This window comes from Nannobrachium achirus, assembly GCF_963921795.1.
Source record: "Nannobrachium achirus genome assembly, chromosome: 5".
NCBI lineage: Eukaryota > Metazoa > Chordata > Actinopteri > Myctophiformes > Myctophidae > Nannobrachium > Nannobrachium achirus.
The window spans coordinates 30,512,862-30,636,821 of record NC_137814.1 but is presented as its reverse complement, the minus strand read 5'-3'; the positions used below and the strand labels follow the sequence as shown (position 1 = coordinate 30,636,821).

Genomic DNA, 123,960 nt, shown 5'->3' with positions numbered 1-123,960 from the left:
TACCCCCCTGCGAGAGCCGCGACAACCCCCCACCCCGTGAATCCGCGATAACTACAAGCAATACTTTAATCAGTGGCTACTACTTTGCATAACTAACAGGTTTCTAGTGGTGAATGTGTGGGCGTCCTCAAGCCCCCTCTATTCATATGGATATATAGCCTACTTTAACACCTAGGTTTCCAGCTGTGACTGCATGTGCATGTGTCGATGTGTGTGTGTCCTCAATGCATGGCTCCATAACCCCATTACTGTGGTATTTAGTGTTTGAGATTCGTTCAAGGCAAACTTTGTTTCTCTAGCCTACTGCAGTGCTGTATTTTCTAAATGAATTAAAAGAAAGTAGAACATAAAAAGTAACAATGCAAATGTAATTAAGACTAGAAAACTATTGTTTTCCCACCATTAGATCTGCTGACATCCTTTCTATCTAAATAGCCTCTAGAGGCGCGTGCACGCGCGTGCACGTGACGTCAATAAATGACCGTCCGCCCGGGAAAAAAAATCCCAAAGCACCACTGCCCGTAGGGGTCCTGCATGTGCACCAACCGAAAATGGGCCTGACAGCCTAACAGGTCAATTTTCAGGAACAGTTTCCTGTTTTGAACGGATCCTTCGTGAAATTCCTCCATTGAAAAAAGGCATTGACCGCAGCCCTGCACGTGGTAGTGAGCACAATCTGGGACCCCTGTGGCACTAAATGCCTCGTGGTGCAAAAGCTACCACCCCCCTGAGCCATTAGAGGACCTCAGCAGCCAATAATAGGCTCGTAATGACACACAGCCGGCCAATAAAGGCTCAGTAATGATACGGTTGGGCGCTCATTCTCATCATCCCCTGGGGAGACCCGCCTTTTTCCTGTTGCAGGCAAGCTGCTTCCTGGAGCACGTGACAGCATTATGAGAGACATAACCACTTATATAGGCCTATATATATATATTGTCGGGTGGAAACCTTGTATGTCCAAAACCGTTCATTTTGTATTTATCGTTTAAAAATGATCTAAACTAGTGAAAATAGCCGATCTAGAAGCACACTGCTTGTAGATCAGCTATTTTCACTAGTTTTGTGCAATAGTCTTTACGGAAAAAACATACAAATTTGAAACTTGATGTGAGGTTTCTGCCCTACAGTGACAATATAATATAACTAACACATAAAAATGCACATGTTACTTTCACATACACCTGACCTGTACATCTTATGCACGCACTTGCGCACATGTGCACACACATAATACACGTACGTACGCACACACACATAATTGAACTGTAAATGCTGTATTGACTTTTGCTGTCACTGTCTCAGAAAAGACTGAAACTTGTCTTCCCTGAATTCAGTGTGGTCTCCTAGCTTGGCTCGTGTCATTTTTATCTCTCTCTCTGGCGTACTTTGTTGATTGTGTGTGAACTTGATGGATCACCAGTCATAACAGGCAATATACCCATGTGGAATGTGAAATAGTATAACACATTTACACTTTCGCAAGAAAGCAGAATGTGTGCACTTGTGCGCATGTGTGTACATGTGCATATTATGTGAGAGTGGGCGGTTGTATTCATGGAAACTGAATCGCTAGAATCTAGATCAAAGTGTCTCTCGCAGTTCCAGCTGTATACCGGCTGCCTTTAGGGATGTTGGGAACACAGCGCTATAGGGACATGGAACGGCTCAGAGATGTGCAGATGTTGTATGTGCTGCTATACACAAAGCATTCATCATTGATGATCTCAGAGAGCGCACAGACCGTTACGCTTTGTTCAGTGCGGTATGCTGTATGTACATCACACTGTTATGTGCCAAAGATGACATGGGTCTAAGCTGTTTTGATCAGTTGTTTCACTGTACTGTACATACATCCATGTCTACAGACAGACAGACAGACAGACAGACAGACAGACAGACAGACAGACAGACAGACAGACAGACAGACAGAAAGAAAGAGAGACAGAGAGGTGAACATTCTGTGAAAGTAAGCAAACATTTGACGAAAATAGACGATCTACAAGTACCAGATTTTCCCTGGGGGACCCCGGTCAAATAAGTTAGGGTTTAACTGGAACTACTACTGTATGGAAAGGCCCATGAAGTTTGTAGGCTTATGACTGGATCTCAGTGTCAACATCCTGAGACATTCCTGCAGATGGTGGCGTTTTGAACTGTGGAAATTAATGCAACATCAAAGCAGGAGGCAGATGTTTTCAGATCACCTCTGGCTCTTCTCCCTCCCCTCCAGTTCCACTCTAAGCAACCACAACGACATGCATCACTCTTGCAAACCAACAATTTTCAAGGGGGAACATTCTGCGCTAAGTGGTTCTTAAAATGTTGTCCAGGCCAGGGACACTCTTCTGTTCATTGAGGAGGTTCCTCCAAATGGCCCCTTACAGGTCTGTAGTCTAACCTAACGTGGACAGTCTTTGCCCCCGGCAGATCTCACCGGCTCCTCCGGCGTCTCGAAATGACGCAGAGGGGGAGATGACTCCTGCTGCTGTCCGCTTTGAGTAAATGAGGAAGTGATCCGCGGTGGAAAACAAGTGATAAATCATAGCGATTTTATAATTATAATGGATAAGCATAAACAAAACAGTTCACATGAACAATACTGATGTAAAATAAGATATCTGAACGGCTACATATATTTTATATACAATTAAAATGTTGTGAGCCACAGTTACAGGGCCGCTAGGCGCTAGCCCAGGCTTTTCTCTTTGAAATGCCTGGATCCCAAGGCGAGATGCCTGGATCCAAGAGAGTTATGGGGGTCCTTGAAAATAAAAAGATTGAGAACATTTGCTGTCGAGGGAAAGAAGGGTGGGGGCTATTATAGACTGCTGGTCTGGCGGACCCTGGTCTACTATGAAGTGTATAGGTTAAGGTATCCATTTACCATGAGAGTTGAGGGTTGTTGGCTGATTTATCACTGTTTCAGGGTTGTGCCACGACGCGGCTCGTGGCACAACCCTGAAACAGTGGTAAATCAGCCAACAACCCACAACCTCGAATGGTTGCTTTTCTACCACTTTTTCCTTATAAATGAAAGAAAACGCAGTTGTAAATTGCAAGGATCTTTAGTTACAATCATTAATTGTTTCAGTGGGCGGGGTCCATGAGCCAACTCAAGGTTGTTTGCCTATTTACCACTGTTTTAAACCAATCAGAATCCAGTATTTGAACGTGTGACTAGAAAAAGTGGTAGAAGTGGTTCTAAACCCCTGCTCGATTAACACTGTGGTTTGTCCTCTTCCTCCTTGTCTTCCTCGGACTCTGCAGTAACTCCTCTCAGGGACAGTCCTCGGCAGCACCTCTCTCAGACCACCAGGGGGCCTGGCCTGGCATCTCTCCTCGCTTCCCTCCCTGCTTCCGTCCATCCCTCTCTCCACCCGCACCTCCCTCTCCCTCCACCATGAAGGGGCTGTCCAGTAGCCGGAGTCACCACCACGTGGTCTCCTACGACCCGTCCTACAACCCCCTGGGTCACCACATGTAAGTCTGTCACAATGATTACACAATCGCCTGATCGCAATCATTTGAGATAATCGCAAGTATAGTATTTCTATACTATAATTATTTATTATTATTTTTTGGATAATCGTCATAATCGTTTCCATGTTGAAAAAGGCATTTTCTAACATTTTCCAAAAATAGCGGAAATAGCAGATCTACAAGCTTAGTTGTAAGGTTTAGATCAGCTATTTCTACATTTTTCAAGATTTTTTGGAAGCTATAAAATTATTAAATGTGTCAGTAATTTCTTTGTATATTTAAGTTATTGATCATATCTGCCATAATCATATATTGTGATTATGAAGCCTAAAACATTTAAATGTTATTCTGTTCCAATGTTCAATGGCAAAAAAACACAATTAGATCGTTAATCGCAATTATTTGTGTGACAATTGATCGTCAACTTAAAAATTGTAATGTTGACAGCCCCAACCACATGGAGCGCAAGCCATATCTGATCAGCCAGATGGACATCCCCGTGCCGGTGCCCATGCCCCACCCGGCCGAGATGTCCTACTACAACGCCCAGCGCGGCCCCTACGCCTCGGACAGCAGCAGCGTGGTCCCCTACGGGACCTTCCCCAGGAGGTGCCACTCCACGTCCTCCGCCTCCCACCATGCAGAGTCCAAGGTTGGTTTGGCACTGCATTGATAAGTAGTCAGTGGTGGAAAATATACTCACATTCATTTCTTAAGTAAAAGTATCATTACTGCAATGTAGAAATACCCAAATGCATTGGCGGATTCCACTAGAGGTATTTTGGTGTGAGGGCACCCTTAGGCTGAAGCCACAACAAAGTACCTATGAGAGTGGATTCCTCATTCCCCAATGCATTTCAATGAGAATGGAGCGTTTAAGCAAACACAGTAGTGTAGCTTTTATATGTAATTCTGAAACTATACCAATATAATTTGAACCTGAAGGAAATTGAAAGAAACATGTAACTTTAGTTTACAATCAACTGCTTATGAAATGTATGGTGTTAGTAAATCACATTCACAATGACATAGCTTTATGTTTGCATCCTTACTCCCCCATATTTTTTGCCGAAACAAAGAATGATAACAGAATACATTTTTAGATTTTTTATTGCAACACGTTGGTGAGATATCCTTGAGTCAAATCAAGCGTGTGTACTGTACACACTGTGTATGTGTAACCATCAAATAAGGTCACGCTAATCTAACGTCAGATATTTCACGGTTCTATGTTTATGTATAGTGTAAAATTCAAGTAGCCAGTGACTCTCATGTTTGACTAAAACTTGCATTTCTAAAAGGACTGCCGCGTGTTGCACCTCTATGAACTATTTAGTAACGTGTGCAAGGAAGGATAAAAACATACAGAACAGCATGAGTTTATTACCTGTTGTTGGCGAGGGTCTCCACTCACGCCATACAGTATGTTCTGTCCAAAGTTTTGTCGTGAATACTTTGCAATTCAACACCTTGATTAGTTTTTATTATTGTCGGACTCAGGATTCAGGTCTTTCTTTGTCCTCGTTCCTCCTACTTCATGACACTGAAAATGTGGGAGGAGTTTTACCATGGTGGTGTGCAAAGCATGCTGGTAGTTGTAGTGATGCAGTCGAACATTGAAATACTAAAATATCTAAAAACAGAGATTGAACACAAGAAAGAACCAAGGACTGTGTTTCTTGTGTGCCAAACAACATTACAATAAGATTTGGTTGTCTCACGGGTGAAATGGCCCTTTAACGGCTGTGCCGCATCTGGGGGACTGATTTTCCCTCTTGGGATAATAAAGATATCTGTCTATCTATCTATCCAAGGAGGACTGTATGGCCCTGGTGCCTTACACGGGAGGCGGAGGCAGCAAGACGCCGTCCAACTTCTCCGACCCATTCGAACCGCAGTCGCTGTTCACGCGGGACGGCTACCACACGCTGCAGTACAAGCGCAGCGCGCTGGCGCACGCCGCGGGGTCGGGCGTGGTCGTGATGACGGGCAGCGCCAGCAACAACGACAGCCCCGGCAGGATACGGCACCTCGTCCACTCAGTCCAGAAACTCTTCACCAAGTCGCACTCGCTGGAGGGGCCGCACCACACGCCACCCCCGTCCAAAGGCAGCAGCAACGGCAGTATGAACGGTAAGTGTGGGACGATTCACTTACCTCCCCATTCCATACGATCTCGATACCTAGGTTGCCGATTGGATTTATTTTACCATTCTTAATTATATTGTGGTTCAATGGTTGTTGTGATTAAAGATTATGATTTATTTATATTTGATTAATCACGTCGCTTCGCCAAATTGCCAGTGTGTAATGATCTTTACGATATGATTGTAATATCGTCATTAAAAATCACAACGTCATGAATCGTTTTTTCCCCCCCACCCCTAGTGAACGGAGGTGGCAGCGGGGGAGGCTCCCGGACCAGCCCGGAGGGGGAAGCTCCGCCTCGCCACCGCAAGCGCAGCAAGAGCCGCGAGCGCTGCCGCTCGGCGGAGCCCAAGCACCGCAGCCACCACCACCACCACCAGCAGCACCACCAGCAGCACCAGCTGCTGCACGGCTCGGCCTCGGCCCCGGGCTCCGGCTACTGGAGCTCGGACGACAAGCTGCTGGAGCGCGAGCTGTGCCTCTACCACCCCCACTCCCACCACGCCCCCTCCTCGCCCTCGCCCTCCCCCTCGCCCGTCTCCATGGCGGCGGGGGGGCGCCACCACCTCCACGGCGGCGGCGGCGCCAACCCCGACAGGTTCCCTCAGACGCCCCTGCCGGGCCTCCCGCCGTCCCAGTCGCAGCAGTACTTTGCGGCGGACCCGTACGGGACCCTCAGCGAGCACGCCGCGCACGCCCACACGCACGGCCACTCCCATCATCACCAGCACCACCAGCAGCAGCACCACCACCCCTCCCATCACCACCACCCGGCGCTCAAGGTGTCCCGGAGCAGCAACGACATGAAGTACGCGGTGTCGCCCGCTGGCGGCGGCAGCAGCAATAACGGAGGAGGAGGAGGAAGCAGTTCCTTGCTCCCGATGGGGGCGGCCCCAGACGGAGCCCTGGTGAAGAAAGGGGCGTGGTCTTCAAGCCTAACGGTGAGCAGGGCCCGAGAGCTCTACAACAGCCACGACGGCGAGCAGCCGCGAGCCGGCGCCGGATGCATCGGTAACCTAAACCTAGATAGAGCGCTAGTCAAATCTAAGGCCAGTCAGCAGCAGGAGCGCACATGCCATTTCCTGCAGGTAAATAAAGACACCTCCTCCTCGCCCCTCCCCCCTCCCCCTCTCCCCCACTCACCACCTCTTTCTTCCACTTTCATCACTCAAATACTCCCCCCTGCACCCCCAACTCTCCTCTGCAGTCTCCTCCCGTCCACCTCCCACGACTCACCTGCACGCTGTTTGGCACCTATGGGATGGGACGATAATCGCTGTTAGCGTTTTATCGCGATTTAAAACCCTCGCAATAATCGGATCGTGGAGGTTTAAATGTGTCGTGGAATTGTCCTCAGTCATGCACTGGGATCAATTCACCTTTTATTTGCAGAGTTGCATATCCGGTACCATTTAAACCCTCTTGAATTGGTAAATCGGGCCTGGAAATAACATAATTAATACAGTCTTTTTTCACTGTACCAAATCTCTTTTCCCAAAGAATTGCCGATCTACAAGCTCACAACACTTCATGTTGCGACGCGTTATGAGCTTGTAGATCTGCAATTTTTTGGCAAATGTTCTGCCCCAGGAAGGGCAGAATAATGGACGTTAGCGATATTTTGATTATTGCGATAATATCGTAAATCGCTATATATTTTTTTTTTTTTTTTTTTTTTGTCACAATCATCGTGACATGAAATCTTCATATCGTCCCATCCCTTATGGCACCTACCTAACCTCCCCTTCCCACATCCCCGCTAACACCCCCCCCCCCCCCCCCCCCACCACCACCACCACCTCTTGGTTTGGACCCCCTCCTCTTCCTCCTTCCTTTTGAGTTGAAGAGAGCAGTAAGTGCAGACCAGTAGAGGCCTTACTCTCTGACACACTGTGAGTCCCTAGAGGAATGACATATCCTTTATCGTCTCTGTAGAGTAGACCACTGCTTCCCAAACACTGGGTCGGGACCCATTTGTGGGTCACGGACACGTATGGTCCCTTCATTTTTTGTTTCCTACATTTGAATAAAAGAAAAATACAATGATGTTTCTAAGTAATTTCATTAATACGTAAAAGAAAAATCTAAGAAATTACATAAATTAGAAAACAAATGTTTAACAAGAAGTGAAAATAGCCGATCTACTTTTAGATCTGCTGTTTTCACTAGTTTGGGTTCCGGGCAAATGTCTAATTTCTCTTTTGGGTCTTGACCTGAAAGGTTTGGGAACCACTGATGTAGACCTCACCTTTAATTTGGTAGTACTTGTATTTCCCTGCCTGGGTTTTCCTTCACTTTGTTACTCCTCTAATTCTTCTTACTGTGCTGTAGTGTTCTCTTCTTGACTTGTATTGTGTCATTATGTTGTTGCATCACATTGCACTGTATTGTGTTGTGGTCTTGTTGTGGTGTTGTGTTGTGTTGTGTTGTGTTGTGTTGTGTTGTGTTGTGTTGTGTTGTGTTGTGTTGCGTTGTGTTGCGTAGCGTCGCATATTCTTTTGCTGTGCTGTTTTGTGTGGTGGTGTGTTATTTTATGCTGCCATCTAGCTTGTGTGTGTGTGTGTGTGTGTGTGTGTGTGTGTGTGTGTGTGTGTGTGTGTGTGTGTGTGTGTGTGTGCGCGCGCGCGTGTGCGTGTGTGCGTGTGCGTGTGTGCGTGTGTGCGCGTCTGCGTCTGCCTCTGCGCGTGCGACGTGTGTGCATGATTAATATCTCGCTATTTACGGTATATACAGTATAGTATCACTTTTCTAATTAACCAAAGACGCTTTACATGGGGGATGCATGTAGATTTATTTCATTATATAATTTGTAACAAAAGTCTTTGTTACCAAGAACTTTGTGTTCACTTTAGGTACATTAACAGTCATTCTTGGTGTTAACAATAGCAGTAGTGACTGAATTAATATCATTAGCACTGGCACTACTGTAATCCTCTGGTGACTGAATTTCCCCCACAGGATCAATAAAGGTCTTATCTAGTAGTGTTGGTATTCAGATTATCCTAATTATTGGATTTGTTTTGTCTTCTCTGTACATTATATATTCCCAAAACCATGTAATTGGTTCCATGCCACACACGGTACATCAATACATGTGTCACGGTGGCCGAAGCTGAGCAGGGGGATCATTAGGCGCTGGCTATTACACAACATTGCAAGGACCATGTGGACAAGGGACGAGGAGATAATTGGCCATGTTGGTGTTTCACATTTGCCCTCGCAATGCATTCCTTGCTGTTTGACTGTCCGTCTCTCTATCTCCCATCCAGACATCATCAACTAATTGCATCATTTTGTCAGATAAACATGACATGTTTATGTGATGGTCATCCGTTAAGGGTCTGTTTGGGATGTCACACCATGTCATTCTGTTTCTGAGCGGTGGTCAGGCGCTCCTCCAGAAGGACTTAGTCCGTGGGTGGCTTGAAAATGGAAATAAGGCATTTAATGTCTTTTCTATGTGTACTGTTCAGTGTGCATGCATGGATATGCTATTCATTATCTGAGTTAGACAGACAGTGGACCTAAAGCAGAAAAACATTAAAAACTATAGAACATTATCGAATAACGAAGGTTTTCCTAATATCGCCCCGGCCTTAGTTTCTATGTTAGTCCGTACTAGCATGAGCTGCTGCAGTACCGCTGGTGATCAGTGGTAGGGAGGGCCTGTACACACACACACACACACACACACACACACACACACACACACACACACACACACACACACACACACACACACACACACACAAGCACACGCGCAACCCTGAAATGAACTGCTACACACACACGACCACGCACACACATGCACACGCGCAACCCTGAAATGAACTCCTACACACACACACACGGCTACGCACACGCGCGCGCACACACACACACACACACACACACGCACGCACGCACGCACGCACGCACGCACGCACGCACGCGCGCGCGCGCGCGCGCGCGCGCGCGCACGCACACACACACACACACACACACACACACACACACACACACACACACACACACACACACACACACACACACACACACACACACACACACACACACACACACACACACACACACACACACACACAAACACACACACACACACACAAAGATCAATCAAAGTCCACACAAGCTGCAAAGGCTCTCATAAATTATGTTACTATGGAGGACGAAAAATGACTTTATTCAAAATAAATAAATTAATAAATAAATGAAATTATAAATATAGAAATGCAAAAATAAATAAATAAATATGCAAAGAAATGTAAAAAAATATAGATAAATATATATATTTATGTATTTGTGTATTTATTTATTTATTCATTTATTTATTTATTTATGTTTTTATTTATTTGTGTATATATTTATTTTTTTATGTATTTGTTTGCATATTTCCTTATTTTTTTATTTTTTTCCTCATTTATTTATTTATTCTTTTATTTTTGTATTCTTTTATTTATTCTTTTATTTATTCTTTTATTTATTCCTGTATTTCTTGAACCGTATGCTAATGGCCTTTCAGGCTTTAGCAATCAAACCCAGAGTGATCAAAGCCACACATGCCACAATAGCTATGAGGAGATTTCAGTGCCAGATTTCCATTCGCATTCGACTCTGGGGCCTCGGCCTCGGACCGCAGAGTGGCACACGCTTGGGGACCACCTCCAGGGACCCCCTGGAGCTCCAGGGACCCCCGCGGACCCCTTGGCGCCGCCGCCAAAGGGCTTAAAAAGTGGCCACCAGGCTGCGCAGTCACTTTTGTCCCGGTCCCAGCACCCATGGAGGGGGCATGGTCAAAGTCCCGAATTTCCCCAAAAAGTTGCACACTTTTTGGCCACTTTTTAAGCCCTTTGGCGGCGGCGCCAGGGGGTCCGCGGGGGTCCCTGGAGCTCCAGGGGGTCCCTGGAGGTGGTCCCCAAGCGTGTGCCACTCTGCGGTCCGAGGCCGAGGCCCCAGAGTCGAATGCGAATGGAAATCTGGCACTGAAATCTCCTCATAGCTATTGTGGCATGTGTGGCTTTGATCACTCTGGGTTTGATTGCTAAAGCCTGAAAGGCCATTAGCATACGGTTCAAGAAATACAGGAATAAATGAAAGAATAAATAAAAGAATACAAAAATAAATAAATGAGGAAAAAAATAAAAAAAAATAAGCATATGCAAACAAATACATAAAAAAAAAATATATACATAAATAAATACATTAAAAAATATATAAATAAATAAATAAATAAATACACAAATACATAAATATATATATAAATAAATACATTTTCACAAATATATATATATTTATCTATATTTTTGTACATTTCTTTGCATATTTATTTATTTATTTTTGCATTTCTTTATTTATAATTTAATTTATTTATTAATTTATTTATTTTGAATTAAGTCATTTTTCGTCCTCCATATGTTTCACTGTTATAACTGTCACAACCACATTCGGCTCACAAACCACAAACATAACTTACTATTGATAGCTACAGTATAATAGCCTCGTCTTGTTATAGGATGTTTTGACTGCATAATCACTTTGGGTATGAAATATACTGTGCATGCAATGTACAATAGACGGTAATGGCTCCTAATGTATACGGAGGACATGTGCGTTATGCCTAATCATATAATAAGTAATTATATACTGCATGTATAATTTCTTTAAAAGGATGCTCTAATGGTGGCAAACAATACATGAGAGTCAGTGTATGACATGTACAGTATTACAGGCATAACCACCGTCTCTGGCCAATTATCACAGGCATGCAAGCACGCACGCACACGCACGCGCACACACACACACACACACACACACACACACACACACACACACACACACACACACACACACACACACACACACACACACACACACACAAACGATCAACCAAAGTCGATCACACAAGCTGCAAAGGCTCTCATAAATTATGTTTCAGTCTTTTTAACTTTTTAAACAGATTACACAGAAAATGTAATGACAGAAGATTGATGTTGGAGCTGGGAGGATTTTGCACACATATTGCAATGTACCCTACACAGTAAGGCTCTAACATTGTAGTGTAGCTTTAAGAGCATTAAGTTCAATGAGGAAGATCTCTCTCTCTCTCACGCTTTCACGCTGGGGATGGTCCACAAACGTAATAGTGAATCGTAGTGACATCGGGCAAGCACCGCCCTCCCTGCGTTCTCATTGGCTGAATGCAAGACCGAGAAAACATGGACACCAACATTACTTTTCCAACAACTACGACGGAGGCGTGCTGTCTCAAGCGACCTTGAGCCACATGAGCCACCGCCGAGCAAGCTAAAGCGAGCGAGCCGGCGTGTCGAGCGTTGCGAAGGTCACTTGAGCCAACTCGGTGCCATTCGAGTTGCAAACAGCCAGCCAATCAGGCGATTAGGCTCCGCCTTTAAATCTCTGTGCCTGTCGTTCTTTTTTCAGCAAGCAACAAGCGAGGTGTGTCTCTCTGTGCTCTGAGGCTGGCTACAGACATTTAAGCACAAAGTTGAGTGAGAGTTGTGTGGGGGAGGCGGGGGGCAGAGACAGCACAATGCATTCCGGATGGAAGTCACATGGTTTGAAGTCTAGTGAGAGTCCTGTGGTGTTCTGTGTTTGCACAGAGCATGCATCAAACACCATCCAACTTGCTTAAGCACAAGCACAAAGACAGTTGTAGTCAAGCAGTAGGGGCAGACAAGCTGCACTTGATGAGACAGAAGGGCAGTGTTCAACTGCCAACCAATAGGAAAGAAAGGCCATGATGCAATCCCACACAGCTGTGTTCACTTGTAGTTTGTACTCCACAGCAGCAGAGTCTGTCTGCACTGCAGTGACATGAAACCTCCATTTCAGAACGAAAAATATTATAAACAAATTAAAGTTAAGTGTGTGTCACAGTAAGCATTCGACAATAACAATGAATATTACAACTATTTATGCCTACACAGATGCAATTGATTGAATGTGCTATTCATAATAAAATGTAAGCTTTATACAGTGGTGGAAAAAATACTCAAATTCATTGCTTAAATAAAAGTATCAATACTGAAACATACAAATACTTTGTTACAAGTAAAAGCATGGAATTCAAAATGTATTGAGTAAAAGTATTAGTGTTGGCATTAGAATGTACTTCAAGTGCCTAAAGTAGCAGATCTACAAGCTCACAACGTGTCGCATGGTGGCACGCTGTGAGCTTGTAAATCCATTTTATGTGTCACCAAAAAGCAGCAGGTACTCTGCCTTCACCCGATGACAACTCCAAAAGAACTACATGGCCAAATACCATATCTGCTTCCTCCTCAAGCGGAACCGCCCACTTCCCGCAAAGCATTGTGGGAAATGTATTCTTTTTTGGAACAGACTTTGACTGAACACACAACTTAGACTGAACTCAGTGCGTTCCAGTCTGAGTGCAGCCTGAGGCATACACACACACACACACACACACACACACACACACACACACACACACACACACACACACACACACACACACACACACACACACACACACACACACACACACACAGAGCTTACAAGCGGCAGCTGATCGATGGCCCCCTAACATTTTGCCAAACATTTCAGTTACTTTTCATCGCAGGCAGGTGTTAACATTTACTCTAATTTAGATAGATTATCTTGAATTCATTACATGGAGCTAACCTCAGCTCACCTCAGGATGCTAAGCGTTACACGCTGGCACATTGGCATATCTTTGGTGCTTCGTTTCAATCAGCACATGTGCTATTTTTAGCTGCAGATTGATTACACAGGGAAGTCATTCATTCAGTCCTAAGCTAATCATCATGCTTCTCAGATTCAGCTCCCTTTTCAGGTTTTGGGTGGATTTTATTTTTGGAGCTGTGTGAAGCACAGGCTCCCTATACGTGGCTGTGTGGGTCTGTGTGTGTGTCTGTCTGTCTGTCTGTGTGTCTGTGTGTGTGTCTGTGTGTATGTAGCCTGAACTTCCTAAACTTCGGCACGCCACTAGTCCCACAGTTTTGCCACCAAACACTCGCGCCATATGTCAAATCGACCGGCTTACTCGGGAATCGTGGGCTATTACTTTTCTAAGAGAAAGGTTCTATAGTTTAATTGATATTAATTTATTAGTGAATTAATTTTCCCCATTGACTTAGAATGGGAATCGCAAAAACTCACATTCAATTATTTGTCTCTCGCAAACCACAGGGGCTACAGTTTCAAGACTTGGAGAGGAGGTTCATAATGATTTCAAGGATTAAATAAAAAATAATTGTGTCATTTGGCCTCATGGTGGCGCTATAACACCCCACTTTACGTTTTGGCCTGTAACTCTTGAACCGTAGGTCGGAACATTAAAAATATTTTTCCCCTGGATTCCTTGGGTCATGACGCATCTCCCCATATAGGCCACGCCCATTTGCGCCATGATAGATTTTCCGCCATCTTGAATTTTCTCCAAAACACACTTTTTGCTCCTTTTCCTACATATTTTCTTCAAATGTCACAAAAATCGGTACACATGATCCACACACACACACACACACACACACACACACACACACACACACACACACACACACACACACACACACACACACACACAGCTCCACTTCACACGGGTGTGATTTTATTTTATTAGAGGGAATGGTTATGCCAGTTGGCGAGTCTTAAATGAATAGCTGAATTCAGGCTATTCCTTTACAATGGGAATACTTCAGCGATGCAGGGCATTTTTGACCTCTCCCTCACATGGATCGGTGGTCTTCTGTGCATTTGTGCCTTGTTTATTGAACCTGATTCTGTTGTCATTCTCAGATGAGAAGAGTTCTTTCTACATATAGCTGGCGGTGGTTGCTCATGCCATTAAATTCAAAGTAATTACCTTCCATGGGGGCCTCGCCACAGGCCTTCGACGGCCATCTCACTATATACACCTTCGATAGCCATCCATATTTTCATGCTGTCTAAATCTGTTGTCATTCTCCGCTGCATTAAGACCGGGAACGCATTATTATGCTGTGAGCTTGTAGATCTGCTATTTTTAAATATTTAAAGCATAAAATAATGGTTAAAGTCATAGTGCGTAATAATGCGTTCCCGGAACACACTATGCCTTGATAACAGTTCAACATAATTATGTATCCTGATACTGTCTTTAAATACAAAAATGTGTGTGTGTGTGTGTGTGTGTGTGTGTGTGTGTGTGTGTGTGTGTGTGTGTGTGTGTGTGTGTGTGTGTGTGTTAAACATTAAAAAACAACATTTAAGCAGCAAGGCTGGCTTCAGGGTTGAGGAAGGCTTGCTGTCAAAATGTAGCTTTTTAATGTTTTAACGCATTAAGAGGTTAGATTTTTACCACTTTAACCATTATTTTATGCTTTAACTATTAAACAATAGCAGATATACAAGCTCACAGCGTGGCACAGATGCAAATCTTTAAATATATAAATCTTTATATCTGCCCTATGAGCAGAGCTGAGAGCACTTTTGGATATATGCTCTTGATGCTCTTTGAGTTGATTGGATGTTGCATTCATGATATGGTGTTTTTTGGAAGAAATACCCCCTTCCCACAAACTTCAGAAGCCACTAATAGACAAACGCTATGATACATACATTTCTATCATGACTACACATGTGTAGCGATTTGTTTGTTTTGAACAAAATTCAAGGATGAGTAATGCTAAATGGCGGAAAAGTTTAATTATACAGTACAACCTACTGTATGATCCTGTAAAAGGGTGCTTTTCTTCATCCATTTACATTGGGCGATAATGGTAATTGGGCGATAATGGTAATGAATTTATTTGTTTTCCAAACAAGGTTACAGAGTGCTTTACAGAACAAGATAAAAGAGCAGCATAATAACCAAACGAGAGCACATCAAATCAACACGTGCATGAACTCAATGTGGAGCATAATTAAATCGGAAATAACAGAGAAGAAAAAAACTAATACAAACTGACAATCACAGAAACTGAAAAAGGCAAAAACACTAAGAAAAGGCCCCACCATGCTTTTCAAAATATATATTTTATATAAATATTGGTCCATAATACGGTTTTATACAGGTTCTAGCCTAAACAACCACTCGGATATTGAAATTTCATGTTCTGTTTGTCTCTAATTCCAAGCCGTTTCAGATGCAGTACCAAAATGCCCTTTTTTGGCAATGGGGGGCTGTCTTTGGGCTAAAATTGGAACCATACAGGGAATATTAGAGAACCATGATGAGAATCATGTAGAGTCAATCGTAATCTTCTCTGTATCGTTCCAATTTTAGTACCACTTTACCTCATGGTTCCACCTCATATATATAGTCTCAATAGAATATAGCCTCCCAAAAAGTACCTCCCCCTTCTCGAGGGGGCCCAATAGGAAATGAGCCCCCTGTGACATAAGCAAGGGGACGATTTCAAAAGAGCAGTGTTGGGCAATATTACTTAGGAGAGTAATCGTTACTTATTACTTATTACTCCTTGGAAAAAGTAATAATATTATATTACTTATTACTTGGAATCAAGAGTAATATGTAATATATTAAGTTATATTACTTTTTTTTTTTTTTTTACTGCAAAATCTGTTTAGACAGCTCCTTTTAGAACTGAATCCAATTTATTGGAACAATAAGAGTCTCTGGGATGCGATTAAAGAAATTATAATTGCAGGCTTTGTAATTAATTAATCTCAATTAATCACATAATCACACATCAATATTTGACCTGGGAACAGTTAGAAACTTTTTTAATGGATTTTGGTATAGGCCTACAAGCGAATCAATTAATAATTAAGACATAATATATAACCCAACCCATTGCTTATTTTTTATTACATTTAAAACTCTCAGCTCTTATTCTTAAATAACAGGCTACATATTTTCTTTTCTGCCAAAAAAGTTTAGGCTCTTTTAGACGTGAGGTGCAGGGGCTCTGGGTGTTCCCACTAAGGAAAGTAGGCTTTCAACTCCCTAAAACCGTCTATTTCGGTGAGTAGTTTTACATTTTACAACAGACATGAGGCTTATTGGGCTCAGACAGTGGAGGCTACGTAGCCTTACATTAAGACGCATTCTGCCGAGACTTTCGCATTGTGACATTCGCCCCAATGTCACAATGCGAAAGTCTCGGCAGAAAGCGTCTTAATGTAAGGCTAGAGGCTACGCTAACTGGCTAACAGCAGCATCTCAGTCCGCAGTGGTCCACGGTGGTCCCGCTGAGCTCACGGACCCCTCCGCGGTGGAGTCGGGCGGACCCCCGCGCGACGGACCCCCCCGCGACGGACCCCCCCGCGACGGACCCCTCCGCGGCCGAGAGGAGTGCTTGTAGATTGTAAATGTCCCATTCATGTAAGCGCGTCGCACGCTATGCTCTCTCTGTGACTGTGACAGGCAGCGCAGCGCTGACACTGGACTGGTCTCATGACATAAGCCACGTCATAACTGTGCGCACTGCGCAAATGACTGATCTACAAGCTACATCGCATCTCTGTAGATGTATGTTGATGTCTTGTAGATCTGTTCTTTTTCGGCAATCGGCTAAAATGGCTAGTAACGGAGTAGCGAGGCTTTTATTTTGCGGAGTAAAGCGTTATATATTACCATTTTTTTTAGAGTAATACCTTACACTACTCGTTACTGGAAAAAGTAATAATATTACAGTAATATATTATTAGTAATTCGTTACTGCCCAACACTGCAAAAGAGTACCGTTCAGACACGCCCATTCAGAAAATCACTGAAATGAAAGGCAAGGCTTAGAGTTAATGAATGGGTTTTTGGGGGGCTGGAAGAGACACTGGGAAGACCAAAAAACAAGAAAAGAAATTAAAAATGTGAAATTCATGGTGGGGCGCCTTTAACATAAAAATCCCTCTGGAAAGGTGTGGGTGCCCGGACTGCGACACAATGCCATCTTAAACAATGCCCACACATCACCAATGACTGGCTGAAGTGCTGCAAACGTGAGCTCTGTTTGCTAACGTTGATAATGTTCACTGTACAGCATGTAGCAATGTGAGCTGAGCTTTGATTGGCAGTCGTGTAACAAGTACTCAATTTATTAACTTAAGTGCATGTATCACTACTGCAATGTTTTCATAGACCTGGTTGTTTATTTGTGGTTTCAACACTGCTCAAACTTTACAGAGCACGTGCACCACGTGGACCCCTGTACAGTTGGTTTGCGGAGGTGCGGAGGAAGTGAGGCCTTGTTGTGTGTGGGTGAGCGAGGCACTGCTGTTGCTCGCTTCTGCAGCTGGTGTATTCCCCGCACTCTCTTTTTATAGCCAACCTGCTCATTTGTGTCTGCTTGACGTCAGACACACACACACACACATAGCACATAGACGTCAAACTGTGTGCTTCTCCCTTTGGTCTCCCCCTTCATATTGTTTGAATTTAGTCTGAGTAGCAACAGGATTTCTCACTGTGTCTGTGTTTCTCTCTGACTGGCTACTGTATGTTGACCCCAGGGATGTCGCAACAAATTCTGAGCCCTGGGTATTTTAACTATGGAAAAATAGCAGATATACAAGCTCACAGCGTGGCACACAGTGCCGCGTTGTGAGCTTGTAGATCTTGTAGAGCTTGTAGATCTGCTATTTTTTAAAATTCGTGAACATTTGTGCAAGTCTATATTAGTCTCAGCCAGGGGTGCTGGAACTCCCAAATCCCAAGGGGAGCTGAGGCTGGAGGAGTGCATGCCGAAAATTCACGTTTTTTATCCGGTTTTGGGTTATTTTTATTACGGTTTCGGGTGCTTATTCCCCGCACAACGGTGTAACAAGGAGCTATAGTTACTAGTTATTTTAGCACACAGTACAACACACAGCACGCATGCACACACACAGTCACTCACACTACAAAATCGGGTATTATTTTTGTAACAGTTTTCTACTGTTTTTTATTCCCCATATACGGTACAACAGTGTTAGTTTGCAACAATGAGCCTATAGACAGTTTCTAGTTCTCAAATACATAGACTTTGGTGTGCCATCAAAGCGGGATTTAAATTTGACTTCCCTTCTGACCGGAAGTGGCAAGGTGACCATGTGATTAGGTCACCATGTGATAATCAAATACCTTTTTTCAACATATTTTATTCCCCAAAGTCAAATACATTATTGTTTTAATATAGCTCTGTGTGTGTATAGGCTTATTTAAAAAAAAAAAAAAAAAAAACGTTTTTTTTTTCTTTTGTTTGTTTTTCCCTCCCCACCACCAGGGGAGCTGCAGCTCCCTCAGCACCCCACTTCCAGCGCCCCTGGTCTCAGCGGCGGCTCTAGAGAATTGTGACTGGGGGGCTATGGGGGAGCTGGCAGGGGCTAATTTATTTTGGCAACAAACAATAATGAATAGTACTAATATAACAAACAAGATTATCTTGCTTATAAGGTATGGATAACTGAACAGACCAGATCATTGCCAGTTTCCAGCTCCAAATCTGAGGACTGTAGGTGATCCGATAGGGTTTTTGTGAGGCTGAAGATGCTCTCCAGCATACAAAGTATGATTTAATAGTATGGTTTACAATGAAGTCAGTCAATTGTCTTTCACATATTCATATACATTTTATTTATTCCTTAAATATTTTTCATCGGTATTGGGTTTGTGGGGTGGGGGGGCTTAGGGGGTGCTAAGCCTTCACCAGGGGGGGCTAAAGCCCCCTCTAGCACCCCCCCTGGAGCCGCCACTGCTCTATATATTTCAAATCCTTCTAAGGTTTTTTGCACACACACACCATCTTTCTCTTTCCCTCTGATGTATCTGCCCCTCAGTGTATACAGTACCTCTGTCTCCATTTTCTACATAAAATGGTAATTTCTGCTTCACATAAGTGCAACTATTCCTCTCGCGGACATTCAAAATCAGCTGACATTGAAAATCAGAACCAGAAAAGGTTTACTTCAGCACAGTGCAGAAAGGCCTTTAATGATAACTAGGGCATATTATCAGAGTAAAACATAGTGAAATGAACTTCCTATACACTTTTGCAGTCATCTAAAATCTGTGTGTTGCTACAGTATTGCTTTTCACGGCAGAGGGGACATTTATCAATTAGATTCCATAACAATAAGGATTATGTTACCTAGAGATTCCACTGGAGGCATGTATTCCAATGCTTCCAATATTCTTGTAACGAGGAAAATAATTTCAGCAGAAGCTATTATGGTAACCCTTGCTTTAGTGGCACCAGTTATTTCTCCCTTTAATTTTGAGATTTCATTGGGCATTTTGGCCCTTTGCCCCAAGTACAGCACTTAAACAAACACATGGTTTATAAAATGCTTTTCCAAATACATTTAAACCTCATTTCCAGTTGTCAGCAAATCGTCTCTTGAGTAGTCAGTCAATATGAGTGGCACAGGCTGTGATCCTTATTAAGTGACTGTAAATATTTTATGTGGGAAGGATATATGGGTAGAGCATTTATAAGTACCTTGAGGGCGGTTTAAATGAGTCACAATGTAATATATAATACATTTATATTGTTACTTATTGAATATGTTTTGTTTGATAGAAGCTTGAATGACAGGGACTTTTAGAACTCTATTTCTTAGAATTACTATTTTATTTAAATGATGTACTATTTCCAAGAAAAATATCAAAAAACATAATATGTCTTATATTTTTTATACTGCCTTTCTCTATTAATTACTCTCCACACTTGCACGTGCACGCGCATGTGCCTTGCACTCTCTCTCTCTCTCTCTCTCTCTCTCTCTCTCTCTCTCTCTCTCTCTCTCTCTCTCTCTCTCTCTCTCTCTCTCTCTCTCTCTACAGTGCAGTACCACTGACTCTCTGTCAGAAACCATAGTCAATCTACGGTAAGCTGTTTTCTAAACAGGCTGACCCATTCCCAGAGGGAAAAGCTCTCGCACTCAAACACCACTAAGGTAACCAATTAGCATTCATTGCCATAAGGCTATCCAACTCACGACCCAGCTTCCACAAGAAACAGATGGCAAGTTTCCATTAGAGGATACAGTAGGACAGTGGGCCGACTGGCAAAGTTAATCTATAATGTATAATATATAATTTGGTCCCCACTCCTTCTGGTGTTTTTGTCACTGTATATTTGCACTTTGACCCCTGCACTTTACCCAGAAAAGCAGTGAGCAGTGAGCAGCCGTACGGTTGTATCCCTCGGGGTGCAGTTAGCGGTTAAGTGTCTTGATCAGTTTGACACTTTGCTGAGGCCTGGGATCTAACCTGGGACATTTGCCACCTGTCAGTGACGAAAAAAGTACTCACATTGTGTTACTTAAGTAAAAGTATCAATACTGGAGCGCCTGCTGACCTACTGGTCCAGGCGCATACCACATAGGCATTGCCACATAGGCCTTGATGCCTGACGGCGTCACCGGTTCGATTCCCAATCCGGGTGACCTTTGCCGCATGTCACTCCCCATCTCTCCCCTCATTTCCTGTCAGTCTACTGTCCTATCAAATAAAGGCATAAAAGCCCCAAAACAAATCTTTAAAAAAAGAAGTATCAATACTGCAGTGTAGAAATACTGTTATAAGTAGAAGTACAGAGTTCAAAATGTACTTGAATAAAAGTACAAAAGTATTGGCATCAAAATATACCAAAAGGAAATACGTTGTGACCTATTTTCAAATAGCACTTTTTTCAAAGTTTGCCTGATGAAGGTTTAAATACCGAAACGTTGCATCTCTTTATTAAATTCCCCTTTTTGCATTTGAAGACAGTGTGTGTGGAGTTTTTGCCTTTTCAGTTCACCGACCATTGTTTGGTCTCTCCTCGACAGCACCTGTCGCTGTAGGTGTGCAAAAGCCTTTCGTTTTCAAATAGCATAGGTATAAAATAGGGCTAGTGGATTAATGGATGTAGGGTTAACAAAACACAAAAACATAGCTCATGAATTTTGAATAGCAGACTTTGATGTGACAGCAGAGACTCTTGCAGCAGAGACTCCAGCACAGATTTTGAAATATGCTTTGCTGCTCAGTTTAATCTCTTCCGTTTGTCCTTTGGACATTGCTTATTAATACAACACTCGCCCCTTTTGAACATCTCACACGTTGGGAAAATTATTCATGAACGCCCACTGCGTGCAGCGGAAAGAAAATGCCACCTGCTCCAGAGCTCCTCACCTCGAGTATTTTAGTCAGGTGGAATATTACAGCTATTTCTGAAATAGGTGTTGTATGTGACAGAGTGTTAATATTACCAGTGCTCCAACAAATTATGTTGCACGGTGCCACAGGCTACCAGCAGGCTGCCTTCAATGGCTGAATGAAAACTTACAACCAAAGTTTCCATATATGGAGTAGAGACAAATAGAGTTCATGTGGGAATTTTCCTCCAGGCCCACTATAGGACAGATCTAAGAAAAACACTTTACAACAACCTGATTCTTCTACATTGATATGTCTTTGTGTCTAGTGGTTGCACATCTGCTACTCGTATTTATTTTTATTTTTTCCCTTTTAAATTACTTAGTATTTTGAAAATTCCTTTGATGTTGATGCTAACTTGGCCAGGGCTCTGCTCTAAAGAAGATGTGTACTGTAACTTCATCAGGACTTCCTGGAAAAATACATGCTAAATAAAGATATGGGTCTATATATATAAAAAAAAGTGCCAGACCTTCAAGCCAGAAACATTATTCACATAAAAATATATATATATAAAAAATCCATGTTTATGAATTCAACAAGGAAATTACTTGTAAGATCAAAGATTTGTTGCGAACATTCTTTGTGACACTGGAGATTGTATAGTGCCTCCCACTTGGCACTTAATCTGAATTCACTAAGAAGACAATGTAAACAAAGACATTGTAAACAACTGTTAGACAAGAGTGTTGTCTCTTGTGGTTTACCAGCGATTTTACTATAGCAATGTTCACAATCTTTGCCAGTTCATTTTAACCAAATATAGATCTTAAACATCTCAAAACCTTTGATGAGGCTTTATATACAGTGCCAGCAACTCCCAGTTTTTATTGCTCACATGACTATTTAAGAATGCTCAGAGGTATTTTGTGAGCTGGGTGATCTGTGTGTCTATCACACAGATCACTGGCACGGTAACTAACAGGCCCTAATTAACAGTAGAAGGGAATAGGTTAGTGTTTTGTGTTAATGTAATATATATATATATATATATATATATATATATATATATATATATATATAATATGCCTAGAGTGTGGTGACGAGGTCACAAGGTTATACAGTAGATGTGTATGTATTATGTCTGACTTATGGAATTCCATTCATTCAGAGAAGCCTATTATATTCTACATACTGTACATGCACATGTACACATTGACACATTCCTGTAATTTAGTACTCTCTCTCTCTCACACATACTGTACACGCATGCACGCACGCACGCACGCACGCACGCACGACCGCACGCACACACACACACACACACACACACACACACACACACACACACACACACACACACACACACACACACACACACACACACACACACACACACACACACACACACACACACACACACATGTACCAAGCGAACATGCCCTGGGCCCCAGTCAACCCAGGTGACCAGAGAAACAGATGTATTAACATACCAGAGGTTAATTAAAAACTGAAAACAAGCAACCATGCAAGCACACACACACACACACACACACACACACACACACACACACACACACACACACACACACACACACACACACACACACACACACACACACACACACACACACACACACACGCACACTGCACTTAATGCTAATTAGCTGACACACTTTCACCAGAGCAAACTGTGTGTATTTGCGCGTGTGTGAGATAAGAATATGTGCACTCTAGTCTAGTCTGTGTGCGCCACCCTGTGCATCGTTCCATTGCATGTGTACGTTTGGTGGGCTTTATTAGTCTGCATGTACCTTCAGGATAGCTTAGTCAGCCAGGGCGGCTGTGAGTGGGGCTCGGACGGCAGCGGCTGGGGTCGGTGTTGCGTCGGCGACCTCCAGCCGTCGCTCGCCCCACGTGACGGCGCTCCCCTCTGCCCTGTGCGTGGCCAGGTGCCTCAGGACGAGTGGAGCGGCTTCTCTCCCCTGGGCAAGGAGGACGACATCCCCTGCCGGCGGATGCGAAGCGGCAGCTACGTCAAAGCCATGGCCGAGGACGACAGCGGCGATTCGGACGGCAGCCCCAAGCCCTCTCCGAAGGTCCAGGCGCGGCGGGCCAGCTACCTAAAAGCCACACAGCCCTCGCTGACGGAGATGACCACTTTACAGTAAGGATTTCACAGCTCTCGCGTTATTTTCTTTCCCGCCCTCCGTGTTGCCTGACCTTCATCGCGTGTCATCGTGTCTACTTATTCTTTCTTCCACCCTCCATACTTGATGCCTATAGGCTATTAGGCTACTGCATGTTTTATCATTTTTTTTTCATTCCTACTCCTCTCCACCTTCAAACTGCTTCCTCTGTTTGTGCATTAATTCCTGCTTTGCTGTTTTCCTTTCATCCTTTCTTTCCATCCTTCCTTCGTTACATTGTTATCGTTGTTGTCGGGTGGAAATCTTATATGTCCAAAAGCGTTTGTTTTGTATCATTTAAAAACCGTGAGGCGTTGTGTGCTTGTAGATCTGCTTTTTTCATTACTTTTGTGTGACGGCCTTGTCTGATGAAGCAGGGCTTTACTTCCCGGAAAAACATACAAATTTGAAACTTGGAGATACAAGGTTTCTTCCCGACAGTGACGTTATGCTTTTGACCTTAGCATGAGTCCCTTTGTCATGAGCATCGAACTCTTAACAAATGACATTAGAAAGTGAATAGTTTGACTGACTGTTAATTTGCACTCCACTTGACATGTAGCCTTGTCAGATGGCTAATTGGTTTCAACAGTAGGCTTGCATATTCAACGTGTGTGGTGCTGTAGTCCAGTGATTCTGAACCTCTTTAATTTCAAGGACCCCCAGTTCCCTCTGGAACCTAGACGGTACAATGCTCAGTGTTAATGTATCTCTGAGTTACAGACCCATAACAGCCCATTTGGTTTCTACAAGAAGGCCATGGATTCACCAGACCTCAATCGAGAAACATTTCTGCCGATATAGCTCCAATCAGTGTTTCTGAGAGTAAGAGTTTGTGGTTGGGGAAACGCCTTGTCATCGGTCAGCTTCTGCTAAAATGGCAGAATTCTCTTTCACAGAATAAATAATTCAGCGGAAAAGATTGAATTCATCAGACTGTTGGCCACTGTTTGTTGTTCTCTCACTCTCGTGTCGAAGCCTGATTTTAGCCGCTCGAGCCGTGTTATGATCAAAGCCTGTTTCATGTCGTTGGTGCTTTTGTTTTGTTTGACCTGCTGCTTAGTTAAAGGACAGCAAACTGTACTTAGCCTTGCTTAGCCAGACAAAAAATTGGGCGATGCACGGCTATCTAGGAAGCAAAGAAAGACACCACAGTTTAATTTGATCATAGCTCAGTCAATAATTATCTAAATGTTTCTCTATTTTAAAATAGCCGATGTACAAGCTTGCATCTGTGCCCACCCACATTGTGCCAGGCCTAGCCAGTTGGTAAAAACTGCTACGCCCCTGCAGGGCTTTATTAGTGTGGTTGGCCAACAGGGCAACACATTATTGTCCTGGGGTAACTTTATCTATTACTAGGGTAACTTTATCTATTACTAGGGTAACTTTATCTATTACTAGGGTAACTTTATTACTAGGGTAACTTTATCTATTACTAGGGTTACTTTATCTATTACTAGGGTAACTTTATCTATTACTAGGGTAACTTTTCCGCTGCCATTGGAAATGGCAGGGTAACTGACGTAAAATGACGTAACATTATTGATTACTAGGGTAACTTTTCGGCTGCCATTGAAAAATGATGGGATCAATGGGAATGGGAATCAATAGGGAATCAATGGGATAGGGAATCCCTTCACATGACAGTTAGCTTACTGGAGAATATAGTCACGTCAGCAACCACACTTGCAATTTCCAATTGCATCTTCTAGTTTTTTCTTTTTCATCAGCGGATTTGTCTGGTTCCATACCGTAGCAGCCTTATAGACAGAAACAACATTCAACATCTATAGCTTCAGTGGGACTGAACAGAGCTAAGTGTACTGCTCTGTGTGGAGCGAGCCATGCTTCCATGGTTTGCTGAAATAACAGACATTAGCCTAAATAAACATATCTAACTCACCACTTTAGTGCTCCTTTGATCTCATTATTAAAGGTTCCTCGTGACTCGTGGCGCGAGTCACGAGGAATCCGCTGGGAAATGAATTTTGAAATAAAATGTCACGACCAATCATCAAGGACGATGATACACGAAAGAAGAAAGTTTACAAATCACTTTGCTGGGAGAAAAGAATCTCGGACCGAATACAAAAGTGTGTTGCCTATGGCAACCACACTAATGAGCTCAGCCATGTATCATCAGTCAGCTGGTTGCTCAGCCCTACAGAGCAACCAGTAGAAAGAGTGTGGGCGTCTTATCAAGAGACAATATTTGAACATGGAAATCAGTTGGTTTCTCCATGCTTTTATTTGTAGGGGGGGGGGGGGGGGTCCCCAGATGATTAACTTAATGTGAAACATTGTTTTCTCACTCAATAGTAAACAAACCAACATAAAGTTTAAGTATATAGAGGGTATCTGCACATTTCTAAAGTGACAATTTAAGGACTTTTTATTACCTCTAAAATGACGATCTACATGCTCACAACGTGGCTAATAGAACAGTGTTATACAAAATGTAATGGCTCAACTCTTAGTGCTCGTCAGGGTGGGGGGTCCCCAGTTAAAATATGATTATTTTGGGGGAGCCAGCCTGATGGTAAAAATCAAGGGACGGTTAAAAGAGTTTTTGAAAGTTGAGTATGGTGGAATTATGCGTCATAATGACGTAATTCATTACTATGACGCCTTACTGTGCAGGCACTTCATGCTTTGGCCACCCACACAAAAGACTGAATTATTGTTCTGTATCGTGTCACTGTAGTGATTTATAGTTCTCTGTAGGCTTTACCCGGTGCATAACTAGATAGCAGTGCTGTGCATTCATTGCAGAAAGAAACCCCTCAAGTAATCGTGTTTGTGCTGCAGACTGGCAACGGCGAGTGTGAAGAGAAAGTTTGCACTGGAAATGGCTTTCCTAGACGGAGAGTTCATTCGTCAAGCATTACTGAAAAGAAGATTACGTCAGAGGAGTTGTTCCCTCCAGCTGAACACGAGGAGACAGAAATCACTGTCCTTGTTCGTCAAATGAGAATAGATCAGATGATTTAGTACGTGGGTTTGAACACATTCATCTCACATTGTCCCAAAGGAGCTCACCCAGCGAGGTTGGCAAATTGACCCGAGCAGACCGATCACTGTTCACAGCAGGGACGTCGTGCAGAGTGCTAGAGAGGCAGGGGCTGACATTTCTAAAAGGGCCTCAAAAATAGCAAACCTCCAAGCTCACAACGCGTTGTGAGGTTGGAGTTCTGCCATTTTCGGCGCTTGATACCACACTGAAGTTCAACTAAGCATAAGACGCCTCAGGGCGACATGCGACCTCGCCCCGCCAATTCTTGGCCATCTGGCCAGTGATCCCATATATGGAGATCCATGTACATTCTGTTAAGAGTGGTTCCCCTGACATCATAGTGACATCAGAGCATGATGTCAGAGTGATAAACCCATAGAACCACAGTGTCAGGAGTGACAGACAGATAGAGATACATACGGACAAGCTGTGACCGTTCACATACTAGTAAAACTAGATGTATATCGGACCATTTAGCCATATATGGAGACCCCTGGTGCCCATTATGGAGATCCATGTATCCATGATATGCTGTAGTGTGGTATGTGGCCAATGTGGCCTCCATATATGGGCATTCCCATATGAAGTAACTTTAAAAGAAGGTAAAGTAATACATTTTTCATCAACCCAAACTTTATTTTACTCCTAATAGCAAATGCAAATTGAGGACAAGTGTATCTCTAGCAAATGCAAATTGAGGACAAGTGTATCTCTCTCTCAAATATGTACTGTAAACAATGAATATTTACAATTTTGGGGGAATTGAGACACACTTCTCTGCTGGGACCTGGGTCATATTTGACCCATAACACCAAACGTGACCATCAGACCATCAGAATTTACTAAAATGGTAATAATTAATGTTGTTGAATTAAAATAGCTGTGTCTGAAGATATCATGAAGGGAAAACACAATGGAATGGTTAATGTTCATTTCAATGGAATTGCCCTTTATCCTTATACCGCTCAGTCTGAATTCAACTCCCCAAACGCATTTATGAAAGCTTCTAGCATCTACTGTAGCTCAAAATGTATGTGAGCAACACTGCACATTCATGTCTTCATCGGTGAAGATCGATTTGACAGTGAGATTTCGCCTTCAGTTCTGTGGTTTCAGACTAGGGTTGGGACGATATGAAAATGTCATATCACGATTGTTGTGACCAAAGAAATTGCGATTTATTCTATATTATCGCGATAATCCAAATATCCCCAACAAGCCTCATGTGAAGGGTTATATTTCCAGGTCCATTGTACCAATGAGGGTTTTAGGCCCCATTTACAATGGCAGCCAAATCCAGCCTGAATCAGATCTGTGTCACATCCAGATTGGAATCTGATTTGTTCCATGTGACCATTTAAACCAAACGGATTCCAATCTGGATGTGGCACAGATCTGATTCAGGCTGGATTTGGCTGCCATTGTCACGGTTTGGTTCAAGAGGTTTAGGACTCAGGCGCAGAACGAACAAGGCTCAGGCAAGGCAAGTAGAATGCGAGGATAGTATTTATTAAAAAAAGCAAAGGCAAACAATAAAGGGAAAACTAAACTGGGAAAACTAAGGGCAAAAATACAAAGGTACCAAACACTAGGTTCAAAGACAAGAAGTTACAATACAAGGCAAAGACAAGGTAAACCATAAACTTACGATGACGAACCGACAAATAACTGTACAAACAGAGGGGTATAAATACACAGAAGTAACTAGACAAAGGTGAACTCAAACAACAATCAACACTGGGATTGGCTGGGGCACAAACAAGACACACTCACACAGGAGGAGAACATAACCAATCAACAGGTGAGACAAGGCAGGAAAACAAAACTACAGGGGCAGACAGGAAACACTGGGTAGAAGCTACAAAATAAGATACAAAGCACAACAGAAAGCCTAGATACAGTATAACAGTATAGCAAGCAACAAGGCCAAGTCCAAAACTCAAAGTACTAGGGCTGCTCCTCAAAGTCCACAAAACAAAAGTCCAAACTCAAAAACAAGGGCAACGCCTCAAGGTTAAAAAACGAATAAAGTCCAGACTGACAAAGATAGTGAATAGAAAGTACAGTGTTTAGTAAGAAGTTCAATATCACAGATACTTCATGGGTTAGACAAGAGAGCTGAGTACAAGTCACTAAGGTGCCGCCAAAGCTTTCAGTCTTGAAGTATCAACTGTACATTCTAGTCTTGCAGTGTCCAGTGAATGCGAGGACTGAATGTGTAACGTGGCGTGGCTCCACGCGGCCCTGAGGGTCCGCGAGGAGCGAACTGTGACAGCCATTGTAAATGGGGCCTAAATGGTACCGGATATGAAGCTCGGCAAATAAAAGGTGAATCGATCCCTGCAATGCACGACAGAGGATGATTTCATGATAAACCTAAAATCTCCACGATACGACTATTGAGAGTGTTTATTGTCACGATAAACGATAATAACTATTATTGTCCCATCCCTATTTCAGACGCAGCCACAGTGAGGTGTGAAGTGAATACCATCTATTTCTCCCCTGCCGCCCAAGACCTAGAGTAGAGCGGAAGGCCAGAAATATCACCTCCCCCTAATTAACGTCTCATAGCCCCCCAGATAGTTAAGAGTAATTACAGCCAACAGCCTGGGGACTATAGCTCTCTCTGTCCCTCTCTGATGGCCTCCTTCCTTTTCTTGTCCTTCCTTTCTCCTTTTCTCTCTTCTGCAATTTCTTACAACAGTGGTTTTCATCCTTTTTCATATCAAGGTCCGTTATTTATTCGGTATTTGAGCCACGGACCACCATTTGATGAGATTTAGCCTCTCAGACCCAAATGTATGTATATATTTCTTTCATTGTTGGATAGGATATTGTCCAAACTTCCATGCTGTCTAGATGTGGACTGATAACGGGTCAATCAAATTAACAATAATTATTCTTCTACATTCTGTAATTGTGTAGACTTCTTGTAAATTAACCGTAATGCTGGTCCAAACAAATATTTTTTACTGAAATCTTTGCTTCTGGGGGTCCCTGGAACAAAATATTTTGAGATGGGGTTGGGGACCACCTAGAACCCCCTCAAGGACCACTGGTGGTCCCCGGACCACTGGTTGAAAACCACTGTATTACAATTTCTTAATCCTCTCTCTCCTTGTTTCTATCTTCTCCTCGCTTTGTTCCCACTTTTCACACGGACAGAGACTCATAAATGCTGCTTTAAACGAAGACGTCAACTGCATATATAGGATTCCACTCGGATCTCGGCACTACATTGTAGCCCCGGAGCTAATCAATAATCTACAAAATGCGTTTGCATTTGAGACTCTGTTGCCTGGGGGCAATTATGTGCTTACTTACACGAACAAAGAATCACCGTTTCCCCTGCAATTCTCTGCACATGGCAGGCAGCAACTAAAAAGACATCTCTACTTACAAAATGTGCTCCCCTTCTTCTCCTGGAAATGGTGGGAAATGCTATAATATGGTGGTGAATCCATCTCATTATCAGCAATCAACATTAGTAGATGTAGATGTAAACCTTCTGTGTTACAGTAAACAGTATCCATGTAACTACAGTATAAGGGTACAAATGGATGCAATTGTATTGTGTTCAAATAAATGTTTCATCGCTGCCGGTTGGAAAACCGTATTTTTTTTATTATTATTTAACATTTCTGAAAATTGCCAATCTACAAGCTCTTAATGTGACATGTTGTGTGGTTGTAGATCTGCTATTTTCACTACTATATTGTGTGACACTCGTGTGGTGAAGTACAGGGCATACATTGACACAAAGGTTTCTGCCCAACAGCAACGATTTGCACACTTAATACCGATGAGCCAACACAGATGTTTGTGCAGTGTGGAAGACAGTGGAACGCCTTGGAACGAAAACAGTCTTCTATTCTGGCAGAGAGATGAGAAACCTTCACCTTCCATTCCTCCCCACCATCTCTGCATTGTTGCAACTGGATGCTCATATTATTGTAGGCGCTGTAATTTAAAAAGAAGGCTCAAATTGATTGAGTTGAAAGTCGCAGTGACCTCGGCCACGCCACGCTGCAACCCCTGTTGCATTTTGAGCACGCTTCTTTTGTCGTGCAAGAGGTGCAGCCGTCACTTGAGAAAATCAATACAAATCAATCAATAATGAATCAATACTATAGTACATTCAATTCCAGCTGAAAAGAACCTTGAGGATTCATATTAAGGATATATAACAAACAGAAAAAAACTCCCAGATGGATGCCATGTGTATGTGCAGAAATAGTAACAACTGGACTAGAAAATGAATAATATATGCATAAAGTGTAACTGAATAGAACAAATCTAGAATATGGATGATGCTGCAAAAGTGCATCAGAAGCAGAGTTGAAAGACTGCTTTGCATATAGTGACCATATTCACAGGGTGGCCATGTTGCTCTTGTGTCATACTCTGGGGCAAGGGCGTCACAAGGGGGGGGAAAGTGGGACAGAATTACTAGGGCCCAAGGTGGAGGGGCAGTGCCGCGCTGCGAGCTTGTAGATCTGCTATTTTTGAAAAGTCGTGAAAATAGTGTGCAAATCTTTGAATATATGTATTCTTTTAAGCGAACATTTGTAACACAAATTTTGCTTCTGGGGGGTCCCTGCAACTAAATATTTTGAGATGGGGTCCGTGGCCAAATACATATAATTTTGGGGGTCGTTCACATGAAAAAGTTTTAGCACCACTGATATAGCTACATACTGTACAGTACGATTTTCAGAAAACCTTTCAGAAAAAAGACTTTTAGAATTGGCCTCAGGTCTTAATGGGCTAATATCACACACCCATTGGGAACTCAAGTCTCTCTCTTTCTATCCCTCACACACATGCATGCTCGCCCTAACCCTAAACCTAAATTGGACTAATGGGACGTCGGACTATCAAGATTTCCCCGCCAAAATAAGCGATACAGGGCTTACATCGCGTCACATCGCGATGCGCTGTGGATCTGCTTGTAGATCTGCTCACAATAGAAAAAGGTCTGTCTGTGGGTTTTATAAATACGTAACCAATGAAAAGTCTTAATAAGAGCTTGTGACTTGTAAATAATAACTCCACTGGATCGATCTACAGTATTGGAAAAGTAACCGTGGACAAACAAGGTGTCTGTCTGACAACAGCGACGAATGACAATATATATGTAACAAAGTGTAAGCGAGCCGGCCGCGAGCCGCGACCCAGAAGTAAGGCAGTGCGTGGGTGGTCTTTAAGTGAGTTTATGTGTTCATGGTGGTGGGCGAGGCGGGCTGACCTGCACAGCAGGAGAGAGAGAGCCTGCAGTAATGGAGGGGCATCCTGTCACAAGCTGCCTCCGGTGCCACAGCCTCCTCTATTCCTGGCCCCTATGCATCTATTATGCAGAGGGAGGAGAGGAGATGGCAGTCAGACGGACGGACGGACGGACGGACCAGTGGCGTTAGTTCAGCAAAAGCAACCACACTTGCAATTACCAATTCGTCGTTGTCGGTGAAAACCTTGTATGTCAAACCCGCTTGTTTTTGCATTTATCATTTTAAAAATGATTTAAACTAGTGTTTTGTGCGACGGCCTTGTATGATGAAGCAGGGATTTGCTTTGCGAAAGAACGGACACATTTGAAACTTGGAGATACAAGTTTTCTACCCGACAACAACGAATTGCATCTTTCTCTTTTTCTTTTACTTAATTTTTATTAGAAGCTTGTCACCTTGACATGTTTCACAGGGTCAACATTTTTTCATAGTTTTTATCATCACGCTGTAGTCCATATTATACATCCGTGGTGTCATTATCCTGGGTTATGAATGCAGTCCATTTCTCCCATTTCTCCAGAAACAGTTCCTCTTGTATCCTAAGTCTGTGTGTAAATCTCTCCATCACATACATTTCCTCCACAATGCACAGCCACTGCTCACAAGTTGGTCACTTTATACCACAATCGTGTTATTGCTTTTTTGCTCCTTGACCAAATACCTTGACCAAATACATGTCATCTCCATGTGTGTTTTCCTGTGTCAGGTTTCCTAGGTATAGTACCACACTTGTCTTTGGTATTTCATGTTTCAATATCTGTCTTTATTACTGACCACACATCTACCAATACTTGTACATTTTTGGGCAATTCCATCCGTCGGGTGGAAACCATTCGTTTTGCCTTTGTCATTTTAAAAATGAGTTAAACAATGAAAACAGCCGATCTACAAGCACACAACGCCTCGCGGTACAAGGCGTTGTGTGCTTGTAGATCTGCTGTTTTCACTACTTTTGTGCGACGGCCTTGTATGATGAAGCAGGGCTTTGCTTTGCAAAAAAAAATTACAAATTTGAAGAATTTGAACCTGCAGATACAAGGTTTCTGCCTGACAACGACGATATATCTTCGTGGTCAGCATCCATGTATGCACACAATCTCCAGCATGGTTGTTTCTCTGCTGTAACTTTCAATTGCATCTTTCTAGTTTGGGAATGTTGTTGCCTGTACAAAACAGCCTAGACTCATTTGCAAGGGTTGCTCTGACAGACAGGTTGACAGCGTGCAGCTCAGGAAACATGTCAGCGGGATAATTGCAGTTCTGAACATGAAGGATGTATGAAGCCATGTATGGTTCAGTGCAAATAACCCCATTACAGAATACACTATGCCTGAGGCTGTGATTATTGGTGAAGTCACGCGCATGTCCATGTCTTCTCTGCTTCTTACCAGGATCTCAAACGAGCACTGACTCCCCCAAGCTGCAGATTCGGCTTGTAGATCTGCTAATATTGAGAAATCTTAAGTATATTTGCAAATCTTTGAATATAAATTATATTTTTCAAAGCAAACTTCTGTAACTCAATTGTCTGCTTCTGGGGGTCCTTGGAACAACATATTTTGAGATGGGGTGTCCGTGGCCAAATACATGTAATTTTGGGGGTCCTTGACGTGAAAATGTTTGAGAACCACTGATTTAGAAGAAGGATTAAAGGCGTCATTCGGACCAAAACACATATAGGGTTAAATCTGCCTTTTATCATAGCCCGCGAAATCTAGCAACAGGGGCAACTATGAAAAAAATCGACTAAAGCAGGTATGAAGGGGTATGATAAAAGGCAGATTTAACCCTATATGTGTTTTGGTCTGAATGACTCCTTTAAAGAGGTGGTGCCATGATTTCCCCCCCTCTAAAACATGATTATCAGGTATTATGATTATACTAGGAGGAAGATTTTTTCCAAAAAAGTATACAGAAAGAGTTAGAATTGGGTTTTTATGTGGACACACCCCCAGTTCATTAAGTATGCATGGATGGCATGGTGGGTGGTGACCCAGCTGATATAGCCACACCCCACAGTGTTGGGTGAATGGTAAATAGGGGAGGAGTTGATTCTGTGATGTCATCTTATCTGTGTTTTTTAACTGACACTTTTCACCACAAGGTGGCAGCCTCCAAGAGAAAACAAACAAATACTAAGAGAATAATCATTTCTAAAAAAGAAACACATAAGGGGGTCTAATGAAGTACTTTCAACCTCCTAGACACATGAAAAACAGAAAAAGTACAAAACTATGGCACCACCTCTTTAAGAAGACATTTATAGAATCGGGTCAACATTTTCAAAGACCCGCTAATAAAAATAGCAGATCTACAAGCTCGTATATCTGCTATTTTTCACTAGTTAAAGCATGAAATAATCCATTTCTTCTCTGCTTCTCACCAGGATCTCAACCGAGCACTCGCCCAAGCTGCAGATTCGGAGCCACAGTTACCTTCGTGCGGTGAGTGAGGTTTCCATCAATAGGAGCCTGGACACCCTGGACCCCAAAACCCTCCTCGACCCCAAATCGCTGTTGTCCTCACCCCAATACCGCTCGCGCAACGAAAGCTACATGAGGGCTATGAGCACCATCAGTCAGGTTGGTTGGCAATGCCCGCCGCTGTGCCGACAATCGGAGTGCCGGCATGGACCCCCTGCCAGAATTGTTTACCCGATGGCAGTCTTTGTGCCCGGGGTGGCACAATAGTGTTTGAAACCGTCTTTCCAAGCACCTTGTTGATAAATGTGTACTGAGTGCTGATTCCCCATATTGTAACAGTACAGTATGTGCGTTTAATGTATATCACAATCTGGGGGAAAAGAATCCAAAAGAACTTTCACTTTACGACATCCCGTTTTGCTATGTGTTAAGACTGCCAAGTTGGCTAATTTGGGATGACAAAAAAAGAACAACTGAAAAAGTGATCTGGTTTATAGACTGCTTTGCATCATCGCCTGTTAGTTACAGTATATTGTTTATAAGTGGTTTCAAACACTATGTCTGCATGTGTGCCCCATAAGGGCCATGCGGAGGAAGAGGGCGATGTCCATTTCAGTTCCTGTTCAAGTCCAGTCCAATCAAAATCAGACCCATCCATGACGTCAGACTCAACAAATTCATCTGAGAAGATGAATTTGGACCTTTTTCCGTGTTTCATGCCTTAGATCAGTGATTCTCAAACCTTTTGATTTCAAGGACCCACAGTTTCTATTATGCATAAGGCCATGGACCCCCATTTGATATACTTTACTAACTCTGGGGTCACAGTCTACATTATAAAACCCTAACTCTGAGAGTGTGCAAATGTGTACACTCTCAGAGTTACAGACCTACAACTCCTCAGGGACCCCTGGGGGTCCCTGGACCCCACTTTGAGAACCACTGCCTTAGATTAAAAAAAGAAAAACATGCCAAAGAACGTGTGAAAGGAGGCAATGTGATCAATCAGCAATATTGTCATTTCATTACTCATAATACAGTGTCTGTTTGAAACATTGAGTAATTGTATCAATGTAATTTTCATTAGAAAAGCCCTAACCCTCTTCGTTAAACAGCAACGCAAGGTGTCACTCATTATCATAAAACGTTCATACTCATCTCCCTGCAAACTTGTTTTTCCCTTCTCAGACAGTTAAAGCAGGGGTCTTCAACGTTTTCAGGCCAAGGACCCCTTAGCTGAGAGAGAGATGAAGCAGGGACCCCCACAACCTTTCAGTAGATTCCATATAGTTTCATCTTTTGACAGCGCAATCATCAGTGTATTTTGGATTCATGTCAATTTGTGTTTTCAGATATTTAACCACTTGAACCGTCAATACTTAATAAACTTGACCTTTCACTGATAGTAAAAAATGAACACAAAATGAACACAAATATTATAACCCTCAGCTTGGTGAAGGTACAGGTAGGCTGTCAAGTACATGGCGATCGCAGAAATGTCTCAAAATATAGATACTGTATATACTGTATAACAGGTGTCTTCAACAAGGGGTCCGGGACCCTGGCCTAGGGGGTCCTCAGAGTTACTACAGGGGGGCCACCAAATCCTTGTGTGATAGGATGATTATTTTAATTATTATTTTGAACCCTCGCATCCCTATACTCCGAGGAGAACTTCAGACAAAAATAGCAGATCTCTCTCTGCTAAGGGGTCCTTGGCCTGAAAACACTGAAGACCCCTGCTGTATAATAAAGTCACTGGATAGAAATCGGAATGGCAAGAAAAATAGAAAATGCTATGAAAAAATGGACTCCAGTCACCATAAGTAATAGTCCTCCTGGAGCCCAGAAGATGACTGGAAATTGCCACTTGTCAGAAAACAGCGGAGAAATCAATCAAACTTCACCCTGAAGAAAGAAACATCCCTTTTGTATTCTGACAATAGCTTTTCCAACTGTCACTCTTGTAAACCCTGGATGGTTGGAGCGAACCAGTTGAAAACTAACAGTATAGGAGGACTGTGTACAGGCAGCTGCCATGTGTAACTGTGTCAGTGCATGAGTGAAGGAAGAACACGTAGATGTTTATTTGTCACTCATGCAGATACAGGTACAAGCAGAAACACTGGTGGGACTGCAAACAAGCTAAAAAAGCGCCTGTATGGTTACTGATCTCCTTTCGCGTAACATTTGACACATCAAAATCCCAGATCCCAGGTCATTTAATTTGAGTATTTTAGTCTAACTCATTCTCGAGTTTGACGGGTTTCGACGCTGGATGGTGCTCTTTGCTAGCCTATGGGTCACCAATTATGTTCCTATTCTACTGGACGTCACCTGACACATCGATGACAAAAAAAAAAAAGCTTTTCCCTTTTTGTAGGAATTAAAAGGGGGGGGGGGGGGGAAGCCATAGTGTATATCGTCGTTGTCGGGTGGAAACCTCATATCTCCAAGTTTCAAATTTGTACGTTCTTTCACAAAGTAAAGCCCTGCTTCATCATACAAGGCCGTCGCACAAAGGTAGTGAAAACAGCAGATCTTCAAGCACACAACACCCCGCGGTGCGAGGCGTTGTGTACTTGTAGATCCCCAGACAGTGTCCCCAATTCTGCATGACCAAGTCCCAGAGCTACAGTGAAGGGAGGAGGTCACAGTCGGGGCTGATCTGACAGGCCCTTGTCAAGCTTCAGATTGCTCTGATCGGGGCGGCCGTAGAGCTGAGTGGGCAGAGAAGCTGTCTGGGAATTGTAAGGTCGTCGGTTTTGACTCTTGGCTCACCCAGCCTATATGTTGAGGTGTTCCCCTGAGCCAGAGTGGCCATCTGCTGGGTAAAACAGTGAAAGTAATTTCCCGTCCTCTAGGGACCATAAAAATACTTTCCTTTTCCTTTCCTTGGTCGGCAGCCAAAACCCTGTCTTAGCCTCACCTTGAACCCATGCAGGCAATCTTCTTTGAACGTATAGCACAAGAGCTACCCATTAACCCGTTTGATCCTCATTATTAACTGCCGTTTTATTAATATCTTACACGTCATGGATCCTGCTATAAGGCATCCATTACTGTAACCTGCTCTCTCTGTTCTTAAACAGGTCCTTGTGTCACGATCGAGGTCCATTCAATTTTAATGCAGTCGGTGTGAAAATGAAAGTCCACGATGGAAAAATGACAGAGGTTGAAACGAGCTGTTAGATGGGTGTGCGTGCACAGGCGTGCACACGCTCGCGACCGAGCGCTTAACGCGAATGGAAATTGAAAGGCCATCTCTTCAGCGCGAACTCTGTGACAACCATATCGTCACTGTCGGGCAGAAACCTCGTATCTCTAAGTTTCAAATGTGTATGTTTTTTCGTAAAGTAAAGTTCTGCTTCATCATACAAGACCTTCGCACAAAAGTAGTGAAAACAGCAGATCTACAAGCACACAACGCCGAGGCGTTGTGTGCTTGTAGATCGGCTGTTTTCACAAGTTTAGTAAATTTTTTAAATGATAAATACGAAATGAACGGTTTTGGACATACAAGGTTTCCACCCGACAACGACGATATACTACAACAGCATATGAAACCATACCTTGAAAGTCTTCACCTCTAAGCCTCATGCTTAATTTATACTTCTTCGCACGACGAGATCGCACGCCGAACATAGACAATATGCAATATACTGGTCAGCTTGTAGATCAGCTATTTTCAGCAAGGGACACCACCTTTGCGACAACGTACAAATCAGGTTTCAGACTCACACACCTGTCTTCTCTTTTTTATCATCCCTCCACTCTCTCTTCCTCTGGCTAATACCGCATATCACCTTTTGGTGTATATGCATATAATATTAATGGAAACCTTTGATCTCAATGCATAATTCAACTTCAGTATCAGCTTGACCACTTTCACCATGGCACGCATATTTTGGGCATGGAGACGAAAATCTCACAACACGGATGTTTTAAAAATAATAATAAAGTGGTTTATTATTAGATATCCAAAAGATCTACATTTGTGTTGTTTTATGGTTTTATTTGGATCCCCATTAACTGAAAATATATGCCACTGGGCCCCTATACAGTATATTGATGATGACATTAATACTTTTGGCCCTCGTTTTTATGTACTGTAGCCTTGGGCACCGTCAATCTTTATGATGGCCTTGGCTGCAACTGCAGCCAGCAATTTATGGCCAGCTTGCCAGGGCAACATTAAGGTATGTTTCACTTTGGTAGAGAGCACTGTCATGGTGTTCTTTTTTATTCTGCTGTCAGATCGACATACCTGGACAGCGATTGCCTCACAAAAGTGTCAGCCGTTTTTATAGCTGAACAAAGAACATAAAAAGTCATATTTGGTTGATTAATTTATGAGGAAGTGCATACAAGGTAATTGTAATTTCATATATCCTTAGGTTATGGCACACGTAGTATTATTTAATGCCTAATTTATTCTTTGTTATTAAAGAGCCGTTTCATTAACAATGTATACCTACTATTACTTCTAGTACAAGTATTTGGGGCACACTATACTAAACAGACACCAAAAACGTCGACGTTGCATTCTGTATTGAGATCGATGCATGTATTTCTACTGCCTATACCACCACATACAAAGGTTTTACATATATGAAGTAATGCTATACAGTTATTTTAGTACAGGCTAGATTTACACAAGTGGCACATCCTTCTGTCTTTCCTTCCCTAAGGTGAAGACACAATAAGAGAAAGTAAGGCCGTACACTTGGGTGTGTCAAACTTTACCAACAATTGTTCTTATAACATCATCATATCAAGCCACAAAAATAACAACTCAAAAACAAGAATGTTGTGCCTGTGTGAATCTAGATTTTATGGTCTGAAAATCACTGAGGATATTCATTCAAGCATAGTGCGGTGCCCCTGGGACATCAGTATGCAGTTCTTTATTTATTATTAGTGCCTAGATATTGCCTCTCTCGCTCTGTCTCTCTGTCTCTGTCTGTCTCTCTCTCACTCTCTCCCTCTTTTACCCCTTTATAACTATGGCAGGTAAGTAAGCTCTTGGGTAAGTGACTATGCAATGTTTTGCTTGAGAAATGAATTTTAAATGAGCCTCAGAAATGTGGAAAATAAAATATGTATTGGGTGAAAAACGAAATCCTAAAGTGCAATTAAACTTTGGAGATTTGATTCCAGGCTGAGCAAAGATAACAGTGATGAATAATGTTATAATTGACCTTTTATTGTATCGTTTCAAAATATGTTTTCAAAAACTGTTTAAAGGTGCAATCCGGGAATGTAATTAATAAAACATTGTTTAGCTCAACTTTAGCTCAGCCAAATGGAACAGACCATCTCTTTATACCTTTTTTTTATTTTTATGTTTTGACGGAAGAACCTCTCATGTCTGCATGAAGACAAGACATAGTGCCTTCAAAAAATGCTCATTCTATGAAACCTGTCCTCTCCTCTTTACCCGCCTCCCCCTCTCTCATTCCCCCTTCGGCCCTGCCTCATCATTTATTCCTACGTTCTTTATCCCTCCTTCGTCCTTCCTGCATCCCTCCTTGGTCCTTTCTTCACCTTTCCTTTGTCCTTTCCTCCATCCCTTCTTTCTCCCTCTTTCTCCCTCCACCTCTGTCCTCTCACTGTGCCATACCGGTCTCTCTCTCTCTCTCCTCTTGCTCTCCTCCCCTCACCGCTCCTCTCCTGTCACCCTGTACACCGTCTCCTCCTCCTTCAGGTGAGTGAGGTGGAGGTGAACGGACAGCTAGAGCAGGTGTGTGAGCAGGTGTACAGTGAGATGCAGTCGCAGCTGCAGGCGCAGATGCAGTCGCAGGTAATGCTGTTTTAATGCAAGCTACATTAAACGAGTGGCACATCCTTCTGTCTTTACTTGCCTACTGTATACGTTAAAGACTTTAACCATTATTTTGTGCTTCAACTATTGACAAATAGCAGATATACAAGCTCACAGCGCTGCAAGCTTGTAGATCTGCTATTTTTGAAAAATCGTGTGTGCAAAATATTCGGAATCCTTCTAAATCAGTGGTTCAAATCGAACTGATCATATTATCTTTATACCTTTTTCTTTGTTTGTTTTGACGGAACAACCTCATGTCTGCATGAAGACAAGATAGTGCCTTCAAAAAATGCTCATTCAACAAACCCTCTTTTCTCTCTCCTCCTCAGATGCAGTCGCAGATGCAGTCGCAGATGCAGTCCCAGGCCATGGACACGCCCATGAACACGCTGCCCATGCCGGGCTGCTTCCGCATGCGCAGCCACAGCTACGTGCGCGCCATCGACCAGGGCTGTGCCGACGAGGTGGAGGGCGAAGGGGGGACCCCCCTGCTCCTGCTGCCGGCCTCCCCGCCCCGCACCACCGCCACCACCGTCAGAACCATCCAGAGTAGCACAGGTTGGTGGGGATGTGATGTGATGTGATGTGGTGTGGTGTGGTGTGGTGTGGTGTGGTGTGATGTGGTGTGGTGTGGTGTGGTGTGGTGTGGTGTGGTGTGATGTGGTGTGGTGTGGTGTGGTGTGGTGTGGTGTGATGTGATGTGATGTGATGTGATGCAGCCCTTCAAGTTTCAAGTTTTAAGTTTATTTTGCCATTTACACTTAAATGTTCATTAAAATGCATTGGAATTCCTGTTCACAAGCCACACACGGAAACAAAAACAACACATACAAGGGTACAATCAGCACATCGGCTCAGTGCATCAATTGTATAAAAAGATAAATAAAAAGTATGCAACAACTTTAAACAATACTAGAATAACATGCATTAGTGCTACTTATTCAAAAATCACCGCTTCTGGAAAGAAGCTGTTTACCAGCTTACTAGTACGAACCCTATGCTTTGTCAGGGGTCTGTGCGTGCCTGTCTGAAGCTCATTCTATAGCTGCACTTGTTGTACCTCACCCTAGATAAGAGCATCTGTCAAGTTACACAAAGTGTAAATGTATTGGTAGGCAGAGCAACCTGATAGCTGAATGGTTAGCGTGCATCAGAGCCATTTATAGTATCAGAGAGTTACGTCTACACGGGGGCTGAAAACAGCGCTGGTCACGTACAACTCAAAATAGTGACAAACTTACGGGTTCAGGGCTTTGTCACTATTTGCCAATAGAAGGCTATGCAGAAGACCTGGCCTGAGGAAGTGAACAGAGATGCCGTAACTCTCTAATAAATGGCCCCCGGCTGATTTGCTGTGTGTATATACTTCTGCTCTCTGTCCTTTCCTGTCTCTCTCTCTCACTGATGCTACTGGAATAAAAGCAGGAATGCCGGAAGAAAAATGTATTGGTAGGCATGAATAATGTGGATTTGGACCAGCAAATAGGTTTGTGAAGCAATTTTCTGTATGCCTGTAAATAGAAAGAGAGGAAGTCAACACTGCGTGCATGCGTGTGTGCGTGCGTGCGTGCGTGCGTGCGTGCGTGCGTGCGTGCGTGCGTGCGTGGAGGAAGAGAGGAAGGCAACACTTTATGTGTGTCCATGCGTGTGTGCGCACACAACCGAAACTGGGCTTGTATGCAGCTTGACAGAGGAAATCGGGGAGTATCTTGAAGGCAATGTAAGCCATTGGTTCAACAGGGATCAAGGCAAAATCTCATTTTAGAATGCTCTCTGTATACGTTTAATCGCAGCGACTGTCTTGTAGATTAAACGGATAGATTACACTGCTGATGTTTCACTTTTCACTGGGTAAAATTGTAGCAGTGTTAGTCTGACTGATCTTTTCTTGTATTACGGGGGATTATGTTTTTGTGCAAGTCTGTATGTGAGTCTATCGGTCTGTAAGCAGCAAATCTCAGACACCGCTGGACTGATCAGTGTGCAGCTTAGCATCTACGTAGGTGGTGCGCTTCTTGCCTTTTCTGGCTTTGCCCTGGGTTGGAAGTGGGACTGAGTTACTAGGGCCCAAGGTGGAGGGACCTTAATTATTTTATACTTTAGCTATTGAAAAATAGCAGATATACAAGCTCACAGCGCGGCACCGAGTGCCGCGCTGCAAGCTTGTAGATCTGCTATTTTTGAAAAGTTGTGAAAATGTGTGCCAGTTTGCTTGCCTCTAGTTCCGGGTACCTAAAGCAGTGCCCTGCCAGCCTTATTCTCTTTCTGTCTATCTCTGTGACCCGTGGTAGGTCCCCATAGAGGACCACATTTCTGATATGGTCCGTCTATGTGACGCCTAGTGCCATTTGTAGCAGGAGGCTCAGGAGCGTGTCGATATTTCGACATAACATTTGTACTACGTCCCAGTATTTCAACGTGGGTGAATGTTGACCTGGTGAAATGCTAACCTGCCGACGCTGGTGAAATGCTAACCTGCCGACGCTGGTGAAAGTTAACCTCTGTGCCTAAACCTAACCCAAACCCTAACCTTAACCTCAGTAACCCTGACACTGGTGATTAGCTAACCTGCAGACGCCCGTATTCTAAATAATGGGACGTAGAAATAGGGAGATGTCCCCATTTGTAGCATTCTTGTGTAAACTCCATCCAGGGGCCTTTCCTGTTGTGCTGTGAGGGTCCATGTCTCAGCCCCATACAGCACCTACTGTCTAGGTGTTCAGCCATTTTGCCAGGGGGGGGGGGGGGGAGTGGGACTGAGTTACTCTCTCTCTCTCTCTCTCTCTCTCTCTCTCTCTCTCTCTCTCTCTCTCTCTCTCTCTCTCTCTCTCTCTCTCTCTCTCAGCATAAATGCCATTTAAGATTTTTTTAAGCTTCATCTTGCCATTCAGAACATTGGACAGGGCAGTTGCTGCTGCAGGGCTACTGTGTGTGTGTGTGTGTGTGTGTGTGTGTGTGTGTGTGTGTGTGTGTGTGTGTGTGTGTGTGTGTGTGTGCGTGCCTGCCTGACTGCCTGCCTGCCTGCCTGCCTGCCTGCCTGCCTGCCTGCCTGCGTGCGTGCGTGCGTGCGTGCAGTATTAAGTCTGTTTGATATTACAGTTGCATTTTATTATTTAAGTCTCTAGAGAAGGCGACCTACATCTGCCACTGCTCTGGGGAATTTTACATAGTTATCCAAGGGGGCTGAACACACACACACACACACACGCACACAAACACACTCTGAAACGTACAGTATTATATTATGTACTGTATATTTCATTGCACAGTCACTAATGCTTAATTCATGCTCCGTCATATGATGCGTGCCAAAAATAGCCGATCTACAAGCTCAAAACATGTTGCATCTGTGAGATTGTAGATCATCTATTTTTGATGCACGACAAACTTTATGTTGGTTCGTTTACTGTTGAGTGAGAAAACAATGTTGCACATTTAGTTAATCATCTGGGGATGCCCCCAAAATCATTTGGGGACCACCCTGGGAGTCCCGGCCCACAGGTTGAGAACCAAGTGTCCAAATGAATTCCAAATATAATCAAATTATCTTGCGGCACCCCTGGACTGCCGTCACGGCACCCCACTTTGATATACCGGTAGATCAGTGGTTCTCAACCTTTTCAGGCTGAGACCCCCAAAATAATCATATATTAACTGGGGACCCCCCCACCCTGACGAGCACTAAGAGTTGAGGCATTACATTCTGTATAACACGGTTCTATTGTGAAAATAGCAGATCTAAATGCTCACAATGCCTCGAGTTGCAAGGCGTTGTGAGCATGTAGATCTGCTATTTTCAACATTTCTGCCTCTAATATTTGACAATTTGGCCAATGTTTCATTTGTCATTTTAGACTAGAGGTATTAAAGGTGACAATTTAAGGTATCCTTAAATCGTCACTTTAGAAATGTTACCCTCTATACACTTAAACTTTATGTTGGTTTGTTTACTGAGAAAACAATGTTTCACATTAAGCTAATCATCTGGGGACCCCCCAAAATAATTAAGGGGTCCCCTGGGGGTCCCAACCCCAAATGGTATAGATCACTTGTCGCTTCCTTCTTGGTCCAAGGTGGGCAGGTTGCAGCCATCTTCTCTGCTGACCTACCGGTACACAAAATAAGCAATGGCATAAAATGCTTCTAACATTTTGAGTGCCTTGTTCTATAACAGGAACATTGAAGCAGCTGTACTTTCAAACTGAACAATTTGCCTCGCCTGTTGTTGACGGAGCAATTCATTAGGGTTCAATTTATCACGGTTGTTTGGTGCATGTTAATGTTTGAAATCTCATCGTGGTGCTCAGTCAACGTCCTTGTCCCTGACACCAGAGGAGACCAGTATGACAGCTGAAGCATAATGAGGGCATTTGGTTTAATGAGCAAGAAAGAGCGAGAGGAACACGATAGCAATAGACAGAGGCAGGGGCGTCACACCAAATTCTGGGCCCTGGGTACGAGGATTCACACTAGACTGGAAACACATTATTACGCGTTATTTTCTGCTTTAACTATTGAAAAATAGCAGATATATAAGCTCACAGTGCGGCACCGAGTGCCACGCTTGCGAGCTTGTAGTTCTGCTATTTGGCCACGGACCCCCATCCTCAAAATATTTAGTCCCCCCCCCCCCCAGAATTCAAAATTTTAATTACAAAAGTTTGATCTGCTATTTTTCTATAGCAGATCTACAAGCTTGCAGCGCGGCACTCGGTGCCGCGCTGGGAGCTTGTAGATCTGCTATTTTTCAATAGCTAAAGTATAAAATAATTAAAGCCCCTCCACCTTGGGCCCTAGTAACTCAGTCAGTTTTTTTTCTAGATCGAATCACATGGCTCAGTTTTAGAATTTCCTCCGCCGTGGAAAGACGGGTGACACGAGGTTAGTGTGCATCAGTCTGCACCGGTCAGATTATTGAATGTGTCAGACAGGTAGCCACCTGTGTGGTGACTGGTGACCGTTCCTTGTTCTACCACTTTTTCGAGTCACGTGTTCAAATACTGGATTCTGATTGGCTAAATTCCGGAGGTTATGAGAGGACAACTGCCGCAAAGTTGTGTGTCCGAGATCAATGCGCCTCAGTGTACATCCGGGGACTTCAGGAGGTAGTTCCCCCAACCAACAAATGAAGGTCGCAGCGGTCCTATGTTTACTAACGTGCGTACTATCGTCGCCGATTTATTTGGATCCAATGCAATCCGCCAACTTAAAAGCCCCTTTTCTCTGAACCTATGCCTTTCTGGAAGCGAACAGCCTCTATTTACGGCCGGAACGGTGCTTTTAACTGACGTTAGCTTAGCTGTAAGCTAGACGCATGGATTACTATGGAGTTGGCGCCATCTGTTGGTGAGTAGAAGATGTTGTTTGTGGAACTATCTGCTGTCTCGCGGAAGTTTTATAGGCAATAATGATTGTAACTTAAGATCCTTGCAAGTTACAACTATGTGTTTTCTTTCATGTATACGGGAAAAAGTGGTAGAAAAGCTATTTACCACTCGGGGTCGGACATTATGCTCTCATAATGTCCTGAGTGCGGGTGTTATCGGACTCGGCTGCGCCTCGTCCGATAACACCCTCACTGCGGACATTATGAGAGCATAATGTCCTCTCACTCGGGGTAAATTGCTTACTTAAGTCGGGGATGCACGGGCCCAAAAGCTCAAGGAATAGGGTTGAACCTGTGATGTCATGCCGTACTTTTTATTTCTGTTTTATTTATTAGTTTGGTCATTAACTCTTATACTGCTTTGGACGTTCCTGTTCGCCCCAATTCTCGAGAGTGAGCCGCGCCAATACGGCCGTTCGTTCGTTTACCTTGTTGATGTCCTTAAGCTGATGAGGGGTCGCGCCGCCGTGTACTGTAATCACATCGTCTGCAGGGATGGTCTTAAAAATCCATTATGCATTAACATCAACGGAGACCAATTCTCTTCCGTGTTGATTTTCTCAACACGGAAGGCTCAATGGCCAGAGTGTGCTCTCAATGTAAGGGAAGCGGGACCAGCCAAATTCACATTAATCCTTGCATGACGCCGCCCTCTGCTGCCTGGTCTGCGAAAGCGCAGACCAGGCACTTAAAAAAAAAAAAAAAAAAAAAAAGTGTATCTGTCTACTATAACGTTGCAAAGGTAAGCCGCTTTTTGATGGCACCAGACCCAATAAATAAATAAATAATCTGGCAGGGAAAAAGTTAAGGTCCACAGAATGAGAGGCCTGCTCTGCCGGAAACATTGCGAGAAAAAGTTATGGCCATTTGTGTTTTCACTGTCTCATCGACTTCACTATACAGGAAAAAATGTATATATAAAAAAAAGAAACTGACCCATAAAACTGTGAAAAGTGGTGACTTATCACTTTACACAGTTTTGTCTTTAAAATCGCTAAAAAGATAGAAAGAAGTAAATGAAAAAATGTAAACACTCATCTGTTCTTTACTCCAATTACAATCTAAATTCTAAAATATGAACCCTTGTTGTAAAAAAAAACCTAAGTTATCCTTTAAATGAAGACGGAGCGTATTCCTCATCCTCTCTGTTAGAACATGCTGTTGTCTAGACCAGCGAGTGCAGTGGGTAGTTGGGGGCAAAGCCATGAGTGCCAAATGGTCTGTCAGTGGCCTGTGACCACAGACAGGCTCTCCATGGACTGAGGTGGCAGCGTGCTGGGAATGCCTGACACTGATGATGCTGTTTGGGGGCAGGCCTGGCAGGGAGCCAGGATAGCCAGAAATGAAATGTGTCTGGGACAGAGAGAGAGAGAGAGAGAGAGAGAGAGAGAGAGAGAGAGAGAGAGAGAGAGAGTGAGAGAGACCATTGGTATGAAAAGAGATTCAGATGTCCCACTGGCAGGACAGACAGGATCAGTACAGTAACTTATTACAGGAGATATTTAATGGCCATGTGTGTGTGTTGAGTTTGCCTGTGTGTGTGTGTGTGTGTGTGTGTGTGTGTGTGTGTGTGTGTGTGTGTGTGTGTGTGTGTGCGTGTGCGTGTGCGTGTGCGTGTGCGTGTGCGTGTGCGTGTGCGCGTGTGTGTGCGTGTGTGTGTGTGTGTGTGCCTGCCCTGCGTATAAGAATATCTGTGCAGTGCATATCATTGTCTCTAAAAGCCTACACGTTTCCTGTACATCTGTAATGAGGAGACGCATATCTTTTTGTGTCCAGAAAAGTCTGTGTGTGTGAACTAATTGTACGTGTCTACAGCGCATGTAATGTGTGTGTGCGTGTGTGTGCATTTGCCGGTACAGTAATGTACTCAATGACTGTGTGACGCGGCTGTGACATTGAGAGGACACCTCAAGCGAGTTCTACCCCCTCCTAACGGTGCCATCTGCTTCAGTGAATGACAGGCTGCAGAAACATACATCAGCTTCTAGCGCTGAGAGAGAGAAAATACGCACGCTTCCTTTCGGCACTTTTTTTATTATGGGATTTTCTTTCAAAGCATATTCATGTTTTTGTTTGCCAGAACTGTGGAGAGGATTAGGACTGAACAACAGGCCTGAACAATTAACTCATTGAATGCCCTTTTCAAGATGGCCGCCAAGTACCAGGATGCCACGTTCCTAAATTTCTAGTGCACAGATCATTTTTTAGTGCACGGATCGTGCACGCCCATGCACCATATATGCACCATATGTGTAGTACTTTTTAACAAAATCCGCTTGGAAATCCGTTCAGGCATTCATGAGATAGAAGCCTTCAAAGTCAGACAAAACAAACACTGCCACCTCCAACACAAAACAGCCATTTTTGACATTTTGAAAGATGTGTTTGTTATGGGGCTAAACATGCAATTTCGCAATTGCGATCATGCCTAATACATTTGAGGCATTTTTAGAAACTTTTTTATGAAAAAAAAAATGATTTTTTTTTTTTTTTTTTTTTCAAAATGGCTTCCAACTCGGGAAACTCGGGCTGTGGCAGCCTGGGACTACTGTAATAACTCGGGAAACTCGGGCCTTGGCAGTCAATGAGTTAATAACGAAATAATTGCAATTCTAGTCTTTAACATTTGTTGGTCCATGAATCAAGTACAATGTTAATTTCACTCTTAAATGTAAAAGGACCATATTTTTTTGGAATATTTAGCTCTCTGTCTAGAAGTCATATACAGTACTCTATTCTTTACTGTTGACAATTTTCTGTTATCTTGGCTTTTGAAGAAGCCATAAGTTCCCATTCATTTCGGTATGTATTCAGATCAACTTACAGAGACTTGGAAACTTGCTTGAGAAGGGTAATTCAACATGGCAAACTTTATGTTATGTTGTCAAAGTTAGGTTATTGTTGTGTTTTAATGTTTGAAAACTCCACTAGAAACCACTTAAACCCTACAGTTCAGGGATCTTCAACGTTTTCAGGCCAAGGACCCCTTAGTTGAGAGAGAGATGAAGCAGGGACCCCCACAATCTTTTCATAAATTCCATATAGTTTCATCGTTTGACAGCACGATCATCAGTGTATTTTGGATTAAATTTCTGTTTTCAGATATGTAACCACTTGAACCGTCAATACTTAATAAACTTCAAACTTGACCTTTCACTCTGTACTTGGTCTGCTCTTTTTCCCCTCTACACCAAACCTCTTTACCGAAAATAGCCAATCTACAAGCTCACAACGCCTTGCAGTGTACGGCGTTGTGAACTTTTGTAGATCTGCTATTTTTGGCTAAAGTTCTCAGGATATGGACTAGGGTTCAAGTGCATGCATATAAAAAAACGTGAAAAAAAGTTTCTATCACACAAAGATTTGGAGGACCCCCTGTAGTAACTCTGAGGACCCCCTAGGGGTCCCGAACCCCCTGTTGAAGACCCCTGCAATAGTTAATTGGAGTCCCCCAGGGTTCTGCACTAGCTACAAGCTCACAGCACAGCAACATGCGCAGCGAAGCATTGTGAGCTTGTAGATCTGCTATTTTCACTGAATGGTTGCCCCGGAATAGAGATGCATCAAACCTAATTTATCCACAAATGAGCCATGGTGGTATCCCACAGAAAATGATAGAGCACATCACAGATTCTTTCAGGCAGGGTGGCAGCTGGTGTAGACGGGGGGCCTAAATGTTCAGCGACGAAGCAAGTACACGAAGTAGGCAAACTCCCTTCATGGTATTCAACATTTCAGCCTATAGCATCCAAAGCTTGTCTAAATTAGTGGCGAAAAAAAGAACTTCTGGGAACTCAGATTATATCTAAATATACTCCACTTCTACATCTTATTTCATAACCGCTTGTGATCAAACCACCGACTCAACTGTAATAAAATCACATAGCTAACCACATGAACCCCAGCATCCCTCTTCCGGGCCAAACATTCAGAGATTTTTTTTCTTCTTTTTTTAGATTTTTTTTTTGGCCTTTATTGATAGGACAGTAGACTGCCAGGAAATGGGAAGTGACACGTAGCAACAGTCGTCGGAATCGGGACTCGAATCCGCGACATGCTATCATAGCCTGATAAATCAGTCCGCACATTACCATCCCCTGTTGGTGGGTGGTGTGTAGTGAGGACTGACCCCGGAGATTAAATATTTTATTTCTTCTCGCCCGAGGAGCGGGCGGCTTGAATGGGCCAATCAGGGTCGTATGCTTGGGGCACGTGGTTTGGCGTCTGGTCCCAGCCCCCTCCCTTCAGAGCTCTTCTGCCCACGTGAGAGTCCCTAGTGGACTCTAATTGGTGCTCTTCTGCCCACGTGAGAGTCGCTAGTGGACTCTGATTGGTCCGTGAAAACTGTCATGGCGGAGTCAGCCGGACGCCCGCTCGACTCGAATTCTTTTAATAAACTATACAATAGTGCCGTTTCATTACGTTTTAATACCATTTTGCACTAACGTAAACATGCAATCATATAATATGTTATAAGAAATAACGTATTTTTGCAATGTCACGCCACGTCGCCGTCGGGGGCTCTAAGCGTGTGTGTGTGTGTGTGTATGTGTGTGTGTGTGACGTCAATAGGCTTTAGCCCGCCCCCCCAGAAGTGGACTGTCTGCCCGAAATACCAGACTCTCTTTCCAAAACGAAGTGTGTGATAGAGTCTGGCAACGCCAGGCAAATGCTATCAGGCATCAGAGCCTATGTGGTATGTGTGTGTGTTCCTGGCCTGCTCAACAGCGGCCACTCAGGGCTGCCACTGGTCACCCAGAGGTACTGCAGCTCATGCTACATAGTAACTGCTCAACAGCGCCCCTTGGTCACTCAGCCATGCCACTGGTCACCCAGCGGTATTGCAGCTCATGCACCATCAAACATATATATAGTAACATAGTAACATACAGACAAAGTCACTCTTAGGAGACAGTAGCTTGGATTCAATCTGGATTCAAGTAAAAGGAACAGAGCAAGTAGAGACCTGATCAAATAAGCATATAGGGTTTAAGTGGTTAAATACATATCTGTGTGTGAGACATTGCTAGAAGAACTAACCGCACATTAAAGGAGGCACATCTGCGGCCCTGTGTCTCTGACCTCCAGGGCTGCAGATGTTCACTCCTTTCAGAAACAAAAGCATGCAGCGTCCCACAGTTCAGCAGAGTGCAACGAAAGAGCACATCAAGGCCATGTGCCAGGGCAATAACTATAGAGCAGGGGTCTTCAATGTTTTCAGGCCAAGGACCCCGTAGCTGAGAGAGAGATGAAGCTACATATTGTATAAATGTGTATAAATAGATTCATAGACTTGTTTGACAGCACTGTCATCAGTCTATGTTGGATTTCAGACATTTAACCACTTTAAATCGTCAATATTTTGTAAACTTGTCCTTTCACTATGTACTCAAGCCTAGGGCGCGAGGCGTTGAGAGCTTGTAGATCTGCTATTTTTGGTTAAAGTTCTACTCGGAATAGGGATGCGAGGGTTCAAGTTGTTAATTTAAAAGAATTATCCTATCACACAAGGATTTGGCGGCCCCCCTGTAGTAACTCTGAGGACCCCCCAGGGGTCCCGGAACCCCCTGTTGAAGACCCCTGCTACAGAGAAAATGAAAACGCCAGCATGCTGATGTATAAAACTCACTCATTTGTTGGAAGTCCTTCACCATTTCAATTGGATCATTTTCAGATTACAGCATTGTGTTTATGCGGTCCCACACTGCTGGTGAGTGGACTGGATGCCATTTATTGAAGAAGATTCATCAGCATCAGAGAAACAGCATACAGCATACACAGCATAGAGAGCTCTGGCCTGCTGGCCAGAGCTTTGCCCTGTTGGGCAGAACTCCTCCTGAAGTGTCATATGGGACACCTTTTATACACCAAAGTGCTCTCCCTAGACGGAGATAGAATCTAAGCATCTATACTAGTACCATACAGTTTATAATAAGGCTGACTGGTTAAGTTGCAATGACCATGTATAGTATCACTTAGTACAGGTTTTATGCTGACACAGAGGAGAAGTGGAGGTCACAGTCCATGGTTGTCAGCTGTTAGATTGACAGCAGCAGGTACATCTAAATGTAGTAGCCTAGTGAGATTTTCTTGTAGACTACATACAGTACACTTATTTGTTACACTATAAATATTACTACCACATTCCATCCTTTTTTTTTTGTGAATGAATACTCTATTCATTTACATACAACAGGATATTTATAGAGTGCCAAATCAATAGACCTTTCAGACAATTACATGTTGATATAGCAATTTAAATAATTAATTCATGATTTCCACATGATAGCTATATGTTAAATAGCTATACGTCCGCGTTCCACGGCTAACACCTTTGACTTAAGGTATTACACGTCCGAGTTCTATACGGCAAACACCTTCTATCATGCAAGGTATTTCTAGTCTACCACGGTTCCCCCGTGAAGCTATAATTAAATAGCACCCTGAGTTACACAGGTACTGTTTTTTTCTTTTCTTAAACAGAACTTTTCCGCTGAGATATGAGAAAGTTAGAATTTAGTAAATGTGAATCTATATTTGTTTGTACTTTGAAACTCTGTTTTACAAAATCAAGAGCCCGCATGTACTCCCGTCTGACTCAAGCGTTTTCCTTGACAGTCACCACGTTCCCGGAGCTGCCTGACAACTCTTCAATGTTGAAACAACAGAGTTTAGACTATAAAACCAAATATTCTTACATTAGTGGCAAATGCCTTGTTGACTCATATTTTAGATCTCAACTTTTAGCTAATATTATTCCTATATAAATTACTCAGCTTCATCTCAAACATATAATCGTTGTAGTCTTCATGGCGTTGTCCTCCATCTGCCCATCTTCATTTGGCTTATGGCCTGTGGTGGTTAATGTCTCTGCTTCTGTTGGATCTCCACTGGGCTGGGGGGCTCCAGTTCAGTGGCTCTCACACCGCATGTGTGTCTCCTTGGCTTCGTCCCCTCCTACTGTGGCAAAAGTCATGTTGGTGTTCGACATGGTGTCGATTTCGTCACCTCCGCTGTCAGTCTGTGTTGTTTCTTGGTGCCCGACTTGCTCTCCATGTTGGTGAATAGCAATCTGCCCTCCTTGTCACCACAGGCTGCAGTCATCACAAGATTATTGTTAATCTGTGAGGTCTCGACCTTGTAGATCTGCTTGAAAGTCAGTTCTTGCTGGTTTTGCATAGCTTGCAAGTTGCTTCTGTAGCGGTCTCCTCTTTGTTCTTCATGGTGGTGGACCTGCTTTAGGTCTGCTTTCAAAAATCTCCTTTCCAAAAATGTTCCTTCAACCCAGAGTTCTTTTGACCAAGTATCCATCTATGGTAAAGATGAAATATTGGTCCATTCGTGGTCGCCAACTGTGATAGAAAAATATTAATATCCAGTCAGGGTGAAGTCAACCATTTATTGAAGAAGATTCATCAGCATCAGAGAAACAGCATACAGCATACACAGCATAGAGAGCTCTGGCCTGCTGGCCAGAGCTTTGCCCTGTTGGGCAGAACTCCTCCTGAAGTGTCATATGGGACACCTTTTATACACCAAAGTGCTCTCCCTAGACGGAGATAGAATCTAAGCATCTATACTAGTACCATACAGTTTATAATAAGGCTGACTGGTTAAGTTGCAATGACCATGTATAGTATCACTTAGTACAGGTTTTATGCTGACACAGAGGAGAAGTGGAGGTCACAGTCCATGGTTGTCAGCTGTTAGATTGACAGCAGCAGGTACATCTAAATGTAGTAGCCTAGTGAGATTTTCTTGTAGACTACATACAGTACACTTATTTGTTACACTATAAATATTACTACCACACAGCAGACCCAAAGCCAGTGCAGAAGTGCCTGCTGGCATTCAGATGCAGATGCATTGTTGTGTCTCACAATGTAATCAATTTTGTAGTGTTATTGTGAAACACTTTGATGAACAGTGGTGGAAAAAGCACTAAATGTATCTACTCAAGTAAAAGTAAACCATTTACCATGAGAGGGAGTGGGTTGTTGGTTGATTTACCACTGTTTCAGGGAACAACCCACGACCCTCGAATGGTAAATTGCTTTTCTACCACTTCTACCATATAAATGAAAGAAAACACAGTTGTAACTTGCAATGATTAGACCACTGTTTTAAGCCAATCAGAATCCAGTATCTGAACATGTGACCACAAAAAGTGGTAGAAGTGTCAATATTGCAATATATAGAAATACTCCGTTACAAGTAAAAGTCCAAAATGTACTTGAGTAAAAGTACTAAAGTATTGGCATCAAAATGTACCAAAAGTAAAAGTACAAAATATTTGGAAATAGATCTACAAGCTCACAACGTGTCGCAATGTGGCATTGTGAGCTTGAAGATTGGCTCTAGTGGTTAATGTATGTTTTATAATATTATAATGTATATCTGCAAAGTAACCAGTAACTAAAGTTCTCAAATAAATGTAGTGGAGTAGATGTAAAAGCACTGGAAATTAGAAATACTCAAGTAAAGTAGAAAAATATCTCAAACTTGAACTTAAGTACAATACTTAAGTAAATGGGGGAAATCCCGTTAAGTCAAACGCTGATAAGGCAAACGCTGATAAGGCAAACGCAAATGTACTGCCCGGGTCTCCTACCGTAGTGATCTTCTGCCGTCCCGTTAAGGAAACAGAGTAGCCTCCTTATTTTTAGCAATACAATGGTTATATGTCACAGTTATTGTGACATTGCAAGCGGTGCGAAGGCCAGCGGACCTAGGTCCTGCTCTTTGCGCCCGAGCGCCGCAGGCGCGAGTGCCCGCGTAGCCGTGGTGAATGCAATCGTTATATTTATTACGGCCTGGGCAAGCACACGATAAACGCATGAATGGAATGAAACGCGATGCAGGTGAGCTCACATTTCACCATAACAAAAGGAGGTTTAAAAAAAAAAAAAGGAGTTTGGCTTATCTGCGTTTGCCTTATCAGCGTTTGGCTTATCAGGACGTGCCCAAGTAAATGTACTTAGTTACTTTACACCACTGTTGATGAATACCAGTGGCACAAGTACGGCAAGTAAGAGAAAAAACAGGAGGCATCTACTGACCGATTTATTTCCTTACTGCGTTGACTTTTTTGCCACGTTTGCGTTGTAATGATCAGAACAGAAAACGACAAAGTGCCGTTGCGTTCTCATTTTCGGTTTTTCGATTTGAAAATGCTGTATTGTGCTTGCCAGGTGGCTAGGTGGCGGCGTGACGTGCTGCCAGATAGACCACTTCAGTTCCACTTCCTATCGCAGCTGTTTGTTTAGATCGATGTAATAGCGCACGTGGCGTGAGCCGATGTAACGTCACATGTGTTACTGTTACCCCTTGTTGCATGTTTACACAGAGATGCAAGGCGTTTTCACAGATTTCCCCTCTGGAAGGGGGTTTCACTTGGTCGCAGTTTCAACCCCTGAAAACGGCGTTTCCATCTAAAGATCTGATATTTTATTTTGTTGTTTTCTCCATTGTCATCTAAGCGGGGCCCAGTGGTGGAAAAAGTACTCAGATGTTTTACTTAAGTAAAAGTATCAATACTGCAATATAGAAATACTCTGTTAGGGTGCCCTCACACCAAAGTACCTATGAGAGTGGAATCCGCGTTCCGCCAATGCATTTCAATGAGAGTGAAGCGGTTTCATGCCAGCAGAGGATTTCTGCAAAAAGCGCTCCCTTCTCATTGAAATGCATTGGCGGAACGCAGATTCCACTCTCATAGGTACTTTGGTGTGAGGGCACCCTTACAAGTAAAAGTCTGAAATTAAAAAATGTACTTGAGTAAAAGTAAGAAAGTATTGTCATCAAAATATACTTAAAGTACCAAAAGTAAAAGTACAAAATGTTTGAAAATTGCAGATCTACAAGCTATTTTCAAATAGCCTAGTATAAAATAGGGAAATAGTGGATTAATGTTTTAAAATATAATCATTTATATCTGCAAAGTAGCTAGTAACTAAAGTTTTCAAATGATAGTTGTGGAGTAAAAGTACAATATTTGCCTCTGAGATGTAATGGAGTAGAAGTAAAAGTACTGAGAACTGGAAATACTCAAGTAAAGTACAAATACCTCAAAACTGTACTTAAGTACAGTACTTAAGTAAATGTACTTGGTTACTTTACACCACTGACGGGGCCTTAGAGCTGTGGTTCTCAAAGGCCAGGGGTCCTTGAGGGTGTTTGTGTTCTAGGGGGTCCCCAACCAAATGTATTAATACAGCATCAATATCAGCTTAAACCATTTTTTGGAGCTGTGTGGAACACAAGCTCCCTATACGTGGCCGTGTGTGTAGGTATGTATGTTTGTATGTGGGTGGGTCTGTCTGTATGTAGCCTCAAGCCTGTGGTGTAGTACCTTTTATGACCACACATGTTAAGGGAGGGGCGCTGTTTTCAACTGCAATACACACACACACACACACACACACACACACACACACACACACACACAGCTCCACTTCGAACAGAGGTTCGATTTTTAATCAAACATTGGCTATTCGAAAATAGCCAAGCTTAATAGATCTGCTATTTTAAAAACAACTTGAGACTGACAATTTCTTTTTTACATTTTGACAAGTCCCTAGCGAAACATATTTTCAGATGGAGATCCGTGGCCAAATTCATGGTCCTTGACATGAGAATGTTTGAGAACCACTGACTGAGTCATCGATCTACACCTAACTCAACCTCGGTAAGACGGGCCGACTGTCAGAAAACCAGCCATGTACGACTGGAGTGGCCTGTGTTGCTCGCATTTCCAAATGGCCTCTGCCAAAGCCTCTGTGTTTCGCGCTGATGCGGCAGAAAGGCGGCATTGAGGCGCCCTGACCCCATACAAAAACTGACCGGAAGATTATGCTGAAACGTTTAGAAATGTGACAGCTCAGGAGAGTGAGGCGAAAGAAGATGAGAGAAGAAAGAAAACAAGCAGAGAAGAGGAGCGGGGGATACTTTGAAACTGTCAAATGTGAGCATGCAGCAGATAATATTATCCCTCGACTCTGCCTTTCCACATCACTCTTCCCCTCGTGTTTGTTTCCTTTTTCCAGTGGTGTAAAGTAACTACTTAAGTACAATTTTTAGGTATTATTTGTACATTACTTGAGTGTTTCCAATTTTCTGTACTCTACATCTCAGAGGCAAATATTGTACTTTTACTCCACTGTTACTTTGTTGTTGCGACCGAAGGTCGCAGTATACCATGAGAAATGTCGCAGCTTGTCCGTCCGTCCGTCCGTCCGTCAGTCAGTCAGTCATGTATATCGGTGTGTATATTGGACCAGTTACCCATATATGGAGACCCCTGGTACCCATAGATATCCACAGATATGGGCTTAATATTGATGACATCAGGGACCTCCATATATGGGCATAAAAGGGATTTGGTTCCCCTGGCATCACAGGGATCTCCTTATCTCCATATATGGGCATAAAAGGGATTTGTTCCCCTGGCATCACAGGGATCTCCAATTCTCCATATATGGGCATAAAAGGGTTTTGGTTCCCCTGGCATCACAGGGATCTCCATATCTCCATATATGGGCATATAAGGGATTTGGTTCCCCTGACATTACAGTGATGTCAGAGCGTGATGTCAGAGCGTGAAAAGTTAATGGGCCCCTTTTGTCAAACCCATGAATGGTTCCAAAATGTGAGTTGTGTGAGCCAAAATGTAATAGTTTAATAATATGGTTCACTAGTGCCCTCTGATGTTTATTCTTTCAAAAATGTTGATTAGCTTGATTAACTTGAGTAATATAAAACCAAAATGGCTTGCACAAAACAGGACAAGCCAAGGCCATCAGACTTTACATGGTGGCAAGACTATAAATATATGCGTGTGCGTGCGTGCGTGCGTGCGTGCGTGCGTGCGTGCGTGCGTGCATGCGCACGTTGTTTATCTCCCCAGCAGCGTATTGATATTTAGTTGCTGATATGTAAACGAGCTACAGTACATCCTGCGGCTTCATTCCGTACAGGAACACACCAGCGTGAATAAGTGACATTTCACGTCTGCATTCAGATGTTCTAAAGCCAATGGCTATGTATGTACTGTACAGCAGTGGTTTTCAAAGTGAGGGCCGGGGAGGCGGGGACCCCCGGGGCGAGGGGGCATTCCAGGGGGTCAATTATATTGGTATTCGGTCTGCGGCCAAATAGCTCACAGCGTGGCACCGAGTGCTGTGAGCTTGTAGATCTGTTATTTTTTTAAATCTTTGAATATATCTTTTTAAAAGTGGACATTCCTTATTCAAATATTTGCTTCCGGGGTCCCTGGAACAACATATTTTGAGATGGGGGTCCGCGGCCAAATACATGTGATTTTGGGGGTCCTTGACATGAAAATGTTTGAGAACCACTGATTCAGAAGAAGGATTTAGAAGATTTAGATTTAGAAGTCAAAATATTCAAAGCCTTGCACAAGTAAATGAGAGTGTAATCACAAAGGTAACTGAAACCAAGAAGAGCTGAGATAGACTTCTCCCTGTTTGGCAACAACACCACTGTCTCTACAGTAATGTGTCTTATCTTCCCAGACGTCAGAACCGTTAAGGGCCCTCCACACTACAGGCGGTTTCCATCGGGGCTGCCGCTATGATCAGCGGTGGACGCTCCGCGGTGAGACACAAACACACTCGCTCAGTGAGTAAACGCTGTGCGGTATTTCACAAAGATGAACACAATCCATCTCTCACCGCCCGCGTATGCATGCACAAACGAGCGCGCTCGCGGTGGATTTCACGGGACCGCGCCCGCTCGCCTCGCTGCGTGGCCGAAAAAGCTGTCCGCATCTCATTGAAAATGAATTGCTAGGAGGCGGTGACCGCGTCTAGTCTGGAGGGCACCTTAGTCTGTTGTCAGCTTAAATATAACATGCTCCGTGTGTACATCTGCTTCCGCATGTGATCACACAGCCTACAAGCCCTACCTCATGCGGTGCTGCGTTTGGGTTGCACCGACAAGCCTGGTCATCTTAATACTAAGACCCGTCAGCTTGTAGCGAGCCGAGGTTGTCGAGAGGGAGAGTTCGGATACAATATAACCCTGTAGTGTGTGATGCAACATTATTTTTGAAATATTGTATTGTGAGCATGGTTTTTGTTTCAACCATTAGTTAAACTATTGTATTCTTCTCTTCTCTTCTCTTCTCTTCTCTTCTCTTCTCTTCTCTTCTCTTCTCTTCTCTTCTCTTCTCTTCTCTTCTCCTCTCCTCTCCTCTCCTCTCCTCTCTCTTCCATAGTGTCGTCCTGCATCACCACCTATAAGAAGACTCCTCCGCCCGTGCCTCCCAGAACCTCCACCTGCTCCACCTCCTCCAAGCCCTACATCTCCATCACCGCCCAGAGCAGCACCGAGTCTGCCCAGGTACACCACCTAACTTATGCTGTGTTCACACCGGCAGACACAAAAGACACAAAGCTGCACAGCGTTTTGTAGCATTGTAGCAGTTAACCCATTTACAGTAGACCTGGAACGCAGGTGTCACTCTAGATTGTAACCACTTTAACCATTATTTTATGGTTTTAACTATTAAGAGCTTTTAGATATGCTAAGGTGGAGTCTTCAGATTACGGCAGAACATTGGGAGTGCAGTACTAATTGCAATGGGGAGTTCATTCCACATTTTGGGAGCCAGAAGAGAGCGTTGTCCCGGATGTTTTAAGGAAGGTTCTGTCAGCTTCCCAGTGTTAGCTCAGTGGGGCGGCAGTGGCTCAGGGGTAGAGAAACCGTCATTAGAACACTGAGGGTTCCTGAAGGGTTCCCAGTTCGATCCCGGGCTCCCCCGGAGTTAGTGTCAAAGAGTCCTTGAGCAAGACTCTGAACCCCTAGTTGCTCCCGTTGAGCAGGTTGGTGCCTTGCATGGTTTCCTCCGCCATCGGTATATGAATGGGTGAATGTAATGCACAATCTCTGTAAAGCGCCTTGGATAAAGGTGCTATATAAATGCACCATTTACCATTTAGCTGATCTAAGTGAGCGGGCGGGGTTGTAGGGTTCCTCCAATGCCACGCACCCTCCCCAAGACAAATAAACCCACCTGGGGTGACAGCCAGGACCCCCTCTCTTTGGAACTCACTCCCACCTCACATGAAGGCCACCCCCACCCTTTCCCTCAGGGGCGTCACAAGGGGGGGGGGGGAATGGGACTGAGTTACTAGGGCCCAAGGTGGAGGGGCCTTAATTATTTTATACTTTAGCTATTGAAAAATAGAAGATATACAAGCTTGTAGATCTGCTATTTTTGAAAAGTCGTGAAAATAAATATTTTTAAAAACCTTAGAAGGATTTGAAATATTTGAAATTGTCATGTTTTTTCAAAAATAGCAGATCTACAAGCTTGCAGCGCGTCACTCGGTGCCGCGCTGTGAGCTTGTATATCTGCTATTTTTCAATAGCTAAATATAAAATAATGTGTAATAATGGGTTCCCAGTCTAAATGGGTTAAACCACCTCCCCTGAAGAACATTCGCAGTGAATCCTTGTACCCAGGGCCCAGAATTTAGTGCGACACCCCTGCTTGCCCTGTTCAAAACACTCAAAACCCACCTTTTCAGACTCGTTTTCTCCACCTAACTCAAGTCTCCCTTTCTGCCTTTTAGTTTTAGGCTGATGTTGTTTTTCTCCTTTGCTTAGTTTTTAGCCTTAGTTTTTAGACTAGTTTCCTCTTAATAAAGTTGTTTATGTAATTTTGTTGTAAAACCACGTTGTGTACCCAGAAAAGGGCTGTATAAATTTGATGTATTATTATCATAGAAAGCTGTCACTTGAGGCAACTCGTTCACATCAAAGGTTTTAGAATTTAAAACGGCACAACATCTCTATTTTCATCTAGTTTGCCATCATATAGACCAGGGTACTTTTGCATGCCATTCTCCTTATGGATATTTTTGCAGTTTAAGTGCTGGTGTCACCAGCTAGTACATGTGATAAGAAAGACAGGACTACAGTAGTTTCACAGACAAACATAATGATGTTTCAGGATAAGTGCAGACACAAACACACACACGGTGCACACAACAATGCTGGGATGCCATTATACATATGTATTTTGGTGAACTGTGCCCTGTGTTGATGCTTGGAAATAGAACCGAGCTCTGGAAGACGCTTCAACAGGTTTTGAAGCGCCCACTTGACGCCTACTAACAGTTTGACTACAGCTGTTGAAACCCATTCCTTGACGCAAGAGTCTGGCGCGTTCTATCCAGCCGCCTCTGTAATTAAAGTGGCAACGTCTTGAGAATAGAATACACGTTTATAAAAAGGTTGTCTGTGTAATGAAGTGAAGGTGTATTAGGATTTTAATTAAATGCAGTTTGGTCTTAACTGCAATCTTCTGCAGTTAGAACGATGCATACAGATAGATTATAACAAACAATATCTACAACGTTTAATACTGGAATAAATTATTATTAATAAATACACAGCTACTTTGGAAAGAATCAATCATTTGGAAATATTGATTTAAAAACACTTTGATTAGCTCAGCCATAGCAACATGAACAGGGCCAGAACAGTGATCTGTCTGTCTGCTGTTAACAAATGTCAGATCACAGAGTACCTATTTTGACCATGCAGTCAAAATCAAATTCAACAAATTGGTTGATTGATAGTTTTATTGGCAAAAACTCATGTTATACCGTATATCATTGGGGTCCGGGGACCCCCAGGGGTCCTTGAGGGCGTACCAGGGGGTCCCCAGCTAAAGTAGTTAACATAGCATCACGATTATTTGAGCCACTTTATCCATTATACTTTGGCTATTCAAAAATAGCAGATGTGCAAGCTCACAGCACATCGCTTCGTGCAGTGCTGCGATCTTGTACATCTGCTATTTTTGAATATTGATTAAAATAAATCTAGAAAGTATTAAAAAGTTTTACTCCAAACTTCTCTTCTGGGGCGGACCCCCATTTTCAGATGGGCGTCCGCCGCCAAATCAATTTAAAGGTCCTTGAAAAAGTTTGAGAAGCACGGCTGTACGTGAACATATATTTCTATATCGCTTGAGAGCTATTTCCACAAAATGTGACATAACAATCTCCTCTTGCTACAATGTCTTACCACTCTCTAATCAGGATGCCTACATGGAAGGGGAGGGGCCAAGAGGAGACATGACCATCCAATCGGGGCTCAGCAACTCTACGGAGAGCATTGACAGCATGAAGGCTTTGACAGCGGCCATCGAGGCTGCCAACGCCCAGGTTAGTATGTTCACCCAGAGCCTTGTATAGAGAGTTCTGCCAACGCCCAGGTTAGTATGTTCACCCAGAGCCTTGTATAGAGAGTTCTGCCGACGCACAGGTCAGTGTGTTCACCCAGAGCCTTGTATAGAGAGTTCTGCCAACGCACAGGTCAGTGTGTTCACCCAGAGCCTTGTATAGAGAGTTCTGCCAACGCACAGGTCAGTGTGTTCACCCAGAGCCTTGTATAGAGAGTTCTGCCAACGCACAGGTCAGTGTGTTCACCCAGAGGCGTCGCTTCAGTAAAAATACGGGTGGCAAAGATAGGCTACCACTTAAACCCCATTAAGACCTGGACTTAATATTTTATACTTTAGCTATTGAAAAATAGTAGATATACAAGCTCACAAGTGCCACACTGCAAGCTTGTAGATCTGCTATTTTTTTTTAAAGTTGTGAAGATTTGAGCAAATCTTTGAATATATATTTTTCAAAGCAGACTTTTGTAACTCAATTCTCTGCTTCTGGGGGTCCCTGGAACAACATATTTTGAGATGGGGGTCTGCGGCCAAATACAGTAGGTTCAAATAGGATTACATGTCATTTTGGGGGTCCTTGACATGAAAAGGTTTGAGAACCACTGATTTAGAGGAAGGATTTAGAAGATATTTATAGAATCGGTTCAAAATATTCAAAGACTTGCACACATTTTCACGACTTTTCAAAAATAGCAGATCTGCATTAGATTTTCTTACCTTAATAAACACGGTCATAAATACTTTATGGTTCCTGTCGCTAGTTTAAAGCCTCGTTTCAATCAACATGATATGCGTTATGTGAAAATATGAGCTCGAGCTAAAAGGCTTAGGAACCACCGTGTTCTGATGTTTTCCAGTGTCCTTTCCCCCTTTCCAGATACACGGGCCGGCCAGCCAGCATGTCGGTAACACCAGCATCACTGTCAGCACGCCAGCCGCCATGGCTCTCTGCAGAGCTGAGGGCCTGAGGGAGCAGTACAGAGACAGACCACCACAGGTATGATAACAGCATTCTAAGGTTGGCAAGGAATATTACCTCTAACAATAGCCATGTGTTGTATAGAGCAGTGTTTCTCAATCTTTTTTGGCTTGAGTACCCCCTTTCCATGATTTCTGAATCCAAGTACCCCTTGCTTTACCCGACAACATTTTGCTTATAAAACTGCAATTCAAATATAAATAAATAGTGGTATATGATGCTATGATAACCCCCCATTTCAAGAATATAAAAGGACAAATAAGAAATGGGGTGAAAGAGTTTCAAACGGTTTCTCCTTTTCAACACTGTGGTCGTAAACTTTCAGTTAAGTTTTCATGTCAATAACTTCCAAACAACTTTAAAACTTATCCCAGTTGCCTGGTACCATGTAATTTGGGTTAACAACTCAGGTTCATATCAAGTTTCTCCATGTGTCTTCAATTCTTCATTAAACATAACAGTAAATGGTTTTTCCCCGCCTAATTATTTAACTATGAACAAGCATGATTTATACAGTTTTTCTTTTTTGAGGGCATTTCTGGAGTACCCCCTGCAGTACCTCCGCGTACCCCCCCCCCCCCATTTGAGAAACACTGGTGTAGAGAATATACTGTAGGTTGCTGCTTTCAGGAAGGAGATACGGTGTTCCAGCATACAATAAGGTCAGACTAAAAAGGTTATTTGTCCATCAGTCGACTTTAAGGCTTAATCAGGAGTTTGGCCAGGAGTAGGCCAGGCGGTGGACATTGCTCTTGTCTGTATATATTTATTGCGACCGAAGGTCGCAGTATACCATGAGAAATGTCGCAGCTTGTCTCCTAGTCAGTCAGTACACATTTTTACAGTCTATGGGTTGGTTCCCTTGTCACTGTGACATCACAGGTGATATACAAAATACCTTTTATGCCCATATTTTTCTGATATCATCAGTCCTTGCTTTACTCTGATTTACACCCTACCTTCCCCCGAAAACGATAATATTACAAGTCCATAACTCCATATGTTTATGGATATATATTAACACTTTGCCGTCCGAAATAGAATGGTGGTTGGTAGATTAGCCGTGAAATTTCTATTATTGTATTGTGATCTGAGACATAATATTATGTTTATAAACATGAGCCCGCCGCCCCTCCTTCTTGGACAGCGCCGTTATTTTTTCTTTTTCTTTTTTCCCCAGGTCATTAGCTCACCGTGATTTTCTCGATCTCCGTTGGGATAGAATGGGGGTTTTGGCCGATCATCGATCAACCCGTGCGTTTCGCGTGCGCGATCCGTTCACGTAAATGTCCCCGCAAATAATCCATGTGTGACTCAAGAACAGACCTGAAAATTTTCGCTAGCATAGCCCCAAGCATGGCTGCAGTAGGAGCACCAGGGTACAGACAGCAAACAGATGGCTGGGAGTAGCCTTGGAGAAGGAAAGGAGCTGACGTCACCTCTGCTTCATGTCAGACCGTGCATGAGCTATCAATGCACGAGTGGTGACTAGGGAAGGTTAGACGATCGCCGATTTTCGGATCAAAATCATTTATTCCGGTTTTAATGACAAAGTCCGGGAAAGTACGGCGTGGCTGAGACTCCTTGCTGGGATGTGCGATATACTACGGTTTTAACATTAAGGGGCTCCCCGTGGCTTATAAAGGGTTAATAGAGGATAAAATAAATAAAATGTCCATATACAGTATGAGCATTCCCAGATGATGCCCTGTTAGGGTTATGCCCATATATGGAGATCCCAAGGCATCAAACCCAGGCCCTAACTCGTCAAGGCCCTGCTTGGCTTTACCAATTAACATAGGTTTTATGCCCATATATGGAGATCCCTGTCCCAATTTCATCAATATTAAGGACATATCTGGGAATGCCCATATTTGGTAATGCCCATATATGGGCATGTATTGACATAACATTGTTGACTATCATGCAGGGGTCTCCATATACCTCGCCCTTTAGGGCGAGGTCGCATGTCGCCCTGAGGCGTCTTACTAGTGTATGTAACCCAACCCTTGCTTTGTCCCATGTGTTATGTCAAATGTGTGTATTATGTTTTGCATACTTGGCTGCTGTGTCGCAAGACACATTTCAGTGCAAACTGACCATAAAGTACTATGTCAACAGGGGGACGGCCATACGAGGGACCAATACAGACCACCACAGGGGGACGGCCTCAGGGAGCAATACAGGGCAGAGACACACTGTGACCCAAGGAAGGAAGCACTCAGGCAGGGCCAATGTCTCTCCATAGGCATCCAGGTAAGTACCAGTAGGGAGGAGAGGAGAGGAGAGGAGAGGAGAGGAGAGGAGGGGAGGAGAGGGGAGGAGAGGAGAGGAGGAGAGGAGAGGAGAGGAGAGGAGAGGAGAGGAGAGGAGAGGAGAGGAGAGGAGAGGAGAGGAGAGGAGAGGAGAGAGTCATATTTTGATTTCTTGCTCTGCCCTGCCCTCTTGTGGTGGATATTATAATTGCTCCATCTGGCCTTAGTGCTTAGTGCTTATGCTCTATGTTCGGTGGGTCCATCATAGACCCACCTCTGACACCATAGTGTTGGGGGTTTTATGCACCATTCCATGGGTTAAGATTAGTTGTTTCCCCCCTTGTTACTCACTAATCACACTATCACAGGTAGGGATGTAAATTATCGATTAATCCATGAATGGATAGCTGATAACCTTATTGAGCGATTAATCGCTTAATTGATAGGGTGTTTCTAGGACCAAAAAGAAAAGTCTTCTTCAATAACGAAAATGAGTGCAGAAACATAATTGCCTTGATGTATATAACATTAACGAGCATTAGCGAGCATCAGCTGGACACATAGACACACACGCGAGCACACAAGCACGCACACACACGCACGCACGCACGCACACACACACGCATACACGCAGTGCTCTAAAGGTCTCATTGAATTGATGGAATATATGATTGATGATGATCACATTTGATATCAAACACACCATACCTGTAGGTTGCTAACCTAGCGTAGCGGTGGGTTAGAAGCAGGGGGCCAGTTGTCTGGATTTAAAATAAAGCAAACACGTAAAAAAGTTCCTATGATTGGCCGCTAGTTGTACTGTTCTGGTACCAAAAGCAACATGTTCTCCATAGGATTCCATTCATTTCATTTTTACATTAGATTTTCTTACCTTAATAAACATTGTCATTAATACTTTATGGTTCCTGATGCTAGTTTAAAGCCTCGTTTCAATCACCATGATATGCATTTTGTGAAAATATGGTCCAATTTATATTATAATTGATGTTAAAGCACAGTATGCTGTAGGAGGGGCTTGTTATTGCGACCGTAGGTCGCATTTACTACCAAAACCTCCACCGGCTGTCCGTCCGTGAGTGAGTCACACGTCACACTTCACACTTTTGCCCTGCTCATATCTCCACAACCGTTGCCCCCATCCATGCCAAATTTTGCACACACACTCCTTACCTGCCAAACTACAACCTCCAAGGACCCCCGGAGCTCCAGAGACCCCCAGGTCCCTGGTCATAGGCTTGTGATGATTCTTCTTCGTGTGCTTTATTTTCGGCAAGCTCAAGACTGCATGTATCCCTGCGGTTGCACATGACCGTTGGCAGACAATAGCATTCCTTTGTAGTAATGGGTACCATGATGGCGACACCCATACAAGGGCAAAATAAAAAGCTTAATTTTCGCAGCATAAAAACCAATGGGTTCCCACCGTCCATATTTTTTACAGTCTATGGTTAGAAGCAGTGCTATTATACAACCAGGTGGTTATTAATGGTGTTTTTGTCCCCTGCAGGTGGACGGACCAGAGGACGACCCCGAGGACCCGTCAAAGTTTGCCTCCATCGGGGTTCAAGTAGAGGATGGGAAAGTGTAAGCACAGTAGCACACGCAGTCCCTTTCCATCCATCAGAATCAGATTTCTCCTCACATCACTGGTTCATCCCATTCAGAGCTTGAACCACTTTAACCATTATTTTATGCGTTAACTGTTGAAAAATATCAGATCTACAAGCTCACAGCACGGCACCGAGTGCCGCACTGCGAGCTTGTAGATCTGATATTTTCAGAAAATCGTGAAATTGTTTGCAAATCTTTGAATGTATCTTTTTAAAAGTGAAAATGTGTCTCAAATGTTTGCTTCTGGGGGGGTCCCATATTTTGAGATGGGGGATCAGCGGCCAATTATTACATATAATTCTAGGGGTCCTTGACATGAAAAAGTTTGAGAACCACTGACATAGAAACATGCATTTTTCAAAAAAAACCTTAGAAGGATTTAGACGACATTTATAGAATCGGCTCAAAAATATTCAAATACCCTTTTCACACTTTTTCAAAAATAGCATAACTACAAGCTCGCAGCGTGGCACTCGGTACCATCTCGTTGTTTGCAAACAAAAAGCCTCGCGTCGCCCACTGTAGTGCCCACTGTTTGATATGTCCCTGTTCTGTTGTCTGCGGTGGTACAGAAAAGGCCGCCTTTCAAACAAAAGACTTCTCATCACAGTAAACCCTGGATGTATTCTTATAGTATCTGATAAAAACACCAACAGCTTTGATAACACTCCAACCCATAATGGAACATAACACATTGAAAACAAAGAGGCTAAGCTCATTATCACTTGGTACCAGACAGTCAACAAGCCTCTACATGAAGTTCTATTTGTCTGTGTCTCTGCCGGCGCACACGTTTGAAACCGAATGATAAATGCAAATAACACAAGCTGCGCGTTCACTCTTCATGTCTGCTGCCCGCCACCGTTCTTTGCATAATATAACAATCTACTGTCAGTGAAGAAGACAGCCTTAGAAAAATGAAAGGATTTGCAAAGTTATGGCAGCCAGGGTACGCACATACTCTACAACACGTACTGCTATACACATACAGTATATACATGTATAACATGTTCTACTGCAGGGGTTCTCAAACCTTTTTAGGCTGTGACCCCAAAATAAACATATTTGAACTGGGGACCCCCACCCTGACAAGCACTTGGAGTTGTAGGTATTACATTTAATGTGACTCGGTTTTCAGATATCATCGTTCTGTAACAATCTCTTCATAAAATCCCATATGTATTTATTCTACTAGAAGCTGGGCCGCCCTTTGGGCGGCCCAGCGTCTAGTCGGCGACCTGGCCAACTCGGGAACGATGTAAATAGGGAATGAATGCCCCGCCCTTTAATGCAAACCCCATTATACCTGTTGTCATAGGACCCGTTTTGACCATCTGTTTGCCTGTGTCCATTTATGCCCATATATGGAGATATCTGTATCTGTCTGTCTGTCGGCGTCCATTTTATGTCCATATATGGAGATCACTGCAGATATAGTTCTGGGTCCATTTTATGCCCATATGCCCATATATGGAGATATCTGTCTATTTGCGTCCATTTTATGCACATATATGGAGATCTCTGTATCTGTCTGTCTGTGTCCCTTTATGCCCGTATATGGAGATATCTGTTTATCTGCGTCCATTTTATGCCCATATATGAGATCTCTGTCGCTTTTTGTTTGTTTCTTCTTTAAGCAGAATACACAGCCTGCTTAAATCTGCATCATTCAAGTCATCCTCCCAGTCCCACGCTTTGTCGCTTGTCTTATGTTTGTCTTTGTCTCTTTTATTTTCTTTTTTTGGAGCGGACCCCATGAATGCCCCACCCTTTAATGCAAACCCCAATATACCTGTTGTCATAGGACCCGTTTTGACCATCTGTTAGCCTTTGTCCCCACCCTTTAATGCAAACCCCAATATACCTGTTGTCATAGGACCCGTTTTGACCATCTGTTTGCCTTCTGTTAGCCTTTGTCCCCACCCTTTAATGCAAACCCCAATATACCTGTTGTCATAGGACCCGTTTTGACCATCTGTTTGCCATTGTCCCCTTATGCCCATATATGGAGATCTCTGCACACACAGTACCGGTTGCGGAAAACTCTGATGTCAGACATCAGCTCCGCATTCGGGGATTCATTTTATGCCCATATCTGGAGAACGCGCGTGCCGGTGGGAAGAACGGTTCTCGAGATTCACATACATACATACACATTCACAGAGATTTTTTGTTGACTCCTGGCGTACGTGATGTCAGAGCCTTTTATGAAGTGATGTCACAATGAGTCAGTGATTGTGCCGATTTCCTCAGGAACAGCCTGATGTCAACAATCAGCTCCGCGTAAGGAGATTCCGAACGTTTCGCGCCGGTTTCGGAAAACCGCGAGTCGGGTCGGGTCGAGGCCCGGCACTGCACTCCTCGCGGCGGCGGGGAACGCGCGTGCCGAATCTGAAGCCGGTGGGACGAACGGTTCTCGAGATACGCGGATTACAAACAAACAGACAGAGATTTGTCGCATTTATAGATAGATTACATTATTACACATAATATGTGTAATAATGTAATAAATATATGGGATTTTGTGGAGGGATTGTTACAAAACGATAATATCTGAAAATGATATATGATATGAAAATGATAATATTATATCATATCACTTCCAGTACTTCTCTTACTGCGGTCCAGTGCTGTTGTTACCGCAGTATTGGCTGAGTCATTTGTTGCTGTTCTGTAATTGTAGCCGTGTGGCTCTCTGGCTGCTAGCAAACACCCACACACCTATCAGCGCAACATTATCAACACCCACACAGCCATCAGCCAGCATTATCACCTCACCCTGTGAAGCTGTGGGAGGAATTATGACCTGAGGGAGACTGGGCCGTTCAGCCGCCTTCCATCCCGGCCTCCCAGCTTCAAGCTTATTTAAACACCTTTTATGCTCTATTTAACGTCGTTGTCGGGTGGAAACCTTGTATGTCCAAAACTGTTCCTTTTGTATTTATCATTTTTAAAAATGATTTAAACTAGTGAAAATAGCTGCTCTACAAGCACACAACAACGAGGCGTTGTGTGCTTGTAGACTTGCTCAGTGACGTTATCCTCATTTGCACGGCGGAAATAGCCGATTTACAAGCCCACAACGTGCCACAGAGCGAGGCGTATGTGAGCTTGGAGCTTGGCTATGTTTTTGCACTTGACACCATCGTACAACGGATTAGAAACCAGGCTTTGCACCATATACTGTATCCCTCACCCAGCGAATTTGACCTTAAATTTTTTAGCTGTGTGTGTGTGTGGTGTGTGCGCGCCAGCGTGCGTGCGTGCGTGCGTGCGTGCGTGCATGTGTGGCTGCCATGGTCTTATTTTTCACTCCCAAATATCTCTCTCTCTCCCTTCCCCCATCTCTTTCTCTCTCCATCAGTCTCTCCCCATCTCTCTGGTTGTCTTTATCTCTCTGTGCCTCCCACGCAACTCTCCGTGGAGAGGCATTCACTGCAGACAGCCTTCCACATATCCAGGGTGTATTGTGTGAAGCCGCTTCTCTCAGGGCGGATAGGGGAGCAGCTACGGGTCAGACCACAGAAGCGGAATCAAAATGAGACTCGCACAGTTCCTTCCCGGGCTTCTTTTGCTCAGCTGTTTGCGGTGCATTCTGACCTTGTAACAATTCCCAAATAAAGACCAGTGACAGGGCTTGCATTTTCAATGCACATTCAACCTCCCTTCAGGCGATATCTCTTTTTTATTGATGAAGGCACAACAGAGGGAGGAAAGCCTTGACAGCCACACATAATGTACATACTGTGCGTACATCTAAACAACAACGCCTGAAATAGACTGCATGGAATCCTGAAATAGACAACTTGCAGGGGCATCGGAAGGGATTCCACTGCTTCCATTGAGTCGGTCGGTGCTACTGTAGCTTGCCACCGTTGGTGTGTATGAATGTGGGAAGTGAGGACGCCGGCGTCGACTGTTCGCCGCTTCACCTCCCAATGTATGAACGAATGAATGGACCATTGTAAAGCGCTTTGTGTTCACAACTTGCTTAGAAAAGCGCTATTGAAAATGCGATCCATTATTATTATGACTTGATTGTGCCTTGCTCTCTGATATTGATGGCTGTGCTTGTCTCTCCATTGTGGCCTGCAGGTACCGACGCTTTCAGCGCTCCAACAGTGTCACAGCAGCAGTACAGGTATGTTAGATCCACCTTGACTAGGGACTGTTATTTCGAATGATTTGACTCAGTTAGTCACTAGTAAATATTCAGTTTAAATCAATGCCATCAATAATATGCCACCAATCAGTCAGGAGTCAGGACCAGAGAACTCTTTATTACCTACTACGAGCAGCCCAACATAAAAAACAATGAACACAATAAATCATTAACATAATCAGATATTCACATATTATCATTGTTATGATTTTTCAGGATCTTATTTCCTGCTGCATTGTGCAATAAACGTGAACTTTTCAACAGGCGGATCTGGACCTGCCAGACGCGCTGGACACGCCTCTGGACTCTCCGGACACGGACTTTGACCTCCCGTCGTCCGGCTCGGTGTCCCGGCAGTACTCGCGCGACGCCGCCACCTCCACCGTCAGCATCCAGGGCTCGGGGAACCACTACCACGCCTGCACCTCCGACGACTACGACGACGTGGGCTTCGACCCGTCCATCCTGCCGCCGCCGGACCCTTGGATAGACAGCGTGGCCGATGACCCGCTGGAGGCCGCCTTCGACAGATCCGCCATCCTGGAGGTACACGGAAGGAGGACGTACAGTGTGCTCAGATTATGGACGGCAGTTTGATATCAAGTTTAAAGGGATATTTCACTTTAAAAAAAAAATGTGTCATTTTATCGTCTACTCAGGCTTTTATGAACACCCTGAACAGTTTTTAATTTGCTTCATTCAGTATTTAGATATTTGAAGTAAATGTCATCAGGCCCATCCCCATACATACCCATTGTAACTTCAAACTCCATTTTAACCATGTGAAAGTGAAATATCCCTTTAAGAGTGTAGTCATGATTATGAAAGCAGAATTCCCCTCTTTTTGTCTGGCAGACAAGGTGCTCAGTGTTGTAGACACGGCCAGATATCTGGGTCACATCATTAGGGATGATCTCTGTGATGATGTTCAGAGACAGTACTGTAAAATGTATGCATGTCAATTTTACATATTGATGATGTCAAGATCTCCCTTTTTAAAGCTTACTGTACACCACTATACTGCCCACTTGTGGTGCAGCTACACGTCCTACAGTAAAGGTAAATTATAGCAGGCTATTAATGTAGTGTATTGTGTGTGTGTGTGTGTGTGTGTGTGCGTGCGTGCGTGCGTGCGTGCGTGCGTGCGTGCGTGCGTGCGTGCGTGCGTGCGTGCGTGCGCGTGCGTGCGTGCGTGCGTGCGTGTGATGATGATGATGATGCCAGGTGGTGCAGCGGTCAGTGTGCCAGAGAGATGGACGCTGGTTCCTCAAGCTGCTGCAGGCAGAGACTGACAGAATGGAAGGCTGGTGCCTGCAGATGGAGTTGGACCAACAAGAAAATGACCTGCCTGATGAAAGTATGTCTGTCTGTCTGTCTGTCTGTCTGTCTGTCTGTCTGTCTGTCTATCTATGTGTGTCTGCCTGTCTGTGTGCGTGCGTGCGTGCGTGCGTGCGTGCGTGCGTGCGTGCGTGCGTGCGTGCGTGCGAGCCTGCCTGCCTGCGAGCCTGCCTGCCTGCCTGCGTGCGTGCGTGCGTTTGAGTGCGTTTGAGTGCGTTCGTGCGAGCGTTACAAACAGGTGTTTGTATACCTCATTGTGCATGTCGGCGTGTGGATAAAATTCAAGCACAATCTTTGCCTCATAATATTAGACGGTGACTTCTCTCTTATTACAACAATAACAGCATCATGGCTCCCATTAGGAATAAAAGCATAATATTTGCCTTTGAGATGTAGTGGAGTAGAAGTAAAAGTACTGAAAACACCTACGACACACATGCCAGCATATCTCCTTGTATGGGTCGTTCTGTCCGTGACGTCAGCTGTGGTGAAGTCGGTCTCTGCGTACTTTCTATGGCGTTAGTCTCGTTCTCATACGGACACTCATACTGTACATAGGGACCAGAGGTAGGAGCGCTTAGCACCGCTCAAAAGTACCTCTGTCTCGTCACTCAGTCACCCATGACGTCTCTGTGATGTATGACTATTTGGGAAAGGTTTCAGACAATCCGACCGCCACAGACTTCCAATAGACGGACTGACAGACCTGAACGAAAGGGAGTTACACCGCACATCAAACAGCTAACTGCAGGTCCGCTGCATCACAGAAGCAAGTGATAGCAAATGATAGTTACAAAAGACTAATAGTAGCGGCAACATCACAGAACATAAACGGCTCCACGTAGAGAGTACTACTGAAGTATTGAGCCTGGCACTGAGACAAGTAGGCATACATGATCATGCTGCAAAATGCCATGTTCTACATTCTACATGCACTTTAAAGTCTGAACCACTATGCTCGCCATACAAGATAGCCAATACATGTATGTGCTAATCATCTTCCGAGAGGTTCTTTGGCCGTTGTTGATGACGACGTGCTCAAAGGTTTGGATGTGTGCGAGCCACTGTCTGAGTCAGACTGCCTGTGTCTAGGGGTGGGCGATATGGAAAAAAACAATATCACAATATTTTTCCAAGCTGTAACACGATACACTATCTTATCACGATTCTTTTTCATGTTGGCTTTTATGGTTATTGGAGCTGTGTGAAACACAGGCTCCCTATACGTGGCCGTGTGGGTCTGTGTGTGTGTGTGTGTGTCTGTCTGTGTGTATGTAGCCTGAACTTCCTAAACTTCGGCACGCCACTAGTCCCACAGTTTTGCCACCACACACTCGCGCCATATGTCAAATCGACCGGCTTACTCAGGAATCGTGGGCTATTACTTTTCTAAGAGAAAGGTTCTATAGTTTAATTGATATTAATTTATTAGTGAATTAATTTTCCCCATTGACTTATAATGGGAATTGCAAAAACTCACATTCAATTATTTGTCTCTCGCAAACCATAGGGGCTAGAGTTTCAAGACTTGGAGAGGAGGTTCATAATGCTTTCAAGGATTAAATAAAAAATAATTGTGTCATTTGGCCGCATGGTGGCGCCATAACACCCCACTTTACGTTTTGGCCTGTAACTCTTGAACCGTAGGTCGGAAAATTAAAAATATTTTTTCCCTGGATTCCTTGGGTCATGACGCATCTCCCCATATAGGCCACGCCCATTTGCGCCATGATAGATTTTCCGCCATCTTGAATTTTCTCCAAAACACACTTTTTGCTCCTTTTCCTACATATTTTCGTCAAATGTCACAAAAATCGGTACACATGATCCACACACACACACACACACACACACACACACACACACACACACACACACACACACACACACACACACACACACACACACACACACACACACACACACACAGCTCCACTTCACACGGGTGTGATTTTTTTCAATTTACTTAACAGTACAACCACCTACAAGGTAACACAAACTAAAGGAAAAAGGAGTAAAGACTATTTAGACCAGTGGTCCTCAAAGAGTGGGGTCCAGGGACTCCCTGGGTTCCTTTTGGGAGGTCTAAATCGACCCTTTCAAGTATGTAACTCTGACAGTATACAAATGAAACCAAATGGACCTTGACATTTTAAAGTTTGAGAACTACTCATTTAGACCAAAATGCAGGTTTAAATGAATTCTGCAATGAATCTCTGTATTAACAATCCAACAGGATTTTTTATACGGACCCCTCATTGTATCACAACAGTATACGATATCTCTGAAAAGGCATATCATGTAGACATTGTATCGTCTCAACGATATTTATCACCATATCGCCCACCCCTACTTGTGTCTCTGTGCTTTGCAGTCCTGGGGAAGATGCGGAGCGCAGTGGGAAGTGCCCAGCTCCTGATGTCCCAGAAGTTCCAACAGTTCAAAGATCTCTGTGAAGACAACTTGGTGAGTGTCAGCAGGCCTCTCGCTATCTCTGTTAACAATATGAACTCTGGCACCCCTATTTGTATAGTCATAATATGTAATGTCCATTTTATTTGTCTTTTTGGCAACCAATATGATTTTTTCTTTTTTTTCTTTTTAGTTCTGGCAGATTCGTCTGCTAGCTCCATTATCTGTTTGAACTGCAATTCCCAGACTTCAAAGTTGTTAAATAGCACATTTAAGTGAAATGGTTATTGTGAAAAACATACCAGTGAGATCAGATATAGCGCATCGCATTCTGACACGTTGTGTGGTCCTTTTTAAATTTAGATCTGGAACGAACCTGTGTCACTTTAACCCTAACTCATTATTTTATGCTTTAACTATGAAAAAATAGCAAATATACAAGCTCACAGTGCGGCGAGCTTGTAGATCGGCTATTTTTAAACATTTTTGGTACTTTAAGTACATTTTGATGCCAAAACTCTCATACTTGTACTTGAGTAAATGTTGAATTCCGGACCTTTACTTGTATAACTGAGTATTTCTATATTGCTGTATTGATACTTTTACCTAAATAAACAACTGGAGTTCTTTGCCCTCAGAACCCTCAGGCCCACCCCAGGCCCGTTGCATCAGACCTGGCAGGCTTCTGGGACATGCTGCAGCTCTCCATCGAGAACATCAGCCTCAAGTTCGACGAGCTGCACCAGCTGCGCGCCAACAGCTGGAGGCCCCTGGACCCTCCTGAGAGAAAGGTACGCACCACAGACCGGACCCCTGCCCGTCTGTCCGTCTGTCTGTCTGCTTCCTGTCTGTGTGAACAGACCCCTGCCCGTCTGTCTGTCTCTCTGCCTCGTGGCTGTCTGTCTGAACAAGGAGGAGGTTTTTACATGTTCTTTAGTTTTTTCCCTTCCATCTTAAACTTAACCCATTTAAAATCTGTGTTATTTTAGATTTTAGCTATATATATAATTATATAGGCAATATATAGCACATTGTTCGGCTATTCAAAAATAGCAGATCTTGTAGCGGATCTACAAGCTTATAGCACTTGTAGATCTGCTATTTTTGTATTATACGATAACGATGGAGTTGTAATAGAACTGATGAAATATACATTTCGTCGTTGTTTTTCCTCAATAGTTAGGCTACAGTGTGTTGCTATTCAAGCATATTTTAAACACATTTATAATACCACAAACATAAAGTAATTGTCATGTATTAGACTTAAGCAAATAAATATATTACCTGTCTTCATGTATTCATTCAAAATCACGTCAGAAATCAAATGGAGTGCCACTGGTCGAAAGGTCTCCACCTACACGATACATCATTATTTATTCAACAAAAGTGTCCATCAGTGTTTATTGCAATAGAGATGTTTAAAATCGCTTCATATAAGAACTGTGTTCCAAAAATAAACAAATGAGCACAGCTATTTGACTCATATGGATATAAAGCATCAACCCCCCAGCTCCACCGGGCGCGTCGAGCGTTGAGCTGGGAACGTTCCCGTTTTTAATCAATGAAGGGTGCTCAAGGGGTGGAGCCGGTTGGACACAATGTGTCATTTGACTTCTGTGACGCAGGGGATGAACAAGTGACGTCAAGACTTTGATATTCTATGATTCCCCTATTATTGAGAACAAATTGTGATACATCATAGCTTGAATAATGTGACACATCATAGTTTTAATAAAATAAACCGTGGCTATAGCGTCCGTCCATCTGTCTGTCTATCTGTCTGTATCTACATTTTCTGTCTGTCTGTCTGTTTCTCTTGTCCACTTCCCACTCCTCCTCTCCTCTCCTGTCAGGGAGGCTAAATATATGTCTGAGGGTCTGTGTGGTGGTAGCCTACTGTTGAGTTACCGTACGCATCTAGATAATATATAATAGAGTAGAGACACAGCTTTGGTCCAGTGTGGTACTAACACACACACACGCAGTCTTATCTATGCCTTGCAACATATCGGCATTAGCCTGACAAAAGCTCGGATCTCCAATAGGTCTAAGGATTTTAATATGGGTTTGTTTGCTTTTAGATAATTCTCCATGCATGTAATGCATGTTTTATCTGACAACACAATTGGTCAGACAAGACATTCATATGTCTCAGTTTGAACATCCTTGTGATTAAGTTTGAGTTTTTCCAATGACAGTTCTAATTGAAAGACCCATCCGGACACCATGTTGGGTGTCTTGGTCCTGGAGGGTGTAGATACTTTCCAAATATTTGCATGTACAATGCCAGCTATCTGTAGTACTGAAAAACACAGGGACAATGGAGATTCAAGGTTTTGCAGTACACACAATGAGTCCTTCACGTCGTTTTCATCTGCATGGCCGATCAAGCATTGCTGTTGTTCTAACTGTCCTGTGGTACAAACGTTCAACCTGAGTGAACCTCAACCATGAACCTACAGGTTTACTTGTTCCTCCTTTTCCAATTCAAAAGATTAATAGTGCAGTTCTGAGAGACGATGGCGCATTATTAAATAATTAATAGCAAATAAGTTATTAAATAATAACAGGGATGTGACATACCTCTCGTACCATTTCAGTGTTACTTTAAGTGCTATGTTGAATTTTGAAGAAACTTTGAGTTCCCAAAAGTAAGATTCCAAAGCCATTTCTGAAAAACAAGTGCACTGCGGGTGGCTTAGTTACTACTCTGTAATGGCTGAACAAGACCTGCAATGAAAATAATTCTGTTGTGTCTTATTTTCTGTTTTCCTCTTAAAGGCTTTCAGTGTATACTCACTGCACTTTCGCACTTTTGATACCATATAATATACATGCGAAAACATGGATTTCAAGTCTAGCTGGAGACACTTGAGATGTGGATCTCGCAAAACTGCAGTGCAGCACAATATTAGGTTTCGTTTTTGCACGCATAATGTATTTTAAACTACCGTATATACAGTATTTTGTTGTTTTCTGCCTGGAACTCTATTAAGCCTGATTTATGCTGATTTCATACAATGGTAAGTAGCCAGGTGAAGCAACGGTTCCCGAACCATGTAGCCCATAGGTCAGGAGCCTATCCTCTGTTTCCATAGCATGATGCAGCTTGATGTACAGCTATGTGATGCTCACATGTTACAGAGATTTACCCATAATGCTGACTGCTAAGCAGGGAGGCACCGGGTACCATTCTTTAAAGCAGTGGTGGGAAAAGTACTCAAATGTTTTGCTTAAGTAAAAGTATCAATACTGTATTATTGGGGGGGGAAAAAGTATAAAGTCCAGAATTAAAAATGTGCAAAGGTATTGGCATCAAAATGTACTTGAAGTACCAAAGGTAAAAGTACTCATTAGGCAGAATTTTCCATTTCAAGTTTTCAAATGTAAAGAAATCTTTGGAAAATCTACAATGCGACACATTGTGAGCGAGTCCCGCACAGAAAACAGCCGACCTACAACCTCAACATCACACGTCATGATACGGCAAGTTTTAGGATTGGCTATTTTTTGGCACAGGACACCAGAGCACAAAGTATAAATCAGGCTTCAGACTCACTCAACAGTGGATCTCCGACATGGCTGCGCATTATATTGTGAACTTTGCTTTTCTGACGGCTTCCTCATGTGCTTTATCTGTCTGTCTTTGTTGTCTTTCCTGTGGTCTTTCTTGTGCTTGTTCTCCTGTGTGGACAGTGAGGGCCCATGCAATCAGCCACGCACCAAACAGCAACACAGGGCCCTCCACACCTCGATCGGGCCATCACAGACACACTGCGCTGTTTGTCTGTCCTTCCATCTGTCTGTTCCTTCCATCCATCCATCCATCCATCCTTCCTTCCCTCCTACCTCCCTTCCTTACCGCCGTTCCTCTGCTGTTGTCTCCTCGCCATGTGCGGGTTTTCTCTGTTCTGTTCAAAGACTTTGAAAAGTTGCTTTGTGGTTGTGTGAAAACAGACCAGGTCAGAATGTTGGTCTGAGTGTTCTGGAGTGTTCTCACCTCCCTCTCCACTCCAAACGTGATATTTAATAACGACACATAGTAGCTATACGCACATGAAAGCACATGTATGCACGCTAAGAACTACTAAATATATTTGACATGGACTCTTCCGCTCATACACATACAGTATGCAGTATGTGACATGTACGCATGCGCTACTGGAAGAAACCAAACCTCTACTCCCGCATCAGCGCCATCAATTACGACGGCAAATATATACTGTACATACAGTAATAAACCGAACCACACACACCCACAAACACCACTCTGTCTGTGTTTTTCCTGAAACGCTCTCCCCCTCACTCCCTCCCCTCCCCTCCCCTCCCATCCGACCCTCACCAGGAGAGGCGTCTCCCGCCCCCGGTGCCAAAGAAACCCCCTAAGGTCCCCCACCACCACCCTCCGTTGGCCAGGGACTGGTCCCTGGAGAGCTCTGAGAAGCAGCGGCAGGAAGCACGCAAGCGTCTGATGGCCGCCAAGCGCGCGGCGTCCGTGCGGCAGAACTCGGCGACGGAAAGCGCCGACAGCATCGAGATCTACATCCCCGAGGCTCAGACAAGGCTATGAGAGGCCGCCAGCCAGACAGCCGAGCAAGCACGTAGACAGAGGGCTTATCAACACACACACACGCACAAACACGCACACACACACACCCACTCACACACACACACACACACACACACACACGCACACGCACACGCACACGCACACACACCAGGCATTTCTTCAGGTCTTGTGGCCATATGAACACTGCAGGATTGATGCGGGCCAGAATATAAAAACAGTCTCTCTCTTGTTTTCCGATGGTTACTGTCTCCTCTCTTCTATCCTCCTCAGCCTCACTCCCTTCCCTCCCCGTCCTCCTTTTGTGGAAGATGAACCCTGCACAGATTATTCAGCTCCTTCTCTATCCTGTGATTCCTCCTTGAAGAGGAGGATGGACGGATTTTGATCACTTTTAACTGTAATATAGGAAGCCATTGTGGGGATTCCACAGCGTTGACCTAGGAATTATAACAGTGTTGATGTTACAAAAAAAAAGAAAAAGAAAATAAGTCACATACGAAGGTTGATGTCTAAATAATGTTTGGGAATGAGTTTCTTTGGATACTTGTATATTCACCAAACCTAAGCATGGATCACCTGGGTTTTCTCCCTTGCTTGGTTAGTACTTTCTACCTTACGGTGTCACTCTTTACTTAGGGGTTAAGAGTGATTCGGCTGAGAAACAGGGTACATTTATGCATAAGCAATATTCACCAAAACGTGGTGACATTTGTTACACAGATTCAATATGAAATTAAACTGTTGGTACGATCGGACTGGGATTGTGTACAAGACACAGTGTGGTACTTAGCGTTCAAATGCACAGAATTGGCCTAAATCATGGAAGCAATTAAGTATGAAACTATCTTCTCTTCTCTTTTTCTCCTTTCAAGATTATTTATTTATATACTGTACGGTAAGTAGTAAAGTCAAGAAAGAGGGAGCAGACACACTGCCCAGAATTGTGGTTTTAAATCCGTTAGAATTCACTTTGATTGAAGTAGAATTTAACTTCTTGAGTCAGTTTCTACACAAAAAGATCTTCAGTGGTGAAGGGGTAAAGTTCCTGCCAACAACTGCAGGGACTAGAGGCTTGAATCCACTCCATAACAAAAAACGACCGTCTGGAAGCCAGGCAGTTTCTGTTGTTACACTATTTATAGTGCTTCCTACCGGTCGGTCAGGGTCCCTGTGGAGCAGGGAAGAAACTAGATAGAATAGTATGTTCCTCTTCATGCATTATATACTCCCGAACACTCCTCACTGTCAGGTAAAAGTGGACTTTTGTAATGTATTTCTTTCTGGACTGGAATTCCCTGATCAATCTTAGTACAGGTTTCATATTGATCCAGGTGTAAGATATTGCAATTAGGAAGGTCTGTGGTTTGGTTTGGTTTGGTTTGATTTCTGTCTCTTCGTGTTCTCATATCCACGTGTTAGCAGGAGACAAACCACAGAGAGAATCTCAGTTTATGTTCAGTCATGGAAAGATTTAGGGAACAGAATAATATTTCATCCAAGCCATTAAGCCAAACCAACCCAAACTCCTTATGAGAGAATCCACTCCCGTACAGACGGTGCTCATGGCTTTAGCACCACTCTGTGTTTGACTGATCCCAGAACATGAAATACCTTCAAGAGAAACACAGTGTTTGATGCCTTTGACGATTCAGCAGCCATGGCTGGCTCTCCTCCTCAAAACAATCTCAGCCCTCAACAAAATCACCATTGATCCATTGCTGTTAACTTTGTAAAATGATGCAGTGCAATGCAAAAGCTGGGCCCCATTGGGACCCGTCACTGATGGGCCTCTAGAGCAGTGATTCTCAAATCAATAAATAATGGACCTTGATGTGAAAATGGTTGAAAACCACTGGTGTAGAGGGTAAAAAGAGCAGATCAAGTGTGGAAACGACAGCCGACCCCCTTGTCAACGAAGAATGGGGTTTACTAAGTATAGAGAGTTTAAGTGGTTGAGTGCATTTGCTTGGTGTCCTTGTCATTCTGCTGTCCAGTCAGGAACTGTAAACCTGGGTCACCTGATAAGATAGAAAGCGGTGCAGTACATGGGCTCCCTCGGGATTGTTGTTTTGAACCACTGCATTAGAAGACTAGGGCCCCATCTAGACCTGTGGTTCTCAACCTGTGGGTCGGGACCCCCAGGGGGGTCCCCACATTATTTTGGGGGGTCCCCAAATGATTAACTTAATGTGCAACATTGTTTTCTCACTCAATAGTAAACAAATTTAAGGCCTTTTTAATACCTCTAAAATGACAAATTAAACATTGGCGAAATTGACAAATATTAGAGGCAGAAATTGTGAAAATAGCCGATTTAGCATGTAGATCTGCTAAAATGTAATTTCTCAACTCTTAGTGCTCGTCAGGGTGGCGGGTCCCCAGTTAAAATAAGATTATTTTGGTACTGGTCTAGACCACAACTGTAATCCGCTAAACAATGTGAAACCACCTTCCGGAGTGGAAATCTTTTTTTGAGAACCAATGATCTAGATTGTTTGCAGCCTACAACCATGTAAGATCATCTGACCGCTGCACCGCCATGCAGAGATACGCTGATAGACAGACAGTGCAATGCCCTCTTCATTTAGCCTGGCGACTCTCAACTGCCATTCCTTACTCCAGGACACAGCCTCTGGCACGTCAACAATAACGATCCATGAGACAACCGGGGAGTGTTAATATAAACAATCAGACTATTAGAGAATATTCTTTGATGACGTGTATTATTGAAAAACAAAAGATATATATATTGTACATTCCTTTTGTGTGTGTGTGCGTGTGTGCGTGTGTGCGTGTGTGTGTGCGCGTGCGTGCGTGTGTTAACTTTGTATGGGATCTGGTGGGATACCTCTGTTTAAATGAGGAGGACTACGTCAGTGAGAGTGAAAATTACGATATAATTATAATGCGTTGATGACGACAATGATAGTGAGCCATAGCTGTCGTGACATATCTCACCATTAAGGAAAGGGGCCATAAAAAACAACAACTTCAGGACGACTAAGTTGTTTGAACTGCTTCGTATTCCTATTGTTCCAGTAGCAACTTTGAATGGATTCTATACAACCGTCTGTGTTTAGGAAGGAACAGTAAAGCAGTCATGGGTGTAAAGTGGAGGGTTTGAGAAAATGTACTCGTTTTAATCCCTGTGCCCCTTAACCTCCCCATAGACTAGTGGTTCTCAACCTGTGGGTCTCCAAATGATTTTGGTCAACAGTAAGCAAACGAACAGTTTTAAGTGTATAGCAATGACAATTTATATTTGACAACCAAATTGTCAAAGATTTGGGGGTCGCAGTCTGAAAAGGTTGAGAACCACTGCCATAGACTGTGGGATGAATTTGGCTGTCCTTAGTTATGATTTTTATCATCACCAAATCGTTAATAGTTAAACGATGTCTGTAAAATTCGACAATTGAATATATTGCTCTGCCCTACTTTATGTTTACAAAAGACTATCAAAATCTCCCAGTCTTTGGAAAAGGGTGGAAAGCTCTCAGTTCAGATTTTTAGTTTTCACTTCTCATCCACAGTCAGTGTTTGACTTTGTGTATAGACCATAGAGGGCCAAAGACAAGGAGCTGTGATGGCGAGTATATATGAAATAGAATGCTGCTGGAACTCACTCTGACAAATTGTGTTCTTTCTTGAGCTGGTTCCGTGTTTTTCTTTTCTCTCTTGTGTGTATGTGTTTTCTTTTTCTTTTTCTCTCAGGAAGAGATGGGAAATGTAGTCCATAAAATCAGGGTCTTAGTCCTGGTCAGCCATTACTCAGCATGTGAGCGTGTGTGTGTGTGTGTGTGTGTGTGTGTGTGTGTGTGTGTGTGTGTGTGTGTGCGTGTGTGTGTGCGTGCGTGCGTGCGTGCGTGCGTGCGTGCGTGCGTGCGTGCGTGCGTGCGTGCGTGCGTGCGTGCGTGCGTGTTTCCGCTTGTGTATCAGTGTTCATTCATATCGTTGTTGTCTGGTGGAGACCTCATATCTCCAGGTATCAAATTTGAACGTTCTTTCGCAAAGTAAGTTCATCATACAAGGCCGTCGCCCTGTGCGAGGCGTTGTGTGCTTGTAGATCGGCTGTTTTCACTAGTTTAAATCATTTTAAAAATTATAAATACAAAACAAACTGTTTTGGACATACAAGGTTTCCACCCGACAACGACGATATGTACATTCAGATATGGATGATGCACTGTGTGTATGACTGTATTTATATTGATGCGTGTGTGTGTGTGTGTGTGTGTGTGTGTGTGTGTGTGTGTGCGCGCGCGGGTGTGTGTGTGTGTGTGCGTGCGTGCGTGCGTGCGTGCGTGTGGTCTTTATAAAGTGCTTCCTAACTTCCTTGGTTTCTGTGTGGGCCTTTCTTCAATTCTGGTCAAGTAGCGTCATTGAGTCATTCTGCATTAACCCCTCTACTTGAAAACTGCTCTCTTGTGTTGGTAACAGAAAATGGTTGAGGATGTTTCACGAAGCATGCAGGCACAATATTAGTACTTATGAATCTATATCTGAGTTTAAAACACTTGTATTAGGTTAAATTATGCTATTTACTGTATATTGTTATTTATGGATTAGTTGAATTATTTATTGATTTTATTCTTTTTTTTACTGTTTGGGATTATGTTGAACTAGTGTTATCATGCTCCACTGATCTGTTGTACTTTATAGAAAGGATTATACATCCATATATGATCAACACAAAATAAAAATTAACCTTCAACTGATATTGCTCCTTCATTTTGAAAACTCCAAGATGACACAATCATATGTATTAGGTGCAATGATACATTTAATAGCGATACGATACGTATCCCGATACATGGTTGGCAGACGATATTGGTTCATTCATGGCAATATGATACGATTCCATTTGATGATTTAAAATCGATATAGTAGCTATTTAGCAAAGAAATTAAATCTGTGTGAAATGTTTCCATACAATCGATTGTTGGCATTGCAAAACGATTCGATACAGATTGTCTGCATTGTAAAACGATACAAAGCCAAACGGTACGATATTTTGCTTTTGCATATCGATATAGTCATATATATAGATATATATAGATCATTGCAAATGATTTACACCCCTAGTATGTATGTATACGTATGTATACGGTAAGTAGGCCTAGCTTTGCCGAGCCATGAGGCCCTCAGGGCCACAGCTTGATGTACTGTATGAGTAGCCTATGTAGGAAAAAAATATTTTCAAAAAACATTCCCAAAATAACTTATTTTTTTATGAATTAAAAACAAAAAAATCTTCAGTAATTTCATTAATAAAAAAAGACTATAGGGGCCATAACCCAGGTAACAATTACAGCTATTATGTCTAAACTGCTCTATGTTGGAGTCGAAAAGAATATTTTGAAGATCTTGGGCCAAATATATGTTGGGTCTCACATACTGGAGTGGATAAAAAGTCTTGTTAGGACCTCATTAAAATAGGCATGGGGGCATTAACTCATTATAAATGTATTCTCCTCTCTAGCCACACGATGGCGACAATGTCATCAACGGTGAGACAGGGCCACATCCCAGATGATGTGTGTTTCTGCACGGCACCGCTTGAACAAAATAGGCTATTATTGGTGAAAATGCATGGAATCAGTTGCAACCTGTAAATTAGGCTACAGGATGAAAAGCGTTTCCCAAATTACAGAATTGCCACTGATCGCACAGTGTCTGTGATCATTAAACACTGAATTGGACGTATTGACACGGAATAATCTAGTTAACACGTTGTTATCGATTAGGCCTATACAGATCGATTAGCCAGTGCATGTGGTATTTTATTGTTATTGTTGTTGTTGTGGTTGTTATTTAAAACTGTTAAATTACAAGCCATGTGAAAGGTATTTAAAAATCAACATGTATGTCTTGGTTTCAATTAAATTAGAAGAAGGCGTCACATGTTTGAGTGAAACGACCATATAGGCTAATGCCCTGTGGTCGGAGTTGACTGTGTTATGCAGGTGTGCGTGTTTTTCTTTCCTTTCGTTCTTTTTAAACGATAGTAGGCTAAGCGTTTATTTTGAATTCTAAATCTATGTTTTGGGTGATTTCTATTTGGGCCTATATCGTCAAACTTTATTTTGCAATTACCTTAATGGTTTACCTGCACTGCAGGCTTCAGGTATATAGGTAACTATACCTGTACTGTACCGTCATGAATCTGTACATTTTCCTATGCAAACTTCTAATAAAGCCTTCAATCAATCAATCAATATATATGCATTGTTGCATCGATCAATGCAGAGGTCAGGACATCTTCAATCAATCACATCTCATCAAGTAAGCCAAATTGGCAATTATTTTTGGATTAGATTTATAGGCATGAGCATGATTGGGAAATAAGTTTTAGACCTATAGCTTTGGGCGTCATATTGAGTTTATAGATGTGCTTGAAAGCCATATAACATGCACACAGTAAAAAGCAAAAGGCCATCAGGCCGATATTAGTTTAAACATGGCATGTGATGGGCTGTAGTAAATCAAGCATGTCATATTGTGATCATAATAGTTAACCCCCTGTCACCTCCCTGTCAAAGCAAATAAGCTGACGTTCTCATATAGGCCTAGGCCAGTGTTCTGGTCTTCAAGCCTTTTCATATCAAGGTCCATTATTTATTCGGCATCTGAGCCACGGACCACCTCTCAGAAAATAACAATTCTTCTACATTCTCTAATTGACTTCTTGTAAATGTAGCAATATGCCTATACAGATGTTTGACAATAATTAACTCGAGAGCATAAAATGAAACCAAGCGTAAAATGATTTCTCAAGAGTTAAATCTCAACTAACACCTTCATTTAGCTGGGGACCACCTGGAACCCCCTCAAGGGCCACTGGTAATTTCTACATTGCAGTATTGATTTAGTCAAGTAAAACATTTGAGTACTTTTTCCACCACTGTTCAAGTGGGGTCCAGCCAGGGCAGCAATAAGGACGCTCGGTGTTCCTTGAGTCGAGGAAGTTGTCAATCACGTCTCCATGTTTCTTCATAATATAATGACAGTCATTTACGCCGCGTTGTTGTTATGGGACTCCGCTATGACCACTAGGCATCTAATCTCTTTTAAATCTCCCCTCCAGCCGTAAACAGCCCCAGGCAAGGCCAGACCCCCCCCCCAGTAGATATGAACCTACTACTACAGTAGCAGATATCATCCAGATTAACGCCCCAATCAATTACATTCAATTACCAATCTCTCTCTCCCCCCCATCCATGCAGCCCAGTGGTCATTTCTCTCTATATATAACCTGTTTAGTGTAATTAGTCCACTAAACAGCCATTAGACACAAGGATGTGTCCACTGTCCAGTAAGAAAGGAGTATAGTTTCCAATAATAAAGCATTCAAAATCCATATTTAAAACATGATGCTGGTCATTAAAGGAGTAGTTCACCCCAAAATGACTTTTTTCTATCGATTACTCATGCCATGAAGACTTGAGTTCAGTGCTATTATATATATATATATATATATATATATATATATATATATATATATATACGGTATATATACGGTATATATATATATATATATATATATATATATATATATATATATATATATATATATATATATATACACGCACACACACACCCTACGGTGTGTGTGTGCGTGTGCGTGTGCGTGCGCGCATGGGGATTTCTGCAGTGATCAGAACGAACTATATAGCACACCAAGAAAATAATTTGAGTGTTTGTTTTTTTTAAACTCCATTTTACTTTACTCTCTGCCTCACAACAACACCGAGGAGGATTGTGCTGTGTGGCGCTAATCAGGTTTGTTTGGAAGTGCACCGACACTTTCATGATCAGTGCATCTATCTCTCACTGTCATGGGAAACGCCGCGGCGCTTGATTTTATTTAGATTAATGGATTTCTCATTCAAGTCTCTGTCAACGCAGGCTGTGCTGCACATTCAACACGCAGGACAACCTGTTGCAGTGATGGAGAGTGGACTAATGGCATCAAATGGATCGCACCGCAACGTGACAATCATTTATCCAAATAAAATCAGACAGTGAATGGAAAGGACGGACATTCAACGATCTGTCATTATCTCAATGATTCCGTCGCTCATTCAGTGATATGATAAATGCAACCACCTCTCGCCCATATTTGGTCATATAGTACGCATTGCCTCATTGCCTCCCGTACATATAAGCCTAAAAAGGCCCCTTTCCCGTACTATTCAGCCGAGAATCTCCCCCATTCATAAAGAATCAAAAAAAAAGCCGAGCAGCCAATCAAATGGCTGGCCGTCATCCACGTTGGTTTGGACTATAATAATAATAATAATAAAATGGCCTGGGACTGTATTTTTATGGCACTTTTATAGTGTTTTTCCAAGTGCTCAAAGCACTATATTATTGTGCTATAATAGATGTTGACAGAATGTCTTTACACAACCTGATTCACGCTGATATCGCTTTTGTTGTTGTTTTTTTTATTATATATATATTTAACAAGGAAGTCCCGCCTACTGCAGTGCATCCGGTTTACTCCCGTTGCACTTCCTTTCACTTTCACCCATAGAGTATGCTTACACCACCGTCCCACTTGCAAAAGGCGTGCTGTTTCCGTGATCCGCTCTAGACCGGATGGTCAAAGTGTTTGTTTACACACTGCTGCAGGCTCACGCTGTGTGGGCTCACGTGGATTGTTGTTGACCGTGTCGCTGTTATGGATAAATGAAGGATATCTAGCGAGGCATTCAGGTAAGATCCTAACTCTATGGGTAAGATACAATAAAGGCATCATATAGAAAAACGCAATGGGGGTTTATTGTTAACATCTTAGGCTGTTCTGGTAGGTCTGTAATCTTTATTTTATTCATTGCAACAACATTAAGCTAAAGGTTTAGCTAACGTAGCTAACAACAACAGACACCTTAGCTGAGAGAGAGATGAAGCAGGGACCCCTTTAGCTGAGTGATGAAGCAGGGACCCCTTAGCTGAGAGAGATGAAGCAGGGACCCCTTAGCTGAGAGAGAGAGAGAGAGAGAGATAAAGCAGGGACCCCTTAACTGAGACAGAAAGCTAAAGGTTTAGCTAACGTAGCTAACAACAACAGACCCCTTAGCTGACTGAGAGAGAGATGGAGCAGGGACCCCTTTAGCTGAGTGATGAAGCAGGGACCCCTTAGCTGAGAGAGATGAAGCAGGGACCCCTTTAGCTGAGTGATGAAGCAGGGACCCCTTTAGCTGAGTGATGAAGCAGGGACCCCTTTAGCTGAGTGATGAAGCAGGGACCCCTAAGCTGAGAGAGATGAAGCAGGGACCCCTTTAGCTGAGTGATGAAGCAGGGACCCCTTTAGCTGAGTGATGAAGCAGGGACCCCTTTAGCTGAGTGATGAAGCAGGGACCCCTTTAGCTGAGAGAGATGAAGCAGGGACCCCTTTAGCTGAGTGATGAAGCAGGGACCCCTTAGCTGAGAGAGATGAAGCAGGGACCCCTTTAGCTGAGTGATGAAGCAGGGACCCCTAAGCTGAGAGAGATGAAGCAGGGACCCCTTTAGCTGAGTGATGAAGCAGGGACCCCTAAGCTGAGAGAGATGAAGCAGGGACCCCTTTAGCTGAGTGATGAAGCAGGGACCCCTTTAGCTGAGTGATGAAGCAGGGACCCCTAAGCTGAGAGAGATGAAGCAGGGACCCCTTTAGCTGAGTGATGAAGCAGGGACCCCTTTAGCTGAGTGATGAAGCAGGGACCCCTTTAGCTGAGTGATGAAGCAGGGACCCCTTTAGCTGAGTGATGAAGCAGGGACCCCTTAGCTGAGAGAGATGAAGCAGGGACCCCTTTAGCTGAGTGATGAAGCAGGGACCCCTTAGCTGAGAGAGAGAGAGAGAGAGATGAAGCAGGGACCCCCCCTCTCTCAGATAAGGGGTCCCTGCTAGGCGTCCCTGCTTTTGAGAGACATGAAGCAGGGACCCCTTAGCTGAGAGAGAGATGAAGCAGGGACCCCTTAGCGGAGACAGATGAAGCAGGGACCCCACCCTTAGCTGAGAGACAGATGAAGCAGGGACCCCCACTACATAGAGACATTCATGGATTTATATTTAAAAGTAACTTTTATTCCCCCCCTGGAGCCAGGGTATGGCAGCTGCCTACCCCTGCCTTACCCAATTGACGCCCCTGAGAGTGTAGTGCCCACCCAGGATTACATTAGATCAGGGGTCTTCAACAGGGGGTCTGGGACCCCTAGGGGGTCCTCAGAGTTACTACAGGGGGTCCTCCAAATCTTCCAATCCTTTTTATATTAACAACTTGAGACCTAGTGTATATATTCTGAGAACTGTAGCCAAAAATAACAGATCTACAAGCTCACAACGTCTCGCCCTGCGAGGCGTTGTGAGCTTGTAGATCGGCTATTTTCGGCAAAGAGGTTTGGTGTAGAGGGGGAAAAGAGCATACTAAGTACAGAGTGAAAGGTCAAGTTTATTTAGTATTGACGGCACAAGTTGTTAAATATCTGACAACACACATTGACATGAATCCAAAATACACTGATGCTGTCAAACAATGAAACCATATGGAATCTATGAAAAGGCTTTGGGGGTCCCTGCTTCATCTCTCTCTCAACTAAGGGGTCCTTGGCCTGAAAACGTTGAAGACCCCTGCATTAGCTAATTGACACTGGGCGGAAAAATGGGCTACCAAAAAAAATAAAAAATAAATGCTTGTTTTGTTGGAAAAAAATTAAAATAAACAGCATTTTTTTCTCGCCTCGCAGCTGCACACTGACATGGACGGCGGTGAAGTACACGCTGTCTGGCGAAGGAGCCGGCTCCCTCTTCACCATCGACCAGACGATGGGACATCCATGCCTTAAGGAGCCTGGACAGGGAGGAGAAGCCTTACTACACGCTCCGCGCCCAGGTCGTCGACATCGACACCAGCAGGCCCCTGGAGCCCGAGTCGGAGTTCGTCATCAAGGTCCAGGACATCAACAACAACGCGCCCAAGTTTCTGGAGGGGCCATACACCGCCAGTGTCCCGGAGATGTCACCCTTAGGTGAGTGCGCGTGAGGTCACTGTGTTATAGATATCTTATCTACTGCATTGTACAGGGGTTTTCAAAGTGAGTGACGCGACGGCAGTCCAGGGCTGCCGCGAGATAATATGATAATATTTGGAATTTATTTGGACACTTGGCTATTATCTCAACGTTTCCTCGCAACATAATCACTAAAATATCGTTGTGTGCTTGTAGATCTGCTGTTTTCACTATTTTAGTAGTACATTTTATAGACGATAAATACAAACGGTTTTGGACATACAAGGTTTCCACCCGACAACGGCGATATGCTATAAATATAAGGTGCTGGGACTGAAAATTTTTTTTTGTTATCAATTATTTTTTATTTTCCATAACATGAAATTAGAGACATACATATGAATAGAACAAGAAAAAGTAAAACATTAATCAAAAGAAAAATGCAATTAACAGACAAACACAAACAATAGCAAAACAAGAAAAGGAAAAGAAAACCCACCCACCCCCTTTCCCCGGACCAACACGGAATGTACAATAGTGCATGCCTGTGCTAGGCTGTTACCACTATATAGTGATTTCTTGAATCATAGCCTTAAGCTTATCTGCAATGTCCGACCACATATTAATGTTTTCTTCTTTTGCTCCGTGTAACCTTGCTATCGACTGCTCTAAATATACTATATCTAGAAAGGTTAAGGCCCACTGGCGAAACGTTAACGTATGAGGAGGTTTCCACCGCGTAGCTACCATCTTCTTCGCCGCCGTTAATCCAGCAAAGAAGATGCGCTTGCGTATATTGTTTAGTTGCAACTGTGAGACGTCATTTAATAAAAATAAAGAAGGAGAAGATATGATATTAATACTAAAAATAGTTGAAAGTTTTGAGGCAACCATATTCCAGAATGACGACACATTTGGGCATTCCCAAACCATGTGAAGGAAGGTACCAATACTATTTGAGGCGCAGAGAGTGCAGTTGGGATTATTCAAAATCCTCATAGCACATAGTCTGCGGGGAGTTAAATAAGTCCGATGAACAAAATTTAAATGAATTTGTTGATGGTCTGGATTTCTAGAAGATAGCCTAATGTTAGACCACACTGTGTCCCAACAAAAGTCAGGGTCCAAATTTGGTACATCATTCCTCCAAACAGTATCAACAGAAAGGGGCCCATAACTACAGTCTAATAAAAAACCATAGAGGGTGGAAACCAAACCTCTTGTTCTGTTACCATCACAGATAAACTCATGGAAGGGGTGCAATCTAAGGGGAGCTTGCCATGGGACCCCATAGGTCCTCATGGACGTTCTCAGTTGGAAGTAGAAAAAAAGGGTATTTCCAGGCAGATTGAAGATGTCACACAAATCTCGAAAAGGTCGTAAACCATTTCTATCAAATAAGTCCCCTAATGTACGAATCCCCTTAGCCCTCCACCTTGGAAAGCGAATGGGGCGATCCTCGATTAAAAGTCTTTGATTATTGAACACTGGGGAAAATAAGTTCCATTTACAATCAATCTTACACATCTTTTCAGCTGCTCTCCATACTGCCACTAAATGAGAAATGATAGGTCCAAAGCGAACTTTGCATTGATGTGTAGTTATGTTTGAATAGATAAGATCTCTCAATTCAACAGGCTGCACTAAACTCTCCTCAAGCTCTCTCCAAGAAACCTTATTTGCTGGGTTAAACCAATTTAAAAGGGGGCGGAGCGTGAAGGCCCAATAATAAAATTTAAAGTTGGGCAATGAAAGGCCGCCATCATCTCTAGCACGTTGTAATAGAGAAAGTTTAAGACGAGGGCGTTTCCCTTTCCACACAAACTTAGATATCGAAGAGTGAAGCTTATTCCAGTATTGCGGCGGTGGTGGCAAAGGGAGCATAGAGCTTACAAAGTTAACCCTAGGAAGAACATTCATCTTTATGATTGAAACTCGAGCTTGGAGAGAGTTGGGCAAAGATGACCATCTATCTAAATCAAGACAAATCTTATTTAGAGTGTCACCATAGTTGTTCTTAACAATAGCCTGAAGAGAGGGGAAAATATCTATGCCAAGATATTTGAATTGGCTTACTACTGGGATTATGGGCGGCAGGATAGCAGATCTCATCTGATCATTTAGAGGTAGAAGGGCTGACTTCGTCCAATTAATTTTGTAGCCGGAAATGGAACTGAACTGATCAAAGATTTGAAGGACGTGAGTAATTGACTGTGGTGCATTCTCAATGAACAGTAGAATATCGTCAGCATATAGGGAAATGCGATGCTGTGTGTTGTTAATCGAAACAGGAGTAATATCTGCAGACTGACGCACTGTCTGAGCCAAGGGTTCGAGTGAAAGTGCGAAAAGGAGAGGACTAAGGGGACAACCCTGCCTCGAAGATCTGCCAATCGTGAATAGCGGCGAACAGATCTTACCGGTTAGGACCATCGCTGACGGATTAGAATAAAGTACTTTAACAAAATGTATGAATGAAGCACCAAATCCCATTTTATCTAGTACAGCCCACAGGTAAGACCATTCCAGACGATCAAATGCCTTCAACGCATCGAGCGACAACACTGCGGCGGGGGTCCTCAGCTCCTTAGCCCTATCGATGATATGCAATAGTCGTCTAGCATTATCAGAGGCTAGTCTAGTTCCTATGAAACCTGTCTGATCACAGTGTACTAAGGTGGTCATAAAACCCTGCAAGCGACGCGCAAGCACCTTAGCAAAAACTTTTAGATCAGAATTCAAAAGTGAAAGCGGTCTATAGCTTGCGCAATCTGTGGGATCCTTGTTCTTCTTTAACAATAATGATATAATAGCTACATTCACATCCCTGGAGAAAGAGCCACTTTCAATTGCATATCGAAACATGTCTAGCATCAGCTGACCTAGATCTTCCCAAAAGATGGCATAAAGTTCAGGGGGTATCCCATCCAAACCAGGCGACTTGCCCCTACGCATTGCGAGCACAGCTTCCTGTAATTCCGCCAGATGGAGCGGTCTATCTAAGGCTTCCGCATCCGCCTCGCTAAGGGTTGGTAACTGTATGTTGGATAAAAAATTATTGCATACTGCATCATCGTGAATGACCTCGGAGGTGTAGAGCTCATCATAAAAAGCACGAAACGTGGCATTGACCTCTTTGGGTTCTGTAACCATGGCTCCCGTTGTTGATTTGACACTAACAATATCAGCAAAATGCTCATTGGATCTAAGACGTAAAGCCAGTAAGTGACTGGGTCTTGCACTATTAAAATAGTAGTTTTGCCTTGTGCGTTTCATTTGAAATTCTGAGCGGCGCTTGAGAATGGAGTTAATTTCTTTCTTAACTAGCTCCCTCTGAGTTGCTGTACTAACATCAAAGTTATTTTGGAGAGAATTATCCAAAGTAGAAAACCGAGATTCCAATTCCACCAGTTTGGCTGACCTTAATTTTCTCTGAGTGGACGCATAGAGGGTTGTATTACTCCTGATAAAGCCTTTAATTGCATCCCAAAGAATTCTGGGATCCTCAACTGAGCCTGTATTGATATTTATAAATTCACGCAAACCAGTTTGAAACTGAGCTACAAATGCCGCATCGCGCAGCAGTGTGGTGTTAAACCGCCATCTAGGAGCTCTATCTATAACCTGTTTCAGTGAAGCAACACACAGCACCGCCTTGTGATCCGAGAGTGACATTGGGAGCAACTCTACCTTGGCAATTTTATGAAACAAGCTAACAGGGGCAAAAACGTAATCGATCCTAGAGAATGAAGCATGCCTACCCGACAGAAAAGAAAAATCTCTAACCGTTGGGTTCATTAAACGCCAGATGTCGAGTAAGCCAGTTGAGTTTGCCCAAGCACGTAGTTCTGCAGACGCTAGTGCTTGTTCTCTGCTTTCTACCCCAGTGGATCTATCTAGGTTATGTTGCCATGTTGCATTGAAGTCAGCACCAACAATGATTTTGAAATCCGTCAGTTCCAATAAGGTTTTAGTTAGTAATTTGTAAAACTCTTTGTCTAAAACATTTGGAGCATACACAGAGACTAGTGCTAGCATTTTACCCTCCAAGCGGATTTTAGCAACAGCTATCCTCCCGTCACTGTCAGACCAATCACCCAAAAAATCCAACCTAAGGTTACGTCTAGCCAATATGGCTACTCCCTTGGTTTTGGAAGAAGCAGCTGAAAAGGCTAAAACACGATAATGTTTATTAGCCAATCGGTTGGAATGCTCTTTTAAAAGATGAGACTCCTGTATAAATGCAAAGTCAATTGATTTAGATCGCAAAACCCCCAAAATGCTGGTTCGCTTATGCGGTATATTCGCTCCCCTTACATTGAAACTTAGAAATTTATATTCTGTCATAATTGTGGTTCAAACCATACGCACAGCAAGCACAGTAGAACATTTTAGAATTTCCTAGTTGGTCCCTCACAACAAACCTTCCCAACAGAAAAACAAAACAACCCCAAAAGGAACAGAAAGGAAAAAGCAACATCAAACGAACATAAAAAAACACATAACATTGAAGCTTGAGGGGGAAAACCCCATTAGCATCAGAGTGCACAAAAACAGTTCCCCACCCCATCAACCTATTAGTCAACCTTCATTTCACTCTGTCAGAGAGTGCAAACAAGTAACTGCCCAAAAGTAACCATACATTGCCCTCTGGTGGTTATGTAAATATATAACAGATCACCAAAGTAAAAACAACAACAACAAAAAAGTGCCTTCTTGTGGCTGAATAGCTCTCAAACATTCCATCAGCTCAAATTATGATCAATCTCCCCACTTCATATCACTTAAATAAATGAGAATGGTATGTTAACATTTCTAGTAAAGAAGGGGGAGAGAAAAAAGAAAAGAATAAAGGGAAGAAAAAAAAATTGAGGGGACTATAACAACTGTAATAATAATAATCAGTCCAGCATTAGGCCCACTTAGAATGTGATAAAGCCCTATAAGCCACGCTAATGCAAATAACCAAACACTTGTGACAGATAAGTGGAAATAAGGCTGTCACCACGACAAGGCACTAATATAATATTAATAATAAAAATAAATAAAAAAGGAAATCAGTGTATATGATATAAAAAATATATGCACTTACATATGTAGTTAGAAATAGAAATTAAAAGCACATCCGGGGGGCCATATGCAGCAAAGCACACACAGTGTTAATGCATACTGCGCCACATACAGCCCCCCCATGCATCCATGCATACAAACCACAATTACTAATTAGAAGGGGGAAAAAAAGGAAAGAAAAGAAAAGTCTGTATACATAAGTATTTACATAAAACACAGTTATGTATGATCAGGAAACCATATACAACACAGCACACATAATGCATACTGCGCCATATACAGCTCCCTGTACATGCCCAAAAGGCCAGTGCAAACTTAGATAAATGTCAATCATATTAGTTAAGTCTGTTTCCGTCTTAAACAGTAAACTACCATACTTCAAACAGTGAACCTACCCAATCACGACTACAAAATAAATATCCCAATACAGAGCTCCCCTCTCCCCCCATCAAGAAATTAACATTTTAGAAGACAACAAGTAAAGTAGGTAGGCTAAATAACTACCCCCCCCCCCCCCCCCCCCCCCAGACAGCGGATCCACAAGCACGTAGAGCCAACGCGCCACGAGATCGTACATCCGCCAGCTATTGAGATTAGAAAAAAAAGGAAAAAAAAGAACGAGTCAATGAGCCAGGGAGAGAGAGAGAGAGAGAGAGAGAGAGAGAGAGAGAGAGAGAGAGAGGAGAAGCAGAGATAGGTAGAGAGACATAGAGAAAGGGCGGGAGAGCGAGTGGTCTCTGGAACCGCGGAGCCTTCACAATTTAGACCATATTATTTATATCTGTTTCACCTTAAACAGTAGGCTACATTACTCAATACAAAGGCCAAAGCCCAGTCTCGCCCTCCTACCCGAGAGAGTAGCGTTTTAGGCGGCATAAACGAACCATAAACTAACAACCAACATAGCCGCCATTACCTAACAGAAGAGAGAGAGAGAGAGAGAGAGAGAGAGAGAGAGAGAGAGAGAGAAAGACACACACACCACACACACACACACACACAGCGAGAGAGAGAGCCAGAGAGAGAGAGAGAGAGAGAGAGAGAGAGAGAGAGAGAGAGAGAGGGAAAGCCGAGATAGATAGAGAGACATAGAGGGAAGACGAGAGAGAGAGCAGGCTCCGTCCGAACCGCGACACGGAACACGTTAGACAAAGCTTAACAGAGAGAGATAAAACCCTCTAGACCTATATAGTAAGCAGCACAACGCTCAATAAGAGCAAAGAAAAGGAATACAATAATAACAAGAACAATGTCCATTATATTCAAACAAAAAAGACAGTGAATTATGCTTATAGCTTTAGCAGCCCTAAATCCTCTCTCCTTGCGGTAACCTAATTAAAACGAGTAACACCCATCTGCTTACAGATCTTGTTAAAAAATAAAACAAATAAAATAGGTATTATGAAACGAAACACTTGAAAACACAACGTCAAGTCAGATGATGAGTCCAAAACAATAAGTAGGCTTACATTAACAACTCACCCTTTGGGGAGGAGGAGGAGGAGAGAGTGAGGAAAGAAAGACGCTGCGTAAAAGTCATCTCCAAAGTCCCAGCCAGCTTACCAACAGTCCATTAAAGGCAAAAGGATATCACATCGGCAGAATGTGTTTGAAAGCACGCGATCACGAAAGCAAAAGTGTCCCTGGTAAAAGTTAGTTCTCTGTAACTGTCGTCTCATCATCCTGCGTAGCTAGAGTCTCGTCCGCAGCACCTGGAGTCTTGAACTTATCCTTGCAAAAGGCCAGAGCTTCCTTGGGTGAGTTGAAAGTAGAAGTCGCCTCATCCACGGTTATCCAGAATTTGCTCGGGTGCCTTATTCCGTATTTAACTCCTTCCGCGGTGATGGAACGTAGGAATTCCTTTACTGGCCCGAAAGCTGCCCTTCTCTTTGATGTTTCAGCAGACCAGTCGGGGAAAATATACACATTTTTGCCATTGTATGTCAGTTGGCCTGCTTTCCTGGAGAGCTGGAGTATGCGTTCCTTTACCCGGAAAAAATGGATCCTTGCCAGGAAAGCCCTTGGCTTATCAGAACGTGGATTGCCGGTCCGATGAGCACGATCCACCTCCGGGGGGGAGTCGGGAAACTCGTCGGGGAATGTTTTCTGCAAAAAAGACTGGATAAAGGCCACTGGGTCAGCCTTTTCTAGCCCAGGAGAGATCCCAATCACTCTTATGTTGTTCCTACGACTCCGGTCTTCTGCTATGACGAGCTTCTCCTCCAGATTAGCACATCTTCTCTCCAATTCAGTGATACACATCTGCAAACTGTCCATGGAGGAACCAAAGTTCTCAATGGCCTCCCCATGTTCAGCCACGGTCGTGTTCAGCGTGGCGACTGCAGGACGCAGCTCCTTTCCGAAGTCATCAATCTTCTTCAGTAATTTCTTCTCCAAGCCAAGCATCATGGGTTGAATAAAACCATCCATAAACTCTTTCAGTGATTCCTTGAGGACCTCGCGCAGCATGCTCTTTGTAACCGGAGCGTCAGCGTCGCCCTGCATTGCGCCGGCCATGTTGTCGGCGTTTGCGGTCGGAGACCTGGTACTCCTCGACCTCGTGTTAATCGTATTCGGCATGAAACACGAAACAACTGCAAAAACAGACGCTCACCAGTGTTTTGGGCGTTTAAAGTCTCAAAAGAACTATAAAGGCAGTAAAAAATGGGCTTAAAAAATGTGAAAACTATGCACCTCCACAGAGCTCAACAAACGCGTCCTACTCGGTCGCCATCTTGTCGGAACTCCGGGACTGAAAATTATAATGTAGGGGTGCCTCGAATATTTATGGGTTGCCCCACTGCCCTGAGACAAAAAAGTTTGGGAACCCCTGGCATAGTACTGTGTTCTATCCGTCTGTTATTCAATGTTACATGAGATACATTAAGGTTTCCTGTGCAAATAAGCCGAAAAGCTTACTAGGATCTCCTTTTAGTTGACAATAAAGATTCAATTCACCCTTTAGTAGACTGACTTTCAGATATACATAGCAATGCAGATATAATAGCAGATATGCAAGCTCGCAGAGCGGCACTTGTAGATCTGCTATTTTTGAAAAATCGTGAAGTCTTTGAAATCCTTCCCCAAAATGATCTCTATTTTTGAATTCAATAATCTTTCTCTAACTCTGAGAGTGCACAAATGGAACCAAATGGACCCTTACAGGTCTGTAACTTTGACAGTGTTCAAATGGAACCAAATGGATTTGGTTCCATTTGTACTTTGTCAAAGTTAAGGGGAGATCTTCTATAGGCACGAGAGGACCCCAATCAATGCAAACATGTCGTTGTACTGGTGAGCTCCAACTGTCGTCATACTGGTCAGGTTCCAGCGGTTGAACTTGTTTTTTTTGCATTTCTTGTTTTTGAAAAAATGTTTAGTGTGAACTTAATTCCAGTCTCATACATTCACATAGGTTGACGGAGGAGGGCCGGGATTCCGTCGTCTGCACCTGAAACACGAGAGCATAGCTGGAACAACCTGGAGAGCCTCCGCTAAGACGCTGCCAATATCCACTCAGTGCCCTGCCCTCAGTATCATAACTGGATGCCTGAAGCCTACCCTAGTGTCCCCTCTTGCCAGTCCTCGCGGGAGTAGCCCCGGCCGGGCCGTCCTGAGATGCTGGCATGGCTACGCCACAACGAGTTGGAACTCTGACGTTACACGAAAAAGAAGATGGAATATACAAGGCGATGCATGGCCAAGGTTGAACGGATTGTGGATTGTCTGTAAAGCCCGTATCATAGTCGGCTCAAAAAGACTCGAAAAGACTACACCGCGGTGTAAACACCTTCCACCGCGGTGTAGTCTTTTCGAGTCTTTTTGAGTCATGAAACTACAACGTTACATCATTCCTCACGGTGGAGAGCTTTCCACCGTGAGTCCCAACACATCTCTCTGTTTTTACTATCAGACAGACAGGCTCTACACCCCGTTCACTGATTGGTCGACCTGAACCGGTGTAGACGGGGTAAAGGACTTCACCGTGGGCCGTGACTATGATAGCCTGCACTTATTTTCTGACTTAATCTTAGTTGAAATATGACCATATAAGTTCATATTCTGGGACATATCTAACTAAACTCAGCTCCAAAAGAAAGGAAGCTTGACTTCGGTCCATTATATCTCCCCTTTAATAATACCAAATTGTATATTGCTTTATATCATTTTTATCGATGATTTGTCATCGGTGCAGCTTGTAAGCATCGGGCATTTGAGGCATGAGCTACACAGCCTAACGTGTGGGTAGCGCCGACCAAAGATTTGCCAAAATGGCTTGCAATACTGTTCTGCTGGCATTGTCTGTCTGTCTGTCTGTCTGTCTGTCTGTCTGTCTGTCTGTCTGCAATCTGCATGTCTGTCTGTGTGACTGACAGTTTGTAAACCGTCCATTTGGTTCCATTTGTACGCTGTCAAAGTTACAGACATGTACTGTAAGGGTCAATTAATAAAGGAACCTATAGAGTCACTGTAATACACTTTGAGAACCACTGATATACAATGTTTTCTTTTTTTTAACCTTGGAAGAGGAAACAAGACAATATGATATGAGACTACTAAGGCTTGAGTGTTTATATAAACAGCCAGATGTTTAAATGTTTAAATGAAAACTATAATTGATGATTTCAAATTGTAATTCTGGTATGACAGTTGATACTGTATTTCTGTGAACACTGACTGACTGTACTATGTTTTCAATAAAAAATGATTCCCATCATTTGTGTTTTAGTTACGATTCTACATGCCTGCTTCTAATTATACAGTAATAACACTATTATACACACAAAGCACAAAAAAGATAATTATTGATAATGGCTTTATATGTATACTATTTTGATAGAATACTGATGTTTTAACTATAGCATACTGGTCCAATATGGCACTCTTTTATCTCTGTGTTATTATCTTCCACTGTAATACATACAGTATTACAACCATGAGTCCAATAGGACCCACATAACTATGAGGAAGATATTATATTATGGTTTAGCTGTCTGTCTGTCTGTCTGTCTGTCTGTCTGTCTGTCTGTCTGTCTGTCTGTCTGTCATTATGTCACCCACAATATAGGACACTGTCACACATGTCTTCAATGCTGTCCATTTTAATTCTTTATAAGGGCTTTATTAAAGCTTTGATCAGCCCAATTATGGAAGAGGGATTAGCTGGGTAGGGTTTAAGGGTTTATTTGTTCAATATACAGTATTGGCCATCTCTTTGTCTGTTCCCTTTGTTCTCTCCCTCGCTCGTTGATTGTGAATGAATATGAGATATTTCAAGCACTACAGGCATGTTGTTCATTGCCTTACCAAGTTCATTCACAGCCTGTGTCCCTATCAGAACATCTGGAAATGTGAGTGGTTTAGTTTAGTTCCCCTTGATGGGTAGGTTAGTCTCCACAGAAGAACATCTGAGATGACCTGGTCCTTTGCTCTGTGACAGTGTCCTGCAAAGCAGAGTCTTCTTTGTGCCATCACAACTGTGAGATTGGAGGGATGCCTCTATAAATCTGAGCTTTAGTGGGATGGTTTCTCCATGAAAGGTTCTGGACATGCATGAGAACTCTTTATTCATTGTCCATGTTTACAGCTAGGGTTAGGGTTAGGGTTAGAGATACTGTCCACACAGGTTTTGAACAGGTGCTTACAGCTCTTGAGATGTCTAACTGCCATATGGGATGTAGCTTATTGCAAGCACTCCAGACCTGTTGCTCATTGCCACACACACCAAGTTCATTCACAATCAGTCCTGTGTCCCTACTCAGAACATCTGGAAATGTGAGTAGTCTAGGCTTGATGGGTAGGGTTATCTCCACATAAGAATATTGAAGATGACCTACCTGGTCCTTTGCTCTGTGACTGTGCTGCAAAGCAAAGAGTCTTCTTTTGTGCTTCCAGTACATTATTGCGTTATTAACATTTAAATAACCAGGATATCTAACTACAAATTATCAAATGGATAATCCTTTTATATTGAATGATGTCACAGTTATGTCATAGTATATGACAGACCTCGAAGTGTCATGACCTAGAAGTACGGTATGTCATGTTTGCACCACTCACTTCACACGGGTGCAATGTCTTAATTGACACTTGGCTTTGGCAATGTAAACATATGTTTTCTTATGCCAATAAAGCAAACATCAATACTGTATATTGAACAAATAAACCCTTAAACCCTACCCAGCTAATCCCTCTTCCATAATTGGGCTGATCAAAGCTTTAAAGCCCTTATAAAGAATTAAAATGGACAGCATTGAAGACATGTGTGACAGTGTCCTATATTGTGGGTGACATAATGACAGACAGACAGACAGACAGACAGACAGACAGACAGACAGACAGCTAAACCATAATATAATATCTTCCTCATAGTTATGTGGGTCCTATTGGACTCATGGTTGTAATACTGTATGTATTACAGTGGAAGATAATAACACAGAGATAAAAGAGTGCCATATTGGACCAGTATGCTATAGTTAAAACATCAGTATTCTATCAAAATAGTATACATATAAAGCCATTATCAATAATTATCTTTTTTGTGCTTTGTGTGTATAATAGTGTTATTACTGTATAATTAGAAGCAGGCATGTAGAATCGTAACTAAAACACAAATGATGGGAATCATTTTTTATTGAAAACATAGTACAGTCAGTCAGTGTTCACAGAAATACAGTATCAACTGTCATACCAGAATTACAATTTGAAATCATCAATTATAGTTTTCATTTAAACATTTAAACATCTGGCTGTTTATATAAACACTCAAGCCTTAGTAGTCTCATATCATATTGTCTTGTTTCCTCTTCCAAGGTTAAAAAAAAGAAAACATTGTATATCAGTGGTTCTCAAAGTGTATTACAGTGACTCTATAGGTTCCTTTATTAATTGACCCTTACAGTACATGTCTGTAACTTTGACAGCGTACAAATGGAACCAAATGGACGGTTTACAAACTGTCAGTCACACAGACAGACATGCAGATTGCAGACAGACAGACAGACAGACAGACAGACAGACAGACAGACAATGCCAGCAGAACAGTATTGCAAGCCATTTTGGCAAATCTTTGGTCGGCGCTACCCACACGTTAGGCTGTGTAGCTCATGCCTCAAATGCCCGATGCTTACAAGCTGCACCGATGACAAATCATCGATAAAAATGATATAAAGCAATATACAATTTGGTATTATTAAAGGGGAGATATAATGGACCGAAGTCAAGCTTCCTTTCTTTTGGAGCTGAGTTTAGTTAGATATGTCCCAGAATATGAACTTATATGGTCATATTTCAACTAAGATTAAGTCAGAAAATAAGTGCAGGCTATCATAGTCACGGCCCACGGTGAAGTCCTTTACCCCGTCTACACCGGTTCAGGTCGACCAATCAGTGAACGGGGTGTAGAGCCTGTCTGTCTGATAGTAAAAACAGAGAGATGTGTTGGGACTCACGGTGGAAAGCTCTCCACCGTGAGGAATGATGTAACGTTGTAGTTTCATGACTCAAAAAGACTCGAAAAGACTACACCGCGGTGGAAGGTGTTTACACCGCGGTGTAGTCTTTTCGAGTCTTTTTGAGCCGACTATGATACGGGCTTTACAGACAATCCACAATCCGTTCAACCTTGGCCATGCATCGCCTTGTATATTCCATCTTCTTTTTCGTGTAACGTCAGAGTTCCAACTCGTTGTGGCGTAGCCATGCCAGCATCTCAGGACGGCCCGGCCGGGGCTACTCCCGCGAGGACTGGCAAGAGGGGACACTAGGGTAGGCTTCAGGCATCCAGTTATGATACTGAGGGCAGGGCACTGAGTGGATATTGGCAGCGTCTTAGCGGAGGCTCTCCAGGTTGTTCCAGCTATGCTCTCGTGTTTCAGGTGCAGACGACGGAATCCCGGCCCTCCTCCGTCAACCTATGTGAATGTATGAGACTGGAATTAAGTTCACACTAAACATTTTTTCAAAAACAAGAAATGCAAAAAAAACAAGTTCAACCGCTGGAACCTGACCAGTATGACGACAGTTGGAGCTCACCAGTACAACGACATGTTTGCATTGATTGGGGTCCTCTCGTGCCTATAGAAGATCTCCCCTTAACTTTGACAAAGTACAAATGGAACCAAATCCATTTGGTTCCATTTGAACACTGTCAAAGTTACAGACCTGTAAGGGTCCATTTGGTTCCATTTGTGCACTCTCAGAGTTAGAGAAAGATTATTGAATTCAAAAATAGAGATCATTTTGGGGAAGGATTTCAAAGACTTCACGATTTTTCAAAAATAGCAGATCTACAAGTGCCGCTCTGCGAGCTTGCATATCTGCTATTATATCTGCATTGCTATGTATATCTGAAAGTCAGTCTACTAAAGGGTGAATTGAATCTTTATTGTCAACTAAAAGGAGATCCTAGTAAGCTTTTCGGCTTATTTGCACAGGAAACCTTAATGTATCTCATGTAACATTGAATAACAGACGGATAGAACACAGTACTATGCCAGGGGTTCCCAAACTTTTTTGTCTCAGGGCAGTGGGGCAACCCATAAATATTCGAGGCACCCCTACATTATAATTTTCAGTCCCAGCACCTTATATTTATAGCATATCGCCGTTGTCGGGTGGAAACCTTGTATGTCCAAAACCGTTTGTATTTATCGTCTATAAAATGTACTACTAAAATAGTGAAAACAGCAGATCTACAAGCACACAACGATATTTTAGTGATTATGTTGCGAGGAAACGTTGAGATAATAGCCAAGTGTCCAAATAAATTCCAAATATTATCATATTATCTCGCGGCAGCCCTGGACTGCCGTCGCGTCACTCACTTTGAAAACCCCTGTACAATGCAGTAGATAAGATATCTATAACACAGTGACCTCACGCGCACTCACCTAAGGGTGACATCTCCGGGACACTGGCGGTGTATGGCCCCTCCAGAAACTTGGGCGCGTTGTTGTTGATGTCCTGGACCTTGATGACGAACTCCGACTCGGGCTCCAGGGGCCTGCTGGTGTCGATGTCGACGACCTGGGCGCGGAGCGTGTAGTAAGGCTTCTCCTCCCTGTCCAGGCTCCTTAAGGCATGGATGTCCCATCGTCTGGTCGATGGTGAAGAGGGAGCCGGCTCCTTCGCCAGACAGCGTGTACTTCACCGCCGTCCATGTCAGTGTGCAGCTGCGAGGCGAGAAAAAAATGCTGTTTATTTTAATTTTTTTCCAACAAAACAAGCATTTATTTTTTATTTTTTTTGGTAGCCCATTTTTCCGCCCAGTGTCAATTAGCTAATGCAGGGGTCTTCAACGTTTTCAGGCCAAGGACCCCTTAGTTGAGAGAGAGATGAAGCAGGGACCCCCAAAGCCTTTTCATAGATTCCATATGGTTTCATTGTTTGACAGCATCAGTGTATTTTGGATTCATGTCAATGTGTGTTGTCAGATATTTAACAACTTGTGCCGTCAATACTAAATAAACTTGACCTTTCACTCTGTACTTAGTATGCTCTTTTCCCCCTCTACACCAAACCTCTTTGCCGAAAATAGCCGATCTACAAGCTCACAACGCCTCGCAGGGCGAGACGTTGTGAGCTTGTAGATCTGTTATTTTTGGCTACAGTTCTCAGAATATATACACTAGGTCTCAAGTTGTTAATATAAAAAGGATTGGAAGATTTGGAGGACCCCCTGTAGTAACTCTGAGGACCCCCTAGGGGTCCCAGACCCCCTGTTGAAGACCCCTGATCTAATGTAATCCTGGGTGGGCACTACACTCTCAGGGGCGTCAATTGGGTAAGGCAGGGGTAGGCAGCTGCCATACCCTGGCTCCAGGGGGGGAATAAAAGTTACTTTTAAATATAAATCCATGAATGTCTCTATGTAGTGGGGGTCCCTGCTTCATCTGTCTCTCAGCTAAGGGTGGGGTCCCTGCTTCATCTGTCTCCGCTAAGGGGTCCCTGCTTCATCTCTCTCTCAGCTAAGGGGTCCCTGCTTCATGTCTCTCAAAAGCAGGGACGCCTAGCAGGGACCCCTTATCTGAGAGAGGGGGGGTCCCTGCTTCATCTCTCTCTCTCTCTCTCTCAGCTAAGGGGTCCCTGCTTCATCACTCAGCTAAAGGGGTCCCTGCTTCATCTCTCTCAGCTAAGGGGTCCCTGCTTCATCACTCAGCTAAAGGGGTCCCTGCTTCATCACTCAGCTAAAGGGGTCCCTGCTTCATCACTCAGCTAAAGGGGTCCCTGCTTCATCTCTCTCAGCTTAGGGGTCCCTGCTTCATCACTCAGCTAAAGGGGTCCCTGCTTCATCACTCAGCTAAAGGGGTCCCTGCTTCATCTCTCTCAGCTTAGGGGTCCCTGCTTCATCACTCAGCTAAAGGGGTCCCTGCTTCATCACTCAGCTAAAGGGGTCCCTGCTTCATCTCTCTCAGCTTAGGGGTCCCTGCTTCATCACTCAGCTAAAGGGGTCCCTGCTTCATCACTCAGCTAAAGGGGTCCCTGCTTCATCTCTCTCAGCTTAGGGGTCCCTGCTTCATCACTCAGCTAAAGGGGTCCCTGCTTCATCTCTCTCAGCTTAGGGGTCCCTGCTTCATCACTCAGCTAAAGGGGTCCCTGCTTCATCTCTCTCAGCTAAGGGGTCCCTGCTTCATCACTCAGCTAAAGGGGTCCCTGCTTCATCTCTCTCAGCTAAAGGGGTCCCTGCTTCATCACTCAGCTAAAGGGGTCCCTGCTTCATCACTCAGCTAAAGGGGTCCCTGCTTCATCATTCAGCTAAAGGGGTCCCTGCTTCATCTCTCTCAGCTTAGGGGTCCCTGCTTCATCACTCAGCTAAAGGGGTCCCATCTTCATCACTCAGCTAAAGGGGTCCCTGCTTCATCACTCAGCTAAAGGGGTCCCTGCTTCATCACTCAGCTAAAGGGGTCCCTGCTTCATCTCTCTCAGCTTAGGGGTCCCTGCTTCATCACTCAGCTAAAGGGGTCCCTGCTTCATCACTCAGCTAAAGGGGTCCCTGCTTCATCTCTCTCAGCTAAGGGGTCCCTGCTTCATCACTCAGCTAAAGGGGTCCCTGCTCCATCTCTCTCTCAGTCAGCTAAGGGGTCTGTTGTTGTTAGCTACGTTAGCTAAACCTTTAGCTTTCTGTCTCAGTTAAGGGGTCCCTGCTTTATCTCTCTCTCTCTCTCTCTCAGCTAAGGGGTCCCTGCTTCATCTCTCTCAGCTAAGGGGTCCCTGCTTCATCACTCAGCTAAAGGGGTCCCTGCTTCATCTCTCTCTCAGCTAAGGTGTCTGTTGTTGTTAGCTACGTTAGCTAAACCTTTAGCTTAATGTTGTTGCAATGAATAAAATAAAGATTACAGACCTACCAGAACAGCCTAAGATGTTAACAATAAACCCCCATTGCGTTTTTCTATATGATGCCTTTATTGTATCTTACCCATAGAGTTAGGATCTTACCTGAATGCCTCGCTAGATATCCTTCATTTATCCATAACAGCGACACGGTCAACAACAATCCACGTGAGCCCACACAGCGTGAGCCTGCAGCAGTGTGTAAACAAACACTTTGACCATCCGGTCTAGAGCGGATCACGGAAACAGCACGCCTTTTGCAAGTGGGACGGTGGTGTAAGCATACTCTATGGGTGAAAGTGAAAGGAAGTGCAACGGGAGTAAACCGGATGCACTGCAGTAGGCGGGACTTCCTTGTTAAATATATATATAATAAAAAAACAACAACAAAAGCGATATCAGCGTGAATCAGGTTGTGTAAAGACATTCTGTCAACATCTATTATAGCACAATAATATAGTGCTTTGAGCACTTGGAAAAACACTATAAAAGTGCCATAAAAATACAGTCCCAGGCCATTTTATTATTATTATTATTATAGTCCAAACCAACGTGGATGACGGCCAGCCATTTGATTGGCTGCTCGGCTTTTTTTTGATTCTTTATGAATGGGGGAGATTCTCGGCTGAATAGTACGGGAAAGGGGCCTTTTTAGGCTTATATGTACGGGAGGCAATGAGGCAATGCGTACTATATGACCAAATATGGGCGAGAGGTGGTTGGATAAATGACATAATTGGAGAGCACAAATAGATGGTAGGCTAAAGGAGGAAGAGAAAGATGGGGGGTATTAAAGGGATGGAGGGGTAGAGAAGGGGTGCTGGTGGAAAAAGTACTCGCATATTTTACTTAAGTAAAAGTATCAATACTGCAACATAGACACACTCTGTTAGCTGCACGCACCCACACCATACATAGGCTATGAGAGTGGCTTCCCCATTCCGCCAATGCATTTAAATGAGAATGGAGCAGTTTCATGCCAGCAGAGGATTTTTGCAAAATAATGTTTGAAAATAGCAGATTTACAAGCTCACAACGCGCCACGATGCTACGTTGTGCTTGTAGATCTGCTATTTTCAAATAGCCAAATAGGGCTATAGGCTATTATTAATTATCATTTATATCAAAGTAACTGGTAACTAAAGTTTTCCAAATGTAGTGGAGTACAAATTTGGATCCAAGATGTATAGGCCTATAGGTAAATGTATTATAGCCTACTCAAGTAAAGTACAAACCTCACCTCAGTATAGTACTTAAAGGAGTAGTTCACTACTTTTCAACCTGTCTTCATATAGGTCCTCACTAATGTTCATAATAAAATAGCACCATTTTTTCTATTCAGTCTGGGTCTCATAGGAGAGCTGTCAAATCCTTCTACCGGTGACATCATCGTTTGACAATTCTTTTTTAAATAATATTTTTGAAAAAAATATTTAGATTTTTTTATTATCACGAGAACAATGGCTTCCACTTTAACATTGCAACTTTTTCAGGAATAGAAAGCCTGCAGTTTCTATTAGCTTGCATTTCCCATTGATGATGTCACCGGTAGAAGGATTTGACCCACCCACAGCTCTCCTATGAGACCCAAACTGAGTAGAAAAAAATGGTGATATTTTATCATGAACATTAGTGAGGACCTATTAAATGAAGATAGGTTGAAAAGTGGTGGAGTGCCCCTTTAAGTAAATCTAGTTACTTTACACCCAAGAGAGAATGGAGAGTTAGGGTTGGAGATGTGCCAAACTGTCAGACTATATTTTTAGCCTCTAGTTTGCTTACATTCGTTTCATGTAACATTTTATCAATGCTCTGGCCTCCATGCATTTTCACAGAGCGGCTACAGCAGAAGGAGCAATATTATATTGGTTTAATCTAAAAGAGAAAGATGATTCTTCAACATGTGTGTCTGTGTGTCGTGTGCATTCATTAACCAGCAGATCCATACGGGGAGCCGCTCTAATTTGTCTGGCAATCTGGAACCCGAGCGCCGCCCGACGCCCGTCCCTTTTCCTCGCTTTATATCCGTGTCCCGCGCGCATGTGGCAGGATTCCCATGACTCAAACACTGTGACCCTCTCTCAGCCTCAGCCTCAGCCTCGTGTGTGTGTGTGTGTGTGTGTGTGTGTGTGTGTGTGTGTGTGTGTGTGTGTGTGTGTGTGTGTGTGTGTGTGTGTGTGTGTGTGTGTGTGCGCGCGCGTGTGCGTGCGTGCGCGCCCGTTCGTGTGCGTGTGTGTCTCATTCGTCATTGGACGTTTTTGCCCCCGTCGAGTCTTTCAGGTAACAGGTCACCAAAATGTTGAATAGAAAAACGCGTGTAATGTTGGCATAAACGTTCAATTGTGCAGCACAAAACTGGCCGTGCGCCTCGGTCTGTTGGCGAATTTATTGCCTCGTGTTGTCGTTCATGATGACACAGTGAACTGTTAAATTATGCATTTGCTTGTTTGATGAAAAAGGAATCTTGTTTTTCAAATGTTTGTCAAGAAATGACAAAGCACGGTCTATACCTGCGGAAAATCAACAGGTGATTTTTTTTTATTATACCTGCGGAAAATCAACAGGTGATTTTTTTTTATTCAATTTTGAAATGTGTGTTCTTTCTTAAAGCCTATTTTTTTGTGTTTACTAAAAGGCTGGCTATTTACTCACAAAAATGCGGCAAAACAGTGTTTATTCTCTATCATGTTCCATGTTAAAATGATATAGTCCAGTAAATCCATTTAATTTGTATCTGAGTTATCCAATCTGCTAATCCCTTGTTGTGGCGCAGATTACATGGATTAGTGCTGGATCACCGCTGTGAGGGATTATCTCTGGCTAATGCCACTTTAGCTGTAGTTCACTTTTTTCGCATTTCCTTTCCGTTTTTCACCACCAAAGTGGCCTATCTAAAGTCAGCAAAAGCGTATAGGTCTAGAAAAACAAATGTCAAGAGTTTAATAGTGTTTGAATCCAATTCAATTCCATGATGTTGGAGAGATAACAGGCAAACTTTGATCAAAATAATTGTGCAGAGTTCTTGTAAATGTAGGTGTTTGACAATAATGTAAAATTAAACCAAATGGACACGTATGGGTCCATTGGGTTTCATTGCACGCTCAAGTCAAGATATAGGCCTACAGATCTATACACTTTCAAGAGTTACAGATCTATAAGGGTCCATTTGGTTAATTATAGGCCTATACGGACTCTCCATCATTTAGCTGGGGACCTGGACCTGGAACCCCTCCCTCAAGGACAACTGGTGGTCCCCGCACCACGGGTTGAAAACCACTGCTTTTAAATTAACGCAAACGCACCGTGACCCCGTCACACTATGACGTCTCATTTATGGAGTTTGTTGAGCGTCCGTCCACCGTGCGTGAGGGGAGCAAGTGTTCCCATTCCCATGCAGCCTGTCCGCCTTGCAGCATGCAGCGGGGCCAGCGGGTCACATGTCCCACCGCTCACTGAATGCATCAATGTACCATCACACCCGTCACGGTCCGCCCCGTCACACAGAGGGGAAATCATGCGAATTAATGAGGCCCTTTATATTAGGACCAGTCACCTGCCCAGGTACCAGTGGCGAGGGGTCGGCACTCACTCGCCACTTTAAGTGGGTCCGTTTGGTTTCATTTTACGCTCGCAAGAGTTAAATTAACGTCAAACACCTGTATTACAGTCAGGGCTGTATTAACCATTGGGCCGGTGGGGCCGTTGCCAGGGGCCCTTGACTCTCAGGGGCCCTTAGGGGAACTGGGCCGCGTGGTCATTGACAATTTACTAAAATTAAATGTATACATTAATTACAAATCTAATGTGTGGGCCCCTCCTCTGTTGTCTACAGGTGCTTTCTTGGGACCACAGATGATAATCATGGCTTAAAATACGAGCTGGGTAGTGTGCATCAGGAGGGAGGGGGGGTTATGATGGAGGGTGGGGGGCCCAAAAAAATTATTGGCCAGGGGCCCTCGCAGGGGTTAATCCGTCCATGATTACAGTCTAGGCCTACACAATTAGACAATGAGAAGAATTGTTATTTTGATCAACGTTTGCCTGTTAACTCTCTTGCCAACATCATGGAATTCATGTGAAACAAATCTGAGATGCTAAATCTCATCAAATGGTGGTCCGTGACTCGGGAAAAAAAAATGAGTAAACTGTTGGAATAACGATTGAAACCTCAAATTGACAATTCACCAGCATTATAGGGACATTAAGGGACCCCTAAGCAAGCTTTCTTGTGGTCTTTAACCTTTTAGTGCTTGTATGGCTGCATGTCCTGTGGCTATACCTTTTACTATAATGCAAACTGCTAATAAACTATTCAATCAATCAATCAATCAACCAATCGAACTCTGGACGCGGAATCCCCGCGACACAATGTGAAAGTCGACGTCTCTCCTCGACCCTTTATACACACACTCACACACGTGTCTTGCGCGGGCGCCCATAAATCAGGTGTGTGTGTGTGTGTGTGTGTGTGTGTGTGTGTGTGTGTGTGTGTGTGTGTGTGTGTGTGTGTGTGTGTGTGTGTGTGTGTGTGTTGGAGGGGGGGTTATAAAGGAGAACAGAACAGCGGCCGCGGTACCAGAAGCCCCTCATTTATAAGCGACAAGTTGCATTGACTGGCACAAGTGGCCTTCTTCCCACGGCCGTGCGCCGTGCTGCAGCTTGCCATCTCGCCAACGACCGACGCACACACACGCACACACACACACACACACACACACACACACACACACACACACACACACACACACACCGTGGGTTTGAAAGAAGGACCTTTCTCTCAGGCAAACAAAGTCACCCCCCCCCTCCCTGGCCTTTCACTGTGTCCCCATATGAATGAGTTGAACACATGCGTACTTACACCGACTCCAGACCAGTTGGGGTCCTGGTTCGCATGTTCAGGTACCGGGCGGTTGTTCATTTGTCGCACGACGTGTCAGTGTATGGGCGCGGGCCCCCGGGGGCCACCGCTGGGCTTTTATCTGTCGACCAGCTCTCCCCAATAAAAACGTTATAGTGGCTGTCACAAGTGGCCCGTCGACCGCTTTACTGGTGCGTCCATTTATGGCACTATAGTGCGGGCACCACTTATGCGGCAAATAAATGACTTGAAAATATGCTGGGTTCTATCTCTGGTGCTGAGTGAAGAACCCGCAGTCAGTGCAGTGGTGTGTGCCGTATTCAAATGTTTTACTGAAGTAAAAGTATCAATACTGCAGTAGTTTAGTCTGTTACTTACAGGCATGTCCGGTATTCAAAATTGACTTAAAGTATTGGTATCATAGTGTATAGGCCTAAAGTACCAAACGTAGAAAGTATTAGCCTATACAGAAGCCAGAAGGTCCCGTTTCACAAGTTTTAAAATGTACAAAAGGTCTTTTGAAAATAACAGATAAGCTCACAATGCTGAGATTTTAGATCGTCTATTTTCAAATGGCCAAAATATATAGGCTATGGCTGAAGTGGTTAATGTATGTTTTATAATAATCCAAATCTACAAAGTAACTAATAACTAGTAAAAAAGTTTTACAATTGTAGTGGAGTAAAGTACAATATTTGCCTCTGACATGGAGTAGAAGTAAAATTGAAAATTGGAAATACTCCAGGAAAGTAAAAGTACCTCAAAATTGTACTTAAATACAGTAGCTACTTAGTAAATGTACTTAGTAGACCGTGTGGAGCCGTCAGCCGTGGACTGCAATCGGTGGAAAATCAGTTTACTTGTGTAGCAAGTGTAGAATTTCTACACTTGCTACACTTTAAGTAAACTGAGCTGTGCTGCAAAACAGTATTTCTACAGTAGAAATACTCTGTTTAAGCCTATACAATTTGTACTGTATTGGCATAAAAAGCAGGCCACCAAATCTAAAGGTATATAGGCGATACATTTCAAATCTTTCAAAAAAAATGAGCAGATCTACAAACTGCATCACCGCCTTGTGAGCTTGTATTGACTAATTTTGAATCGCCGAAAGGGCAAAGTGACCATCTATAGGGCCTATTTTCACTTCGGTTTGGGTGATAGTCCTGTCCTGTCATTTCGGTTATTTATTTAGCCTGTAGGCCTACTCTAGATTGAGTCGGGGAAACGCTACCAAATTAATAATAGATGATGAATGACAAATGCAAATAATTATTTATCTAACGAGATGACGTCAACCTGAATATTTTGCATGTGTTTATGGGGGGGGGGGGTCTCCTGTCTCTGACAACAGACAGACCAATGGTAACCTGCTTGCAGAGCAGTGATTGATAGAAACAGGTACTTGTCATAAAGGACCGGCGTAGTGAGGTGACAAGCTGCAGTGACCCATAGAACATCGCCGTAAGCAAGCATTGTTTTGGTCTAGTGGTTTTATACTGTGCAGCACCAGTTTAAGGAATATGCCTTAACAGAACGCGCTAAAAGGAGCATTAGGCAACAGTCAATCAATCCATCAATCATCAAATTGATGGAAAGTGATGTCACTGATTCTGATTTGAGTTCTAGGCAATACAGGCAACTCTGCTGCTAAATGATTGCCTCTCTCTAATAGGCCTATACTGTATAGCCTATTAACACTGACCAGATTGTCAGTGTAGGCATATTACAAAATCTTACCTTTAAAATGACACAAGTTGAATTATTATTCTCTTTTAGAAATATCACGGCAGCATTTCAAGAGTTTTGTGTAAATTGCTGTGGGTTGATTTTCGTGTAAATGAATATCTTTGCACGTATAGGCCTACATTCATTCATCACACTAGGCCTAAAACACTACATTACACGAACAGGAATAGTAAAGTATAGGCACTATGCATTTAATAAGCTTTACATTTTAAATTGGTATTAAAACGACTGAGACTGAGAGAGAGAGAGAGAGAGTGAGGGAGCGCTGTGGCGGAGAGGGGGCGTGGTCCTGCGAGGATTATCTCGAGGTGCGCCTCGCGGACTGAGCTGTGATTGGTTGGCGCTCTCGGCGAACGGCACGCGACTATGGATGTCGCTATAAAGCAGCCTCGCGTGCCGGTCAGTCAAGTTAAAACTAAAGTGTTGACCGTCCAAAAAAGACACAGCAGAGAAAACAACACGACTGGTCACTCATAGAGGCTATTGTTCCTTTTTGGGAGGATCAAAAGGGAGACGCGCAAAACAAAACAAAACATGGACACTGTCTTGGACCCTTTCTCCGGCCTCGACTCGTTCTCCTCCCCTCCTTACTTCGATGACGACGACTTTTTCACCGACCAGTCGTCCCGAGGCGACGGCGCCATGGACACGGACGACTTTCTGGACGAGGACGTGGAGTTCCTGGCCAGCCACTTCCAGGACTACTACAAGGAGGACGGCGGCAGAACAGCGCCTCACGACGGAGACTACGACCTGGGCAACTTCTCCTTCTCCTCCTCCTCCTCCAACTTCTCCTACGGCTGCGCCGACACCGGCACGCCCGACGACGACGAGGAGCTGTCGCCTCGGGCCCGCCGCCACCACCACCATCACCTCCACCTGCTGAAGCGCAGGAGGCGCATGCGCTCCGACACGGAGATGCAGCAGCTGCGGCAGGCGGCCAACGTCCGCGAGAGGCGGAGGATGCAGTCCATCAACGACGCCTTCGAGGGGCTCCGCTCGCACATCCCCACGCTGCCCTACGAGAAGCGGCTGTCCAAGGTGGACACGCTGCGCCTGGCCATCGGCTACATCAACTTCCTGGCGGAGCTGGTGCAGTCCGACGTGCCCATCAGGAGCAGCGGCGGCGAGGCGCACGCCTTGCCCAAGAAGGTCATCATCTGCCACCGGGGGACGAGTAAGTTCACCTTCCCTTGAATATATTCATAGGACATCATTTGGCCTTTACTTTTTACTGAGATCATTATAGGACATCGAATGATGCCCTATAATGATATAAGTCAGTTTTTCTCAAACTTTTTTAAAAAAAGTTTCAAGGTCTCCGTTTAACTCAAACAGTGTACAAATGGGTGGAACCAAATGGACCCGTTCGTCCTGAGTTACAGACTTATATGGGTCCATTTAAGCCCCCCTAAAGGAACCCACTGGGTCCCTGGAAATCTGGAATCCACTTTGAGATCCACTGATCTAAGTAAACAATAAATACCAAATGTTGACATATAAGGCTATAATGATCATTTGTCATATTGTTTTACTTAATTGACCAAATGACTAATTGACCAATTGTCCTCCTCCCTTCCCAGGATCTCCGTCTCCCAGTGACCCAGACTACGGCCTGCCTCCCCTGGCCGGTCACTCCCTGTCATGGACGGACGAGAAACAGCTGAGGGACCAGAACATTATCCGGACGGCGAAGGTCTGGACCCCCGAAGACCCCCGCAAAGTCCACATAAAGTCCTCCCTCACCAACATCGAGAATGAGCCCCCCTTTGGATTGGTGGCATGAAAAAAAAAAAAAAAAGAAGGAAACTGACTTTAAAATACTTAAATTGCAGCACTTCAGCTTGATGTTTTAATTGTATTTTTTATTTTTTTACGATGCACATTTTATAAATGTGACGATTTACTTGATGTGAATGTGGATATTGCATTTGAAAGCACATTGTAAAAATGCACAAGTTGTTGATATTGTGTGTATCTGTTGTACATAATATTTATGAGATCGATCTTTATTTTTGTATTTCTGGCAAATGGCAATCATGTAGAAAATGTGTATTTAATTTGTCTCTCATGCAATTTTGTAATAGGCCTAGGCCTATATATGTTTTAATTTAATAGCAATCGATAAATTACTATTTTTATATTGTACAATGCTTTAATTTATATGCAATTTTTTCAAATAAAATCTTTTGATAATTTAAAACATATTCATGCTTTTTTCCATTCACTCGAGCTCCAAAACCAATTAACAACACAGATAAGTCTGTAGTATAAGCATTATAACATAATATATGAGATCCAGTTAATATATTCAAGTGCAAACTATTTTGGCTTTTTTAAAGGTGGGTTTGTCAGACAAGAAGGTAAAATATGATATGCAGTCTGTTAGACTGCAAAAAATACATACATTGAAAGAATATTGTCATATAGCAGCTATAACAGCCGTCCATATTTATTGATGATTCCTAAGTGGTTATCAAAGTGGATTATGCTGTAACTGTGGGTTCCTTTAGAGGGGTCTAAATTGACCCAAGTCTGTAACTCTAATATAAATGGAACCAAATGGACCCTAACGGGTAAAAAAAACTAAAAACAAAAAACAGTCAGAGAAATGGAGACCTTAAGTTGAGAAGAGATGTAAAAGTTTGGGAAACACTGCCCTTCTGATTTCTGGGGTTTGGTCAAAAGGCCAGATTAACAATGAACCGAGTTAACAGGCATGACAAATGATGGACAGACGGCAGCGCACCGCGCATGCAAGGTCTGTCCATAATCACCCCTAATAGCCGAACCAATAAATATCATTGCATAAAATATGCAAATGGTATGCTAATCAAAACAAACACGCATGCAAAAAAAAAAAAAAAAAAATCAGCTGGAAGTGTCTGCTTGGCCCACATGCAGATCGCGGCAGCATTATGGCGAAAAGCATTGTCTGACGCACAGGCTGCAGGCTATACGAGGCTGTTGAATGCCCCGCTCTGTGCGACCAGGTGCGGCAAGGCCACATTTTCCCGTGGTACAGCGGCATCCCTCCAACATGTGTCCCCTTGGCCACGTCCCTATACGTCAGTCAGCCCCTGCGAGATGACAATAATGCACGGCCACGTATATTATGCCACCGTATGCCCCTCAACCCGCAAAGTCACTCACTGACTCGCCATATACAAACCGGTGTCTGCGCGCTTTGCTTCATGCATGGCACTTCTGGATTTTTGTGCATGCATTTTATGGACTTTAAAAACATATGTTAAGGTATTCTATATGAGGTATAGTATGAGAGGTAGGACTGTGTTTATTAGATCCAGTTGATATTTTGGTTATTTTTGTATTTCATATGTTATGCGTTGACCATATTAAATTGTGGTCGATTCTGTTGCAAGGCATTTTACGCATATACAATTAATTGTGTGTCGTATTTTGTAGCCTGTTTTTGTATGTCGTAAAATATTTTAGGCTATAGCCTACATTATATAGGCCTATATAGCCTATACATTATTTCAAAATTATTAGTATTATTTATTTAAGTTATTTAAAATAGCCTAGCTGTAATATTTAAGTACGATCTTCTTTTCCATTGGGGAGTCGAGACCTGTGACTCCTGCACAGTGCATTGGCGCTGTAAGCCTCAGACACGCCTCGCCACAAGAGCATGTAATCTTATTACGGCCGTTAGAAAGTCAAATGTTGGCCGGTCAATGCGCAGCAACTTCATCTATTTCGCAGGGAGGGGCGGGCAACAATTCAACGTTTACAATTTCACTCTGAAGAAGAAAGGACTTTTAGTCACTTAAAACAGTAGTATCATTGTAGTATGGTGCACCTAAAATGCTATTGTGAGCTTGCTGGGTTTTGTATGCGAAGCACATTTACAAAGAGAGCGAGAGAGACTGAGGGAAAACTTTCTAAACATCCTTTGGTCCGGTACCAGCCAAGCGGAAGGGACAGCCGTATTGGGGAGATTGAAATACTTGGGCTATCTTGTCAGTCTCGGCCGCGATTTTGGCAAGGCTTTAAAGGGGACAACCATTTTACTGTCTGACAGGTTTTATTTCCTTTTTTCTTAAGCGGGGGGCTGAACATTAGAGGACCATGCCAAGCTGCGATGCGGTGCAGAATGGGGTCGATGTGTGCTGAAAGGGGGCGTCAATTCACCACATAGTCAGCTACTGTTGGGCTGGAAAGAGCCTTTTGACTACCTGTTGCAGATAGTCCGAGGTGCTTTGGCACGGGGAAGAGGTAGGCTAGATTTAAATGAATCAAAAATGTAAAACATAAATAATAATAATAATAATAAATACCATGCACGTTTGAATAATTAGTTATAGTCTAATTGACTGACATGTCACACAATTAAGCAAAATAGCTGCGCTTTCCCATGCATGCACAAATTGTTCACTAATTGGGCCTATTATTTTACTGGATGTAGATTAACGAAAAATATCACAACATCGACTGTGGCTTTGTAGCCTGCCTGATTAATGCATGTCATGCTAGGCCTGTCTGTTCCGAGCTTACATTTATTTTCTAAAACAACCAATTGCGCAGCGTGCAAAAGGTTCATCTAGGCGTATCGAGGCTATGCTACCCGTATTTTAATCTAACTCATGTTTAACTTCAATAAATTAATCAAAAGAGAGTTAATTAATTAAATAATATGCATAGACTGATAAATAGGCCTACTGTCAAATCCGCATGAAGCCTTATGGTAGCTAACTCTATGAGAGAGGCGCTTAATGAGATTAGCATAAACTGCAAATTAGTTGATTGCTGTTATCGCGCTCATTTAGGCCTATCTGCTGCTCGTAGATTTAATAATAAAACTCATTAAAATAATCTTGATTGCTTGTGGTATCCGGGTCCCGGTCCAGCTGCAACCAAAACAAGTAGAACTACAACATGTGGAAATTCGTCTTGGCTCTTGGGGAAATCCAAAAGTTAAACAACAAACTAATAACAAATATGTCAAATAATACGTGTCAACAGGTTCACGCATTGATTGATTGATTGAAGACTTTATTAGAAGTTTGCTTAGGAAAAGGTACAGTTTCATGACGGTACAGTTCACTGGTACAAGGTCTACTAAAAGGAGATCCTAGAAAAGACTAACCGTATTTCCACAGGAAACCGTATACTTTAATGGTTTCCTGTGGAAATAAGCTTAGTCTTTTCTCATATAACATTGAATGACAGACGAATAGAACACAGTACTGTGCAGTAGATATAGTCAGTAAAAAAAAAGGGGGGGGGGGGGGTTAAAAAAAAGGGGGGGGGGGGCAAAACACTCCATTTTGGATGAAGGGCAATTTATGTGACTTTAAACTATAAGGCTTGGCTAAAACAAACAGGTGTTTGCGCGAGGCCTGCCTTGCAGAGAGAAGCCGGGAGACGGGGAGGGGAGGCTGGGGTTGCCAAAGAAAGAGATGCGATCATTGCCTCCCTTGCACACTTCCATTTTACACGGCCCTTGGAAGCGCCTCACAATTCTACATTATATCTTTATAACGGCTTCCGTGTGTCCCGCTGTAACAGAGCCGTCCCCGTCTCGTTCTCTGGGGGATGCACCTGGTATTTTAAACTTTAGTCTCTTTTCTTTTCCTTGCGTCCGAGTCCCTGGACAGCAGCTGCCTAAAAGCAAGCAAAGAGAGGCCCTTACAGTGTCTTCGAAACGAGTTGGCACCGTTTTCTATGTCTTTAATGTTCCATCAAGCCATTGTCCCGTGCACAATATGGGAACTGTAAAGCATGAGGTTTTGCAATAATAAAACACATTTTCAATGATGTGACACCATGGACTGAAAGCTCACGGCGCGAGGCAGCCAGCCCAAACATTCACCCCGGTTTGTTTTGTCCCCCCTCCGAGCATCTCTCAGCCAATTAACAGCGAGGCCTTTTCGCTTTGGCTTGATAAGGCAATTAAATTTATGTCCGCTAATTTTTCAAGGAGAGAAAAGAGGGAGCACTCGGTGTGTTCTTCTTCCTTGGGACACACAGCTTTTCCTGCCATCACCTGGCGTCTCCTCCCCTCCAGAACAAACTATCATGCCGTGCCCCCCGAACCATCCGCCTCTCACCATCCTGCGCCCTTTGTCTTCCACGCGTTGATTACTCATTACTGGGATTTAACAAATCCTCGATTACGCATGTTTTGTGTCTCATATTTTGATCCGCAAGATTAAGCAGATGCTGCGATTGAAAAGTGAAACTGTAGGGCTACTCAAGTCTGAAAGAGAGAGACGGACACTCTGCTGTGAGCAAGAGACAGAGAAAAGATTTGGGCACATCTTCAGAAGGGGGGGAACACATTTAGCAGCCATAAACAGACTTCAACCTGCTCTATTTCAGCCTTTGTGTTGTTTGTGAATAATTAATGTTAATAGGGACAGGTTTGTGTACTTTGAATGCGGGGACCACAGGTGCGGAGTGACAGGATGAATAACAGGCTCTGATTTTTGCCAGAGCTCGAGGGCCCTTGTCCGGGGTCTCCAAGCTGATGGAAAATATTGTCATCTCTTTGATTCACAGCATTACTTTCACCGAGAACAAAGCCGGGTGATGAAAAGCTTATGTTGTAATGAAACAAGGGACGACGTGGTGGTCGCTTCAGACTGCCTGAAAGAAAGAAAAAGGGACCCGAGTCAATGGCGAGGCGTGCGTTTTGTGCGCAAGTGCTCCATCTAAATCAAATAAAGGAGCCTTTCCAACTTTTAAAGGGCCACGTTTTACCTTTAATAATGGCTGGACGGCTGTAGCCATTAAGCATACGGGGCTAAGGCGCTGCTCCTTTGTCCCGGGGAAGCCCTTGAGATGGTAACTTGTGTTCTTTCCGGGATATTTAACTTCTCAATGGCTCCAACAACTAGTGCGAGGCAACAAGTGGCTCCGATGCGCGCATAGGCTGAGCGAAGCTCTTTTCCATTGAGATAACAAAACAAAACAAAAAAACGAGTTCATTACACAACAGAAGTGTCCAAGCAATAGAAGTACAAAGGAAATCTAAGTGACCGTGACTTATATTTTTGGGGAAATTATTTAAAAGTTGAACTTGGAGAGGGATTATGTCGTCTCTCCAAAAGGGTTGTGTTTTTGCGCACGGAAAGCCATGGTAATTGTCATAGTGGGGATTCCAGATTGGGTAAATCAATCTCTTGTCTACACAGTAGGATATATATTGACGGCAATTTGCATCAGAGGGGAAATGCATGGCGTTTATCAATTTGGCCTATATATTTATTTCTCTTACATGAAACGTAACTTTAATTGAAAATATTTGCGTTCGCTGTGTGCCGATTTACAGTGGAATTTATAATTCTAAGAAGAGTGGGCGGGGCACATAACGGTATAAAAGAGCTTAGATAGCATTTACAGGATTCTAACAACGACTTGTGATTGGCTAACTTCAAACAGGCAAGCAATGCATTCGTGCGTAAAAGTGAAAAGCATGCTGTAAAATATGAACTTGTTGCGTAATGGTGCGTCACATGCGCACATGGATCATACATGCATGTGGCATAATCTCAGTCAGCTATAAACACAACTATCATGGGCATTTCATTGTTATCGATTCGAAACATAAATGCTTAACAATTACGAAGCACAAAAGACGCGTGAGAGAGGCTGTCTCATCATGATATTTTTGTGTATAATTTTATATGTTTCACGTAGGCCTAACTGTATTTTAGCTAGGCAGTGGTAGTGTGATTTAGGACGGGGGCATAATACAATGGCCCATAATATTATGGGTGTTTTTAATTATTTTTTGAATCGAATTGTTCTAGCGTTTCTTTAGAATATAATTATTCATTTGAACGACGTCGTTGCAGCCAGGCCAACACAGTGGGTGGGCGGCCAACAATAAGCTATCACTTGCACACTGCAGTTAACTCAAATGTTAAATTAATAAAATGTTTGTCATATTTGGATGCATGCGTTAAATCAGGCCGGTCTTGGGAGCATTATATTCTTCTTCTGACAGAGTGTTGAGGGCTTTATGACAGACAGAGCCAGCTGGCCCCCTTGCTGCACCATACACGGACGCTCTGACCTCTGCACCGCTGAACGGGATATTGTGCCTTTGACTGAATTAGCCATAAAGACGTCTTGCTATGATCTTTGTTGGGCATGAAAGACGGGTGGATATTAGAGGCATTGTGCACAGCTTTTGCGTGCCCCATAATGAAATATTACAGTCTCTTTCTTTTTTGCCACGTGACGACGACCTCGTTCTTTTCAGTACAGAGAGAGAGAGAGAGAGAGAGAGAGAGAGAGAGAGAGAGAGAGAGAGAGAGAGAGAGCGAGCGAGAGTCGTCTGGTGAAAAAAGTAAATAAATGGAAATGATTTTGGAGAAAACCTTTAGCCTATCAAGATCGAAAATTCTGTGTCAAGAATCTCACACTTTCAGATATAACATTTACAGATTTGTGAAGTGCTTTTCGTGCATGGCTTTAAATTAACCGAATTTGGGTTATTCCGGGCAAGTTATGTTTTTATGGAAAATAGGCTATAGTGTAGGCTACAGCTTTAAAAATATGCGACTGCTAAATGGGTAAATAGCCTAAATGTTTAGTGGGATATAGAAGCCCTCTCCCTCTCCCTCTCCTGCTTTATTTTCTGCAAGCCACCGGACGGAGTTGACAAATGATCGATTTTCTTTTGAGTCCCTTTTCCTTGAATAACGCGACAAAAAAGTGAAACAAAAATGTGATAAATTACTAATATGCTAATTTCATTCATGTGGCGTTTGTAAGTGTGTCTGCGGGGCTGAACAGTGAATGAGGCCTTGCAGTCAGTCTGCGCGCACCGGGGGACCTCGGGGTCCCAATGAGTCGATCAAAGGGACCCCAAAAACTATCTCCTCACAATATAAAGTCCTGCGATTCCCCATCATCACCCGATAGGATAGGATAGGGGGGGGACACACAAACTCGTTTCAACCCTGCTAAATTAGTGCAAGACACTCTTTTGTCTCCATCTCCCAAGACTTGAGACTTTTGCTTCTCTCGAGGACGTTTTTCCCCCTCCTCTTCTCCCCTCACTCTCTCCTTTCTCAGTTGCCAGGATCCAGAAGTGCAAAAGCATGCATCATTTTTCACCAGCTCCCCCGTTTTGATATTCACAAAGGGGCTGCTATGGAACAGCCTCTTCACTTGTTCGCCGGCTTGAACTTCACTGATGTCCGACTGCTCTCTTTTCCTATTCTAAACGTGGCTCAGCGGGGAGGGATTTGCAAGACAAATGCAGCTGTGTGTGAGAGAGAGTCAAGTGGCACAAAAAACCCGTTCAGTTGCCTGTATAGGATGGAGAAATTCAGCTTTATGCGAACGTCAAATCAATCAAAAACAAAAACAAAAAGCCCCAGAAAATACATCGTATAGCCTATATAGGCCTATTGAAATGACAATTCATTTTTTGGTAAAATTACGCACAAATAGGGTACAGTCAAAACCAGTAGGCCTAATTAGTAAAAAAAAAAAAAAAAAAAGTAAATGAAGCAAAAATAATAAAATAAAATAAAACACCCATAGCCAGCAGTGCACGCTAGTACATTTAAAGTTTGAAGAGTTTTACAGTTTAGTTTTTCACAGAATTCGCATGGCCAGTATAGTCTCTCTCTCTCTCTCTCTCTCTCTCTCTCTCTCTCTCTCTCTCTCTCTCTCTCTCTCGTGTGTGTGTGTGTGTGTGTGTGTGTGTGTGTGTGTGTGTGTGTGTGTGTGTGTGTGTGTGTGTGTGTGTGTGTGTGTGTGTGTGTGCGTGTGGTGTGTGTGTGTGTGTGTGTGTGTGTGTGTGTGTGTGTGTGTGTGTGTGTGTGTGTGTGTGTGTGTGTGTGTGTGTGTGTGCTATTATATATCACATTTGTAAAGCTTATAGCTCTAAAAGGCTATATTATTCTTCCAAGACTGAGAGGATGTTCAGAAGGTATACACTAAGCACCTATCAATTCAATTCAATTAAAAGGAGCTTTATTGGCATGAGAAAACATACGTTTATCAGTCCTGCTTTCATAGGTTGATTAAACGCCCACTCAGCCCTAGTCCTTATCTCCCAACCAGCTCGTTGCAGCCAGTGGCTCACGTGGCTGAGAGCCAGTGGCGACTGGGATGACTTCCAGCGATGGAGGAGTGTGATTAACCCAAGTGCGGTCGGTCTCCGCGGGGACCCTCTGCAACCTGCTAACGCCATTTATCCGCTCTCCAATGAAGCCAATTACTTTCAGACAGAGGAGAGTCGGCACCAACACTTTATGTGTTGTTTTTACACACCAATAGAGTATGGCGCTGAAAGAGAACGCAGACATCTTGAGTGGGAAACCCTCCTGAGTCGGTTCAACAGGCAGTAAAATATACCTACAGTCCGTTTCTATGGAGACCCAGCGCCTGGCTGCAGTGCACCATGCATAGAGCCCAAAGCAATCTCTCTCTCTCTCTCTCTCTCTCTCTCTCTCTCTCTCTCTCTCTCTCTCTCTCTCTCTGTGTGTGTGTGTGTGTGTGTGTGTGTGTGTGTGTGTGTGTGTGTGTGTGTGTGTGTGCGCGCGCGCGCGCGTGCACGTGCGTGTGTGAAAGCAGTGGA

The 123,960-nt window shown here is 43.3% G+C and overlaps 2 protein-coding genes and 2 long non-coding RNA genes across 4 annotated transcripts; 3 read left to right on the top strand and 1 right to left on the bottom strand.

The window, feature by feature from the left end:
* Positions 1-3,403: 3,403 nt before the first annotated feature.
* On the top strand, positions 3,404-79,390 carry dlgap1a (discs, large homolog-associated protein 1a; the record flags this gene model as incomplete). Its single annotated transcript, XM_080725716.1, has 19 exons — positions 3,404-3,483; positions 3,931-4,135; positions 5,298-5,622; positions 5,872-6,719; positions 23,647-23,861; positions 34,577-34,772; positions 40,321-40,356; positions 40,770-40,998; positions 59,064-59,188; positions 61,900-62,025; positions 62,920-63,039; positions 65,143-65,277; positions 66,805-66,881; positions 71,004-71,049; positions 71,335-71,616; positions 72,295-72,427; positions 74,783-74,874; positions 75,459-75,611; positions 79,166-79,390. 19 exons carry the CDS (start codon positions 3,404-3,406, stop codon positions 79,388-79,390), a joined length of 3,648 nt encoding a protein of 1,215 aa, XP_080581842.1.
* An 8,626-nt stretch (positions 79,391-88,016) lies between these two features.
* Positions 88,017-99,200, top strand: LOC308285540. Its single transcript, XR_013962071.1, has 3 exons — positions 88,017-88,111; positions 90,122-90,403; positions 98,871-99,200. It is a non-coding gene; the product is annotated as an uncharacterized lncRNA (long non-coding RNA).
* Positions 99,201-103,038: 3,838 nt separating this feature from the next.
* LOC308285854 lies at positions 103,039-106,986 on the bottom strand. Its single transcript, XR_013962088.1, has 3 exons — positions 106,892-106,986; positions 104,347-104,628; positions 103,039-103,368 (listed from the first exon to the last, which is right to left on the bottom strand). It is a non-coding gene; the product is annotated as an uncharacterized lncRNA (long non-coding RNA).
* Positions 106,987-113,927: 6,941 nt separating this feature from the next.
* ptf1a (pancreas associated transcription factor 1a) lies at positions 113,928-115,179 on the top strand (the record flags this gene model as incomplete). Its single annotated transcript, XM_080726723.1, has 2 exons — positions 113,928-114,570; positions 114,977-115,179. The coding sequence occupies 2 exons, from the start codon at positions 113,928-113,930 to the stop codon at positions 115,177-115,179; spliced, it is 846 nt and encodes a 281-aa protein (XP_080582849.1).
* Positions 115,180-123,960: the final 8,781 nt, after the last annotated feature.